Source organism: Dermacentor silvarum, chromosome 9, assembly GCF_013339745.2.
Source record: "Dermacentor silvarum isolate Dsil-2018 chromosome 9, BIME_Dsil_1.4, whole genome shotgun sequence".
NCBI classification, from domain to species: domain Eukaryota; kingdom Metazoa; phylum Arthropoda; class Arachnida; order Ixodida; family Ixodidae; genus Dermacentor; species Dermacentor silvarum.
This window is the reverse complement of record NC_051162.1, coordinates 28,225,300-28,354,451: the sequence shown is the minus strand read 5'-3', so window position 1 is coordinate 28,354,451 and position 129,152 is coordinate 28,225,300. Positions and strand designations below refer to the sequence as shown.

Genomic DNA, 129,152 nt, shown 5'->3' with positions numbered 1-129,152 from the left:
GCTAGCGGAAGAGAGTGAGAAAGGAACGCCGAAAAACAGCAATGTCGCGACAGTGCCCCTGCACCGGAACTGTGCATTGTGCAACTATACGAGGACCGTTGCTATGCACGGAACGAAGTGATGCACATTCGGATAGCAAATGAACGGCGAAGCTGATTTGTAGCGTAAAGAGTGCGGCAGCGCACGCGCCGTCACGCAGATACTAGATATATAGGAAAGAGCACCATATGCATCTGCGCTCAGTAACGGTTGGGACACGCAGTGGTCGGCTTTATTAAGCTTGGCTCGGCAGAAATGTCCAGCGTGTGTCGTCGTCCCTTTCTGTCGGTGTCAGTACGTTCCGCTGGAAGCCATTTGTGCTATGTGCAACAAACGAGCTCAGGCAAACACTATTCTGAAGCCTTGCATCGTTCGCCCGGTGTTCTAAAATTGCCGCTACAAGCTAATTGAAATCAGCGAAGGTATAAATTCGCGGTGTGAATGCTATCTTTGGCATTATTGTAATCGAATTTGCGTTTAGTTTGTTCTTTAACGTTATTGCAGCTTTGTCCATTTGCAATTTGGCATGTATACTTTGCTCTGCTTTCTTCATTTATAAAAACTTTTATTATGGGGTTTTATGTGCGAAACCACGATGTGATTATGATGCAAGCCGTAGTGGGGGGCTCCGGAACAATTTGGACCACCTGGCGCTCTCTAACGTGCACCTAAATCAAAATACACGGGTGTTTTCGCATTTCGTCCGCATCGATATTCGGCCGCCGTGGCCGGGATTTGATCCCGCGACCTCGTGCTTAGCAGCCCGACACCATAGCCACTAAGCAACCGCGGCGGGTCTGCATTTATCAATCTGTTTTATTTGCGCATGGCGTTTTGTTGCGTAATTTTTCTTTCAAAAAGCTCACCTTTACAACACCAACAACATCAATCAATCAATTAAGCAATAAATTTTATTACCATGCCCAGGAGCAAGGTGGTCCTGGATAAGCAGCAAAATTAGAATCAATACTAAACCACTGATTTAAGTGTATGTGTGTTATAGTGCCTAAAAACAACATATCGATCTTGGTACTGGCGCAATTATTGACACAATGCGTTCATACAGACGATTGTGAGACTATGCACAGTCTCGAAAATAACAAAACGCATACGATATGATCCACCACAGGAGATAGGTGCAGCTGTGTACTCCGCATTTGGGGGCTCCCGAGTCATTGCGACCACCTGGAGTTCCTTAGCATGCACCTAAATCTTTGTATGTACATGGGCGTTTTTTGCATATATCGTATCCATCGCAAGGTGGCTTTCGTGACCGGGAATCGAACCAGCGACTTCGTGCTCAGCAACAGAACGCCACTGAGAAACTGCGGCGGGTATATGTGGAAAACACCGGTTTTGTTATAAAAGATATGAAATACATTGTACGGATCAATAAAGTAGATACAGAAGAAGGCAGAAAAACAACAAAGGGAGACATTATGCGTAATGGTATATTCAACATATAGCAGTCGTTCAGTATAACAGCTCCAGACGCCAGTATCAAGCACACGAGTTCAACTTAATTTATTAATTGTCCAGCAGGAAACATCGCAGTTCGCAGTACGTACGGATTGAAGCTCGTTACGGAAAGAAAGAAATGAACCGTATGGGATATCAATTGGTTCAGAATGGCAACCATCTTTGTCCCGAATGCGCTGTATTGGACTTCAGTGGGGTAGAAACTTGGGCCTGTTGCTGCAGAACATATATAGTTCAAATTATGGAAGACCAGCCCTCAGATGTAATACGGCGCAATGTGTGCGTCACTCTTTTCTGTGAATTTTGTCTGAGCGCTGGTCTTCCAGAATTTGTTCTATTGGACATTTACTCGAGCTTCGTGACCCTTATCAGCTTTTGCATAATTTTAAACATAATGTTGTGGGCAGTCGCAGACACTGCTAACCAGTTTGAAGAGGAACACCAGGCGCGCTCTTATGCGTCGGTTTTCAAAAAAAAAAAAAAAAAATGTCGCAGTTTCACCCGAAAGGCGAAACATCAATTGCGATAGCAACTTAGCAGAGAGCTATACGGTAATATTAGTTTTATCAGCTGTATAAACTTGCACATGCAGCAGCACCAGCAACGCGCAGAACTGTTGTCGACGCCGTCGCCTTTTTGCCCGCGTTCGCACCGAGCGCGCGCGGCGTTGGTGACTGTTGCCAAGGCCTCTGGGGGCGGCTCGGAGGTTTTCGACGAGATCAGAACGGGAAACTCGTCGAGCAGCGTCGGAAGTCTTTACCACCTTCTCGCCTCGCAACGTTTTTATATAAATACGCATTTGGTGCTGCAGCTAAACGTCGTGCAATCTCGCCGCCATCGATATGTGGTGACTCTTGATGTCCGGATTGAACCCACGACCTCGAGCACAGCATGCGCAATGCCATAGCCTCCGGGGTATCGCGGCAGTTGAAATAGCGTTCAGAACAGTGAAATTGAGATCGATATCATGCAGTCCCTCGTCACTGCCGGGACAGAATGTCACAAAAATAGATGTCACCAAATAGATATACAAAATAGATGTCAATAGTTTTGCGTTTGTAAGACGCTACACGATCTACTGACTGTTTCTATAGCCGAGGATTATTCGCAGCACTGTTATTCGGCGAAAGTCGTGAGTAGTCTGCATTTTTATGAATATTGTAATGCGATAACCGTATATCACAAAAACACCGACTCTATATACTACTCAGACAACACTATTCACGAAAAAACAAAACGGGAATCGTCCAAGGACAGAATCTTATGTGGCATACCGCTAGCTACGTACACTTGGGGCGGGACAAACGCCGTGATCGAGCCATGTGATGCTAGTGTTACGTCAAAATGACGTGTGTGGAACAGTGAACCACGTGTTCGAGGCGCGCTGCATCACTAACATTGTTGATGGCCGCACGACGATGGTGATTGTGCGTCGAAAGAGGCTGCGACATCTCTCCTCGTCTTGGTCCTGTGGGCCAATAGCGAAAGTTCGAAGTTAATTGCTCGGAGTGACCTTAGTGTGCTACGCACAGTGCGATGGGCAGCTTCCAGGAAATAAGTGCTGTGCACCGAACTGGAGGCCAGTTCCCTGAAAATCACCGCGCCGCATGAAAGCGTGGACGCATAGCCTCAGAGATATGGCACCGAATCTCGAAGGCCATGGTGCACGCTTCTTGCTTTTGTGTCAGGGTGCCAGGGAGGTATGCAAATGTAAGGAATTTACGGTTATAATACCGCGTTTTTCCACCGGTGCTGACATCGAAGCAGCCTGGGAGAAATTCTGTGTCCAGGGCAATGGCCTGCGCCCAATGCAAGGGTTCAATTGCCGTCATTGAGGAGCATTAGCCCCGAAATCAGATGAAGGTAACAAGACTAGCTTGGGAATGAGAGCGAGGGAGAATTTATTGGAAAGACAGAGAGGTCGGCCTGCGTTGGTATGCTGGCCGGCTATTGAACAGAAATTCAATTCCCACCTAGAGCACGTTTATATATACCGACAAAATGACGTCATTTTGAACGAAGAATCGACATTTGCGCCACTTCCGCCGCGCAAATACGTGGCCCTGGCTCCACTACAGAATCACGAAGCAACAAACAATAAATGAATATAACATCGACGTAAAATCTCACAGACCGATTACAATATCATCGGCAGTGTAGAGGTTAACAATGCAAGCCGTCAAGTTGAAGTTGCAAACGTCATTCATAGAACAGAACGAGCTACAGGGAGAGCTGTACAGCGGTATTAGAATCGTAAGAAACATCAATCATTATCTGTTTGTAATCACAATGTGTACAAAAATAGCCAAAGAAGGAGACAGGTCATTGTGTGTAGCCTCTCAAGATATAATATGTGCAAAGGAGAACGGAAACGGAGTTCTTGTGGAGCATCTTGGAGAGGAAGGCCTTGGGTAAGGCACCGTGACCTTTATAGATGAATGATACCGGAACAGTATAGTCAGGCTAATGTGAAAAGGGCACACTAATCACATGGCGGCTAGCAGATATCCTGAATGGGTGTGCCCCAAGGGTTCCATTGTCACCAAACCTCTATGAAAATGTTACGTGATAAGCATGGAAAGAAGTCTGAGGCAAGTAAATTAGGTTATAATATATCGCATAAATGAGGTGTTATGGTGGTGGAGCAGCGTATTCAGGGTTTAATACACGCGAATTATATTGTTCCGTTAGCGGATAGAAAGATATACATCTTATCGCAGAAAATGCGGAAAGATGGGTGGAGCTCTGGGACTTAAATTTAACCTAAATGGAACGGGCCGCATGGTGTTTTATAATACGACTGAGCAGCTCGTTACGATACAAGAGAATGAGATACCAAAGACAAATACTTAGTAGTATGGTCCAAAGAGCGGAATAGGTACACAAAAAACGTTCAATCAAAGAGAGAGGCTGGTGAAATTGGGCCACAATAAACCACAAAGCGTTATTATGGTTCATCAAATATCAACTAGTAAGAGGTGCATGAAAAGGCGTAATGGTTTTCGGACTTATGTTTGATAACTCGTCGGCGTGCTTGAGATTTCGAGTTTTCTCAGGACTGGCAAGTAATCAGAGGACTGTCAGAAAACTAGCACAGGGTGCACACTTAAAAAGCTCAAGTGAAGCAGTGCAGGAAGACATGGGCCCAGCATCGTTCGAAGTGCGGGAGGCTCAAAGCAAAATAGTATTTCCTAAGACAGCTGCTGAACATGAACCAAAATCGATGGGTGGCTAGGTTACTTAGGTAACTGTATAGGAAAAACGTTCACCCGTAGTGGACCATAATTAACATAACCATAAAACACACATGTAAATATTATGCTAATGGGGTGGACGGCTGCAAACGATTGTAAATGCAAATTTAGAGATGTAGGAACAGTGTAATGAATAAGACCAATGGAGAAGGCGTTAGCTATGGAACAGTGTCGAACAGCAACAAATGAAATCGCAATGGAAAACTGTTATGGTAATTCAAAGGGCAGTGTATAGAGTGTGACGCAGGAAACCGCACGGGCTCCAAAGTGTCTATGCGTTTTTTTTTTTTCGCTTTGCCATAGCCAGTGGCCGTAACTTCTTCATCGGCAGTGCTATACTCTTCGAAATCAGAGCAGTGTGTCTGACAACGCGTAGTTACTGGAGATAATTCTCAGATAAAGACGACTCGAGCATAGGCCGTGTAAATGGTGCAGTTACAATTGAGAATGTTCTGGTAAAATGTCAGAGGCGTACATCCAGCGATAAGTGTTGCAGCAGCGCAGGATTTACCAAGGCGGTAGGTTTCGAGCACAGCAAGGTAAACAAACAAAAAAAGCTGCTGTGGAGACAAGTAAAGAATGGCTGAAATATTGGTGCCGCAAAGACGGGGAAAATGCCCTGTGAAGCGAGCTTCTTAAAGTGCATAACGTAACTTTGAGTATAAAGGTAAAAGAAAGATGTACCACATGCACCAGAAAGGTTTAAGAAACAGGGAACGAGCATAAAATGACATGTGCTACCATCCCGTTTGAAAGGGGCTTCATGATGCTCTTATCATGATCACCGATCCACCATGTTCTTGACATACAGGCATCTCCGGAAGCTCCATCGGATGGGGATCGAACCAAGGTTTTTCAGTACTATACAGCCTGGGGCGCTAAGCACTCTTTTTCGTTATTGGTTAGGCCAATACGCACGCATACTTCTCTCGTGCCAGCGCCAGGTAGCTCCTTGAGACGATTTGCGCTAGCGTCGCACTTCACGTGTGCGCTCACCAGTTTCTATAAAGCCACACACGCATGCAAGAAGATGCCGGGCCATCTTTCGTTCACGTAGCCCTTCTTTCCCCATGCAACTGTACCTCACCATTCTTTCTTACACAAACATGAAACATCGCCTTTATCCTCATGGCATCACTGTGTCGACGTCTTACATCGGTGCATTCGCATTACCTATATACTGTTGGCATTTCGGCATAGCTTGTGAGCGGTGCACTGCATAAACTTTGCATGAGATTACAAGTTGCATAGCATGACAATAAAGACAGCTGTGCGCATCGCATTCAGTAATGAAGTATTTAATCAACATCTTCGTTTATCTTCACATATATTCCAACAAGTGCGCTGAATCTGCATAATAAATATTGTTTTTGCGTTCTCTGCTCCGCCAGTGCCGTCACGCCTTGCTTCTACTTCGAAATTTCCGCTTAATTTGCTTGCCCAAGACGAGCTCGCAGTATCAAATTGTAAAGTAAATAAATTAAATGCTGCAGTATCACGTGCCACTATCACGATCTGATTGTGAGACACACTATAGTGGAGGGGGGGGGGAGAGTCCAGGACTAATTTTGACCACGTACCGTTCTTTAACGTGCACGTAAGTCGAAGTACGCGAGCGTTGTTGCATTTCGCCCCCATCTAAATCCGACCGCTGTGGTTGGATTGAACCTTCGACCTCGAGCTCAGCCGTGTAACGGCATAACAACTGGTCTACCTCGGGGGCTGGTATCAAATTATACGTCGCGAGGGCGGTTGCTTCTCCTGACTCTAAATTGCCGTGTTTCTCGTCTCTCCGGCTATAGATAATGGTTTAACGAGGCGCTCAATTGCCCATTTCCCGCTCGCGACCACTACTGAAGCTCGTTGTTCCTGTACAGAGTTGCTGCACATAAAAAAACACAAGCAAGGGAGAATGAATTTCATACTGGTTGTATAAACTTTGGAATACGCCAGATGTCTACAGTGATGCAAAAGAAACTCGGCAGTTTCGCCCAAAGGGGCGAAGCATTGAAACCGATAGCAAAGGTTAGCGTTACGCTGGAGCTACTGAGACGTCGTTCTAAGAACACGCGGCGGTGACGTAATAGCGCGGCACAGCACGTGAGGACAACTTCTGCTGCGCAGCTGTAACAGTGCAGCTGTTAGGCATCTCACAACGCTGGTGCAACAAGGAGCGCTGCCACCGGCGTTGAAGGCGTCGCACTTAGGGGTGTATAGGAGACGAGACGGAACGAAAACCGCCAGCGTCTGTACATTGAAGTCCGCTGAGGCATAGCCTCCTCTATAACGTATAGAGGAGGCTATGGCTGAGGTCAGTGCATGCAACCTCGTGTCGTGTGCACACAGCTGCAGAGCGGGAACGCTAGTGTTGGTGCGAACAACGCTCGCGCCAGCAGTGAAAGGCGGAGCGTTGCCGTGGCTTCTGTACAGAACCAAGTAAGCGAAGCGTGACGTTTGCTGGGTCCACTTACCCCCGTATTGACTGGAGGCTAATTATTCACCCACCAAATGGAGTTCAGCGCATACGCTTATTGGCTTCTCAAGAATTGCCGTGCAAAATGTCCTGGAACTGCAGTGACAACCAGCTACTGTGCGATCAGCTACTGGAAATGCAACTGCGTGAACGCTAACGCACTGTGCTTCATGCATGCTGCAAAATGTGGACCAGAAGAGGGAAGACCTGGCAATACTTGGCTGCAAGAAGAGTGGCTGGCATATAGAAGAATGGAATCAAACTGTCCGACGAAGTCCATGGACCGCGGCTACACAAGGACTGCCCGTGTTGCTGGCCCTTCGCGGTGCACAGCAACGCATTAGGCCACAATCGCTTTTTTTCTTCTTTATTACGCGGGAGTAAGTTATCCTATAAAAGCAAAGCACTAGAGAAATTGAAGATGACTCCAAAAACATACACTATGTACTATGTCCGCCACACCATAGACAATTCGTTTTCTTCCTTTCAACAATTCCTGTGACCCACCAAATCATCATCGTCATCAGCCTATTTTTATGTCCACTGCAGGACGAAGGCGTCGCCCTGAGATCTCCAGGGACCCCTGTCTTGCGCTAGCTGATTCCCAACTTGTGCCTGCAAAATTCCTAACTTCATCACCCACCATATATGGCGTGTTCATATTACTTGTGTAACCTTAGGCGCAGTTGAATGTGCGACGGGCATTCTGAATCACCGCGAAGTACTAGGTCATTCTTTTTTGAATGTGCTGCTGACGTTCGCAGTGTGTATGCCGCTAAAGAATCACGTGCTGCCGGACTGGATGCCTTTAGCGGACGCTTGCATTTGCTTGCCGTTGGGCCACAATCGCATGTACACATTCCTGTTGCCTCAAAACATCTCACGAGACAACGCCAACTAGTCCTTTCATAGATTATCGCTGCGTGTTGATTTTGATGATGATGATGATGCCCATACTATGGTACACATCCGCAACGGGGGCATCGGCCAAGAAGCGGTCGGTACACTTAAAAAATCAAGAAGAAACGAAGAAATACAACCCAATATAAGGTTTGTCACATTGCGTAGCGCGAGTAAGCGAGAACACATGCGAGTGCCAGTTTGCTTTACGCCAAATATCCATAAATTAAATGGACAAGCTTATAGCATTTCATTAACCGCTCCAATAAAGCTTCGCTTCACTTGGATGCCAGCAAGACTGTTGGGTCTGCACAATCTGTTGTTCTTGCGTCTCAGCAGAGCAAGCATGATGGGTACGCGGATAATTAGGAAAAACACTAAATCATAAAAACACAAGGAGCAGTGTGTGTACTAAATTATTACGGTTTATACATACTATATCAATTATGCCTCAGCCGAGCGCGTTTGTTGCAGTGTCGTGTTTCACGTAAAGTAAATGAATGAATGAATAAACTTTTGTTTCCCTTTTTAACAAAGGGGAAGGGCCGGGGGGAGAGAGGGAGGACTGTACGCTCCAGTCTCGGCACTTTCTGCTGCCAGACGTCCGCCTACCAGTCGTGGTAGGCCTCCGCTACCTCCTCAGCCCACCTCAGGACTCGGTCCTGTAGGGTGGGATCGGAGCTGCGCAGGACAGTCTCTAACGGCTCCTCGCTACTAATCAATGGTTTGAGGGTGCCGGGGGGATATGTGATGGGTCATTTCCACATGATATGAGAGAGATCTGATGTCTGGACAGGGCAGACGCGACACTTGGGTGTCGGGTATGTGTCGGGAAACATACAGGCGAAATCGGCCAACAATTATGTATCGTTTATCATATTCGTTCTCTTCATTCACACAGTTCCAAGAAGAGTTTAAAGGATTACGAAGACTATACCGTCTAAAAAATACATACACCCTTAATTAGGCCTCTCTTTCAACTATTCATAGCTATACTTGCAAACGACAACTGTTCTTGTCAGCAGCACTACGGCACACGAAAGACGCATGCCATTCCAGAAAGTTCGCAATGGGTTCAAGGAAGGCCATAAAGGGTGTAAACAATATCAAGAGTGCAAAAACCGCCAAACGGAACACCATTGCGAGTATTAGAAGAGCAAGTTGTTTCAAGGGTGTACAAAATTGGCACATACTTTTTACCTGCACGAGTGTTTCGGACTGTTTGTACGTTACTCTTTTCTCATCTTAAGAGTTTTTTCAAAGATTTAATTCGCATGCGGTGCAGGGGACTGTGATCTACGTTTCTCCGTGCGAAGTTCCCTGCAGTTATTTTGTGGCAACTATGGACAGATATACACCAAAAATGCCTAAACGAACTAAACCGCTTAGGACGTGTTGGTGGGCTAGTTGGTTAATTATGATGGAATATGGCAGCGCACTATACGGAACAAGGACGTAACAAAGAAAGTGTTACATGCTCACCGGACGAAAATATTGACTGGTGCAGCGAATGCATTTTATTTTTCGCCGCAGAAATCTCCAGCGAAGCCGAAAAGCTTCGCGAGTCGGCGATTCGCGTACTCGATGAGCGCGATTAGCGCTCATCGAGGTGCGCGCCAGGCGACCGCTGATCCGCGGTTCTCGACGTCAAGGTCTTCACAGTCGCTTTCACTTCTTTTTCTTGTGGCCGCTGCGGCCAAATGGCCAGAACATGGCCGCCCTGTTGCGACTGGTCAGGTCCATGTGGACGGTGACGTCGTCGCCCCTGACGGCCGTCGTCGCCCTGGGTGGACGCCTCTCGCCGCCCAACGAGAACATCGTGTCGGTGCCCGACAGTGTTCCGTCTGCAGTGGGCGGCACGACGCGGCTACGCGGCGACGGCGCAGACACCACGCTCGTAGTCAAATCGGCAAAGGCGTCCGTGCGTGCCGTCGCCGCGGCGCAGTCCTTGACCCTGGATGGGCCGCCGCCGACGTCAGCAGTCACGTTGGCGAGCGTCGCCGACGGAAGTTCGCCGCCGGTCGCCGGCGACGTGGATTCCACGGGGCGGTGTCCCTTTGCCTTTGTGGAGCGCCGCCTGCGGTCGTCCTCTTTGGCGTGCTTATTGGACCCGCCGTGGCTACGTCGACGATGGTGGCGGACGGCCACGACTTCGTCGAAGACCCTCTCGGCACTGCCGGGAGACGCTGCAGGGCGTGGGGTTACCGTGCTGGGTCTTTCTGGTTCGGTGTCTCTAGCCGACGTGGCCGCTCCGCAAGATGTCTCGACAACACGGGCTGGCGACTTGGAGGTCCTGTGCTTCTTGGCGTGCCTTTTATGCACGCCGGTCTCTTCACGACTAACCGCTGCGGATATCCCGACAGCCTCGCTACTTCTCGGAGCGTCCACCGGAGTCTGTGCGGACGGCTTGGCTTCGGCGATGCGTTCTTCCCGTTTGCTCGCTGTCCGTTTCTTCAAGCCGTGTGGCACTGCGGTCTTCGGCGTGACAGTTCTGTCTTGTTTGATCGTTTTCGCGCCGAGATGACTGCCCTTGCCAGCAGACGACTGCCTCTGCGCGCTTGCATCGCTTCGCGCAGCTTCAGCAGCCTGTGAATGAGCGGTTGCGCCAGTAGAAAGTGAAGACACCCTGCTGGCGATTGGAGGTCTTGCAACACGGGAGCGCTCTTTGTCTTGCGAAGGGGTTCCGGCAGTTCCTTGCTTCCTACGCGGCTTATCTTCGCTGACGGCACCTGAATCCACATCGCCACCCGTGTACGAGGCCTCAAGAGTAGCGGGCGATTTCGCTCCTGCGCCGGACGCGGCTTTTGACACCTTCTCCCTCGCTTTCTTCCTGCGGCTTCTGGCCTTCGGTTTTCGTCGCTTAGCCTTGTCTTTCTTCGCGACGCTTTCGGCCGGGCTCGCAGGCGCAGTGCGTTTGTCACACGTGATGGGCTCCTTGGTGCTCAATAAGCTTGTTGCCGAAGAGAAGTCGCCTTGCGGCGGGCTCGCTTTACCAGCCACCGCGGACGACGAGTCCATCGTCGCGACAGACGGTGACATTGCTGGCGCTGGCTTTGTCACTTTCTCGCCGGCGCTGCGCGACACTACGGAAGCTCTCCTAGACGCCTTGCGCTTGTGGAGAGCAGATTTCCTCGGCGACTTCGCACCCGCGAACGGTTCTGCCAGCTTCTTGGGTGGGGGCGTATTGCAGACTGCTGCTTGATCCGCCGCCGCAGTGCTGGTGAGAGACGCGGTCTCGGTCTGCGACTCTGACGGCCCGTGTACTCCCGGCGGCGGGGATGCGAGGCCTTTCTTGCGGGGACTGCATACGTCCTTGAACGTCTGCAGGCTGTCGTTGTCCGCGAGCAGCTCTTCGGGTTTGATAAGTTCTCTGCTCTTCCGGGTGACACCCGCCGCGTCGTCCTCGTCTTCCGAGCTCCCTTCGGAGGCCGGCGACCCGGAGGAGACATCTATGACGACGGCTCGCGTGGGGGCGACGCCTTCCATATCCGTCAGCGGCGTACCTCCACCGGCCGCATTCCTGAATTTCTTGTCGTCCTTTAAGGCCATGATGGAGCTCCTGCGAGCCTGTACGCCGCGTCGCTTCCTGCCGAACACGCTGCCGCTGCTGGCGCTGCCACCTTCCAGGAACTTCTCGCGCGTCTCGCGAATCTTCAGGAGACGCTCGCGCTGCCTGCGACTGCGCCGCATTTGCGTGTAAATGTCACCTTGGAAGGCCAGCTCGTTCTGCTGCGACGTGCTGGGCTCGGGCGACGTGTCTCCAGGCTCGCGGTTGACCCTCGACAGGGCCTCGTCATCCTGTGGCGACGCTCTCGTCCGTCAGTGTGAGCACCTCGGCATCGGCCTTCGCCTCGGTCTTGGGCGGCGCGGCCACGGTACCGTGGAGACGCAGAGACGTGATCCTGTCACCGATGCCCTTGGAGAGCCTCCGCACGGGGCGGAACAGTGTGCCGAGTGCGCCCGATTCCCATAGCTGGACGAGCACCGTGCCGTACTTCTCGTAGAAGAGCGCTGGGTGCAGGGTCCACGCCATTCCCGCCATGGCCACGACAAATAAATCGAGACCGTTGCCTTTTCCTCGGAGCTCTGCTGCGAATGAGTGAGCTGAAGCTGTCAGCGTACGAGGGCTGCGACGTTCGTCTCGAAAAGCAACGCTATAGCGCGAGCGAACGTGGTGACCGCCGCGCGCTGTTCCTTCTCGAGAAGCCAGAAATGCTGGTATCTTCAAACGTGGCACATACCCACAAAGGGGGGGGGGGGTCTGGCTGCATTACAAACAAAGATATAATAACAAAATCTGGAGTAAAAAAAGATACAATATGAAGAATTATAACAAAATTATAAAAAGGTAATTGTAAGATACGTACCAGCAAGAACAAGTCATTCGGATTGAACGCACATGTAAGAATTTGTGTGGAGTGGTGTCACATGTTATAAACAAAACGCGACGGTACAATAATGTTTATTTTTATATCTTGTAACGTCTACGTTTATGCGCAGCACAGGTCACACCTTTAAGCTAGTGAAATATTTATGCATTGCATCGTTCACAAGCTGCGTCGAAACGCAAACACCAAATGTTGCAGTCGCACACTGTCGACGCAGCAATCGAGGTCACCATGTTTGACGAAGGAAGGATGCTGATGAGCGAATGCACTTCAGTTACATTTCGCCAACTCGGGCTATCACTATTTTAACCAGACATTATCTCCCTTGGGGAGACCTCGCTGGCATTAAGTCATAGGGGATACTTTCCTTGCGGTTGACAACTTTATTAGAGATACAAAACAATCATCGTATTCAATTTTCTAACTTATCTATTGTTACTTTATCTCTTGATTTTAATTACAGATTCCTTTAAGCTTTTTTCTTATTTGTACATTTACTTTTTTCTCACCTACATTCCATTCTGGAAATTCATTCCAAGTGTATACGCCTGACAAGCTCACTGGCTGCAATTCGTAAATTGCAATACGTGTCGTAAAGTAATTAACTAAGAGGTTAATTAGTGAATTTTCATTAGTTGAATATGTTTCAATTTTTCGTGATACTGATCTCCGCCCCATCGAATAACCCAGATCATTGATCAGAATTATGCTACCGGCCACAGGCGATTTCTAAAAATTCCGTAAAGGTTAATTTTGAACACCCTGTATATTGCATGAAAATCACAGCCTCTGTGGCCGAGTGCAACGTTCATCAGCAAAAGAAAAAGAAAATGTTTTGCACAATTCCAAATGGCACACCTAAGTTATTAAGACGTTAATTGTTTTTTATGATATTTATGGTAATTCAGACATTTTGATATTGTACTCAGCTATACTTAGGAACTAAGCCCCTGTAAAAGATTTCATGCTTGTGCATCAGTGATTCTTTCATACCCTCGAACCACCTCACACAGGAGGCAACAAAGGCAGCGCCTTTTCATCCCCTTACATCTAATGCAATGCCACTAAAGAAAGTTGTACCCATGGTTGCAGTTGCCTTGGTCAAAAAAATACCTAAGACTGATAACTGCAAGAAAGGTGGTAGTGAGGAAGTTTGACCTGATCATATCTAATTTTTTATCAGGTAAATTGTTTCGGGTAATTCATAAATGCACGCACCTGGTTATTCATTTTTTTTCTATTCTATGTGTCCCAAGAAATGAACAAATTAACCAGCAAGAAGTATGTTGCCAATAGATTTTAAATTTAGTGATGACTAGCTTTCCCATGACCATATGTGCTGTAATGGACACGTGGCTGTGACACGCTTCAATCTGTCGTTTTTTGCACACTGCATGTAGCCTGACAAGTACTGCAGCGTTCAAGCAAATGCATGCGGAAGCTTTCAAAAACAACCCATTTCATCTCTGGAATCGCATCCATGCTTGCAGGTGCTTGATGGCTGGAAGAAAAGAATTGTGATGGTTTAACTAAGCATGTCAAAGAGCACAGATGTATCTGAAAAAAAAAATGTCCACGTATATGCTTGCTTCTTACGGTTCAAAACTTTCATCTTGTGTGTCAATTATGTCCACATTGAAATTTTCGTCATCACTGTCATTTCGGTTTTCACGCTCTGAGCAAGGTGAGGCCAGGTCATAAGTGTGGAGCCCAATCCATGGTAGGTGTGTAACTCCGGACAAGCCCTGACTGAAAGCTATAGCTTCCTTTGTCTGAGCACCTTAGAAAAAAAATTGATGAATGAGGATGCAATTCCACAGAGAAAAAATTCTTTTTGAAAATTACCACAATTGTTATGTGTAGAACTGTTGTCATTGTGGGCTTTTGTGCGCACGCCTTCGTCAAAACCGCCTGCACGTACTTTTACGACGTCTTAGGTTTTTTTTTTGTGACCGCAAGTCGGGTAGCAAGCAGTCACCCGTGTCATCTGGAAGAACGACTATAAACAAGTGATACACGGAAAATGAACTCCAGCCAAAAGGCACCTTCAATGTTACAACGAAGGTCTGGAATTCTACGTTTGTTGAAATTTAGGCACTTGTGAACAACTAGGTTCCCGTGAACTCGCGAATCTCACTTCGCGCATGGAAACACTGCAGCACGTCCGCATAACCATGTTTGCTTACTCTCATTTACTGAGACTGCAATGCCTGTTCCGACATCGCAAAAACAGGCGTCTTTTCCAAGAGATTTGTCTTGCTCCCACTCAAGTGCAGTGTCAGTAAGCGCGGTCGAAAGAGCGTCTGCCAGAGAACTCTTCACAGTCTAAAAATTACGAACGATAAAATGAGCACAACAGATCAATGACTTATTTTTTCTTCAAGTTCCAGTTTAGATATGAGCAAAGGGAATACCTCGGCTCGCCGGCGCTTCGCTACCTCTGGCGAAGACTGCTCGCTGCTGTGATTGTAGCCATTGTAGCTGAAGGCGAAGGGTACCGAGTCCCCTCTTCATTTTGCAAGGTGGTCCCGCAGCCAAACTTGGCTCGCACACCAAGTCGTCGTTCTTGAAGTGTGCCGAACAAAGCCTGCTACTTTTCTTCGGCTGTCAGTGGTCGCGCCGCATTGCTAGCACCCACAGCTTTCGCACTTCTTGGTTTCTTGGAAAGAGTGTGCAAGCTAGTTCCAGGCGTCGTGTACTACGTGTTCGAGCACCCGAAGGCCACGCAACGCGTCGGCATTTATGCAACAACGCAAACCACGAGCGCAACAGGGAGAACGCACGCCGAGAGATACGTCAGTCAACTCGCAAATGATGAGCGAGCAGTGCGCCTGGCTGCCTAGGCGCAACTGAGAGATCAAAAATTGCGTACGGTTCTTCAATATTTGCCATATCCGCATCACTACCACTTTCCCGCCGGGCGCATGTACGCGTTGAATGCATAGGTGCTGTTTAACAGCTGCTAATAACAAAATTAGGCAATTACGAGCCTTGTGACCTTGCGAAGATTACTTCGAGAGTATACGCTAGGCATTTATAGTAAATTTAGCCAAAGTGAAACTTTCTTGCAGTTGGCCTTTATATGCTGCTAATGAGAAAATTAGACAATTACCAACCCCGCGACTTTGTGAAGATTACATTGATAGTATATGCTGAGCATTTATAGACAATTTAGCTAAAGTGTAATTTCGTTGCAGTTGGCATTTTATATATTCTAAATTTTATTTTGGTTACAATCTTATTGAAAAAGACTGGCACATCCGCCAACTTCTCGGACAATCCCCCATAGTGAGTATGAGTCACTGTTGGGAAACAAGTACGGCACATACCCATTTAGGAAGATTGGCCAAGGATGAGCACTTAACCAGTGGTACATACCCATCTACCCCCAAAACGGTTAGCCCTAATATAAGAAATTTAAGAAAAACAATACTGCTGAATATCACGTGTTGTTTCTGTAATAATAGGTCTGTGTGTATTTGATACAGAAATAAGCCGACAATAGATGTAGTTACATGCTTTAGACGCGATTTATCGTTTTGTTCTGCACAACAAAGGTATGCTCGCTGGCGCTACTTCGTGGGTCGAAATTCTATGCTCTATATTACGGAGCACCCAATAACACACACCTAGCTGTCCAAGCATAGAGACGGCTGAATGTAGGAAACTCCCAGCACTATTTTGTGCGTCTTCTATACAAGCCTACGGGGACAGATGCGTCTGTGCTTCGAGACAAGGTTTCGGAATTGCGTCCGCGGCGGGTGCCCAAACCCACTAAAAAGACGCCGGACTCGAATCGCATTGATTTGAAAATAAAGTCTACGTTCTTCTTCTTCTATGCAAGCCAGTTTGCTGCGTCCTACTCCGTGAGATAGCACAGAAGGACGCAAAACCTGGGATCATAGGCAAATACAACTTCTCCTAAAGGAAAAATAAACAAGACATTCTCGGCAGACATGGCTCCCCAAGCAAGTAGCAACGTGAGCTGCCTAATGGTTCTACCGAGCGTTGTATAAACAACAGCCCCAGTTATGTTTTCGTGGCTGTTCCTGCAAAACCACTAGCTGATCTTAGTGTCTGTGTGCACGGCCCACAGTTGTTTTTGTTGACCTGAGTGGTCAAGGTCAATCCCTCACACCTACAGTGAGGGATTGTCCATGAATCGGGCGATTAATACAAACGGCTATGGACCAAGAAAAAAACAATTTTGGAATTTGAATCCTAAACATGCAAATTTAGGGTGCAGAAAAAGTAAGGTAAAAACACAATAAAAATGATGAACTAAAGAAAGAATAAAGAGTGAGGGGGCTAATAATCTAGCACGGTGATCAACTATATTTAATGAGGTAAACTCGGACTGCGAAGCGAACGCTTCTGTGCCTAAACACAATAATAGAGTGTTTTCAAATACAGGATTACTGGCACAGATAAATCTAGGCCATGATTTTGAAGCGGAGATGTCCGTAATTAAGACAAATGGGTGGTGCATGAATTACTCAAAATTTCGTCCTTCTGTCATCAAACCGCCTGGTATAATCAGTAGTAACAATTTTGTGTTGGCACAATAGACATGCGATGCTAATAAAACGGAACCCTATTTTATGCTAGAGTGACACAAAACATATTGTTCCAGGATGTTAATGAGGCGTTGTGCATAAATCTTTAAGTCACGTAGCACGAATAGCCGTGCTATGTCATACCAAACTTTGTCATACCAAACTTCCAATTTGTCATACGAAACTTCCAGTGTGCAATGATTAAAAAACCTTAGTCGCCACATTCTAAATTTAAATTCTCCTCAGAAGATTATAATTAAAGGAATGCTGTACGTAGGACATCATAAACAATTACATCTAGTATTTACTACATCTAGAGAGAGACATACTCTAATAGAAGTGTCAACTGATAATTAACTGAACTGAAAGTGAAGTGTCGAATAATAGGCCCAAAAATTATGCGACAAAATTATTGTGAGCATAAATGTGCAAGGTCCGTACGGAGTAGAACTTAATCACAAACAGTAAGAAAACTGCAATGTGCCGGTTCAACGAAGACATAAAGTAAATCGTAAATATTTACACTACCCACAATTTACATATTATCAAAACGACGGCCAGCATCAGACTCTCCTCTATACAATCGCGGTCCACTTTCTGTGGCAATAGGTGACCCGTAAAAGAGCGAGGGATTCTGGGATGCGCCGTCTGCTCGCTGTTTCCGGTTCGAGGAAGCGCAGCCACCGCCACCGCTTCGCCGCTGAAGCCTATTGATGCGCTTGCAGTCCGGCTTTGTCACACACGAAGATTACCCGGTTGCAGGCGCCTAGCAAAACGATGATCGGCTGTTCAGGCGTTGGCTGCTCAAATTCAAGCGTTAAAGGTAAACTCATGTAACCACGGCCTTGCAGCGTCCGTGGCTCAGTCAGCTGTGCACAAGCATCAGAGGCATGGCTGCCACTACCAAAACTGAACCATCAGTGAACAAAAAGAAAAATGAACGTACAGTGGCACTTATCAGGCGGCGATGAGCTGTGTAAGGGCCGGCACGGAATTATTTCCCAAGATATTTATTTCTCTAACATTAAAAAAATTAATTATGAGGTTTTACGTGCCAAAACCACGATCTAATTATGACGCACGCCGTAGTGGGGGACTCCGGAAATTTTGACCACCTGGGGTTTTTTAACGTGCACCTAAATCTAAAAACACGGGTGTTTTTGCATTTCGCCCCCATCGAAATGCGGCCGTCATGGCCGGGATTCGATCCAGAACATTGACTCAAGCAATAATAACTATTTCAGTACACGCATGAACATATAGTGGTATTATGAAACATGCTTTTACGGCGCAAATTTATACGTGACACAGCGAGATACATACATAATACTCGTAAACAACTAGCTCACCTTAGTTCCTTGAATACAGATAGAGATAATGCGCAGCCGTAATATGTCGGAGATATGGCCATCTTGTTGACAAAAAAGCAAGAACTTATAACTACGTACCACTTCAAATGAACCTCGAGTTTTGAACAATAAATGCCGTTGACAGCGCGCAGTTTTCAAACATTTTCAGCACTTCATTTTCTAATTACGCTAGCTGCGCCGTTACTGACCATACCGGTTGCAGCGATTATCATAGGGCAGTATTTACGAGGCTGCTATAGCCATCGCCTCAGCACCCGATATTCTAAGTAATTTCATTTCATTTCATTTATTTACCCTAAGGGCCCAGAATCGGGCGTTACATAGGGGGGGGGGGGGGATAACAACAAGAAACTTCAAAACTGGGTTAAAAGCATGAACAACAAAACGCAAATAAAGAACACAAATTATCACAACATTAAGGAGATACAGTGCATCTAGTAGTGGCATGAAGTAATTGTTATATAATGCAATAATACAAGACAGGGCTACAACACTTTTAGAATAATACAGCAAATGTAGGACAGTGCTCACAGGTATACTAAGGCGTGCAAGCAGGATAATGTGGTTGTGTAGAAATGATCAGATGGTATGCCAGGTTTTCTCTTTAAGGTAGGATAGTAAAGCCGATTGAAAAGAAGATGATTCCTTAATGTTGGCAATGGATTGCGGAAGGGCGTTCCACTCATTTATTGATAAAACTAGAGGCGAGTGTAAATGTTTCTTAGTCCGAGAAAATGGTGGGTAGGCCTTGAGGTCGTGGTCAATACGCGCGGAGATGTGGGCTGCTGGATGAATGAATTTGCGTGAAAGGCACTGTCACTGTGATAAATACTATGAAAAAAGGATAATCTCGAACACGACCTACTGGAACTACAGACCTGCACAGATGTCCGGCTTCTATGGGAGCAGCTTGCGCCCACTTTCGTTCAACCGGTGGCCTTAGGTGGCGCTTTTATAACCTGTTCGTCTGCTACTCGGCGAGCGGCTGGGCGGCGTTCGAATGTGTGCGCCTGCTCTTCTGTAGCGGGCTAGCATATATGACAGTTTCTTGCGAAGACAACAGCTAGTATGTCAAAATTGTTTAAGTGTACTCATTGTAGTGGTATGTAATAACGCGTAAAATAGTACACGAATTCTTTCTAGGTTTGCCATTATGCTGAAATTTCGCGCCGTTCCACACAAGAAAAAAAAAAACTAACTGATCGAGTGATTGTTTACGTGTTTGTTCGGCCCGTCAAATATGCATCGCAAAGCTTTTATGAAACTGTGAAAACTGATGCTAGAGTCCTTGCTTTGTTCTGCTTTACATGATGGCACACAGCAGTATACCATAATGTGATCGTTTACGTTATCCCACCTGTAATTAACTCAAGCAAGCTACATGTAGCCAAGTCTGAAGTTACATGCCTTCTGCAGCGTCTGCAGATTCACGCAGTTTGTGTGTGGTCTGCGTATACATATCGTCTACGTGATTCTTTTAAATTTCCTTTTTCATATCAAGATATCAAGTTATTTCTTATTGTATTTCATTATTACTCCATTGTACTATATTTTATCCTATGAATCTTCTGACAATCAGATTCCCCCCCCTTCTGCGAAGGCAACGGGAAGAAATGTTATCGTCTGGCGGCTGTACTCAATTTTCTTTCTTGCACCGCTCTTCCTACTGTATCTCGTGATTGAAATGAGAAGCAATCATTTGCAAATTTTGTTTTCTTTTTTATTTTCGTGAATTTATGCATTTACAAACTATGTAAATGATCTGTGGCTGCCGAAATAGCGGCACGAGCGCTGGAACAGATCGCAGAAGCAGACGACAGCGAACAGGTTATTCCAGTACCTCACAGGACTGGAACAATCTTCCAGGATCAATCACGTCCATCGTTCATCATTATCATTTCCATAACGTTTTAAACTCAAGTCTACTGTTGTGCAACCAACCAACTATGTAATTACGTTTTTTGGCAAACTGCGTGATTCTTATTTGTTTGCTAAAGACATGTACTGTTACTTGTTTATTTATGTACTTCTGCTTTTTTCGCAAACTCTGATTCTTGTTTGTTTAGTTACGACTAGTACTGTTTACTTATTCTTTTTTTTCAGCCAACTTTGTACTTACAGAAGAACGTTTGTACTGTACTTTTTAAATGTACCACTCCCCTCTATAATGCCTCTGGCCCTGAGGGTAATTCTAATAAATAAATAATAAATAAATAAATAAATAAATAAATAAATAAATAAATAAATAAATAACTAGCGCCACTGTGCTCGTACGTTATATCCCTAGCGGCAAAAGGGGTGAACTAGACCAGGCGTGCTGAAGCAGGGAGATCTGTGCAGGTCTGTAGTTCAGTAGGTCGTGATCTCAAATACTTTCTCCGTATCATGAGCGGTAAAATGCCAAGTGTTCTTTTTATGGATGACACACTGTGATAACTAGAATACGAGGACGAGATGAATCTAGCGGATTTACTTTGAATGGATTCCAGCATGTCGGTAAGGTAAGCTTGATGGGGATGCCATATGTTGGACGCGTACTCTAATGATGGTTTAATTAGAGAATTAAGTGCCAGAAGTTTAGTGCCTGAATTAGCAAGGCGTAGGCGATGTTTTAGAACGCCAAGCCTTCTAAATGCTTTGCTAGTGATTAATTATACATGATCATTCCATTTTAGATTGTAATTGAACAGGACTCCTAAGTACTTAATCGATGAAATTGATTCTACTGCAGAATTGTTAATTAGGTATTCGTTAGGCAATAAATTGAGACTGGGACCAAATATAACGTGTTTAGTTTTCTCAATGTTAATTTTCATCTGCCATTTACTGCACCATTCTGAAAGAGTCGTTAAGTCACATTGCAGGGTCAATGTGTCGTTCTGGTTTGTTATTTCTTTATATATTACGCAGTCGTCTGCAAAAAGACGCATGGAACACTGCATGTTGGTCGATATATCATTTATGTAGATTAAAAATAATAATAACGGTCCCAAAACTGATCCTTGTGGGACTCCCGACTTGACATGCGTGTGGTTAGATACGTACTCGTCGATTTTAACACTCTGAAGTCTGTCACTGAGAAAACCCTTAATCCACATAAATGTTTTGTCATCTAGCTGTAGGCTACGTAGTTTTGTGAGTAGACGTTGGTGAGGGACGCGATCGAATGCTTTAGAGAAGTCAATAAAAATTGCATCGATGAAAAATGAAGCATTAATGGATTTGTGTAAATCAGGTTAATAGCTCGAACAGCTCAATGCTTCTACACGCTTGATAAAATGACTGACCCGCAGGCAGAGCACTCCGTGACGGTGCGTCCAAGCAGCGGCAAATGTCGTAGAGCTAAACCTGGCAGAAACAAAAAAAAAAAAAAGGCTGCCGAAATGAAAACCAAAGTTGGTTTATGAATAAAAGCGTATCGTTGCCTTTCATGGCTCGTCATCGTCGCGCCCAGAGTGAACTGAAACCAAGAAATCAGCTGCATAAATGGTACGACATTGCTGGTTGACAAAGCGGACGGAAAGCTTCGCACGACTGACAGTTAAAACCGCGTAGAAAAACACGTGCGCCGGGCATGCCGCCGATGCCGCGGCGTCGTCCGTCGAACCGGAAGCTGCTAGCGGACGGCGCGTCCCACAATTCCCTGCGATTTCCCATTTTATGGGTCACCTATAGACCTACGCCATGTTTGTAAACAGCGGTAGGCACCGTCGATATATTTTAGGCCCTATAGCGACGTCGCGTAGGCTCCGCCCAACGTTTGGCTCCGCCCACTTTCGCCGCCACCGCTTGCACGCGCAGGATGACGCATTTTTTTTTTTAATGGGGTGAGGGAGCTAAAACCACGATTTCATTATGAAGCACACAGTAATGGGGGCGCCGGATTAAGTTTGACTATGTGAGACTCTTTAATGTGCACCCAATGCACGTTCTTGCATCTCGCCCCCATCGGGATACGGCCGAACGAGACGCTAAGCCTAGCTCGTTGACCGCCGCAGTGACGGCCGACAGCGCTTGCGGCCTGGCCTGCTGCTCATCATTGTGCGCTTATTATTGCGATAGCAATTATATGGACACTTGAACCGGATTTCTGCCGTCGGCGTCGCCGTCGTCGTCGCCGTGGTCGTCGCCGTGGTCGTCGCCGTCGCCGTCGCCGTGAGGTTCTCTATAGATAAAATCTTCGCCGCGCGCAATATGCCCGAGAGGAAGCGTGCGGGGACGCGCGCTATCACGGAGAGCGAGCGCACTCAATCTCCCACGCGCAAGCAAGGAAGCAGGAAGCCAGCGCCGGAGGGAGCAAGGCGGGGGGGGGGGGGGGGGGGGGGCGCACTTCTCTGCCAACAACCGCGCTCGTCGCTCCCTCGCACAGTCTCTTATCTCCACACGGCTCTGACCTTTAAGTGCATTCGCCGCTCAGTTTCCGTTGAAGCGATAGACCGCACGTACCTTCGCCCGCTGCGGTTTATGCTTGCTGCCAGCGTTTTGACAGTCGTTGTCTGCTGTCATTCAGTGTGATCTCTTCGTGTTTGTGCGCGCTCACACCACGCTTGTTCATTCAGTTCGTAATAGTCGGGCCACATTTTCCAACGCACGCTACACACGCAATGCTGCCCGGATCGGCAGTGCAGCGCTACAGGTGTGTCCCTTCGCACGCGCGCTGCCCACGGGTAGCGCTTCTCATCAACACCACCGTTTCACACGCGCCTTCTCGTGGTCATTGAGTCTCTCTTCATGTCGGTCTACTTAAGGCGCAGCACACCTGCTTACTTAATCAGCTCATGTTTACTACAATTCATATTGCTACCAAAGCCGCTCACCTTACTTCGTATGACATTGCTGTGTTGCTATCGCATTCATTGCTTCGCCCTTAGGGCGAAACTGTGACATTTTTTTCGACAACACGATTAACGTGGGCTTAAATGAATCGGTTTTGTCGGTGTCGTTGGTGCGAATAACAAACGAAACGTAGTACTTGCAAGCCAGCCGAGCCGCATCGCTGAGACAGCCGGTGCTTCGGTTTCCGTCTGCGAGACGAAATGCCGTCGGGTCGTTGCTATAGATCGCGCCAGTGGTTTAGTACTGGGCGCTGCTTTACGAAACATGCGTAAATTCGAGATAGCTTTTCTATTAAGAACTATTTTATGTTAAAAACAAGCTGTAGCCGATTTCTACGTCGCCGTGAGCGGCGATAGAAGCGATCGCCTCGGTGATGGGACTGGCAAGGTACCGGCCCTACAGCGACGCCGGCTGTGTAGGCCCGCGCAATGTGAGCTAGCTGTTGTACGCGGCCGTCCGATCGCTCCAACTCTGTACTAACACAGTACATTTTGTTTCGCGCTCGAAATTTAACTGACACGTTTAAGGGCATTTATGACTTCCACACTGCAGTAAACGCAGCTGTGACCCTGCTGCCTGCGTATGTGAACGTGTGATAGGATATTTACACTGCTGGTGGCTCAATTCTTTGAGATGAAAACAAATTCGAATGTGACGTGTTTTGTGGGGCATCTGCTCGCTCGACCTACATTCAAGGCTAATCCTAATCTAGCTTTCCCACAGTGCGGCAAGCAATTATAATGGCACGCTAATAAGGATCCTTAGATCGTATATGATCCTAAGATCGTAACGATCCTAAGATCGGCTAATGCACGCCAATCAAAATAAAAGAGAAGCTTAATGGCTACGAAATGTTTTGCGCATAATGGATGATCTGGTATCATAATCCAACTTTCGCTTTTTTCCGCGGCGGCCCATTGCTTGCGATTGTTTCATCTACAGGAAACCTATGAAAACTTTAGTCTCTTGCGTATTTCGACGCAACTCAGCTCATCCACATACTGCGTTTCTTTCATTGTAAAATCGTTGAATAAAGACCTCACAGATGAAACCGCACAACCACCCGCGAAACACAGCGGCTGCTGTGGTAGGCGCGGCACGGGCGACGGCTCGGCGGCGGAGTGCCTACCAAGCGAAACTAAATTCCGACGACAGCGCCACCGCATTTTCGTGACGTAGCGGCGTGGTGTAGGTCTATACCGGAAGTGACGCGCGCAAGTAAGAGCGCTCCTGAAAAAAAAAAAACATGTGGGATGGGGAAAAGAACATAAAAATCTTAATTAATAGCGCTAGACTAAGGCAAAATAGAACACTGGGGACTAGATATGACTTACCTTCAAGGGTTTTCTGTTCCGCGTCCGAGCGATTCAGAAACCCCCGCGCTTTAACGCTACGTTGTTTCAGTATCTCTTCCAGTAAACCAAAATCACTGTTAAATGTTGCCGGCATACTTGGCACCTTACACGTTTGCAGAAGCTCCGCCCCAGTAGTTTTTCCCTTCACTGCCACAGAAAGTTGTTTACGAGTGTAGTAATACAGCATTAGCACGTGACTATATATGAAAGCTGTAACCACAATCAAGAAAGTAATTTTTTTACGTGGACAATAACATAGGACAGCACGCAGATACGTACCACAAACACAGCACGGACTTACAATGTTAACCATTTTGTTGCGATAGCAATTTTATGGACACTCTAGGCGCACTACTGCAGTAGCCGTGAGATTCCGTATAAAGTCCACGGGCGATAAAATTGTCGCCCCGCGCCGTACGCTGCATGTGCAAGATAACGCAAGCGACGGTGAGTCGGCAATCGCGGCTCGCGCACGCAAGGGCGAGAAGCCAGTAGGAAGCGCTCAGTCTTCTAGTCGCGCACGACGCTCCGGAGGGAGTTCAGGGAGGTGGAGGGGCCGCGCTTTACTGCGGCCGCGCTCCCGCCGGACCGGAAGGCTCCGGGGATCCCCAAGGGGCAAGGGTGGAGGGGGCGGCGCATTCTGCGCCACGAGCTCCGGCCCGCGCGGCTATATCTTGAAAGCCACCTGCGGCAGGGGCAGGGTCCTCCCTCCCTGTGTTTTCGCGGCTAAAGGCCGTTTCACATGCTGCGATTGGAGCGAAAAAAAATCGGTGCGATCGCACGGGTCGCAATGCGATTTTTTGAGGGATCGTTCACATGACTGCGATTTCAACAATGCGACTGGTGCGACGCCCAGAGTTGCTTGCTGCCAGGTTTTATCGCACACGCCGCATAATTTCTTTAATGTAATGAAAAGACGTGCGCGTTATGGTATAATTGACCTCTCTTTATTAGGACCAAATAATACGTGCGTTTTGTAATTTAAAAACGCTTCAAAGTTTAATTTCTTTTGGAGATGCGCAACAGCGGTTTGTCAAGTTCAATACGAGGAGAAATGGCGGACGTAAACAGGTGTTCGCAGGTGGTCGTAAAGCGCTGTGTGCTGTCTCGTTTGTTTTTTATGCCTGTGTCGTTCTTCCTGCGGTTAAACAAGTTACAAGAGGACCTATCACCAAGCCCCTATAGCTGTTGTCATCGCATATGCAGTATTCGGAATTCGGTTGCAGCGAAGTGGTCATGTCCGCGCAGAGACCCTCGCGCTACCCGTGCTTAACGTCAGCTTCTGAAAAACGGATATGTGTGTATTGCTCGTGTTCGCGCATAAGCGGTTCCTGCTCCTAGCAATATTCTTGCACCAAACTTAGCAGCAAGCACCAACTCAAAAGCTCACGTCTGCCCCTGAAGGAAGCCGCAAATGATCGGTGTGTAATTACTGAACGTGCAATGGAATTTGTGTTGTGAACGTTAATCTGTGAACGTCTCGGCGCGTGTGCTGTAATTATTCATACAAGTGCTCTTTGAATATTTAGAAAGGCGTAAAAGCCGACACCTCATTTTTTTAGGAGCTGCAGTTACTTGTGTACGTAGTTTCGTATAATTCTGACGGACATGGGCGTCGTCTATTTTCTCGTCCTGTTTCTTGCGCTATTAGTGTGCTGTGAATCTGTATCAAGAAGCTTAAGTCAATATTCTGCAGTACGTAGCGCAGCCGCGTAGCCACACGGCTAACATTAAAATACCTTGTTAGGAGTACGTGTGTTTGTTTAATAACAAAATCGAACGTTAAAATTTTGTATTCATAGTGACAAGTGTAAAGTAAGAAGCTATCGAAACTCTCGCTAATAGCATACATGTGCTTCTACCTGCTTGAGCACATTATCTTAAAAGTGAGGCTGAAAACCCCAGATAACCAAAACATATCCAACTGGAGCAGGCACTATGGTTCCTTTCCTGGAAATGAAAGCCAGCATACCAGTCTGTTAAGCTTGTCATGTACTTAACCTGTATTAGACCAATGTTAGAGCATGCTAACTGGAGCTATTTCAAACTAGGTTATTTGACCAAAACAAGAAGGTGCAAGGAAAGCGTCAAGGTACAATCTAATCTGGTATTCCCGAACCGATTGTATTAGCAAAACTTTATGCTTCCCTGAATTTCCTGCGTTAACCCAATGCTGAAAACAGGGGAAGCTGATTTTCTTTCTTGCTGTTGAAAAGCTGCTAGAATCTCAATAACAGACTACTTATGTTCTGGGAGAAAGTGAGGGGCACTGACAATATCTCTAAGCTTTTGTATGAGCCTTCACCTTGAACGAGAATGGAATAAAGATATTTACCTTTGCAAGCCTCAGAATCCAAACATTCACAAAATTTTGAGGAGCCACATTAAATTTTTGAGATATAGACAATGAAAAGTGTGCCTAATTACAAGTGCACACTGAACACACTTGAGTGCTTGAGTGGCCAGCTGCGAATGCAAAAGCGTCCATAGCTGCTACCTTGAGGTAACTGCTAGGTTGCACGTGTGTTTCTCCTATAGCCCATGTACCTGGCAAGGGGAATGGTTATACGTAGTCCCATTGGAGCATTGGCCTGTGCTTTTTCTTTTTTTTTCAATAGGTGGTGGTTAGCTGATTCCATATGTTTATGCATTTGTCATTTGTGTGCATCTTATGCGCATGTGTTTGTATCATGTTCTGACTGTTATACGTGCAGTGATGCAAGCATCTTTTTCTAATATATTGCACCACAGTCATTAATTCAACTTTGTGTTGAAATGTACAAAATGTGGCCACCCAGTGATGGCCAGGACAGCCAGCAGGATTGGCAAAAAAACGTCATGCAGATCCAATGCACTTGCTTGATTGGACATGAGGCGAATCTTTCACGCAACGGTCAGTTAAACTCTAGAAAACTAACTGCAGTGTGTACAGTTGTCCTTATTTCACCCGATGCAACACGTACTCATAGGCAATGTTTGCTTATTCACCGCACAGGTCACATAATGCTATAGCACGGTGAACTCACTCAAACGTCGGCTCACTAAGACTTCGAACTAACCATGAGTCTGAGTTCGTTTGAGCCTGACTGAGTAGAATTTTGGTGCATAGGAGTAAGAGCAAGCTTGGTTGAGTAAACTTTTAGTGAATATTGTCATGTGGTAGTCAGGGCAAGCTCATCTGACTATAAAGTGAATATGAGTCAAAGCAAGCTCGGCAAGTAGATTTTTGGTGAGTTCATCTGAGTAGAATTTTGATGAATATAAGTCAGAGCAAGCTCATCTGAGTATAATTTTGGTGAATATGAGTCAAAGCAAGCTCGACAAGTAGATTTTTGGTAAATATGACTCAGTGCAAGCTCGCATGAGTAGAATTTTGATGAATATAAGTCAGAGCAAGATTGGCTAAGTAGATATTTGGTGAATATGATTCGGTACAAGCTTGCCTGAGTAGAATCTTTGTAAATATTAGTCAGATCAAGCTTGGCCGAGTATAACTTTGGTGAATATGAGTCAGAGCAAGCTCGGATAAGTAGAATTTCGGTGAATATGACTCTGAGCAAGCTCGACTGAGTAATGATGGGATATGGTTATACGAGTTTATGCAGTAATACATGTAAGTGCAGACTCATTGGCAACATTGCCTCCATCTTGATGGGCAATACCTACGCCTCGTGATGAGTCTGCACACTATATGAGCTGTGGACATGCAAGACCCACCCACACTTGAAAATATACTCTCATTCACACGAAGGAATGCAACCGGCTTACATCACTGCACAATTTTGATCTGCTTTTGTTTAATGAGTTATCTACTGCTTATAAAAACAGGGTGTTTGCCTGCTTTTTGCATTATTGCATGCGTTTTACAGGAAGTAGAGACAGAAACAAGAAAAGGCAAGGATGTTTATGGCGAAGTAGTTTCTTAGAGTACTGCGATATGTTACAACCAGCATAAACAAAAGTAATTCGATGCACTGAAGTAAGCGAAATGTGCAATTACCTTTTAATGGTGAGGGTTAATACAGATGCAGTAAGGATACAAAGTCTACAACACACTGAAGGTTTATTGGTTTTTATTCAGGAGAAAAATGATGCATCAGAAAAATGAGAAAATAACTGTTTAAATATTGCTTCGAAAATAAATTGGCAATACTGTTTATTCCCAGTCAAAGCGTGAAATATGCTATTGTAGAACATTCATTACGATATTCAGTACGCACGTTCGCTTTGCGTCTCACAGCGGAAGTAACAGAACCTTGAAATGAGATAATTCATTGGGGAAAATGCGTATGAAAGCCTTAACCAGCCGACTGCAACTAAATGGTCGCGCGTATAGCGTGACCTATTGACCATAACATTTGGCCGTAGTTGCATATTCTTTAAATTGTTCCGTCCGTAAAAGCATACCGCGATAAAACTGTGACGTTTTCGTATATCGCGAGTTGTCTCCAGAACCAGAAAATTGGGACGACATCCGAAGGCCATGGCTTCCCGTGAAGGACACCTCGTAGTATTTACCAACTCGCCGCGCGTGTGAAAAACGAAAAATCACGCAAAAGTACGTACTATCAGCACCGAAAGAAGCGTCGCGTGATTAGCAACGTAGCGTGTCAACAAACGCATAGAAATCACAGAACCGAATTTGACCTACGAGTTTTTATCTGCACTGTTCGCGTGTCGGTGCTGATGTTACGTACCGATAGCACAATCCAAGGCTCCACTCAATTAGTTGTACTGTTCGAGGCTTGTTGAGCCAATATTTATAGACAAAAAAGTATATATAAACGTTGCGCTGAGTGACCGCCGTATTTTCGAAAACAGACCGCGAAATAGCTCTCGGCGCAATTTCGACAGGAAATCTCAACGATTGCTGCGACGTTGCGACGCTGCGACCAACCGATTGGTCGCTGCCGAAAATCGCAGAATCGGCCCTGCGACTGCGATTTTCGTCGCATGCGGCGGAAATCGCACTTCCGGTGCGAAAATCACACTGCAAAATCGCACCATGTGAAACGGCCTTAAGATCGCGTTGATGCGAGCACCGGCACGAAGCTCAATTCGCTCGCTGCTACTGCCGCTCAAACTCACCCCAGCGTTCTGACAGCGAGTGTCTGCGTTCATCGAGTGAGATGCGTTCATGTTTGCTTGGGCGTGCGGGACACCATACTTGTTAACTTAGTTACCTTGTTAATTTAGTTACCTATTTAGTTAACTCGTGTATGTATTTGCAAAAATACCTCCTAATGACTGATGAGGTCAGGGGGTACTCGAGCAACACAGCTGTAGCACACCCCCATAGCAGAATACCCTTGAATAATGTTGTGTGCATTAGTATGCAGCAAAAACACTGTACACGTGTGCTTTTCCGTGCCTCCGCCATTGTAATGTTGTCGTGGTGGCCGCGAATGAAATCCACAGCCTTGTGCATTACATCTGAATGCTATGATCGCGTCATTGGGAGCGATAATTTCTTCTGGTTGGTTTCGTCAACAGCAAGGAGCGTTGCGAAAAAGCAAGGCACAGAGACCATACTAGTTAACTGTTGATGAACAACCTCTACAAAGCACACCTGTTGCGGCACATGGGCAAGGCCATGCTGCCGCCTGTGTGCAAAAATTATTACGTAATGAGGAAAAAAATGGCTATACAGATAGGACAGGACACCACGTTGGCATCAGTAAACTTGCCCATTTACCAGGTTGAACGCTTATAGGGTACGGAAATTTTGTCGCCAATAGTACGTGCCGTTCATTTTCCGAGTGTTTATAGGCGTTACTTGCTAAAATCAATGGGATACGATTCGAATTGCCAGCGTGCGATCTCCACTTCTGCTTGGTAGAAAATATGCGCAGTCGTCAGCGCTTGAACAGCTGCTTTCCATCTGCGTATCTTGGCAACGCCATTCAGCGGAAGGGGGGATTAGTCTCGGACGACGGCGAGCTCCCTCCTTGATCCTGATGAGTGCAGAGGCGCTTGGCACAGCGAGGCATTTATGCGCTTCCCTTTACATCATGCACTCGGCCGCCGAACATGGTACGACTGACACGGCTTTCCGATACAATGCGCGACGGGCCTGAAAAAGGGCTGCTCCGAGAGTCCGAACCTGATGGCACCCGATAGGGAAGATTTGGACCGGGTGCGAGCTCGTTCGACTGCGGTGGACAAGCTGCTATTGGCGACCCGCTACCGTCTCTTATTTTCTTTCCAGTTTCTGTTAAGCCCACACTCTATAACAACTTGTTTTGTCTCGTGTGTATTATTGTTTACCGGTATGGGGAAGTACAGTGACAACCAACGACGTAAGATGTGCAGACTTCAAAAGAAAGCGATTAGGTTTACAGCTAATGTCGACTACTATGGACACACCGGTGAATTGTTTAAATGGTTTATTATTGTCCCAAATTCACAAACTTTACGAGTAGTACCTAGAAATAAGCAATCAATGTTTAATAGATGGAAGAAATGCTAGTGAGCGCACTGTGTGTTCTCTGTTTGCCTCGTCCCGTTGCGCAGGAAAGATATGCCGTAGTTAAAAAAAAAGTAACGCAAGTACATACGGCTGAGAATGAGCTCTTCTCGTGTTTTTATGCTACAAACCAACTATCTTAAGAAAACGTTTGCTAAGCCGTGTTTGCAGCGCTGTTTTTCTGAATGTATTGCTTTAAAGGAAGTTTTCTCATCCTAAAGTTCCGAATCATGTACGAGGAATGAAGGCTATCTGCTGCTGGCGTCGGCTTGTAGGCCAGCATATTCAAAGAACGGAAGGAAGGTTGAAATTTTCGTCATCATTATAAATGTATCACAATGGTCTACCGTCATTCACTAAAAGCGTCTTTTTACCGCGATATCATTAAGGGCCCCGTGTCGCAGAAAATCCGGTGTCGGCGTTGGCGCCGGCGTCCGCGGCCGAGAAAATCATCTCCAACCGCACAAGCCCTCCGAATATATTTAGGTATAAGTATATACGGATTCCATGCCTTCTTATATGACGTGTGGTATATGAGGGTTATATTTCCACACCATTATATCGCTAATGTTCCTCATACCTTGTCTTACATTCTTGAGAAAGCTATTCCTCGGAATTTTGATATTGACAATCCACAAACAAAGGTCATGAACTAAAACACCCACAGCGCATGCCTTTTATGTTAAATCTCCTCAGACTTAAATATTAAAAGTGCGAAACAAAATTTGAAACCTGAAAATGATGTAATTTTTTGGCGTGGTTATGCACTATGTCCGGGTTCGGCCCACGTAAGAGGCCGCGTTTCTACCAGAAAGCTCACCTTCGTGCATAGCGTTCGCCACCAGTGTTTCCCGGTAACCATTATGGTTGCATAGGCTGCAATTGTCGGGAAGCGTGAGAAGCAGTCAGGGATCTCTGAATGCTATCGCGTTCCACTCTTAAAAGCGAAGCTTAAGCGTCTTCCAATTTTTGCGTTATTGCTCATTGTCCATTCGCGCGTTAATGGTTTGCACATGCTTCAGTTATGCGTGTGTATCTGCTTATCCCTAGTGCTAGCTGTACGGGTCCTCCCCCCCCCCCCCCTTCTCCCCCCTTTTTTGTGGTTTGTTGGAGGAAGACAGCTTGTCACTTGTGAGCGAATAATGTATGCATTTGTGCCATTTTCTTGTATTCTCGATATGAAATGCGTACTTTGGAGTGGTTTCCAACTATGCCATGCGCTAGGTAATCAATTGAATTTACTACCGTACATATTACTGCCTTACTACCATATATATTGCTCTGATAATGTAAAACACCATTCTCAATTCCGAAAAGTTGAAAAATCACGGAAACGCGCCCCTGCAGTATTCACAGACCCCTGCAGAGTCATTTCAATTTCTTTTTTCCACGCTATGAAGAAAATGTTTTCATGGATGAAAGCATCTGTTACTTGCTGTCTTAAACATACATTGCAGGCACAAGTTCATCTTAAAGTATATGCTGTGCTCGGTTCTACAAGTGGCGAAACAGTAAAGAACATCGACCATGACAGTGACATACACAGCTGAGGTAGCCACATCTAAAGGCTTCGGCTGCTTCTGGAAGTTACTTCTCAGGTGAGTATAATTATGTGTTTGCTGATTGGTGCACTAATCTTTCTAACTAATGCACTATCTCACACCAGTCGCGACAAAGTCCTTACAGCGTGTCTGCCTTTTAAGCACGCTGGCTTTCAGCTTACTAAGTAACAATTCATTTAGTCTACTAGGAATGAAACAAATAAATAACAAAAAACGTCATACATACTGCACGACATGTTCGGTAGTAGCTGACGTCTTTACTGGTATATGTGCGCTACGTTTATCTGCAAGGTAACATACTCTGTAGGAAGCTTTAGTGCTTGAATTTCATTGTAGATATCGGGGCAATCAGGGAGCACCGCCTGGTGCATGAAAGAAAGAGCACAGGAATATAGTGCATGCATGTAAAACAAAAAGTAAGATTCGACGAACACACTCGTGCGGAATTCTGCAGAAGAGTACTCGAACGCGGAGACAATTTAAACTTCTCGAGCGTGCAGTTACACGAGCCGGCAAAATCTTAGACAAGATGCTTATGCATGAAAAATTGTCTTTGTGTGCACTCGTGCTTAAACGTCGCCCTCAAGATCTATGGCTGTTTAGGCTCGCTACCATGATGTCATGCTTTAGATGCTGTGGGCTTGTGTAACTGCGCATCGGGGAAGTGATGCCGCACTTCATTGCTGCATACAGAGCAATGAAATACACCGTAGTGTAGGAATCTGCTTTTAGCTCTGACCACATTGGGTTCTATAACAAACGTATAAATTCACTCCATGCATTGCTGGTACTTCACTCAAAGCATATGTCTTTGATTTCCGGCAAATTGTTAGTTGCTGTGAAACATATTTCTTAGAAAACAGCCGTCAAAAATGCTACGTGCGCCGTAAAGTCCCTCTGAGAAGGTAGGAAATGAGCATTTAGTCATTTTCTTTAAATATCGCAATTAAGCAACACGCCAAAGGCTTATAGTACATCACACGTTACATGCTCCCAATTCCTTGCAAATTAAAACACGCTGTCTTGTATATTTCTTTCAACACAACGATTAAAGGTTTCGAGCGCTTGTAGTCGCACTAACAACTTCGCTGTATAAAAAAACTTTCCAGTCCTATTTAAAGGTTGTGCCATCTATCAGCTTTGACTGTGCAGCAGCAGGCAAATGCAAACGTCGAACTGCTTGCTTTCTATGCATTGTGTCAAGCACATGGGTTATTTGTGCCGCCAGATTTTTCTCGTCGACGCAGTTGGCGTTCCAACGTGTCCTTATTTTCGTGCACTTCATTAAGTATAACCATAGGCCCAGGCTACCTCATGGCCCAGGCTTTACTACCTTATGGGAGGAGCTCATTTAATTTGGGCGCCTTCATGTATTAGGCCGTGTGTTTACGCCTGAGAAAAAAAAAAGGAACGAAGCAAATCACAGGAATTCATTCATCTTCTATTGTTAGCGTAAGTTCACCGTGTATATCATCATAAAATCTTAGTTTACTTTAAAATTATAACATGTATATAAAAACAATTCTGTGGGTGTACGCCAAAACTTTCGTAACAGCAAAACTCTAAACTCTTTGAGTTTTTTGGATTGAAATCTTTACCTAATCGTCACCGTCATCATCAGTGCAGTGGTTATGTAGTGATTTACATGGAGGCAGCTAGACACGTCGGGAAGGAATTTTGCCTGCTGATGGGACACTCAATTGCTCGATCCAGATTCACCGCAAATTTGTTAAATATACAGGCTGGATGTCTTCACCATGACATCAAGAATTTCGCTAGTATCTACAATGAACCAACTTACAATCTGCAAAATTTCACTGCGATACTTCTAATTATGTGAATATTTGCAAACGTAAATAAAATAAAATAAAATTCAGGATTTTCACGTGCCAAGAACCACGATATGATTATGAGGCACGCCGTACTGTGGGACTCCGGATTAATCTTGACCACTTAGGACTATTTAGCGTGTATTCAATACATGCAGGGTGCACAAGCACTTTTGCATTTCACCACCTATGGAATGCGGCTACCGATGCGGGAATTGAACCCACGACCTTGTGTTTAGCAGCGCAATGCCATACCCGCTAAACCACGACAGCGGGTGGTTTGCGAACGTAACCCTCTGTGATGCGAGGAGTGCAACCTCGCCCGAAATTATGTTCACCTGTGTCCGGCGCTTTCAAGGTTCTTTGCAACATTGTTTATCAACCACGAGTATTGCGTTTTAACCAGACACATTTTAAGGAACTCACCACTATTAAACATTGCCTACACGCCACCTCCGAAATTTCGAGAAGCTACCTTCATTGGTCTGTGTGAGCGGCTTCTGAGAAAATTGTCAGTGGGCGCACCAGCGAGACCCAGATCCTCTGAAGACACCTGTCAGCACCAGCGAGATCCAGATCCTCTGAAGACACCTGTCAAACTTCAACTGTGCAAATTCACAAAATTGGGTACTCGTGGACAACTTGAGAGTCGGTGCAGCCAACATCAACAAAAATCTGAAAGTTAGTCCGTAGATAAAGCATCCTGCTCATTCTCTTCAGCTACATGTAACAAGTCGCAGCTCCAAATGGAATTGCAGAAATGATCGTCTTCTCTAGAAAGCCTCTCCTTGCTAAGCCCTGAAGACAAATCATCAGACATGCACTTTGTCCCATCGCAGATCGCTTTGAAGATGAGGCCCGCGCGGGCACACACTTCGGCTACATCGCGTATCGTTTTCAAGATGCGGCGCCCGCGCGCCCGCGCTGTGGGCAGCAGCCGACGGCGCAGCACGCACCCCCTCTCTCTCCCTCTCAGTCGCCTCGTCCCCGTGCCTCGTGCGCGAAAGAAGACCGCGCATTTCCGGCCTGCCTTCCTCCCTCGCGTGCGCAACATTGAGCCGTGATTGCCGGCTCACCATCGCACACTTTCACTCGCACACACAGCTACGACACGCGTCGATAATTTTATTGCCGTTGGACTTAATACGGAACCTCACGGTGAAGGCGATGGAAGAAGGGCGCTTGGAGGGTCTGTGTAATTGCTATCGCAATAAAACGAAGAAAGACGGGCTTGAAGTTATCACGATAGCTGCTCGCTACGGCATGAGGTATGGTTTATCAGTAAACAGGTTATTCGTTATATTGTAGTCGAAATAAATTGTCAATATAGGGATTTAGAACTTTAGCTGATCGAAAGCGGCCCTCCTCCCAAAAAGCGAAAATATCTTAGAATGCGTGGCGTCAAATTTACAGCGTGTGTACTGCACTTCAGGCGCTAAAAAAAAGAACGAAACTTTTCCTCTTAATTCCATTATTATTGGGCAAAATTTGTCCACGAAGGAAATTCAAATCGAGTGTTGAAGAAATACTTCACTATTCTAAATTTCCTTAATGTTGCATTTTAGCGCCCCTTGAAGAGCTAACGCTTTAAATAATTTTTATGAGCATGACGATGAACCAATGGCTCGAAGCGCTCGCTCCTCTTCCCGGCTCTAATCTGAACGAAACGTGTGTTTTGGTGCAGGTGGCGGGGCAGCATCTACAAGCTGGTGTGGCCGGATCTATGCGTCTATTTGCTCGCCTACTACGTGCTGAACCTGCTTTACAGATTCGCTCTCAGTGATGACAACAAATTGTGAGTCCCATCTGGTGTGTTTGCTTTTAATGTTTAGTTATTTAGTTGTGCAAAAGTGTCCCAATAGCTGCTAACTGGTGATCCCTGCTTCAAATATGTAGTCGGATGCCTCATATGTGTTTAGCCCCCCCCCCCCCCCCCCCCCCCGCAAGTGCAATGGTGGGTGCCAAACAAGAAACGTCAGCTGTGGGTTACCTATTGTGTCCACTCATCTTGTACCCATCTTTTTAGTGCAGCCGCGCACTTGGTACACCAATATCAATAGACTATCACTATCAAAGTATATCATTATGGCTGCTGATTGTCCTGCACATCATCCACTGAGCTATATTGCGAAAACTTTGCGCTTGGAACTTTATGTGGTTTATATATCGCGCCACGCATTTTGGGAGATCATGATTACGACTGTACATCTATTTCAGAGAGCACAGTGAGCAATGTTGCCGTGAACGAAGACGGTGCTTTACGTATACTGCAGAAAAGAAGTGCTCTTCGAGAAGATGAGCGTCATTATCTGAGGATCAAGCTAAGAAGAAAGATGACAGTGTCTGCTGTGAGGGCCTGCCTGCTGTCGCATTAATTGATTACAGAGCAGGAGCAATCTTCAGGCCTGCCGATAGTTTTCTTCATTACGTTCAAAACACTGAACCGTAGATGTATATATATTGCTACACACTCACTCGGCACTCAGGCATGCGTCGAAAAAGTTCATCCCGCCCGGCGGCAGTCTTAGTCTTAGCTGCGTTTTAAGAAGAAATAGATCAAGTAGCTGGGGGCGCTTTCGGTATGTCGGCCACATATCTTAGACCTGCAGATACTATAAACGTAGCATTATTCAGATGTCATGAATGTAAGACAGAGGAGCACTCTGGCTTAATTTCTATCACCTGGCATTCAACGCTTTTCCAGCCTTTCTTTCCTAGTGGACAGCGCTGTACTTTCAGAATAAAATGAGCGCGCTCGCAATAAAGGTACGTCTTGCTTACATGCACTCGCAAACATCCCATTCGAGTCTAGCGGCTTTTCCGATAAGCACTCTTAGCTAGCTGCGTCTCTAAACTACGAAATAAAGAAGGGGAAAAAGCGTTGATGAGGGCCTCTGTCTCACAAAAAGCTAGTTATGCTAGAGACGGAGTAAGGATGTGGATGCATAGCATCGGGTACCACCACGCGCTGTGCAGGTTCTTCGAGCAGGTGTGCGTCTACTGCGGCAACTTCGCCGACCTGATCCCGGTGTCGTTCGTGCTCGGCTTCTACGTGTCGGTGGTGGTCAAGCGCTGGTGGGACTGCTTCTCCGCCATCCCGTGGCCCGACTCGCTCGCATTCTTCGTCAGCACTTTCCTGCACGGACAGGTATACTAGCTGCACGGCTCGCTGCATTGTGGAGCATCGCTGCCGGCTGCCCGTTGGTGCTTGCCAAGTCACCGGCTGCCTTTGCACTGCTTCTGCCTGCAGTGTGTGCTTTCCCCAGTATTCCTCGAAATCGCTATGCCTGGTAAGTCGCAGAAGTTGCACACCACTCACGAACCTTCCTGGGGCCGCAGAGTTACCTAAAATGATTACTGGAGGGGACCCTGGATGGCGCTACAGTCGTCCAGCTACCACAAGAACGATGAGCAGTAGTACGAGGATCTGTGCTATCCTTCGGGCCTGGAGCTTCAGAGGTTCTCAGCAAGTAATATTTAACGCGTTATCCTTCTAAATTTACGAGGAATCTTAGTTTACTAAACTAGGCGTCGCAGTAAGTACCTATGCACATGCGTAATCGTTGCGAATTGCTGCATTGATAAGCAATAATTTCGTGAAAATGGCCCCCAAGTCTACAGCAGATGCTCGCAATCTGCTCTGGTCGTGTGTAGCTAAAAAAAAACCACAAGAATAGTGAATTATGGACGATAAGAGAGAGAGAGGGATATGCCTGTGCCGTTGAGCGCCGTGACCGAAATCTCGCCCACACAGCTCTGCCTGCTGCAGCACCTTCCCTGCTTCTCTTCAAAACCTCGGCTGCTCTGCACCACTGCCTGCGCCTGCGTGTGCTGCTACGAAATAACTCAGCACGCAGGCTTGCAGAACGCACTCTCTTGACGTTGATAGGGACAAGGAAGTCGTCATCGACCTTTCATTAACAAAGTACATATAGCCTTCGCGCCTGTGACCGAACAAATTTTATTGTGCTTCAAATGGACACATTCTCATTGTGTGATTTATGTTTAAGAGACAGTACGTGCTATTACAGTGGTTTTAAAGAGCTTCGGTAACGCAATACACAGGTGCTCATTCCCCGCTTCAGCGGCAATTCAACGTCTTCATACAGCGTCGCCCAGCAGCGAGAGAAAGGATGCATAGAAAGGCCGGGAGGTTAACCAGAGGTAGTTCCGGTTGGCTAGCCTGGACGGGGTGAAAAGCCAAGGGCGGATTCCTTGTCCCTATCTACATGAAACGAGCGCGTTCTCGAAGCCCAACAGAAATGCGATTTTCTCCTTCACTCTGATTGAATCCAACAATGGCGCACTTACCAGGGCGAACACTTCGCCATGCGAGCGCCTCCGCGTACGCTTGCTACTGAGCAATGCGAGTACAGCGCGCAGGTAGTACAACGGTGTGAGCCTGCAGATGTAACGTGCACCGTCGCAGGACGAACGTGGTCGGCTGATGCGTCGCACCATCATGCGCTACGCCAACCTCTCGTCCATCATCACCCTCCGCTGCATCAGTCCACCTGTGAAGAAGCGCTTCCCGACGCTGGACCACCTCGTCGATGCCGGTACGTTTGCCTCATTTGCTCTCCCCATGTATCGCTGTGCCCGTTTTCGTACATAGTAGACACCACAACGAAATCTAGAGATACTTATCTCACCGCTCGCGTTCGCGACCACAAAAAATAGTGCCTCACATGTCATAGAAGACATAGGCAGGCGTCGCGTAATACGAAAGGGCAGTGAGTTTCCCACTTTTACGTTGCCACATTTAGCTGACTTTTTGCATGGAAGGCGCCGCCGATCTGAACCCATTTACCACAAAACCGGCGGCGTGACACGGTTCTGCTACCGGCCGCCAAAGCGGGTCGCTTGCGCTTGCGACTAGCACATCGCCTACCGTAAGGACGATGGTGCACAAAAAAAAACCCCGTAAGTTTGACCTAAAGGAGTGCAGACAGCGAATTATCGATTGATTATTTTTTACTCTTGGGTAATACACAGAATATCGGGTGCCGACAACGACCGGCACGTACCCGTAGTCCCTATTCACAATCCCGTATGCCCCATTTGCCCTGTAGCCCTAATCCTACATAATCCTATTGGATCATGTGGGAAAACTTGTATATTCCCATATAAACTCATATAATCATGTGGGATTATGGTACGGGGCCTATTGGTCTTTTCCAATAGAAGTTAGGACAGAAGTTAGGATTTTTTTACGTTCGGCGCTCGCGCGACGGAGCGTAGTCAAAGGACGTACAGTTCGTACATAAAAAATAGCGTAGCTTGCACATGGAGGCGCAAAGGTAAAGAGATAGCGGAGCTGATGGTCACCTAGCTAGTCCTAGCTTTTGGGCTAGGCTAAGCGCTACCAAGTCATCCCCAGCATTTCTCGGAATTTATCGATTATTGATCGATCATAGATTAGCCATTGATTGGCTATTGATTGCTGCAAGATATAACACCTAAGATGATCGCGTTTTCTCCTGAACACGTGACAAACACATCTGCGAAGATAGGATAGAATGGGCTTAGTAATAAAAAAAGGCCCCCTATATTCCACACTGAGAGTGCATGTACAGCGAAGCTGGCGTAGACGTTAGACAATCACCACCACCCCAACTGACGTTGATGATGTTACATAAGCACCACCACCACAAGCGACGTACGTCATGCGTGCACGCGCTTGCGGAAGTGCAGAACACATTCTCATTATTCTAGGGCGTCCGCCAAGCGCAAGTGCCTCATTAAACTAAATTAATGTTTAAAAGTAAATTGCGTCGGAAAATGCGTAAAGTACGACTTGCACACAAGCTGCACACATGATAACTTTGGATTGTAATATCCGAATATACGAGAAAACATAATTCTGTTACCCGGAAAATGAAAGGCACAGTCCTTTTCCAGCTGCCAATTTTTGGGCGAGCCCGCCACGAGAACTCCCGACCAACTAGAGGCTAACAGCTTCGCTGTAAAGGATTCTCAATACGAGAGCCACCTTAAGATACAAGAAACTCATTCAACATTCCTGCAATGGTTGCAGCAATGCCGCACTGCTGCTTTCTATGTCAAGGGCTTTGCTTACACGCATTGGTACCCGTGATTTCTGAAACTGACAGACCGATTTAGTTCAGCCCTTAAGGGAACTAGAACAAAGTGAACTTGGGATGTCAAAGCGCTTGTGTTCATCCATCATGTCATCTAAGTTACCTTCCGTGATAAAAACAGGGGAAAAAAGGAAAATACGAATACAGCGCTGTCCGATCACCGGCTTCCCCATTTGTTTGCAGTTGACGTCCCATTTTGCAGACTCCTTTAGGTTTCTTATCGCTGACGCTTGTGTGATCCCTACGTCACTATGTGTAAATTCGTTTGTACGCTGAACAATAATACTTTCCTCTCCAATCTCTTTTCGCACTCTATTGCGCATCCTGCAAGCTGTATTGCGGTTGCTAGTCACAACGCTTGTTCCATCTCCATTTAATGTTTCCCCTGGACACAATGAACCCATTTCAACTGGATTGCTTCGCCATCGTATTCGTGGCAGGTTAAAAAGACTTTATTATGCGTGTGTGCTAAACAGCACTTGTCATGTCCTTCCTCCTAGCACAAAGCCTTTCTCGCTTTCCGATTCGTTCGCCACACTGTAATATTGAAGTGTATATTACTAGCTCTGCAGGCTCGGTTATGCTTGGGAACCAGAATTCTTGCTCCGCCCTGGCTTTATTTCATTGCCAAGTTTTCTTGCGGCTTGAACAACTTATACAACATTATCAACATGCACGCTTCGCGATTTTGCTGACGCACATGGCTCTGCGCGCTCGATGCAGGCCTGCTGCTAGGCAACGAGCGGGAAGTGTTCGAGCAGCTGAAGACCAACCACTCGACGTACTGGATGCCCCTGGTCTGGGCCTCAAGCATCGCTTCGCGGGCGCGCAAGGAGGGACGCATACGGGACGACTTCGCACTCAAGACAGTCGTCGATGTTAGTGGCTTCTTTCTCCGTGTGATGTCGTATGTTCGTTTTTTTTCGATAGCATTCTTGATATTGTGAGACTAGTTTTGTTGGTATTCGTGAAACCGTTTTCCCGAAACACTCAGAGCTGACGGGAGCGCGATCATTGTGGAATGCTTTGCGCTGACAATCTAAGTTTTGAAGAAAATTTGAATAAAAGCCTATAGAAAGGAATCGCTGCTGTCGGTCTGCTGAAATAAGAGTCTTCATTTCAGCTTAGATTACGAATGATTTAAATCAAGATAAGAAAAAAAATATAAATCAGCTATGCTTGTGACACTCGAGTGCGGTCCTATATTGATCGGGTTGCTGCAGAACGCTGTAGAGACGCACACTGAGTTCGTTCCGCCCTAGGTGCGTGCAGATTTCTATAGAATCTCATCGAGGTACTTGTCGACTGACAATCCTGTCTGACACATTCAATGTAGAAAAAGTTTAATAATGTGGTAGCATTAGGAGTTGCAAAGTGAAAAAAAAAAGAAAAATGGTGGTGTGTGAAGTGTGTGAAGCCGATGACGTGCAGAGGTAGAGTGGATGGGAGAGTATAGTTATGGCATTCTTAGAGTAGTCATATATATATATATATATATATATATATATATCAGTGAAGTAAAGAGTAACCGGAGCCGGTTATATATATATATATATATATATATATATATATATATATATATATATATATGTATTACTTGGACTGCAATCGCAGATGAGTTCTGCCCCAATTTTGTAGTCGGTGGGACCACCACTGCAACAGGACTTGGGTCATGAATGAACTACGTCATGCGTACAGTTGATGTTTGAACAGCGCGAACAAAACAAGGACACGAAGAAGCAAATACCACAGACAAGCGCTGAAATAGGCGCTTGTCTGTCGTATTTGTTTCTTCGTGTCCTTGTTTTATTCGCGCTGTTCAAACCTCAGTTCTAAATATGAATCATTTAGCCCTCATCAAGACCTTACATCATGCACGAATTCCGTCAGGCCCAATAACGTATATTTTTGTCATCATCACTATTACAGCCACCATCATCATATTTTAATTCCACGGTGAAACAATGACCTGAAACCTCGTATTGCAGGTGTGTGTTTACGGAACCCAGTCTTGTCTGCGAAGTCCCTGGTGTCATCGTTAGCGTTAACAGTTTGCCTCTCTCGACCTCACTTCGCAAGCCTTACCACCCCCCCCCCCCGCCTTTTTTAACCTAATAAACCAACGTTTATCTATCTTAATTATTAGAGTTCTACACCACGTCCCCATGTTTACATCAAGCTTATTATGAAAGGGAAAAAAAGCTCACCCACACGAGTGCAGCCAAAGGTACATACGGAACCATTGAGACTTTCTCAGACCGAAAGCTTCACAGTTAAAGCAAAAATATCTCCTGATGCGAAATCAATCCCTGTACCAAATACTTTCTGAGGTGGTGGATCTGCCGTCTGCCTCGCGTTTAACTCAAAGTTACCGAACGTGACTGAATAGAGACCACCCGTTGGTTTTGAAAGTCGTTTAAGGGATCTCTTAAGAAATTAAATCTGCACACTAGCCGGAGTGTGTCAGGTATCTATTCTCGCAGAACAGCCACAAGAGACATTTATACGCCAATTTACACTCTAGTAACTTATTGTTGTGTTCTACTTTACAACCTTGGGATTTTACTGCGCGCGAATTTATCAACTTGCGAAGCATGGACAACTTCTGGCGTGCGGGGAATGTGATTTTCATCCCTTCGCGCGCACAGCTAGTTCCTCGGGATTATGCGACACCCAGTGCATGTACCGTTTCGCTGCGCCATTTTCTTTCTCTCCATGGGTTCTCATCTGGGCTGGCCTGAAGGTGGTCGTTTGACCGCTCCCACTCCTGCATGACCAATGAAAATCCACATGTGACCATGATATCCAGAGGCCTAAAGATTATCAACATCCGCCGAAAAAGAAAAAGAAGTATGTTGTCATAACACAATTGGTAGAGCATCCCACGCGTCATGCGGAAATTGTGAGTTAGAGTGCCACCAGTGACAAAGTTGTCTCTTCTACTCTTTCAATTCCATTTTCTGAAATAAAATTATGAAGGCTCTTGTAATTATAACATTCATATTTAATTAATTATACGATAGAATAAATGCACCAAGAAGCAGCGTTTCGATACTTTTCGCTTCATTTTGAATTGGATTCTTATGATACTATAACCTCAACCTTCTTATCATATTCATGATTGTATTGCGGTGAGTGCTACACTGACGAAAGACCTTAAAGAACGGACAAAAAAGAACAAAAAGTGGACGTACGTGGTGCAAACCACCAGCTGGTTTTGATACTGTTAGAGGCCACACTTATATGAATGGCGATTGAGGGGGGGGGGGTGAAATATGAGATATGGTAAGGTGATGAGATGCGATGATGCAGTAGCCCCGTTGACTGCTTCTCATGATACATCATAAGGGCTGAGCTAATCGATATGCGCTATCCTTTCGGCAGGAGATCGCCCGCTACCGAGGCAACTGCGGCAGCCTGTTCAACTATGACTGGATTAGTATACCGCTCGTCTACACTCAGGTGAGAATGTTACTCTCCTCACGGCTGCAGTCATCGCCATGCAGGGCAAAAAGTCCCTCGAAAAGTACAAAAACACCAACAATGAGCTTGCTGTAAACGCTTTTTTTTTTGGCGCCTGAACAGACCGCCATGAAGTGTGCTTGTTTCTCATACGTAACACAGGGGAAGCGTCCTCGTTTATGCAACATTCAGGGAGCGTGCATCTTTTAATAGGCCTTAGCGTTTTCATGCTAGTCAGCCGTAGATAAAAGATATGCTAATATTTTTAAAGACAGTCAATGTTAATTTAAGTAGATCACACTTTCAGATGAGCATTACACGCAAACAATAAAAACGACGGTATTTAAAAATTTTCTTTGAAATCTGGTGGCTTACGTGCCATAACCGCGATCGACTACGACGGATGTTGTAGAGGTTCTTTTTTTTTTACCTCCTGAAGTTATTTTACGCGTTCTTGCAAAACAGCGCAACGTCATAATCAATAGTTACCGTATTGCGTAAAAGAGCAGTTAGGCACAGGCAGTCGATGTTATGTTATTCAGCGTTGATTCTTCAACAAGCACTAAAAGTGGGTCTTTAAATGGCGTTGACGCCTGAAATGCAAAGAAATGTCTCACTTCAAAGTAATGAATTGCCCCAGACCAGGATGCACATTATTTAAACATCATTCAGCTCATTGAGCATCATCGTTGCGAAAACTTGGGTGAGTTGTTTAATAACGTGAAATAATTTTCAATGCTGAATATACCACAGGGAAGCATGCAAGGCGCACGGAGTTAGTGTTTTGCATCTATCGTGGTGACCTTGTCTTTCCGCGCTTGAAATTATTCTGTGCGGGTGCACTTGAACTCGCAGAGCCACCTTGTGCAGCCGCCTGTGATGATTGTGTCAGTCGTCTTGTTTTCTCACCTAAGGCAATCTGAATTCGATGTCGAAATGGCGACGGATGTTTCAAGTGCTGTGGCGGGAAAATGTTGCATGTTGTATACTCATCCTATGCAAGATAAACTATGCATGAATCACATGAGAACTAATAAGAGCACAATGTAACAGAAACAGTGGACGGACAGAGAAAACTGTTCAGAGTTTTTAACACACTTAAATGTTATACGTTTCATGTACAAAAGCGATGTATAAAGTTCATTATTGCAATACTAACTATAAACTTTCACATCGTACAAAAGTAAAAAGATGCACTTGTTATTTTTACACACATGAAAACTAACGAAACATAACTGGAATGTGTAACATTTAAGAAAAGGGTACTTTCTGTCTGATTATGTGGCACTTTCATCCACCATTTATAGCCGGCTAATTCCATATCGATAACTTGGGAGAAGCGTCGTTGTGCCCACTGAAAAAGCGCGAAGAGCGTGAAAACCAATGCATCGCTGCACAAGCGCGGCCTAGCACAGCCTTGCAGACTATCGAAACAGAACTAGTAGTGTAATTATTCTGTTCATTAAAAGTTTTAACTTTTTAATGTCACTGGAACATGTAAAATTAACTTGTCCTTCTGTTTCGTCCAGCATAGTTCGATGCTTTGGATAATAAAAGTTTGTTTTTCATGGTTTTTGAGGCACAGTAAGAAAACAAAAAACACGGCACCATCTGAGTGCCTCACTGCGCAAACTTTGAGCCAAGCAGTTTGATAAATAAATATAACTCATGATAGAAGCCACATGCCTTTGCATAATAGGAAGAAAAACAGAACGCCGATCAAAATCGTGTTCTCTAAAAATTCTTAACCTTTTCGGCTTCCACACGGAAGCCTTGTTCACTGAGTTGAGAGGAAAAAAAAAAAACCTTACGCTTAAATCCGTTTGAACAATCGCTTCAGGCACCTTGCGTATGTTGGCGGGAAATTGCCGTCGTTTCGATTGAGCGTGTGTGCTGTGGTTCGGATAGTCAGAGATTCCAGATACTGTCGCTTCGTCCAGTTCTTTGCTTGGGCGATGACTGACGCTTGGCTCCAGTTGTTATCGTGTTGCTTGGTTTCTGTGTGTTCAGCGAGTGCACTGGAAGTGACTTTTTTTTTCACATCGCTCATGTGCTCCCTTCAGGCCCGCTCAAAATTCCCAGTGTCTTGCTGCTATTTGTAATTGGGACCGTGTAACGAATGAAGCGACTTCACGGTTCCAAAAGAATTGCTTGTTTTTTTTCCTTCGTTTGTGAAAGGCTACAGTTGGTGATATTGCGAAAGAATTTCTATTACAGTATAAGAAGAAAAACAAAATAGAGTACAAGCGATCATATTTCGTGCTGGCCGGGGTTCTTGATGTTTTTTTCTGAAACAATTCTTCAGACGATAGAAAAAAAGTAGATGAAACATTTTATTGGCTTCCAAGCGCTTTCCTTGCTTCAAATGAGCGCCACATAGGGGTTAGAGATCATGGAAGTAAACTATGAGAAATTGAGAACGTGAAAAGCTTTACAAGCTTACCAGTTTAATGAGTATAAATAGGGAGAAAAAAAAACTTTTATTACATAGGAGTTGGGTTGTAGTCCTCCCTCTGTACTTTTGGCAGAGCGCAGAATTCCATTAAAAACCTGCAAATAAAACCTCGCATTCTTTGTGCACCATAGTCATTATATGCGCCTAATTTAAGAAGCTTTTACCACTGAATGTTGATGCATTTCATGCTTTGTCGACACGTTAGATGGCCTACAATAATTTTTACGCTGCATTCAAATGCGCTACCGTGATGGTGAGAGAGAGAGGAGGAGATGTCGGCTGATAAGGGGAAAGGGGAAATGCGTATGCGCAGAGAGATATAGATGGAAGGTGACGGCGCCGCTCTACTCATGGTCTACTGTGCTCGCATGCAAGGCAAATATTAGGCCACTCATGTGTGCGCGGGTACTGCTGCTTGCTACAATAACACGAGACACATTGCGTGCGCAGGTGACGACTCTAGCGGTGTACACGTTCTTCCTGGCGACGTTGTTCGGCAGTCAGGGCCTGAACCCGGAGGCCGGCTACAAGGGTCACGAGATCGACCTCTACGTTCCAATATTCAACTTCCTGCGCTTCTCTTTCTACATGGGCTGGCTCAAGGTAAGGAAGGTCCTTCGACCGATTGGCCCTGTTGGTAAGGCAATCACCAGAAGCACAGTCTGAGTGGTTGACGCAGCGGAAGTGACAAACGCGATTCACGTGTGTCCCTTATTGCTTGCGCTTTCTCGTCGTGTTCCTGTTCTGTTTTCTTTTGTTTTTTTGAAGAAAGTTGCACGAGTGGTTATTCTTTATTTAAACGTATGTAAAGAGATGTGGGCGACTGTTCGAGATAATAAAAAAAAGAAAAATGCGATTACTTCATAAACGCTCACATCAACTAAACGCGTCGTGACAGACCTGCTGCACCAGAACGCAAGTTAAGCCAGCGTGAAAGGAAAAAAAAATCTCCCCCCAAGCACTCCGTACAGATGGTTAACAAGCGGAGCTGAAACGTGCGGCCCCGGTGTTTATCACGGGGTGAATCCCGACGGTACATTAAAGTCTCTTTCTGAAATATTGGTTACGTGTTTGTGTTTCTTAATGAGGTTACCCACACGTTCTACTGCGACGGAGAAAACGACGTCCTTTACGGTATATGCCCGCATTCCGCCGTTGTCGCGTTGCCGCTTGCGATTCTTGAAAATTAAATTGCTTCAAAATTACACCTGTCCGTCACGTTAAGACACTGAATGGCTCATACCCCCTTAAGCAATGGCTCATACCCCCGTAAACGCGGCCTCCCCATTACGACGACAGAAGTGAAATTCTACGCTGGAATGTTGAGCGGCAATGGAGCCAGCTGTGCAAAAAGACGACGACAACAAACGCGGGAGCAGGGGCACGAGCGCGTTTGCGCGGTTGCGCCGAGGGGCGCCAACGAGACAGCTGTGGAAGAAGACGACGGCGCTCGAGCATTTGCTGATGATGATAGTTTCTGCGTACAGGCGACGGATGAACGAATCGGCTAGATGTATACAGCTTCGCTGTAAAAAAACACAAAACAAAAGCAAACTGCCGACACAGCTTGGCCCACAAATAGCACCAATATGCCATGCATCGCGCTGCCATGCATCGCACTTTCTATCCATCACCATCAGCATTCACGAAACTAACTGTGCAGCCATGGATTCTGAATGTTTTACGGCAGACGCGGGTTTTCTCGAGGCTTGCCGCAGAATTGTAGATGCACCAGAAATTACGCGATCATCTGACATGGTGGCACTGGGCCTGTTTCAGGCCATACGTATGATTTGCCGTTTCTGACCGTTTGACCGCTCCAGAGAAGTGTATGGCGTTGTAGACTTTCCCTGCGCTTTATCTCACTTCGGAAGCAAAGTTCGTTCGTTATCTCGGTGGTCTTTGTGAGAATGGTTCTCGATATCAAGGAATGGAGTCCTCGCCTATGGTCACACGCAGGAGGTTTGCCATGTCACTGCTGCGGAACAGTGGTGCCACCTGTCACCGCTACGGCAAAAATGGCAAAGCACGGTAAAAGACGCGACGACGTGACAGATGACGCCACCGCTCCATTGCAGAGAGATGGATATCTTTTGATCAGATGCGCACTTGCCTTAGTGTAGAATTGGCGTGGCGTCAGGCCGCATGCGCCTGCATATTATATATGCTCCTCTCGCTCATGAATCAACAATCGGACGCGTCAAATCAATTTTATGAAATTTCAGGTATACTTAACGCATCCTACTCGTGAACTTCTTTTGGCTATACTTTATGCTTCAGTGACGTGTGCGGTAATCCTGCATGCCTCCGTCAGCTGCGATGCCTGCATCGATTGCATAGAATTGCAGAAAGGGCGTTAGGTTGCACCGCCAGAGAAAGCGTATGGCTGACAATCCAGCAGTACCTTTCAATCGCGTAAGGAATGCTGGGTCTGGGCTCTAAGAGTGCAGATCAGCCACTTCGCACTAGTGCACAGTTCAATGGCATATACTTGCAAACCTATATGTGAGTACTTTCACTGTTCCTACATGACATTAAGCAGCCGCAGCTTCTGCGGTAACCTGCGTTGGTTCAGAAATGAAATAGTGTAAGATTTTCTTTTTACAAGAGGAGCCCAACATGAGTGAACTCACTCGAGTCTGTGCTAAAACGAAAAACAAAAGTATGCAGATTTTACACACTGGGGCATTCACTGTATTCTAGGGCATTTTCGGGTATCTGGCTATCTAGCCTTGTTTAGCACAACATAAATGGGTAGTTGGTAATTATTGAGTGTCATGTACTACAGCGCAATATACGCTACACGAGAATAAGGAAACAAAGCGCTTGTAGCACTTCGACTGTGTGCTTCCTTCGTGTTGTGTCACGTCTATCGCGCCTCAGTACATCACACTTAGCCTTGCTTGGGGTTCCCAATAACGTTACCAGATGGCGCAATGGTTTTGGATAAGGCAAGGAAGGGTGTGTGTGTGACGTCAGCGTGTGTGACGATGACGAATAGACGACGACACGATTACAAGAGAATGACTGTGATGGTGACGAAAAGGGCCCAAACATGATCATGACGACACTATGAGGATGAAGACACGTAGATGAAGACGATGACAGCGGCGTGGTGACGACGACAAGCCGATAGTCAATATTACTGCAGGACGACGGCGTGTCGACGGCTATACCAAAGGTGGTGTATTGAGAATCAAGGCGAGACAAGCTCTCCAAGTGCAGGATAGAGGCACACAGTACATTGCTCCGTACATGCTTCAGCGTCCATGGCAGTGAGTAAGGAAAGGTGTCTACTAAGCAGGCTACGTATCTTCTGAATTTAATGTCTAGGTTGCCTTGCAGGGCGTTGAGCATTTACTGTTCTCTAACTAGATGTACTCAAATGATGTACGCCCACGAAGAAACGTTACCTGTTCGTTCCCAACCTGGCTATGCTGATTGAAGCAAGGCATGCTTCGTTTAAATACAGAGAAAGAGTGAAATAATCGCACTTATTCACTGATCTCAAATAATTATGCGAAACTGCGGTTTCTTAGCGAAGGTATATGAATGCCTGTGCTATACCTGTTTCGTGAAATTTCTGCTGGTCAGGCACAGAATAGTTTTTCCAGCGAAGCTATTAGTATAGTTATGTTTAATGCCCCGAAGCGCTTTATAACTCAGTAATAGGTCAGTGTGTGTACTCACAGAACTCTTACGTAAAAGCGTTTCGTCTGTGGCTGCTGTTTTTGCGTAACCACCTATGATAGCGGTCGACGGGGTGGAAAATTTTCCGGCAGGACCTATTTTACGATGATTGTCGGAGTTAACGTGATAACACGCACACACGCACACACGCACACACGCACACACGCGCACACACGCGCACACACGCGCACACACGCGCACACACGCGCACACACGCGCACACACGCGCACACACGCGCAACACACGCAACGACACAACACGCGCACACACACGCGCACACACACACGCGCACACACGCGCACACACACACGCGCACACACACACGCGCACACACACACGCGCACACACACACGCGCACACACACACGCGCACGCACGCGCACGCACGCGCACGCACGCACACGCACGCACACGCACGCGCACGCACGCACGCGCACGCACAACGCCACGCACACGCACGCACGCACACGCACGCACACGCACGCACAACGCACGCACACGCACGCACACGCACGCACACCGCACGCACACGCACGCACACGCACGCACACGCACGCACACGCACGCACACGCACGCACACGCACGCACACGCACGCACACGCACGCACACGCACGCACACGCACGCACACGCACGCACACGCACGCACACGCACGCACACGCACGCACACACACACACACACACACACCCTATGTGTTCAGTATGTAGGTGAGTAGACGTATAGATATCACTTATTGAACTTGCTTACTGGTGGCACCCGCAATGATGCGTACAGCGGCAAGCACAGCGTCAACTGCGCTGTATTTGATTTCCGCAAGGCATAAATCTCTGATGCTGCCGGGCATGGTCGTACCTATCTCAACGCCAGGCGGCAATGTCATGTCGATGGCTCTTCAGCCTCTTTTGCTGACGGAGGTCTATAACTGCTGCTACGTGTGATGTCGTGGCTGTGTGCGGCTAGCCAATTCGCCCGTCTGTCGCCTGTAGGCCGAAAACTACCATCATCAGCAAGGGATCGAGCGTCGTCAACATCTTGCACAGCTGTGTCGTTGGCACCCCTCGGCGCAACCGGGCGAACGCGCTCGTACCACTGCTTCGCGTTCGTCGTCGTCTTCTTCCACAGTTGCCGCTCATCATTCCGGCGTAGGATTTCACATCTCTTCTGTCGTCGTAATGGGGAGGCCCCGTTAAAGGTGAAATGAGCCATGGCTTAAGGAGGTATGAGCCATTCATTGTCTTACCGTGAGCGACAGGTTGAATTCTGAAGCAATTTAGTTTTGGAGAAATGCAAGCGGCAATGCGGCAACGGCGCACTCCGGGCATATACCGTCAGTGACGTCGTTCTCTCCGCCGCAGCCGAACATGTGTGTAACCTCATTAAGAAACACAACGACGTAACCAATAATTGAGAGAGACATTAATGAACCGTCGGGATTAACCAAGTGATTAAGACGGGGGCCGCACGTTTCAGCTTCGCTGGTTAAAGATCTGTACAGAGTGCTTGGGCGGTAATATTTAATAATCACATCGCCTCCTTAGTAATACGAGCCCCTCACTCCACTGTTTTACGTGGTGCCAAGGAAAGATACTCGCGAGCCCGCGTTCGGTTCCTTGTAGGGGGACTGAATTCTTTCCAACTAAATTCATTTTCTTTTTTTTTTTGGCCAATGCTACCTAGTCATCCTATCGAGGGCCGATATATTGCCTGGCCAAAGTGGGCAGGCGTAGGCAAAGAAATGCTCTCGCATTCAAAAGGGCGTAGCCGCGGTCACATTCAATCGCGAGCGGCGCCTAGGGAAGAAACGATCTGTGAATACTGTGCGTAATTGGTCACATATTTATTTATGTGACACATATTTTATTACTTTCTTGTAGATAATAACCTTATACAGCATTTATTTGAATGAAGATTGCGCATTGTATGCCTCTAGAAGCTTACCTTGAATATACTTTTACAAACCTATCTTTGGAATCATGTGTCACCTTTGGGTTACATAATCAATACGACATAATTACCGCGATTACGGGATGCCTTTTCCTTTGATCCTTTTTATTCCTGACTATATTTTTATATTTCTTAATACACGGAGTTTATTTTTGATGGTTTTGGAGTAGCCTAGCTGCCCTTCAGTGGCCTATTTTGCCTCCAAGGTTGAAGAGCGACACTACTTTCGTAAGTAACACAATGTTGCAGCCCTGGGGCGCTATAACGTAAATTGATTCCAAACTGTTTTGATTCCAATTTCTGCAATCAGCCTGCATAATTGGTCAAAATATTTTCGGGCCACTCCCAACTTCGAATGCGGAGCCGACTCATGCTCTTTCGATCGTATGCTCTGGCTGTGCCCAGCCATAGAAAACTCTATGCTTGCCACAAAGGAACAGTGGGAGGAGTTCCTAAGAAGCGACCACCACCACATCCAACTCCAGGCAGTCCAGAGGGCCCACGACATCGCAACGGGATTTCGCCTCCCGCTGCCATCGTGGGCGGAGCCACCGACTTGACCTGAGGGAGCCTTCGGCTCCCCCTGGCCAGTTTCTCAGGACCAATAATTGTTCTTGTCACCGTCACTCCCAACTTCACCTGTCTGTCAAGCGACGTCACGAAAACCGTGATAGCTACCCATCTGATATAACATGTACACACTGATTATGCATGATTAAACCGCACAAAAGAAAAATAATCATTCCTGATTCGTCGCCTTTTCACCATTAGCCCTCTGCTATTGGTCCAACGTTTTCTGGCTACGCGCACTTCGCCTGTCTGTCACGCGACCTCACAAAACCGCGAAAACTCACCACGTCAATGTGACATCTATGCGAAAAAAAATGCATTAATATGCCGAACAAAACTGAAAACTTTTCTGAATAGCCACAGACTGCCCCGTTCCGAAAGGAATAAAAGATGGCTGCCCGCGGATCACTCAGGCTCTCGCTACTCGTACCTGCCGGTGAGCATGTAATTATTTGCGCATGATAAACATTTTTGTGTATCAGTAAAACGTTATCGAGCTTTTTCGCCATGCATACGACATCGCTCTGCCAACTCTTCCTTGCTGAGGATCCGCTTTAGCGGCATTCTTATTCTTCCGTTGCACGCCGCCGCGATTTTCGACCAGCCACCGCAAGCTAAGTAAGGCGAAGCGGACCAATCGGAGAAGCCGGCACCACCCTCTTCATGCGGTTATCTATTTTCACTGTGCTGGCTCGGCCTCATCGAAACCCTCTTCACTAGCGCGTGCTCCTCGCCTCTTGTCAGCCAATTAGATAAGAAAAACAGCTGAGTGTAGACAATGTTATTGGTTTTGAAAAGGAACAAAAGTGACCTACTATTAACGAGGAGAGTGTTTGATTGGGTTGTTCAGACAACGCTGCGGGTCACCACCCGATGCTTGCGTGGGTGGTTACGTAAATTTGACGTCAGGAGTTTGGAATCAATTTACGTTATAGCGCCCCTGTTTACTTCCGGAGCTCTCCAGGCAACGAGACTGCGCTCCTAGGTGGTTGCCTTCTCGGGAACGACAATTAGGATACGGTCTGAACTAGAAGCGCAGACCAATAAAGCTTAGTACATCTACTGCACAGGTTGCCGAGACCCTGGTGAATCCCTTCGGTGAAGATGACGACGACTTCGAGATGAACTATGTCATCGACAGAAACATTCAGGTCAGCTGGTTGTAACGTGACCCCGAGACACTGCACTCTGCTTTGGGTCTTGCAAAGTTGAAACCAGGAACGTGAAGCACAAACATGAAAGTAAGATATGAACCACAGCGAAATTGAAAAGAATATGATTGAAAATGACCGGCTTAATTATAAGTAATACGATAGCAGCAAAGTGAAACTTCCAACGCAAGGGAGCGATGTTTTAGTTGAGATTAAAGGAGTACCGAAACGATATTTATGGCCTCACTTTTTTAATTACGGGAAGTTCCTGAACCGTGATACTTTCGAAACATAGTGGGAAGCTTTAAACAATTTAGTATAATAGGTTTTTACGAGCCAATATCGGTTTTTATGAGGGAGTGTACGTGTCATGATGTGACGACACATAAGGTGATCACGTGGGAGCTGGCCATCGCTGGCTTCAATTAATAATGAGCGGATACCCCTGGTTTATGTGTGACGTCACTGATGACGTCACTTCGTGTCTTGGAGTGTCACGGGAACCTGTACTGATGCGGTTGGTAACTTGGTATCTTAAGTGCACGATTTTGTCCTTTGGTGTACGGCAGTTAGACTTTCCTTAATTGTTTGTAATTATTGCTGACACTTAATTAGCTCTTAACTATACTATACCTGTACTCTGATGTCATATCTATCATCAACCATAAGTAGAACCATCGCTATCTACATGTCATTTATTATTTATTTTTGTGTGACAAACCGAAAGCCTGTCCCTAAACGGAAGTTGCTGCGCAATATACAAGGGCGCCACTCGGTGCTCGTGCCACTAATAAATAAATAAATAAATAAATAATAAATAAATAAATAAATAAATAAATAAATAAATAAATAAATAAATAAATATAAATAAATATAAATAAATATAAATAAATATAATAAATAAATATAAATATAATAATATAATAAATAAATATAAATAAATAAATATAAATAATAAATATAAATAAATATAAATAAATAATATAAATAAATATAAATAATATAAATAAATATATAAATAAATATATATAATATATAAATATAAATAAATATATATAAATATATAAATATATATAATAAATAAATATATAATATATATAATAAATAAATATATAATAATATAATAAATAAATATATATATAAATAAATATAAATATATAAATAAATAAATATATAAATATATAAATAATAATAAACATGCGCATTAGAGTGCCCGTTATGACCCGCTCTTTTTCATCAGATCATTGCATTCACCATTTGGCTGTCAGCGAAGTGGTACCGAACAGTGCTTCGAGGGGTGTGTCTGAACTGTGGCGCCGCTTATTCAGGTATCGTACCTTGTGGTGGACGAGATGCACCAGAACCATCCGGAGCTGCTCAAGGACCAGTACTGGAACGAAGTGCTAGCGCCGGAACTTCCCTACACGCTGGCGTCGAGCCGATTCTACTGCTTTCCTCATCAGGGCTCTACCGCGTGCATGATGTGAGTCTGCCTTCGTTTGTACATTCATAACCGGTCCAATTAAATTTTTAATTATAGCAGATGTGCTATCGTCATTCTGGCTCAGTTGTATTGATCGGTTCGTCTAATGCACTGTGCCGTCGACAAATATTCTTGTGTAATAATAAAAAGAAATGTGCTGTGGCAATTTGCTAAACATATTGACAGTGTCGCCCCAAAGGGCACAGTATTGACAGTGATAGCAAAACTAGCGTTGGGTCTGGATTCCTCGGCCTGTGTTCTATAACGATACGCGGGTGCGACAATAAATACACGCGGGTACGGCATGTTGGTGCGCCACACATGGCACCCAAGTGCCCAAGTGCTGTGTAGAATGAACAGCGCCCTGCCAGTTACCAGGCGTCTCAAAACGCTCGCCTGTGGAGGAGCGCCGCCTGTGGCGTTGCAGGCGTCGCGATGAGTGATGGACGAGAAACCATCGACTTCAGTCATCGCGCAATGAAATATTATATAACGTTAGCCTGATGTTTACTGCACATCGCGCTCAGAGCAGTGCGTATACACATATCAGCTCAGCAGAAACGCTGTAGTGTGCTTATAATGGCGTGGACACAATGCTCATGCCAGTAGCAGTTCGGAGCTCACAGCCTCCGCCACCGAGGCGATTGAGAGAAGTGCTGACGGTGCGTCGACTTCGCTTCATCGTTGTTGTAGCCAAGGAGGTTATATACATAAAAAAAAAAAAAAAAAAAAAAAAAAAAAAACTTCTGGAGTGGAGAGCCCTTATGCGCGCCCATGCGACCGGCTGAAGCCTGAGAAACCGGTTGGCGGCCATCTTGCTCCGGGCAAGAGCGAGCGCTGCTTGCGCGCTGGTAGCGTAACCAGTGCACTTTCGTGGTGGCGTTTTATGATGAAAGCGGGAGAATTACTATGATTTATTTAGCGCAGATGTTTTTTTTTTTTTCATGCGACAGGCTTTTATGCATAACTCATGGTGGGGTGCCCGTCTCAAGGCCGTTTCAAAACCTTGTTGTTGACACGAAAGGATCCTCTTAGGATAAAAGAAAAGGCGATAGCGCGCGCAAAACCACTATTAAGTATACAATATTATTTAAGCATGTGAAATGAAGTAACAATGAATATAGAGAGGTGAATGAAGTGTATTAAGACTGTAATAATGTTGAATTAGGAGTAAATAATGGTGGATTAAAGAGGTTTAGCTGGGTGATGGGAGTTTAACGAAAGGTAATGATGGGAAGAACACGCGGTGCTGGGCTAGTTGATGATGATGAGAAAGCCACATTTAACAGTCTAAAAGTGATTACGCAATTGATCTGAGGCGATAATGCGTGCACAGAGAGGTGAATTAGGCGAATTTAGACTGACTTTTTACTGAAAAACTTGTGACGAATTAAAGTGACGAAGACTCCGTAAAACAAGTGGAAAGCGGCTGTCGTATCATTGAGTTAGCGACGCTAGAGCTTTCATGTCGCCTAGTTGTATCATTAGGAATCCCCAGTAATCTATGTCATGTCAGGTTAAGGACAAATGCACAAGGCAGTTGTTAATGCAAGAATACGTGGGCTAAAACTGGTAACGCCTTTTATGCGCATATCAGCTTGCCACATTACTGAAGTGACACGAAGTACAAGGTGAAATCAGTAAAGTGGTAAATAAATTTTTATTATGTCCTGTTTGTTTTGATAAAAGAAGCATAAAACAACATGGTGGAAAAAATGAATAAAATATTGCACAACTACGAGGTGCATCACAGTGTATACTATAGGAAAACAATACCCACCAGGCATACATAAAATGCAAACACAACAAAACAAACATATTTTTTGCTGCGCAAAACCGAAAAATTGTACCAATTCCCGAAATTAAATGCATTCTGATAATGTCACTTAAGGCGCACGGTTCAGTAACTACGAATAATGGCTTTTAAATATTGTAAAGATCGTGAGTCCGCAATAGAGGAATTTGTATGAACTGTGATTTGTATAGAACTTTACACGACGGCATGCAACAGCAACTTGATCTCAGAAAACAGTAATATTCGCGATCCAGCCTAAGTTAAATTACGCCGAAATATGATACCTATGGCTGCAAAAGAACTGTTGTTGCTCCAGGCACATATCGTGTTGTCACACACGATATGTGACTGGTAATACTTTTTATTTACCAGTTACGTCAGTTATTTTCTTGTTTTGATGCGAAACTGTTGTGTGCCGATATTTATGCACGTAATTTTAAACAGGCAACTTGTGAGACGCAGCTAGGACGTCCGCCAGGTATGAGAGCTGTATCATTTTATATAAATAAGTAGTAAATAATTCCTCTCGACAAGCGGAATCTCATATGCAAGCGCACCGACAATATATACGAACCGCAAGCATTTCTTACGAACTCGCTTTTTTATGCAGATGTGCCGGGAACGCTGGAAAAATGGTCGCAATGCTGCCCTGTCGCAGCCTTGTCGTTTGACCTGACCTGTCAAAACAACCCTCTTCAATGTGCACCGAACAAAGAACATTCGAATCTTTAGGCGCCTAGCCATCTCTGCGAACAGCGGGCTGCCATGCGTCATGCAGCGTTTTCCCTTTCGCGAACCTGTCGCACAAACATACGCAGAAAAAAAGCTTGTTTCAGCCTATATTCGTCCGTTAAATGGTAGATTTCAGGTACAACAGCGCTCCTCGACGGATATAGAGCCCCGCAATGGTCGAGCGATTGAAGGCTTTTTCGCGCTACTTAGGCGTGAAACGTTACTCCTGACTTTTGCTTCGCATGATTCGTGCAACCGAAGGGCCAAGGCCATGCAGGCGTTCACCATCCCGTTCAACAGAGCTTGGATGTTCCCTTACAAACGCACAACTACCGCTCAGCAGACCGTAACTAAGCACTAAGAGTGGATAAAGGCCGCAACTGCCGAACTACCGCAAGGGCCCAAGCGGTGCAGCTATGTTTTCTGCCCGGAGCAATATGGCGGTCGCCGGCGTCAGCCGCGGCGCGGCATCTCAACTTCAGAAGTTTCTTCATAACCTCCTTGGTTGTAGCCAAACGTAATCCGCGTCTCTGGAAACCCTGTCACCCTCCGCATGCGTGGGGCGCATGCGCTGTCGAGCGTTAACGCTGATAAACCGCTCAAGTCCCCTAAAAACGGTGGTGCCGACGGTGGTTTAGCGACTCGAGCAGCCGATGAATTGCTATCGCAATACAACCCCCCCCCCCCCAAAAAAAAAAAAAAAAAAAAACTTTCTAAAATCCACATTCATGAATGCTAACCTTCAAAGGCATTTGTCCTGCAACAACAGGCTCTGCCTGAAATTTCAATTGTACGCTGGAACTTGGAAAGCGCTGCCTGTTGTAGCATTTTATCGCATGACTACCTAAAAAGAAAAAAAAATAAGAAGGTTCAGTAATTTAGCGAAACCAAAAAATGAATTGTTTTTAAATTGACTTGAACAACGTGCGCTAGCGATGTTTCTTCTCGGTCTTCTCCCGTGCCGAAGTTGAGGGTCGCTGTCATGTCTACGCCACGAACCCCGGTTCCTGCGTTCTTTCTTTGTGTAGTGGCTTTGCTAGCTTTGCTTATCACTGGGATTACAGTGTTGGCAACGTTGGTGCTGATTATCTATGTGCTGCTTGCGGGACTCGTGACATGTTAGGATAGACATGTGACGTCATCTTTGCAGGCGAGATAGACGGGCTCCAGTTTGAATAAAAGCGGACGGACGTTGCTTTAAATTTTAAGGAGGTTTTACTGTTTACACAATAATCGTAACGTTTCCCAGGTACAATCGTCACTGATTGCGCCAAGCTCAGCAAGTTTATGTTCAATGACCGAACCTTGAAAGGGACATTTCAATGCGCTAGGGAGGGCTGTTTGCTTTCTCTGATAATCACTGCGTGTTGTGCCACAAACAATAGAACATGTATTCCTGAACAGGGGGCTGTTTTTTTCCTATTTTTTTCGTAGGTGTCATAAAAATGTATATGAGACATTTGAAACGTGATTCTACCAGTTTACAGTACAAGTTAGGTATAAATACACAGACACTCGGAGAGCAAGCAGGAATAGCGGATATTCTCGTTAAGAGGAATAATTGGAGCTGAGCAGCCCATCATCGAGCAGATTACCGGTGGACCAGAAGGGTTACAGAATGCGTGCTAAGAAAAGGGAAGCCCAGTCCAGGATGGCAGGACATTAGGTAGGGTGATGAAATTAGGAAATTTGCAGGCGCAAGTTGGAATCAGCTTGTGCAAGCGAGGGGTAACTAAGGATCTCTGGGAGAGTCCTTCGTCCTGCAGGGGACATAAAAATAGGCTGCTGCTGCTGATGATAATGCTGAAGTAGACACTCTGGCCCTATGGTTACGGACGAAATTATTTCTAATTGGGCTAAATTAACGAAGGTGTAAGTCGGGGGGGGGGGAGCGTTGCCCATTATATATTATAAGGACTATCCTAGGCCACCCTTCGCTACACCAGGCATGCCGGTTAAAAACCTAGGCCACGCTAGATGCAATGCAACCGCGTGTAGAGATAAATCGTTGACCGCCACGGCACGAACCGCGGGGCAGCGGCATAATCTCAGCGCGTGAGAATTGCTTGCACGAAGGCTTTGCGTTGCACTGTTGTATTAGACAGCATGGTCTATGCGCGGAACGGCGCACCTGGCGCAGCCAACGAATTCCTCGGGATAACCTCGTCCTATTGCCGAGGAAGCTTTTTTCACAATTTATATCGTTATAGATTTATCGCTATGAAAATGGTTCCACGGGAAAGAGGCATAGGCATTCGACTAACGCGGGTGATGGAAGGCCAACGTTTCAGTTCGCGCTCAGGCTTTTCTTGCTAGAGACCGGCAACAGCGGCACATCAGACAAGCCCAACCGGATCCCATAATAAGGTCTCTTCAAACAAGAACCTCACATTTGTATTAATTACGAACGTATTGATAGCGACATGAGTGTTTTTCTTTTTTTTTCTTTTTTGAGCTAACATTTATTTGTACGATGGGCATTTTGCCTCCCGATGCAGCATTCCACCCGGACAGGCAAGCGTGGTGTCTCGGGACAAACTGGCGGGGACACCTCAAAGGATCGACAAAAACCAGGTGACATCACGAGGCGACATTAGGAGGAGGAGGAGGAAAAAGAAGAAAGGGAAGGCAGGGGGGTTAACCAGACGCACGTCCGGTTTGATACCCTACACGGGGGAAGGGGTTTAAAGGGAAGAAAAGAAAGGAGAGAGAGGGAAGAAAGTACTCACAGTATGAACACATGTGATTGTCCAAACGAGGCGACATTAGGTCCCAGATACTGAAGGCGCGTCCCTGACATCTTATACGCAGCTTCAATACGGGGCAGTTGGTCGATATGAACGCGTGAATTACACTATTTTGCTAGACAATTTTGGCACAGATCTTAATGAAATACATGTTCCACTGTGAACCAGTGGTGGGGTGACTTTAACAGTTAAGCTTGGCAGCATCATGACAATGTAGATGCTTTTAGACGCGCCGAATGAAGGGATGAAATGTTGTTTGGTGAAAAAGCTTCCGCTTTCCCAGGGAGGGAAAAGAAATCGCTTTAAACTTGCGATACTGGAGCAGACGATGCAAACCTCTAAATTACTTTGTTCGACAGTCGATAGCCCAACTCGCATTTGGCTATAGCTCACTACGAACCACACAATGAGTTTCGTGTTTTATCTACAGAGCTGAGAACTGCACAAGGAGGAAACGATACTTGCCTTTACATCAAAGAACTTTGTTGAGCTCGCGATGCAAGGGAATGCCCACTTGACGGGTTCAGGCGAGCTTTGGTCACAAGAAATCTGGGTAAAAAATATCGACAAAGAGCTTTTCTGGGAAATTTACACTTTGATGCCGGCCCGTGCGTTTTCCCGTCGGCAGGAGCTAACCGAGTCAAAAGACACTGTATGACATGTCGAAATCGACCGCTAGTCTATTTTACTATAGAGCGTGTGTTCGATTTTAATTCACTTATCTGATGCGAGACACTCAGTCTTTAGGCTGCCCTTGTTTTAGGCCCGTAGCGTGGAGTCAATTTCTATTTGGCGGTCCTAAGGGGCAATCTGAACAACAACAACCGTGTAGAGCATTTGTTTAATTGATTTTTTTATTATAAAAGAAATAATTTTCGGGTTTTTTGTGTTAATCGTGGAAGATTGCTTTCAATGCGAGCAGCAGCCATGGCAAAGCCACACATCGTGGCTGTTTCCATGAGAAGTCATCGAAGTGAAGTTCGTTGCATGCAGGCGTCGCACTCAACGACGGCGTGATATCACTTCTAAACAACTCTAAATTCATTATTGACACAATTTTTGCTCAGAAGAAATCATACAACGCTGAACGACGGGCCCAAGCTCTCACTCGGCGAAGGCTGCAGCAGTGCTCAGTGATAATTAGAAGAGCGAGGAGTTGACCTTAAGTTTCTTTTTCCAAGAAAGCATTTGACCTTCTAGATGGTGACTGGTGACAGTCGAATGCGTTTTGCTGTTGTAGATGTGTTCCCGATCTTCTGAGCTTGCCCCCATGTTCCTGTGTGCATAAATTGAACGTTCCTCTTATTAAACACCAGTTTCAAGTTAGCGTTTCGGCCTGTCGTTTCTGCATTCTGTACTACTCGGCGCTAAAAATGCAGGCGTTTACCACGCGGGCCCGAGACAACGTTTTGCTCGGTCTTGGCACGGTCATCCCTCGCAGGGCCCCGAGGACGAAGAGGGTCGTTCGGCGTCACGCGGCCGCCCCATGCCCAAACCCGGCAACGTGTCTCGTGGCGGCAGCTTGGCTGGTCCGCCTTGGCGATGGCCGGCCGCGCCCAGCTGGGCGGGAAGGCTGAGCAGGCTCATCGGAAGGAGAGATTCGTCCACCACACGGGCGTCCGGTAAACGCAGACTTGCACACTAGACAGTTTTAGTTTACCGTTAGCGTAATAGCGGGACTAAGGGAAATACCGTTACCGTTCCGCAAACCAACTTTGCAGAAAGCGAGTTTTAGTATAGTGTGATAACTTTGTTTACGTTCGGGTTGCTATTCCAATAAACTTAAAAAATCATATACATAGTGCACCTAAGTCACTCTATCTATTCGCCAAGCTTTGTGTGTGCTTCCGAAAAGTGAAAGAGGCAGCGCAATGAAAGCCGGGAACGTGCTGTACTTGTAATTTGCATGTCTGCCGATCCACGGTGAAATCAGTAAAATCATGGAATGGTATCTGGATAGCGCAGCAAAACACGTGCACAAGATTTCTTCTTCGTTTCTTCTTGTGTCCGTGTTTTGGTGCGCTATACAAATACCATTCCATGCTGACCGACCGACATGCCCATATCGCCACCCTCGTCAGTACAAGCAGTACAAACTGTCGACCATAGCCTCCGAAATCTCCCGGTCTCAGAGTCCAAGTGTTATCGTGCCTATCTCCCGACTTTGTCGATAGGTGGCGCTGCCATCTTGGAAGTTTCGCTTAGTCCTCAACGTGTTCGAAGCGATCTCGAAAACTCCACAAAGTTATTCATAATACTCCATCGTCGAAGCGGCCTGAGACTAAGCGAAAACAATTGACACAGTCTTTTGCTACGAACGAAGTGAATTCTAGAAAAGCAACGCCTAATTCAGTTCGAAGTGGGCAGCCGGGACCGCCGCCATGTTTTATGCAAACTACGTAAACCACAAAAAGTTGTCGCAGTTTCACCTAAAAGGCGAAGCATCAATTGCGATAGCAAATTTGTAGAGAGCTATACGGAGTAATGATATTAGCTTAATCAGCTGTATAAACTTGGACATGCAGCAGCACCGGCAACACGCAGAACTGTTGTCGACGCCGTCGCCGTTTTGCCCGCGTTCGCTCAAAATGCGTGCGGCGTTGGTGACTGTTGCCGGAGCCTGTAATATAAATAGGCACTTGGTGCCGCAGCTAAACGTCGCCTCCCTTCCCTCCCCCTCCCCCTCCCCCCTCCCCCAAGGCATCTCGCGCGTCGTAAGAAGGCGCGTTTGCTCTACATATATGGTGATTGTAAAGGAGGAAAGAGACGCCTACTTCTGCAGCCCTTCAGGGAGCACGGCGCAGAACGCGCGTTTGTTCTCCGCCGTGCGTTCACTCCCCGTGAAAGCGCGCGCCCCTCGCGCCCTTTCACTCGCACATACAGCGTTCGGCGCGCGGCGACGATTTCATCTCCATTGACGTCATACGGAACCTCACGGCGACGGTGACGGCGACGGCGACGGCGACGCCGACGGCAGAAATCTGCTTTTGAGTGTCCATATAATTGCTATCGCAATAAAAGACGGTAACGTACGTAAGATGAAGCTTTAGCTCGGGCCAAACTCCAATGCCGGCTGTTGAAATGCATGTAAGACGCAGAAACGCTTTTCTCAGATAACCGCGGGACCGACTTTGATGAAATTTGTTGTATTTGATTTGAGAGACAAAGTTAAATTCTAGTGACTGTTGGAAGCGGAACTCCGATTTAGGGCCTGAACTTCTTAAAAGGAATTTTCAAACATTTCTAACATTGAAAACGATAGAAGTGCGTAGTTTACAAATTCGTAGCTCTGCACCAAGAAGAGATATCGCAGTTCTGTAAACTTAATTCATTAGATAAGCCAAAACGGATAAAGTTGATAGGTATATTTATATCTTACGCCAATTAGCTACATTGTTTACAGGGATTTTGCCAAAGCTCTGCTAACATATTACTCGTTTTTTTACAGCCATTTGTTTTATACGAAATTCAATCCGCTTTTATTGTACTGATAGGTGCAATTTACAGAACTGTGATATCGCTTATCATTGCTGAGATACAAAGTTGTAAAGAAGATAGCTTCGTTTACTGAGTATTTGAAATTTTTATCAATATTTATTTAAAACATTGACGACATAAATCAAACATTCGCGACCAGCCGTCACTAGCTTTGACCTTGTTCTTTTAAATGCAATAAACCTCATCAATTTTGGAGCAGTGGTTGCCGAGAAAAACGATTTCTCCTTTACATGCATTTCGGTAGGAGCCAACGAGCTAAAGCTTGCTCTTAAATCTGAGAAATAGCGTGCGCACGCTAAATGCTGCAGGTGGTTTAGAGTTCCGCGCATTAGTATTTCGATCCCGCTATTGCGCTAAGCCCGCAGTCACGCTAAACAGGCTGAAGAAAAACTGTCTACTGCCGTTCTTTTTCGCTCAAAGGGACACCACAAAGAAGCACGAAATAGGTTCGTGAGGTCTAGGATTTCTCCCAATTTGATGTGAGAAAGAATAAAATTAGTCAAGAAGAAAGAGGCTAACCTAGACGCAGTAAGGGTAAAAGAAGACACATACAGGCGGTTGCTCTCAAACAAATATGCAGCTTTAGAACAGGAAGATGAAGACACCATAGAAGTAATGAATGAAACCGTAACTAGGAAGGTCTCAGACGCAGAAATTGAAGTGGGAGGTAAGACACCAAGGCAACCAGTAGGTAAGCTCTCCCAAGTAACAAAGGACCTAATAAAGAAACGACAAAACATGAAAGTGTCAAACTCAACAGATCAGATAGAATTCGCTGAACTGTCAAAACTGATCAACAAGAAGAATGTAAGGGATATTAGAAATTATAACATGGAAAAGATTGAGGAAGCACTAAAATATGAAGACAGCATTAAATCTGTGAGAAGGAAACTTGGCATTGGACTGAAGGATAAGCAGGGTAATATCATCAGCAATTTCAATAGCATAGTAAAAGCAGCGGGAGAATTCTATACTGACCTGTACAATTCCCAAAACAGCCAAGCAACTTTCATTCGAAGTAGTGATGAACAGCATACAGCTTCTGTAACTAGCGATGAAGTTAGAAGGGCCTTGAAAGACGTGACCAGGGGAAAAGCTGCTGGAGAAAATGAAATAACAGTCGATTTGATCAAAGATGGAGGAGATATATCATGCTTGAAATGCTTGCGGCCCTTATACGCCATGTCTCAGGACTTCTAGTGTACCAGAAAGCTGGAAGAAGGCCAGCATTATACTCATTCATAAGAAGGAGACGTTGGGGAATTGAAGAATTATAGACCCATTAGCTTGCTTTCAGTATTGTATAAAATATTCACCAAGATAATTTCCAATAGAATCAGGGCAACACGACATCAGCCAACCAAGAGAATTGGCTGGCTTCAGGATATTCTACGATGGAACATACATGTCATCAATCACGTAGTCGAGAAATCTGCGTAGTACAATCAACCTCTTTATATGGCTTTCATAGATTATGAAAGGCATTTGATTCAGTAGCGATACCAGCAGTCATAGAGGCATGCGTAATCAAGGAGTACAGGAAGCATACGTGAATATCTTGGCAAATATCTACAAAGGTTGCACAGCTACCCCGGTTATCCACAAGAAAAGTAGGAAGTTGCCTATCAAGAAAGGCGTCAAGCAAGGAGACACAATCTCCAATGCCATTCACTGCATGCTTAGAAGAAGTATTCAAGCTCTTAGACTGGGAAGACTTAGGAGTGAGGATCAACGGCGAATATCTCAGCAACCTTCGATTTGTAGATGATATTGTCCTATTCAGCAACAATATGGACGAATTACAGAAAATGATTGAGGACCTTAACCGAGGAAGTGTAAGAGTGAGGTTGAAGATTATTATGCAGAAGAGAAACATAATGTTGAATAGCCTGGCTAGGGAATAAGAATTCAATACCACCAGTCAGCCTCTAGAGTCTGTAAAGGAGTACGTTTATCTAGGTCAATTATTCACAGGGGACCCTGATCATGACAAAGACATTTACAGAAGAATAAAATTGGGTTAGAGTGCATACGGCAGGTATTGCCAAATTCTGATTTACCACTGTCGTTGAAAAGAAAAGTGTACAATCATTGCATTCTACCGGTGCTAACATATGGGGCAGAAACTTGGAGGTTAACAAAGAAGCTCGAGAACAAGTTAAGGACCGCACAAAGAGCGATGAAACGAAAAATGTTAGGCCTAACGTTGAGAGAGCATAATAGACCGGTGTGGGTCAGAGAGTGAACGGGGATAGCCGATATTATAATTGACATTAAGAGGAAAAAAGTTGTCGCAGTTTCACCTGAAAGGCGAAGCATCAATTGCGATAGCAAATTTGTAGAGAGCTATACGGAGTAAATGATATTAGCTTTATCAGCTGTATAAACTTGGACATGCAGCAGCACCGGCAACACGCAGAACTGTTGTCGACGCCGTCGGCGTTTTGCCCGCGTTCGCTCAAAATGCGTGCGGCGTTGGTGACTGTTGCCGGAGCCTCTGATATAAATAGGTACTTGGCGCCGCAGCTAAACGTCGCCTCCCTTCCCTCCCCATCCCCCCCCCCCCCCCCCCACGGCCTCTCGCGCGTCGGAAGAAGGCGCGTTTGCTCTACATATATGATGATTGTAAAGGAGGAAAGAGACGCCTACTTCTGCAGCCCTTAAGCGAGCACGGCGCAGAACGCGCGTTTGTTCTCCGCCGTGCGTTCACTCCCCGTGAAAGCGCGCGCCCCTCGCACCCTTTCACTCGCACATACAGCGTTCGGCGCGCGGCGACGATTTCATCTCCATTGACGTCATCCGGAACCTCACGGCGATGGCGACGGCGACGGCAGAAATCTGCTTTTGAGTGTCCATATAATTGCTATCGCAATAAAAAATGTCACAGTTTCGCCCTAAGGGCGAAGCAATGAATGCGATAGCAACACAGCAATGTCATACGAAGTAAGGTGAGCGGCTTTGGTAGGAATATGAATTGTAGTAAACATGAGCTGATTAAGTAAGCAGGTGTGCTGCTGCGTAAGTAGACCGACATGAAGAGAGACTCGATGACCACGAGAAGGTGAGTGTGAAACAGTGGTGTTGATGAGAAGCGCTTCCCGTGGGCAGCGCGTGTGAAGGGACACACCTTTAGCGCTGCACTGCCGACCCGGGCAGCATTGCATGCGTAGCGTGCGTTGGAAAATGTGGCCCGACAATTACTCACTGATTGAACAAGCGTGGTGTGAGCGCGCACAAATAAGTATGAATAGATCACACTGAATGACTGCAGACAACGACTGTCAAAACGCTGGCAGCAAGCGCATGTACGCCGCAGCGGGCGAAGGTACGTGCGGTCTATCGCTTCAACGGAAACTGAGCGGCGAATGCACGGCGCATAAAGGTCAGAGCCGTGTGGAGATAAGCGACGGTGCGAGCGAGCGACGAGCGCGGTTGTTGGCAGAGTAGAAGTGCGCCCCCCCCCCCCCCCCCCCCGCTCCCTCCGGCGCTGGCTTCCCGCTTCGTTGCTTGCGCGTGGGAGATAGTGCGTTCGCTCTCCGTAATAGCGCGCGGCGAAGATTTTATCTATAGGGAACCTCATGGCGACGGCGACGGCAACGGCGACGCCGACGGCAGAAATCCGGTTGAAGTGTCCATATAATTGCTATCGCAATAAAATGGAGTTGTGCCGGCCATGTAATGCGTAGGATGGATAACCGGTGGACCATTACAGTTAGGATACCAAGATGAGGGAAGCGCCGTCGAGGATGGCAGAAGACTATAGGTGGGGTGATGAAGTTAGGAAATTTGCAGGCGCAAGTTCGAATCAACTAGCGCAATACAGGGGTAATTGGATGTCGCAGGGAAAGGCCTTCGTCTTGCAGTCGACATAAATATAGGCTGATGATGATGACGATTTTGATTTTTAGTGCCCCTACGTGGCATATATATAGCTTCAGTTTTAGCATTCGATCTTCCAAGTGGGTGCTGGTGACCTGTGTGCTGCTAGGTGACTTCAAGTTTTGCTAATCGTTAACTTCTCCGCAATCTCGCTCAGCAACCGCCTCTTTGAGCAGCGACAGAAGATACGCTTTCGAACGCGGCAGAGGCTGCAGCTCTCACGACTCTTTGACATAATTAGCTTTCTTTGGCTCTTTGGCACGCGTTTTCGCGCTAGTTGGCGGCAGGACTTTCTCCGTCGATGCACCGAGTTGGGGGACGCCTTCGTCGTCGAGCGACAGCTAGCTCTATGAGACACACGTGCCGTGGCAGGAAAGTTTTGTGGCTTCTAACCGTTTCGATATTGTGGTTGGTGGATGGCACTGTCTCCAGTTTCTCCGTCCCCTGGACTGACTTGCGGGCAGGTTGTCGAACCCAAATATTTTTGTAGCGTTAGCTACACTGGCCTAGTCAAGCCCGTTTGGCGCGGCACATCAAGAGCCGTGCTGCGCATGCGCAAGGATCAGTGATGTCACACGGCTTGCGCACCGGAGCCACCGCAGCCGGCACCTCTCGCGACTCACCGCCGCCGGTCTGCGCATTCCAGAGGAGTGACGTCGTAGCCGTGGTAGACGCACTGGTGCCGGCGCGCGCTCGCTGTGCAGTCGCCGTCTGACACTGCGCTGGAGCCGCTGCGCTTCTGACTGGCGTTTGTGTGTGTCATTGGAGCAGCAGTAAGCATGACAATCAAGCTAATCCTTGACAATCTAGACAACCAGGAAAGCTAAAAATAATCAGCTGAACCTTTGCTAACGCTACGTATATCCTGGCATAGCCGAGCTAAGCCTCTCCAACATTTTTTTGGTTTCTGTTTGGTGTTGCGGCTCTCGCTTTTCGGTTATGTTAAGGTTATGGTCCAGAGCAAAACTATTATAGTTCGTATCGCATCGCGCTCCGTCATAGTGTTTCGTTCCTCCATGACATGTATGAGGGCAATGACCCGTCTTGTGAATGGATGGACGGATGAATGGATGCATGCTAGAGGCGTCTCCTTCAGAACAGGGCGGTGGGTTGCGCCTCCAAACTCATTATACTGCCTATTGTCCTACCTGTTATCAAAACAAAACAAAAAGAAGAAAAAAAATAACGAAAAATTTCCATCACCAAACTTTCTGAACCTCTATTGGGAACTTTGCTTTTGTACGTTGTTTGTCGTTTCCCTACTTCCACCAATCTTCCCATCGCCTCTTACGAATGTCTATTGTGGACATTCTTACTTTCCCCCTGCTCTCGATGAAGGAGGCCAGAGGCGCCTAAATCAACCCCGGGGCAGATATCTTCCCTTCTAATAGAACATGCTCCATCGTTTCCTTTACCACGGCTTGCTTGCTTGCTTGCTTGCTTGCTTGCCTGCCTTTAAAAGTGGCTCGTACCCACTATGGGGGATTGGCCAAGAATCGGGTGATTGAAGGAAAACAATTATCGGAGTCTAATCAGGACCACGGCAAGCACATGCTTCTTCTTCTTCTTTATTGTAGCTTATACCCTGTTGCAGAGGCGCCCTCTATGCGGAGTGACGAAGACAGCGACCGGAGGACCGAGAGTAGACCGCCCTTCTCGCCAGAGGCAGGCTCGGTCAACAGCCGGGCATCTACGGCGCCCGCTACGCCGCGGGCCCTCTCGGCTGATCAGGTAAAAATGCTAGGGCACTGGGTACTGTTGAACTCTGCATTAGGTGGCGCTGCCGTAACTGAAGAACCAAATCTATCCGGCCATTAGAAGAGATTTGTCTGGCCGGTTCGCCTTCATCGACAGCCGTTAGGAGGAAGCTGTTGCTCCTGTTTGCAGGGTCCACATTCAAATACATATGAACAGGAAAACTTATCTCGTTAGAGAACCGTTGAACCGATTTGAATGAGGTATGTTGCGATGAATGTACAAAGCGATATATATCTATTGTATTAAGCAGAATATTTGTTCGCGCCCTGAAAGCTTTAAAAGATATATGGACTTTGATGAAAAAAGGAAGGTGTTCCAGCAGAACGTTAACACCTACGTATCTCTAAAAACAGATATGAAAATTCTGGTAACCAGATCTGTTAGATTATTTAAACAGGCTAAATTCTGCGTATTACTGTGCAGGTTACTTCAAATAGTTATTCTTGCAAAAACTTTAATCATGAGGTATTTATACAGATAAGAGTGATGTAAATTAAAAAAAAAAACATTTGTGCGCCTGACACAGTGTGCACAGAATTGTAGTTTCGTTTTTCTTGTTCATCACAGAGGTGTAAATCGGATGTTCAGCTGCTTTTTGATTTTTCTATCATTGCCATTTTTACCATATAAAAAATAACAACCTACATAAGTTATACCTTCCAAGTACGTTTAATTTTTACATATATTTAAGTGCAACAAACTGACATGGTTATGAGGCCACGGATGGCGAGAAAGAATTGATTTCTCAGTTTCCATGTTTTAGATAGGAATTGCCGACGTGAACATTCCTGATTGATGTAACCGATCCGGTTTTCTGCCAGGAGGAGGACATATTTCGCTTGTCGGACCTCTTCCTGGCTGGCTCTCGGGCTCAATCGTCCCCAAGGGAGCCTTCCCGGCGTGCGTCGCGAGAGGGTTCAACCACGGCAGTTAGTCCTGGCCTGAACGAGGCAAGTTAAAAGCACAGTCTATACTAAATCGAGCCTTAAGTGCTGATGACACCTTCTGGAGTAAGCTTTGGACGCTGGTGCCTTCAAGAGTGGTACTGATGAATCAAACGATTCCTGTGTGCGTTAAAGCCAAAACTGCGCATTCCTGAACTAACAGACGCATTGTTCCCAAAAGGTTCCATACCGAGACAACGAACATCCCAAACAAAAGCTAGAGTACACTGGTTTTGGCTACTGGCCTCGTCCGTGGCCGATGGTGACGCTGCGGACGGTACTCCCAGAAAGTCATGTTAGGGGTCTCGCTTTTGTCTTCTGCTAGGTTTCGACCGGAACTGCTGCATTTTCTTTCGTTTGCTATTTGTTCCATGTTTCTGTCGTGTTATTTTTTATAGATATCAATATTTGTGTGACTAAATATCGTATAATTTTGTACTTGCTTGTTCCTAATTTGTTCTCTTTTTTGTATGTATTCTATTGCCCCTCTGCTTGGACCGAAAGGTCTGCAGTATGTACTAAATAAATAAATAAATAAATAAATAAATAAATAAATAAATAAATAAATAAATAAATAAATAAATAAATAAATAAAACTACGAGGCCAAGGAAAGTTACATTTTTGTGTGCCTTCCAGGAGACCAAAATCGTTGCGATCAAGGACACAATCCCGTTACTCACTCGTAAACCAACGAGCCGAATGAGTAAAGTTTACGCATATTTCGATATTGTGAGATCGTTCGGGGTGACAGTAGAGCGAGAGTTTGTGCAAGCATGTGTTTTTTTTAATAAATGTGTGTCAGAGAAATTGACAGCATGGGTGAGTGAGTGAAACAACTTTATTCGGTCCACAATAGACGCCAGTAAACAACGTCACCTGACTAGGCTGCTCTGCGCAGCTCGCAACCGGAGCTACAGCTTCGGACAGTGGGTTGGCCAGAGGAGTCGCCGAACCACAAATGTGCCCGGCTATCTAGAGCGGCCCGAGGGCCCATCGTCGTACTGCTTCCTTTTCTCTCTCCCCCCCCCCCCCCCACCCCTCACATGATTCTCTCGTGAATCATTGAAGTTTACCCACCCAACACAGAGGCTTCCTTGGTGGATGTCCTGCGCTGTTCTGTAACCTTAAACGACATTAATTGCTGTGAAAATTCGGTGTGTTTTGACGGGTAATTTCAACTTTATCATAACTCTGCGTTACCGCTTTTGAATCTTTATTTAACTTTCATGTTGATATTCTATCTTGTTTGTGTGTTTGTTTTAGCCTGCCTATATTTGATATGGACTGTTTTCCTAAGAGAAAAGGAATAGAATCTAAGAAACAAATAATCAGCATGGGCAGTCTAGATGGCCGGGCACATTTGTGCTTCGGCGACTCCTCTGGCCCAGCCCACTGTCCAAAGCTGTAGTTCCGGTTGCGAGCTGCGCAGAGCAGCCTCCTATCTGTGTTGCTTCTTGAAATGTTCAGTATGGAACGAGAGCGTCGAATAAAGCAAAACGAATTGGCTACGCATCGCAATTAAGAAGCTAGCATAGCATAACATTTAGAACTACAGAAACAAAGTTTATATAACACGCATCGAAATACACTTGCAGCAAAGTAGAAATAAAAATGTCACAGTTCCAGACGGAAGGTGATGCATTGCATGATATCGATAGAGAAGTATTAGACGACTACGCTAAATAAGTTCTGTGGGCCGTATAGATTGCAATAATGATATGCCTACTAAGCTTGGCATCATGCACGTACAGGTGAATATGAACTGATAGGTCTCACATGACGACCAAGAACACTCGCTGTCACAGCGCTAGCGTCATGAAGAGGACACGCCGAGGATAGTGAATGCTTTGTGCTGCCGCTTGCTTCAATGCGTCCGCAAACTTGTAATTACGCGACCTGCAGCGCTTGTCGCGCGGCAAGACAGTGCACATCATGCCACCAAGCATCTTGGCTAGCCCAAACTTTGCACTCGCCGAAATTTATCCCGAATATAAGGTGCGTGTACGCGCTGAGCCGCCTTGAAAGCCATGCGTAGGGACGGCTTGGCTGGAGGAAGAGACGCGCACTTACGCGCCTCGCCTAGCGCGCGTTTGTTCACTCGACCTCTCACACTGGGTGCGCGGAAAGACGGCGCGCATCAAGCCATCATGCTCCTCAGCTCACCCTCACCCGCTTCCTTTCGCTCGCACACACAACGTACGTCGAGCGGGCTTCGATATTATCGCACTTGGACTTTACATGCAACCTCACGGCAACGGGGAAAATTCGCTTGGTGTGTCCCTATAAAGTTTATCGCAATAAAAAGAGGAAACCACACGTACAGTTCAATAAGAAGGACAAATTTTAATATCGTAAAATGCATGGATGAGTCAACTAGCTACAATCAGTCCTGCCATTGCGCAACTCGGCCGCCGGCACCCCCGTAAATGCTTTCCAGACAACCCGGCCGACATGTAAGAGTCTAAAGGGCAGTGCTTAGGCCGCATCACCTGTTACGCCAGTGCTGTACTGCTAGTGCACTACCATGTGTCTGAGAATTGACTGTACTGTAACTTCTGCCCGCGAGGCATTAATTTTCGTATCACGGCTTGGCTCAGTTTAGTGTGAGGCAGTGGTAAACTGAACAGAACTGAGTCCGTTGCTTGGATTACATGCGATTACAGGCGATTACAAACAGAAACCTATGTGAGTCTCGTGCAGTTAAAGACTTTCTGCCCCGAGATATACGCCAGCGATATATGCAAGCTATGCAAGTCTGCTAGAGCCACCCTTCAACACATGTTGTGGGGATGTAAAATATATCAAGAAAAAATGGCAGTCTACCCGGAAAATCTACGTACGTGGTGGTCGGCCACGCTGCTCAGCTCAGTACTCCTAGACCAACTTTGGGCCGTCCAGCGAGCCATGGATGCTGTGCGGGAGCAACAGCTCCCAGTGGCCATCTAGGCGGCCTCAGGCCCGGGCCTCCCAATCGCCGGATTTAAAATAAAGTTATGTCACTCACTCACGGCTTGGCTCAGTTCTACGCTTTACGCTTCGACACTGTTTCTAATATCCGTGCTAAAGAAATAACATTCTTATTTACATTTCACTTACTCCTGAAGGAGCTGTGATAAAAGATGCAGAGCATTGTATTTATTTATTTAACTGAAATAATAATTGGGTTATTTATGCCTTCATTTGTTTATTTGTACATTCCATTGGCAGGCGCTGGACTTGTCCAATGGCAACGAGGGCAATATAGCGCGATCTTCATCGACTGAACCGTCCACGGTACTCTACATGGATGCTGGTGAGTGAACCAAGAACTTCAAGAAATGCTTGACTGTCGTGAGCATGATGCAGATAATCATTATGTGTCACGTTAGCATGATTGGACGACCAGCCAATGTCTGCAGACATGATACGGGAACACCGAAGTAGTCCTTCATCGACGCACAAGACTATATTATAGTTTTTTTTCTCACGTCCTTCCTTCTTTGCAACTGCCGACATCACCCCCCCCCCCCCCCCCACTACATACAGGCTGGCAGACCGATAACTAGGATCTTGTTTACCTTCCGTTTCTTTTCTCCTTTTTATCTTTTGTGCTCACATGTGTTAGGAGAACTATCTCCTTTTCTTTCTCATCTTTCTGCACCCTACTCCCTTGTCGATATTTTATTGCGATTCCAAATTACATGGACTCTCCAAGCGGATTTCTGCCGTCGTCGTCGCCGTGAGGTTCAGTATAAAGTCCAAGGGCGATAAAATAGTCGCCGCGCGCTGTATGTGCGCGTGAAAGCACGCGAGGAACGCACGCTTTCACGGAGGGCGAACGCACGGCGGAGAGCAAACGCGACGTCTTCCGATGTGCGAATGGCCGTAGGGAATGGGGCCGCAGCATTTGTGCTGCGGCACCAAATGCATATCTTGCGACTGCGTGCAAGAGGAAGTGGAATCTCGCAGACGAAAGGAGGAAACCGGGAAGGCAGTGCGGGAGGGAGGGAGTGCGGCTTCTGCTCTGCGAGCAACTGCGTACTTGTACTTAGCGCGGCGGCGGGCGGTCGCGCGCACCGTATCTTGAAAGCGATCTGCAACGCGGCTCCTACCTTTGTATGCGCTGTGCTTTCGCCGCTCAGTTTCCGTTCAAGTGATAGAACGCACGAACCTTCGCTCGCTGCTGCCACCACGCTTGCTCACGCCAGCGTTTTGAGAGCGGTTGTTTGCGGTCATCGAGTGGGATCTATGTTTGCTTCTGCGCACTGACACCATGCTTGTTAATTCAGTTAGTAAGCGAATGTGTCCAAGTTTATACAGCTGATAAAACTACTATGCTTACTCCATATACCTCTCTATTAATTTGCTATCGCAATTGATGCTTTGCTTTAGGGCAGCACTGTGGCTTTCTTTTACTAACAGTGCGCAATTGTAGCACACGGAAGGAAGACGAGGGCAGGCTCAAACTTCCCGCTACCTTATTCATTTTCAAACTCATATTTGAACGCATGCTCGTGAATTGACGTCACGCATAAAGAAACACGCTTAAGTCAGCCAGTAAGAGAGAGAGAGAGGAAAAAACGAAGAAACGAAGAAAGAAGCAAGGAAAACGAAATAAAATTTGCATTCGAAATGAAAACGTATGCAGTTGCGCTCAAATTTTGCATTAGAGAGTATCGTAATCGCCGGGGAAGTTTTTCTTCAGTGAAACCTGGTGACCGCTTTTCGGGCTGATGTAGCGTGACAGGAATCCCGTGTAACCCACCTGGCACAGTGCAAGTGCTCCTTCCGGAGTTCTCATCCTCTTGTGCTTTGAAATACTTCGATAACAACAACATATACGTGTTTACGGAACGGAACGAGCAGACGAGCGTTTGTCTTCTGCAACCTAAACACTGAGCAGATGATCAGAAACACTGCATGATCTGTGTTTGGAAACGTACATCTTCGACGGCGTTATTGATGTATCTGACCAGTTTGTCTTATTTATTTTTGCAAATTATAATAATTTCAATTGGGTTTTGAGAGTGTTTTAGTTAATAAGTTCGCACAACATACTTAAATTTCGTGCACTCCGCGCATCGGTCGATCGCAGCGTAGTTTGGTGGCGTCATCGCAGAAGCCACCCCGGTTCTCCTTTGTTTTGCTATACGAAGGACAGACTGCCGCATTGCAGTACACCATAGTTGTTCAGGGACCCTGGGAAACATTGTGGATAACGGTGGTATGGCACTCTGGAACGGTTAAATAAGTAACCTTCTAAAGAAGCTGTCGTTGACCTACGCAGATTAAACGTCTATCATTCGTCATGCATTCGGATCATTCCGATCGCTATCTGCTGCATACTGGTCCTTGTCGCTGAGTAAGGATAGTGTTAATTACAATAGCCATTTGGAAAAATTACGCGCCAAGGCTGTCTTTAGGGCAGCGTCAGAGGCCATGTTGTCATGCATTTAATTGCATCTCGACAGTGCTAAAGTTGCGAGCATTTAGCTGTACTTGTTGGTGTACCAGATTGACGTTCATCCCTTTTACAGGAAGAAAAACACCAAAAGAGAGCAGAGAAAACATAAACAATGGGAAAGTTGTATAAGGGGTACTTGCATCAAATTGTAAGCATATGGGGAGTTCTTGCTGGACTGTGACTGTAATCTTCGACAAGTGCTTTGTCATCTTGTTGGCGCCTGCTTGCTAGGGGATGTCTTTACACCAGTGCCAAATATGCGCTTTGCATAATGCACAGTTGTGGCTTTAGTTTCATTGTATGAATGAATGAATGAATGAATGAATGAATGACAAAACGTTCCACGCCGGAGAAGCGACCCCATGTGAGATGTTTCAGAGACTTGCACCACCGAAACACCCTGTATTCGAAACTTTTAAATAATAAGTCTTCTACTTTGTTTCTATGTACCGACCCTACTTGCACATATGTTTAAGTGTTGTGTATCTGACTTGATTGCCTGAGCATGCCATTACTTATGAAACTGCTTATGGATCTGTTTGGAAATAAAGATGTCGCATGAGTATCAACCTGAATATGAAACTTGAAAGAATTTAGTACTTATGAGCGCTATTTATCAGGGATGGTTTTCGAATATCGAGATTTATTAACTGCATTGACTATAAATATTGCATAAAAAGCGACTTTGACATATCGAATCGAATTTGGGAGTATATTCCCAAATTATTCTTCCTAAAAATGAAAACAAAAATACACAAAATGAAATTGCAAAGGAATCCATCGTTTTGAAAGAATGCAAACATTGTGAGGTTGGTCGAATCATAAATTGCTTTTCTAAATCGAGACAGCGAATTCGTACGCTACCTAATGCGAGACATGCCAGTCTCAATGGTTGGCAACTACTATTGTGCACAAGTGACCTCCTCCGTGTGCTTGTTAATGACTGTGAAGCAACGGCGGTCCTGCTAAACCAGAATAATTCAAACGGGCCTCCATTTGCATCAGGCTTTCTCTCTGTAGACTGCAAGAACTTTTGTTATTCCTTAGAGTATTCGAACGAAAGGAATATTAGGAAACCTTGCATAGTGAATTCTCGCATGTAATATAAATCAAATAACAAGAACCATTCGATTTATAGTCGATATTTTGAGTATAAGCATACCTGTGTAATTTAACGCTGTTTTTCAAGCAACCTCTCTTTTTTAATGCACAAACATATGGACACCTACCTGCATTGTTACAAGGCCATCACGAGAAACTTTATTTATTTCCGCATTTCTACTATAGTTCGCCAGCCTTTACCTTGTTTGAGACTGGAGCATATATAAACCAGAGTATATCTTCTATTGCCTTCCATAGCTACTGGGTAAAATAAAACATTGACCTACTGATAGATTGGTTGGTTGGATGGTTGGTTGATTGATTGATGAACTGACTGACTGACTGACTGATTAACTGACTGACTGATTAATTGATTGCGCCTTGCACAGGCTCGTCAGCTGACGAAGGCGGCGAGCCGAGCGATCTCGAAGAGGACCCGCGGACTCCCTTCGCCGGCACGCCACTCACTGAAAACGCGAACCATCACTCATCGAGCCCCTCTACGAATCTATCCAAGGCGATGCCCATTCCGTCCTCAGGACCATCTAGATCTCTCGGCCATGGCGTGTACGCTGCCACGCACTCCGGAAGGGACTACTTTCGATCGGGCCGCCCCGAGCGATCGACTTCCCTCGACCACCCGTCAATGCCCGGGGACATTTACGAACTCAAAAAGAGGCTCAGGCAGTCTGCGAGGCCTGTCACTACGCCAGGCAGGGAACCGGTACAAGGCAGGTCGCAGGCCCAGGTTGCAGGCACCGACGTTTAGCGCATGCTCGCTCGTAGCCACGATATTTTCATTCGCGAGCGCTTTTACTGCGAACAGCAGCTATATGAGGTAGAAAATGAGCTCGTCGTGCTCGTTCAATCGCCAGTCTCGGTGGCAGGGACGGCACGGCTTAATTTCTGCTGGCGTCATCAGCTGGCGTTGCGTTTGTCCGCGTGGACACGGAGCGATATGACAAGTCGAAAAACCGACTGAATATGCCAGATGTTAGCGCCAGCGCTTTCTACCGGCGTCAGCAGCTAGCATTAGTCACGTTCATCTGAATGCGGAAGTAGCGTGTTGCACTTCGTCCCCCATGACCGCTGGATAAATGCGTGGACCATCGTAGTAATACCACGCGACGGCGTTTATATGCGGCACATTCCGAATCGTTCGAAACAAGCCGGAGCCCGTTTTCGGTGAGGGCGATTCGCTGGTGAGTGGAAGGGAACCCACACCGAGCACCATCTCACCTTTTCTCTTTCCATTAATGCAACACACCGGCTATGCACCATCGCGGGAGACAACTTGCGTGCCTCGAAGACACCCTTTGCCGGTGCAATAACGCGATTCGGCTTCATAGCGCATTACCGCTGTTTTCATTGTTACGATGCGCAGGAAATTCAGTGCGATGCGCCGCTTGTCGCGTACATCTGAACGCGGCTGTTGTGTCAGTCGGCGTCGACGCTTAGGAAGGCGACAAGCTAGATAGGCCAGGTGTCTCCACCGGCGCCGAGATATTGCATGTCCTGTCAGCTTATTCGCTGATCTGACATGTTCAGGGCTCGGCGTCTTAGTGTCTCGCTCCGAGTCAAGCGAAGAAACGCCATGATTGATTATTGATTGATTATTTCGAGCATACAGCGTGAAGCCAAAGCGAGAACGTAGACAGTCTAATATGTCTACGTCCTCGTTTTGCGTCTTCGCTGTGTACGCACGATAATGGATTAATAATGCGCCATATCAAAACGTTAGACCGGGACGCGGTGCGTGAAACGGTGGTGAACGTCCACTGTGGGACGCTCTTGCTCAGCCGAGTGGGTGTTAAAAATACGCTTTTGAAAGGAGGCTTTAGGGCTTCGAGCTGGCTGTGATTGGCAGGTTCGTGAAGTGAATACGCGAATGAAAACAAAATGAATGCGCCATGGCGAAATACGAATTCAGTAAAGGTTACCTCATTAGAGGCCTAGTAACCATGGGGTGTCGGGAATGTTTTGCTTACAAACTGATGACATTGCGAACAGCATGCAACTTGATGTTCCAGTATACTTGAAATTAGTGACCATTCCTGCTTTCATGCTGTGTTTCCGTTTCCGCCGCAACTCGCCACCTGCTGTTGCTATGATTGGTTGGCGGAGCGGAGAATGTTCCAAGGCAGGCCAATGAACGCTTTCAACCCTGCTATTGGCAAGTCGATTTGTGAAAGAAAGTACTTGAAGTATTGAAGGCTGAACCGGATGGCGGCGAGAATAAAGGGTGACGCTACCTTCACACTATGCAAGGGCCTTACGCGCGGTTGCTGTGCAGTTGAAATTGAATGGTTCTTCATTATGTGGGAAGCCTATGAGCATTGTCCAGGAGTGCAGTTGGGACCATAGTTCTACATGTTATACTGGAGGGCAGAGGCTTCCACTCTAGATCTCACGGAGTCTCTAAAGGTACAGTACGATCTCGAGCTTATAGCTGTTCTTTGCAGTAATTCAGTTAAAAAAAGCCGAGGATTGACTGCAATGTGGGGGATTCATTGTTTTCATGGACTGCTCTGTTGGTTGTCATATCATTCTCCACAGATTTGCTAGTGGTTTCTCATTGTTTTTGTCTAGAAGTGTCGTTCTCGCGTCAAAATAATAAGGCTTGTACACCATCACAGACTCGCACTCTTCGTAGTCCATGATATCATCCGCAAGAAGGAAAACCTAATAAAATTTATTAGGCCGAAATAGCTGCCAAGAAACGGAAGGTACCAATTTTATAGGTAATCATTAATCAGTGCTTAGGAAACATTTGAAGTTTCACGCTTAGCAGTTTTCTTCAACGAAAATCGCAAGTGTTCACTTCTTGGTAGACACGAAATCCGTGCCAATTTAGGGTTATCATTCCTCTTCTCGGCTGGAATTCTAACACTGAGTGGAGGTTATAATTGCGACGGGCCGGTATACTTGCAATATACACACCAAAATTCAATCCACTTAAACCCCTCTTCCAGGCTTTCCAACTGCGTTTACTACAACGGGAAATTTCAAAAAAGCGTTTGATCTCGATTAGCGACTAAGGTGTGGTCGGTTGTACGCGACTGTCACATGTGTGGACGGGAAAAAAATACCACCGGTACTAACATCGACGTTAAATAAGAACAAACCTGCTTGGAGCCCTAATGGTGTGGTCGTCGAATACATCTACCACCTCAAAGAAAGCATATTAAAATCACAGGGAAGCAATATTTCTAAAGAAGGGGAAGCCTTACCTCTGGGTCAAGTCCCATTTCTCTATTCAAATGCATGCAAACGAAGAAATACTTTTACTATACAACCACCAAACTGTCCTGAATGAAATTTGATGCCATTTAAAAGAACAGACTAATTTATACTGACTTTAAGAGGCAAAAATTTTATTTATAGCTCCAAATTACAAAAAATGCGTAAAATCGAGAAGATAAAAAAAATTAAGAGTAAAGCAGAAAGTTTAAAGTTAGTAAAGTAGCAAAACTAAATATAATTTTGTCATATGCATCTGTTCAGCACCTGAAGCGGACAAATACGACTATAAAACTATATACAAGGTTCACAAGAAAATCGCAAAAGCTGTACTCACACAACCAGTGGTATATATTAACAATGGGCGTCAAATATATAAAATACGTTTGCTTCATATGTTTCAAAAGGTGCAGCTTGAAGAATTGTGGCATTGTTTTTTTTTTATTGAGTAGTTACAGTTCTAAACATGATGCCTGAGTTTCATCCACTAATGCTTTCTTTTTTGAAGATATCGTCTAACAAATTTATTGACGGAGTTAATAATTATTTACCTCCCTGCATTGACCAGATTCGAACTTTTCCTTATAAGTGGAATAAATCTAATCAAAGTTGGCACTGTGGCCACCGAGAAGAATTTTCCGCTGCAATCTATTTAGATAGAAGCTTCAGACGTAAAGCGTCATCTTACGCACAATGCCCGTAACTTCTGCAAAGAACAATCCCGTAGTATCTTTCATAGGACGCAACACCCTGTCAATCCCAGCCTCTGCAGATGATCATACAGGACAACAGTAGCATTCAAGAGAGAACCATTTATTCAGCTGCTTCACGGTCTCCGGAAGGCTGAGGGGCTGGATTTAGTGGAAACAGGCTGCAACAAGAACGTTGAAGTAGAAGAGAATATAGCAGCACAAGTGTCCCTGAGGCAAATAAAGTACATTTCAGCATATAGCTATACATTTCTAGTAAGGTAGAAGTCAATACGAAAGCCTTTCCTTGCTCACTTACGAAATGTTCGCTGTCCTATTACTCTTCATCGAGGATTTCAGAAGAGGTTCTTCCTACTTTCCTTACAGTTTAATCATTCCTTTCTGAGCCTGCTGCCTATCAGATAGTAAAGAAAGACAAACAAAACAACGATATTGAAAGGGACACACTGAATGTGACGAAATATGGTGGAGGCGCTGTGGAACATAATGATTTATCGATTGGTGGGGTTGAATGTTCCTGAGCAATACAGGTCATGAGCGACGGCGTAGTGGGTGGCTCCAGATTTATGTCAAACCACGTGGAGTTCTTTGACGCACGCCCAAAGGAGCAGCATATGAGTATTTTTGCATATCGTCCTCAATGGAGTGCGGAATGCAATAAAAGAAGCCTGGAGCAGTTTCCTCTGTGTCTTCATGTGTGATACTACATGTAGGTGGCTTTGTGCACAACCTTTTAGACTGCGCCAGCTGCACTCAGTTAGCTCTGTTGCGTCATTGATGACGTAATTACTCTATGCAGCACATCGTAAGCGTATAGAAGACAGGGTGCTGTACGGTATTGGAACTACATCTCGACGTTTTTGTCTCTCTCTCTCGCTTACAAGTAGACATACAAACACGCACCCACACCGACGCGCGTGCCCTCGCGCGCGTGCACGCATGCACTCTATTTTCACAGAAGTAGCATTTCGCGATTGGCTCAGTTTCATATCGTATTTGCGAGCACAACATGTTGAAGTTGCTGAACTTTTGTTCACAATAACGCTGGCGTGCGCTTCGTATGCGGCAACGACACTATGTTAAATGTCTGTTTTAGTGGTGTCGGAGCAGACCCCTCTGTCGCTGATACGGTGGCAGGCGCGTTCCACCATATCGGTTAAGATAGCGCCACAGTTTCGTTGCCGCAAAATCGAAAACCTTGAGTGGCGTCGAAGGCGACGATGCGAACATCGGCTTTATTGTGGATAAAAGAGACGTGTAATGTTCGCAAATATGATAATAAAATAAACCTACTGCAAGATGCAACTTATTGCAAGATATGAGCGGGAATCAGCGAGTGGTTTAGCCTGCGCTTGTACACAGTCACACTCTTATTTACGCAATATCCAGTACGCACGGGAATTTTTGGTTGTAGACTGTGCAGGGCTCTGGCGAGTTTTTTTTTTTTTTTTTTGCTTGGGCTAGAAATGTGCCTGCGTGAAAATGTCGCTGAGAAGAGGATAGCGGCCCTGACCCCGAAACGAACACCAAACTGCGCACGGCTTCAAACTGCGCTCAACGCAAAAGCACGTGTTCTCAACATTCAAACTGCAGCAGATTTACGTTGCTGTCCACGTGTTGTACGACTCTCAGAGCGAAGTGTTGCTGGTTTACACGCGTCTCCACGCACAATTCGTACTAGTGGTTCCAGGTGGCATCGTTTTCTGAGCACACCAGCGCCACCGCCTTCACTTCCGGCAAATGAACGTTCACGGTGAGTGTATCGTTACACGACGAGGTAGTCCCGACTCCACACGTCCAATAGCTCTAGCATGGGCTTGTACAGGATCTCGTAGACGCGGAAGCCGAGCACGAAGTCCAGGTGAGAGAAGTTTGGGTCCGGCACTACGTAGTCGTAGACCAGCACGTGCCGGAGGTTGGCACGGAGAGCGGCCACGTCTTCGGGCGGCGCCAGGTAGTCAGCCAGGCTGGAGAACATGGCCACAGGCACCCTGACGCGCGACAAGTCATATGTTGGTGCGACGGGCTGCAGCGAAAGTAAGAGAGAGAGACAGCGAAAATTCCCGGTTAGTGCGATTGCGTGTAGAACGGTGAGTCAGTGAATACGTGGTTAAGGCACGGTCAACTGCACCAAAATGACGTGGAGAAAGGACACCTGCAATCAAACGCGCTTGGTGAATGCACAAAAAAGCCCGGACACACGGTAAATTGGGACGCCACTGAGATGGTTGCCACCGAGCGAAGTTTATGTATACAAGTCTCCATTTTGCATCACACGTCGTTCACACTATACCGCCCTAGCCCTTAATGCACGGCTTCAAATCCGTTCGTCTTTGCTTGTTTGCAGGTGAGACAGAGCTTTTGATGTTTTCGAAGCGGTGAACGGTTTCTCATAGTAGCGCCGTACGCGCGTGCCCTGTTAATGCTTTTCTGTGATTGCTGGTCAATGTCGGTGAATTTGAGTAGGAGTGGTGACATTGAGACAAACCCTGGCCCTTCCGCACTCGAAGAAAAAAAAATGATAAATTCTGCAAACCCTAAAGGAAGATACGAAGTCACTTACTCACATCAGACGCGGCCATTGTTCCCTCCGGACGGAAGTGAAAGAAAATGGCAGTGTCAAAAATGTTTGAGGAGCGATTACCTTCAATTGAGTCATCCCTTGCAAAATCGTAGAAGCATAAGATGCGGTTTCTGCATTAAATGAGCAATTAGCTGCACTCTTCCGAAAGGTCAATGACATTGAAAATCACCCATGGCGAAATAATTCGATCGTATTATCTAAGTGACATATTTAACAAATCAGTGCAAGCAGGTGAAGTTCGTACTGACTGGAAGTGCGCTAAGGTCATGCTGATTTAGAAAGAGGGTACTAAAAATAAAGTAAAAAACTACAGGCCCGCATCTTTGACAAGCACATGCTGTAAAACACAGGAGCATGTACAAACACATCACTGAATTTCTTGAAGAGCGCGAAATTAATCGGCAGTCAATAACCTGGTTTCAGAGGAGGGTTTTTAGCCGCAACTGTTCTTAATGAAGTAATAAATTACATTAACCAATGCGTAGACGTTAGAGGACAAGTCGATATTATATACCGCACCCCAAATTATTACATATTCTAAAGATGATTTTCCGGAACGATACGCTCATGAACTGAATAGCAATTATTTGTCACAGAGAAAGCAAGTTGTTTGCTACAACGGCGCCACAGGTACGAGACAGGCAGTAGGCTCAGGGGTTTACCCGGGCTCCGTCATAGGGCCCCTCGTCGCTGAAAATGCGGTGTCGGGGGCGTTGCCCGGCCAAGAAAATCATCCCGAACCACCCCGACCACGCAGTTCCTCGCGCGTGGCGCAAGACGTTAGCGAACAAAATTGAATTTCTCAAAGTAATATCCGCCAGAAAATCGTAAAGTACGACTTAACCAACACCCGCAGACATTATAGCGTCGGATTGCATATTGAATGTACGAGAAAACATAATTATGTTGCAAGGAAACTCAAACACAAACCCCTTTTCCAGCATTTCTACCACACAACAGCGGCGCGCCCGGGTATGTTACTTGCTAAAACATCATCCAGATGGCGCTTGCGTTCTCGGCAGGTCAAACTGGGACTTAGCCTGCCTAATGCGTTTTGTACAGGCGCGCGCCTCGGGGCAACAGCAAACAAATAATAAAATAATTAAAAAAAGGTCTTAGGGCCTTCACATTTTGATATCATACGGCATATATTGCCCCTGAAAAATGTCCTTCAGCAATGCATTTTTGTTTAAAAGTGACGCCGACCTTAAGGAGATCATTGTAAGCTTAGTCTTTGTAAGCTCGCTTTCCCGCGTTTGTGGTGCAGTGAAACCTGCTCATAAAGAAAAATGCGACGCGAACGGGGCCCGATAACGTTATCGCGCATTGCTCTTAAAGGCGAAGCTTAAGAGTCCTCCAATTTCTCACTTTATAATAATGACATGGATTACGGTTTCTCGCCTGTTGTTTTTGTGAGGCATTACGCGGATGACACAGTTATTACTAAAAGGTAGAATTCATCATCATCATCATCATCGTCATTAGCCTACTTTTATGTTCGTTTTGAAACAATTTAATTTTGAAAAATCGCAAGCAGAAATGTGACAACGGCGGACTGTGGGCCTACCGTCAGTGACGTCGTTCTCTTCGTCGCAGCCGAACGTGTGTGTAACCTCATTAAGAAACACAAAGACGTAACCAATAATTTTGAAAGACTTTAATAAACCGTCGGGATTAACCAAGTGTTTAAGATGGGGGCCGCACAGTATCAGCTTCCCTGGTTAACCAACTGTGCGGAGTGTTTGGGCGGTGATTTTTATTTCTTAAGTGTTATTTGATGGTCTGTGATGCAATTCTTCAGCCGCGATGGATGCTGCCTATTGTGGACAGTAGCAGCATACACATACTGAAGTAGGAGACGTGCTTGCAAGTGGCTATTTCTAACCCCCCCCCCCCCCCCCCCCCCTCTGATGAAAACGTGGTCAATGACACCGCCACTCCGCGCAGTGAGCACTCAGTTCGTGCTTCTTAGGTTGATGCCCAACGCTTCCTCCATGTAACGGGGTATCCACTGGCTGGCGGGTTTCCACAGGTCTGCGTTGAAATCCCGCGTGAGGGTCACGGGGTAGTTTCCTCTCTCTCTCGTTGAGTGCAATTCCGTCGCGTGTGGCCGCCTACAACGCTCAAGAACGAGGCAGTCTTCGCGAGTACTTCCGATTTTCGCAGCACCTAGCGCGGGTCTGAACTCTCGAAACCCCGAGCCGCACAGTCTATTTCTGGTACGCGCATCTCCGTTGGCGAGCGGATCCAAGGCGAGGGACCGCATTAAAGGTGTGCTATATAGCACACCTTTAATGCGGTCACTCGCCTTGGATCCGCTCGCCAAGTTCACACTGAAAGATGCGGCCATTTTGTATCCGAAGAATTCGGGACGATCCCGGAGATATCTCTGGGATCGCCCCGAATTCTTCGGATACAAAATGGGCGCATCTTTGAGTGTGAACTTGCTGAGACCTTAGCTCCGACTAGGCAAAGAAATACTTGGCATTTAAAAAGGTGGTATGGTGCTGCGAGGCAACGTGAAGTTATTCGCTGTGGAATCGTTGTGAGACGGTACTCACCTGACCGTAGAGTTTCAGGTTGCCCCATGCACCGTAGCTGTACTTGCGGAATTGCTTCGCTCTCCTAATCTGCATTTTATCCAAGATGGGGATAAGGAGAGAAAAAATATTGAAAATACTGTCATTCGTTGGGCTTCGGAGGGTATTATTTATTCAATTTTACGTTAGCGTACGTCAATTCTGCAATAACGCTTCTCTATGGAGCACGCTGACGCCACTTCAGTGCATCGAATCACAATCATGTTTATTCAGTGTCTATAGAGTAATACATCAATGAAAACACAGGACTTCGCAAAACACAGGACTGGAGGACCTCATGTCTGGTAGTACAAATACAAAGAGCATGATGAAGCAGCGAGGTAGAAAATAGACGAAAACTAATGAGGAAACAATTATACATCATAATATTGACCACTTAAAGCCGACAGACAATGAAGCCAAGGAAAGCATCTGGGAAGTTAAGTGTGGTTGAAATTGGAATGTAGAAAGTATTGAAGAAAAGGCAAATGAAAGTGGACGAAAAAATAACTTGTCGCCGGCTTTGAAGGATCATTACTAACAAAATCGAGCCCCTCGGTTCCCCTTCCTTTCTCGATCGTAATAATGAGTAATTGAAATGAACACCCATACAAAATGTAGAGACGAAATGCACAGGACAGCCCGGGGAAGGAGGAACGAGGAGTAACTGAAGGCTCATGCTTTCGTGCGAACTATATGTGAAAGGCAACAACAAAAAATTCAGAGCCCTTCCACTACTGTGAAGATGGAAGCCAGCGAAGCTGTGACTATGGTGGGTCTGCTGAAGTGAATATTGCTATAGCGAGTTTATATATTACCATTATTTATTGTATTGATCGTCTTCGGCATGTTCGTCAAAGAGCAGGGACACCGGCGTCTTGTTTTCGCTATGCGCGATGGCCAAGTAGTGCGTTTGCTGCACCAAGTCCGCCCCATGGAAGGAAAAAAGGCAATAAGAGGTGAAAGGCCGAGAGGTTAACCAGGTTAAGTGTCCGGTTCGCTACTCTGCAGAGGGAATGGGCTAAGGGCAGAAAAGATTAGAAAACAAGAGAAGTATAAAAAGAAAAGAAAAACGAAACGCATCAGTCCGCACATTCTATAGTTTTTCACTAAGTCCTGTTTCTTTTAAAAAGCGTTTTAGCACATTTAAAGCAGTTTATTCCGACGTCGGCTGGGACCAGGGACCAAGAATTCTGGCTTCGGTAAGGGGCCGGCTGTCTATTTTGTTGAGCGTGGTGCTGAGGACTTTCCTTTGTGCACTAAAGCGGTGACAATCACACAGAAGCTGTGCTATTGTCTCTTTGCACCCGCAAGTTTCATAACCTGGACTTGTGGCCATTCCGATAAGGTGGGAGTACGCGTTGGTAAAAGCTACTCCAAGCCATAGGCGACAAATGAGAGTTACCTCCCATCGTGGTAAGCCATGTTGAAGGCGGAGCTTCAGATTAGAATCCAAGGGACAGAGGCGCTGGTTTTTAAAGTCCGTTAAATTCCAGCGGCCTAACGTAAGCTCGCGAGCAAGCGCACGGAGCTTTCCTGCTGCGTCTGTTCTGGACATAGGGATAGCGACGCAATCGGCACTGTTATGTGAAGATCGAGCGGCTGCGTCTGCTTGCTTGTTTCCAAGGATACCACAGTGACATGGCAGCCATTGAAAGATGACGTCATGTCCCTTGTCAACTGCCAGATGGTAACTTTTGCGTGTGTCCGCGACAAGTTGATCGTGGGGTCCACGGCGTAGTGCAGAGAGCAAACTCTGGAGGGCAGCCTTGGAATCGCAGAAGATAGGCCATTTCTGGGGCGGTTCCTGATCGATAAATTTCATTGCTGCACACAGAGCTGTAAGTTCGACAGTCGTCGATGTCAAGTTGGAATGTCCGGAATTTTATCACTGTATATTTCGCTGGGACAAATACTGCAGCTCCTGAACTGGAGTGCATGACCGACCCATCGATGTAAACGTGTAAGCGGTCACTGTGGATCTCATGTAGCAGCAGTAATGCTGCCTGCTTCAATGCTGGTGACGGCATTTCTGCCTTCTGCTTGACGCCTGGAATGGTAAGGCATATTCTAAGTGAATGCAGAGACCACAGTGGCAACGAAGGCCATGCTGCTGGGACGTAATTCGATGGTAGCGATGCTCCGTGAGCAGTCAGGAGACGGTTAAACTCGTATGCGGCCTAGTTGTGGGCAGGCAAGCAGGATGGTGAAAGGGCGTCCTTGCGACATGTCGAATATGCACTCTTAGAGCGTCGACTGCAAGGTACGTTGATATAGGGTGGTCATGTGCTATGGCGATTATGGCCGCTATGGATGCACACTTAGGGAGCCCGAGGCACGTCTGTAGAACTTGGGCTTGCATACTCTTTCGTGTTCGAAAGTTCATTTTACGGGTGCTTCCCAGCACGGGCAGCTGCATCTTAGGAAGCCCATAAATAATGCGTGGTACAGCGGTAGCATCGATTGCACAGATGCACCCCAGGACTCTCCGCCGACAAATTTGAATACCTGCGCTATAGGCTCCGTACAGTGAACAGAGGGCGCTACAACCGAATACGGCAAAACGCCGTGCAGTGCCAATGGTGGTAGGAATGTGAAACACTGAGACGGGCGCTCCGAGCCCCGCGGCAGCGACTGAACATGTTTCAACGCGCGCGTGACGTTCAAAATGTCGCGTGTGTTGTTTTGCGGCTTTAAGCCGATAAGCTGTATTGAAAATTACTTTCGAGCGCCTATAGGCTCCGTTCAGTGAAGTTTGCTCCAAGTTTGCGCCAAGCTGTATGTGGCGGGCCACGTTTACGACGCGAAGGAGACCGACGGCGCCGACTTGAGGGCGCCGTCGGTCACTCTCAGCAAGGGAAACAAGTGTAGGACGTTTCCTTGCAGGTAGGGAGAACATGCATGCATTTTTATATCAGCAAGTGGTTTTGACGCATAAGCGGAAGCGCACACGCTACCGCGACTTATTAGAGGAAAATCTGCGGGGCAAGTTAAACGAAGACGAAGAACACAAACAGGACGGGAGCTTGCGGCGCATTGCAACTAGCTCAAACCAAGATTATGCTACCGCGACGTTTGTTGAATGAGAACAGTCCCAAATCGACATTCGGTGATTACACGTCGTTTTTGCTACGTTGCCAGGTATTACGGTGTGTGGTCACAGAAATGTCCAACTGCAGCTCTGCTATTTACAGTATTTCGTTCATTTCGTGGCCTACGTGCGCAGAAACGCATTTTTGCAAATCTATAAATGAAGCGTTTCTAGGTGTTGATTTTTCCTTTATTGGCTACTCCGCCGCTCACGAAATGTTTGGAGCAGATCCTGCTCGTCTGCTTCGGCATCCACGGCGAGCCGTCACTCTCGCCGAAGAAAGGAAGAGGAGCATGATTGCGAATACTACGCAGTTCATACTGACGACACAGTGCCCTATGCATGCGGCCGCAAGCAAGAGCGCCCATGCAGTAACCGAACGACTTCTTCACGAGACGGTAAACGAGGCAAACACGCCACAAAGCGCTGACGAGAGAGAGCAGTCTCACGGCGGGCGCCATTTGGTGAAGGCATTTGAAGTTTAGATGTTACACGCACCATCACTACCCCAAAAATCAACGCAAACCGAGTTTACTTACTTCGCTGAAAGTATCACAGAAAAACGCAATCCAACAGTAAATTACCGGACTGCAAGCAAATCAACAAAGATTCGCATGCAGCCTACAAGAGCATTTGAGGCGCAAATTCGCGCGTAAAATTTCGCGCTACGCAAGCTTGCTGTGCAAAGCGTGCTCCATACACTTCCAACCGCGCTAAACACACAAGTACAGTTGCAGAACCTCAAGCAGCTAGACCTGGCTAGACCTTAAAGCATATAGTTACACTGACACTAGGAAAACGCTTTTTTCACAATTACTTAACTCTTTCGAACAGCAACAATCCATCTTTTTCGTCATTCTTGCTCCCACGGGCGGCCAAGAAATCGGTACAATTTCACGCCAGGCTGGCCTTCGTGGCTGTGGCAGTCTTTTACGCAGCAGTACCGGCACTTGTCCCTCTTCCGACGCTTTCAGTCGACGGATTAGAATTAGTCGAGCTGAAGGATGACATTGTCTCAACGCCAGAAAAGACCGAACAGCACTATCGACGCGGCGCCTACGAATACCCATGCGTGCTTTGGCCGTCTCATTATTGTTGGCGGCGCTGCGACAGATGGCGCAGCAATCGCAGCAAACTTCACTGAACGGAGCATATTGCAGTCAACCTCTTTTTCATATATGAAATATGTGGCGTCCAAGACAAATCACGGTCGATGATGACTCCAAGGAAGTGGTGTTATGTTTCCCAAGCAATTACTTGTCAATTTATGCGATTATGCCGTCATTGAGACAAGAAAGCTCTTGGTCCGAGGAAAATGCGACTAGTTTTCTTCCCTTGGAGTCCATCTTCACACTCCCGCAGAGCGGGTAGTGTGCGTTAAAATCTCCAATAAGGATCCAAGGGCCAGGTGTTGCGGATAACAAAGCACCCAATCGTTGCGTGTCACAACGACAGGTCGGAGTCGCAAACTACCAATATATGCAGTGACGAGAGTGAATGTAAGTTTCTTTGTTCTTACAGTTAAACACACGTATTGGTCGTCGTCATGAGGCACAACTGAATGTAGCACGCAAGTGAGTTCACACCGAACATAAACGACGACCTTGCTGACGACGGATGAGAAAGCTTCATAGCCCGATAGCCGTATTATAGTTTGAAGGTTTGATTCGCAGACGACGATGATGGAAAACTTCTTCGCAAAATAGAAAGGTCGAAAATACGAAATTCTTGATTTGAGGCCTCGAGCATTCCACTGAAAAGGGATGCTTCCTTGACATCTTTACGGAACGACAGCGGTGAATGAGCCATGATGCCATTCAAGACTTGCAAGTACTGGATTCATCGCGTCCAGTACCTGCAGTGCGCTGCGAGCATTCGGGGTGTTTAGGTTCGTCAGTAACGTACGCATCACATTCATGAGTGACTTCAGCATGGCGATCACTTGCAAGTCCTGGCCTTCTGCGCGGACTGCTGCAGGGCCTGCTGTCGGGCCATTCGTAGTTGTTGGACGATTCGTGTCTCGTGGTTCTGCGAGTTGGCATGACTTCGGTAAAGATGGGCATGCTTCATTTGAGTCATCGATGGCGGGCGTTCTTCTCTCATCGGCGCTGGTAATGCACGAGGTCAGCGGTTGACGAACAGCCTTCTCCGGATTGTGCACTTCCTTAGAACTGCCACAGTGTTTTCTTGACTTGTGGTTCCGGGAACGTCGGCGCCGGCGTCGCACTTTAGTTGCGGTTTCTTTATGGGTCGAATGATCTCTAACCATCTGCCTCAAGATATTCTGCTAATTTTCCTATAACTGGCAATTTTTTGAAGTCGCATCGTGCGCACCCTTGCGTGTGACTCGGAACAACCTGAGCATATGCCTGGTTTCTTACACACAACGCTCACGTGTCCAATTCTCCGACAATTGCGACACTGTAGGGGCTTGGGCACGAAAGGTCGTACAGTATGACGAAAATGGCCGACCTTTACGTACGATGGTAGGCTATCCCCTTTAAAGAGGCGCTTCACGCAAGTTGATTTGCCAATACGATGAGCTTGTATTATGGCAATGCTCTCTGTCGTTGTTTTGATCAAAATAGGCAAATCACTGTCACAAATTAAGACGTCGATGTTGTAAACCACTCCTGCAGTGGTTTCCAAGGTCTGAGGAATGTGGCAGCGCACTTTGATGTTATCTAGCTGCGTATTCTTCATCAACGGATCCAAGGCACTTGGGTTAGTAACATCGATAGCTAGGACGTTCTTGCGATTATTGATTCGGACGTCTTTTGTCTCGCCTGGAGCGAGACACTCCAGGTAAATAGAGATGGGCTGTCTATTGAGTCGCTTGAGATTGTCCGTAGCCGCCTCGGGAACGAAGATAATTGTATGCTCCGGAGCTCTCGGCGTAGGAGTCACAGTCGACTTACTTGATGCGAAGCATCCGCTGACATTTCGCCTTTTCGCTTTCCGGCGTGTGTAGACCTCGAAGCCTTCATCATCCGAAGTGGTGTCGCTCGAGGGAGAGTACAGCTCGTGTCATCGCTGTCAGCTTCGCTCCGAAGGCAGTTCCTCTTCCTTGGAGTAGCTCCCGCAGATGCTGGCAGGTCTGGACAGCGCTCGAGCGATTCCACGTCTATCGTCGAAAAAGGGAGCGGCGACTCCCAGCAGAAACCGGCGAAAATGTATAATATTCCAGAGAGACCAAAATAGTGATGTGCAGAACAACCACTTCGTCGTCTCCGCCCCATCGTCATAGACTAGCGTAAGAGCCACAGCGTTCATAGCCGCGGCACACTGCACGGCAGCGTCAGGGTCATGTAAGATCTCTCCCGCTCCTGCTCTCGGCGGCTCATACCCACATATCAAACGCTGGTATGAGCCACACGTGATTTCTTTCTTTCTCTCTTTCTTTCTTGTCCCTGGCTCACGTGATTTTATTATCGTTAATCGTGACGTAACTGACGAGCATGTGATGTTATTGATGTCATGACCTATCAGTCATGTTAGTCATCCGTTTTGACAACTGTTCTAAGGCACAAGTGGCAGAAAACCGCCATGCACATGGAGCCAAACCACAATGGAGCCAAACCAAAATGCTGATGATAGTTTTTTTTTTCTAACGCGGACACGATCCTGGAGGAACTTAACAGCTTCTCTGTAAAACAGCTTTGAGTAATGACCAACTGTCCCTTCATAACAATGACTCAGCCGTCGAAAGGAGATGCGGGGCTCGAGACAACGCTGAGATAAGTTGAGAATAATAATAGGAGGCATTAATGGGCGCAAACTATATACAGGGTGATCGAAATTAAGTTGACAGGCTTTGTTTTTTAAATTAGGCTCTTAGACGTACGCGCAGACCACCTCTACAGTAAGGTTATGCGCCCAGGGGGACACAGAATGAAGCGGTAATTATTGATGTCGGTGGCGTAATCACCAAACATTGAGTAATTAAAATTATAGTGGCTGCAGTAAGAAGGCGTGTTCGTATTGAAAAGTTAGCCGCAATCGTGTTTCTACAGTTTCATCTGGCAGAACTCTTCTCGCGCATCCGTACTCCGAGATATCGAACTGCGAAGTTTAATTGCCGTTCGCAAGATTACGCGTGCAAGACAGTGAGAACCGACGCAAAGCTTCCCTTTTGGGACGTGCCTGCTGTGTACGGTGTTTAGTTTGACATTGGGGTGGAGGCATAGCCAAAAGTGTTAACTAGCACCCTTTCAGTCTTGGATTACGTAATCGAAAACTGCAGTACTCGGAACCGCTATCGAAACACGGAACTGATCGAGTGGCCTATGATAATGACAGCAACTGCGATGCCGAGATAAGGCAGCCAGTGCTGAAGCCGGGGGAAGGGGGGGAGGGCAGTTTCAGTTTTGCGGTACATGAGGTATATATATATATATATATATATATATATATATATATATATATAGGGAAATCAGAAGCACAACTTCGCGGTTATCTAGGGTTTATTATTTTCCCAACAGTTTCGGTCGGTGGACCGACCTTTTCAAGGTCGGTCCACATATATATGTATATATATATATATATATATATATATATATATATATATATATATATATATATATATATACATACAGGGTGTTTCAGCAAACGCTTTAAAAAATCCTAAAGGTATGATTCTTGAGAAAAATAGGAATTATCTGCAGGAGCAAGCTTTCAGGTTCGGCGGACGTCAGAAATTATGAAACACAAGCGAATTACATAGTTAATTAACTAGAATTGTCTAACGACCTTTTTAATTAGCGACGTTTGACAGTTATTGCCAATGGGGAGTTTGTAGCTACGGAGATGACGATGCAGTATAAGTTTTTAAAGCACAGAAAAAGTCACTCTGTAAAGCTCTGCAGCACTCAAAAATCAAGTATTTTTTCCCGCATGAAACCGAAACGTGGCGAACATGGTGCGCCGGTAATCTAGTGCAAACGCAACGTCCGCTGATGACGTGTTGCATTGATTGCGGCGCCCAATTCGAAATGTCTGTGGTGATTCCCCAGGCTAGGGAGCCTCAACGCTCAGCTTAGACCACGGCTGGCGTTATCTTTTCTTTCGTTGGTAGGCGCAAGATAGATTCTAGCCATTGTCCACTATACGGTCACCCACTTTGGGAGCCCTGGTAGGCGTCGCCGGCAGGTTTGCTTTTGTTTCTTTGTCTCGACCACTTCTGATGTCGCTACCTGACGAGCTAGATGTGAGGCGTCACCATCCGTTCATTCACTCGTTAGGTTCATCTGCTGTTCTTTTATAATCGCTACGTGTTAGGAAGCGCATGAGACAAAGGAAATGTTCGTTTGCGGAGCAAGGAGGACGTTCGCGGCAGTGGCTGCATGCTGTTAGTACTTGTGGCTTGTAGCGCCAGTTTTACAAACGCGTTGACGTTTCCCTTTAAAGTGCGTGTTATGAGGGTTCGCGTGCGACAAAACCATTGCATTACCACTGGACTACCATTGCACTACCATTGCATTACCAGTCCATTTCAGGATCAAGGTTTCAAAGCCGCAGCGTTAATATTGTGCAAGTGCCCGCGCCAGCGCAACTGCAGTACTCCGCTGCCGAGAAAGTGGACATTGTGCTGGCTTATGTGAGCGCGCAAAAGGACGTGGAGCTGGCATCGATGTTGTATGCTGCCCAACATCCTGGCTGTCGTGTGCCAGCTCGCCCTACATTCGTATAGATATTTAATCGGTTTAGGACCACTGGATCAGTCCATGCACAGAAAAGGAAGCGACCAGCCAGTGCAACCGATGATTATGACAGCGACGTACTGGCATACGTCGCTGCCAGGCCGGAGGCAAGCGTCAGGTAAATTGCCAGCGCATATGGAGCGAGCCCAGCTTAAGTTTGGAGGTCACTTTCAAGACACAGCTGCCACCCATATCATGTGTGTCTTCACCAAGAGCTGAGACCAAGAGACTTTCAAAAACGGCTCGATTTTTGCAACTAGTGCCTTATTCAATGCGACGTAGATCCGGAATTTCTAAAGAGAGTGCTTTGCACCGACGAGGCGTAATTTTGTAGGGATTCGAATGTCAATTTGCACAACGCACATTATTCTTGCGATCAGAATCCCCACTGGCTTCGTGAGCATAAGCACCAGGTAAGGTGGTCAGTGAACGTATGTTGTGGCATTTATAACGGCCGTATTCTTGGTCCTTATTTCATCGACGGAAACCTTACTGGAAAGAAGTAAATAGAGTGTGTTTTAAAGGGCGTCGTCTCCGAGTTTGCCTCAAGGTTACCACTGGCTGCGCTGAAAAAAAATGTGGTTCCAGCACGACGGAGCCCCGCCGCATTTTTCGTCACCGCCTCGTAAATTCATTGACGAGTCCTTTCCCGACCAGTGGATTGGGCGTGGTGGAAGCACACCTTGGCCGCCTAGGTCACCCGATTTGTCACCCTTGGACTTCTTTCTCTGGGGATATATTAAAAATGTGGTTTTGAAGATGGAACCAGCCAACATCGAGGATATGAAGCAACGTGTGAGAATCTCCCTCGACAACATTTCCAGACAGATGATTTTATCTACTATGAACTTCATGAAAGTGCGCCTTCGTCTGTCCATCGCATTGGACGGAAAACAATTTGAGCAAATCATGTAAATATTCTGTGTTGTCGTCCAAAATGATATTACTCTCGTGGAGTGTCCGAATAGGCCTACAACCAAATGAAAGATTGAAATAAACTATATTTGTTCATTAATGTTTGTTACATTGCTCAAAACTGCTAAACATATTATGAAGTCAAGATTTCCTAATCCTAGGCCAGCACCTTCAACAAATGGGAGGGTAGCTGGCACGAAACAACGTCGCGCTACAATGCGAAAAACTTGCCAGCTACGGATCCCTCGTTTATTTTAGCTGTGAAGCCCATACCGCGTAAAATTAACTCCTGTCCCATTCGACATGCTTAGGGCCCATATTCGCCACGTTTCACGGATGCAATCAAGCTCTCTTGCCTCCCTGCCAGAACGACGACCACAGGCGTCATTCTCCAACGTGGTCAGCATTCATAGTGCCTCCCTACCATCGGGGTTCACACCCTCGACACGTTCACCGTCAGCGTTGTGGTGTTTAAAACAACCTGAAGTGCGCCTTTACGTTCCAGGAATAAGAAAAAAGACGGACCTGCCTACTTTGGCCTTGAAGCAAGCAGCTCTCGATTGCTTGCACTCTTTCTACTCTGACCGAATCCACATATATACGGATGGCTCTTCCACTCAGACCAGCTCCACCGGCGCAGTGGTTATACCATCACGATCAATGAGCATCACATACAAGACTTCTCACGTGACATCATCGACCGCTTCAGAGCTTGTTGCCCTCCGAGGTGCCATTGCTTATATTAACAACCAACCGGCTAATCGGTGGGTAATATTATGTGATTCAAAGGCGGCCCTACAATGCCTTTTGTCAGCTCTCCGTCGCGGGTCCTGCGAACAACTCGTCTCGGAGATACGAGAAATGCACCACCATACGATCGCAAAAGGACACGACATCGTGTTTCAGTGGCTGCCGAGTCATTGCGGCATCACCGGCAACGACATCGCCGACGAAGCTGCTAGGAAAGCACACGAAGGAGCAAATCTTGTTTCTGTACTTTTATCGAGGACTGACGCAGCCCAACACCTAAGCAAGCTAGCGCAAACTATGACATTGGAGAAGTGACATACAACTGAATTCGCCCAACATTGGTTGCATTCTCTCGACCCATCTATGCAGCTGCGGTTGTTGCCTGGATTTGCGCGAAATGAGGAAACAATGCTGTGCCGCTTACGCTTGGGTGTTGCATTCACCAATGCTTACACGTGTTTAATTGGAATGGTTGATAGCGCCGAGTGTAATGCCTGCGGTGTCGATGAGACTATAGAACACCTATTATGCTACTGTTCATCTTTTCAAAACGAAAGACATGACCTCTGCAACGTTCTCAATAGGCTAGATAAAAGACCGTTCACTTTGAGCAAGATCTTGGGACCATGGCCTCGAATATCACAGCTGCAGAAGGCCACAAAAGCGCTGCTGCGATTTTTAAAAACTACAGGACTGAGTGACCGTCTATGACCCGGACTGATTGATCATCAGTGATAGAACAGAGATCTGTTGCTACGTCGGCGATATCAACAGTGGACTTTCTATTCTTCTCTTAATCTCTCTCTCCCCTTTTTCCTTCCCCCAGTGTAGGGTAGCCAACCGGGCTCAGTCCTGGTTAACCTCCCTGCCTTTCATTAAATCATTTTCTCTCTCTCTCTCTCCTGTCCCAATATCGGCACCGCTAAAAAAAACTCTGCACTGTCACAAAAGTGTGGCTTTATTCTTTCAACGAAGCTAGCGTAATGTGAGTAGAAATTAAAGGACTGCTTCCAGAGGCAACTCCCCTGGCAGAGCACCAGGCCAGGGCCCTACAGCATCTTAAAATCGACAACTGCGTAGTTAGCGATGGCTAGCCGCTTTCTTGCGCCTACCAACGAAAGAAAAGATAACGCCAGCCGTGGTCTAAGCTGAGCGTTGAGGCTGGGGAATCACCAGAGGCATTTTGAATTGGGCGCCGCAAGTAATGCAACACATCATCAGCGGACGTTGCGTTTGCACTACATTTCCGGCGCACCATGTTCGCCGCGTTTCGGTTTCATGCGGGAAAAAATACTTGGTTTTCACGGGCTGCAGGGCTTTTCAGAGTGACTTTTCTTTGCTTTAAAAACTGATACGGCATCGTCGTCTCCATGGCTACAAATTCGCCGTTGGCAATAACCGCCAAACGTCGCTATTTAAAAAGTTCGTTAGATAATTTTAGGTAATAATTATTTAATTCGCGTGTTTCTGACAATTTCTGACGTCCACCAAACGTGAAAGCTTGCACCTTAAGATAATTTCTATTTTTCCCGAAAAACCTACCTTTAGGATTTTTGAAAGCGTTCGCTGAAACCCCCTGTACATATATATATATATATATATATATATATATATATACATATACATATATCATGACTGGTTTCCCGCACTTCACACATACACTTCCTTCCACTGTGGCACACCTAATGGGTCATTTCATTCTGGATTAACCAACAATTTCGCAAACATTACAGATATACCTGAGACAATTTACACATTTATTTTGTGCCTTCTGCATTGCATTGTGTACTGAGAAAAAAACACTTTGCAATATTACCGGCTTTAGCCGGTGCCACAAGCACTCGCAGTGTTCAAATATTTGAAATAGTGATTATTTTGGCAGTCGCATCACTTCATTGTCTTACCATACACAGCATTTGAACGGCCGGATCATACAATGTGCCTTGGAAAAAAAATGGTGATTGATGCCTTCTGGCTCAGCTGGGCAAAAACAAGAAATTTTCACCAAAATGCTAGAAAATTTTTGGGAAGAAAACTAAACGGGGAGAATGAGTCTTGAGCTTCAACAAACATGTCGAAATGTTTTCAGTTACAGTGGAACCCGGATATATAGAACCCACATACAGCGAATTAGTGTGTATAACGAACAGCAGTAAATTCCCCTCGAATACCTTTCTATACAATTTTTATTTTATATATCGAAATACCTATATATAGAACTTTTTTGTCATGCTCTTCAGATTGGTTATATCCGGGTTCAACTGTATATCGCGTGACGGTCGAAAAAACGCTGGTTGATTTGGCGTGGAATGAGCCGTAATGCTAACGCACTACATAATAAATTCAAAATGTCCCGTAGGATTTCAGCATAAAGAAAGCCTAATGCCTAATGCCTAAGAAAGCCTAACACAAAGAATAACCTCTGAGGAGGCTGCACTTTGGTGTCTTAATTTCTAGCTTATGCACTCTGCCAAGGCTTACCCCATGAAGCACGAGCATACCTGAAAGAACTGTTCCATGTTCTTCTGCGAAGCGCCAGACGGGTAGTGGGCCATGTATACCGGTAACCTTGTCTCCATGAAAGGAAAGAGACAATAGAAGGGCATGTTTAAACTGAATTGTTCTTAGAAATTGCATAGTGACAAGAAACCATCGCTCATGGTGCGCTATATCTTACCTTTAGGATAGTATCTTCAAACATACTCCTGGTTTCAAAGTATAGATGAATGCTAGTTAGTTAGTTAGTTATGTAGGGTTTAATGGCACAGAAGCAACTGAGGCTACGAAGCGCCAACCCCAACAAATGCAGCTCTACTCCATCACACAAGCTGGTTGCAGCACTGTGGAACCGCCACAAATTTTTAGCCAATAGGAAGGCCGAATGCGCCTCGAGATGTGCTCATCCGCGCCGCGTCGTCTGATCAGCGTCTGCTTGCCATCCTGTTATTTGCTCCACGGATGTTGGATTGACGCAAAAAAATATTTTGACGCTGTAACCATAAGCTGCGTTTACATGCATGCGACAGCGGGGCTTCCTTTACCTGTTCGCTTTCCCTGCAGTTACTAATGCCTACAAATGTTCACCTGCGCCACAGCGTCTGCTCGGCGTCTACTTGACGTTTTCTCGCTACCGTCATCACGTACCATGCTAGAGCGTCGTATAGTATATTAATGATGGAGTGAAAAATTAAGCTTATATAGCGTTCCGCATCGTCAACGCGTCACCAATGCTAATGCTGTGGTGCCATCGGCTGACTAGAAATCAAAGCCATTTTTATACGGCTCGGTGCCGTGTCAGTATTCCTAGCAGCGTGAAAACAGCCGATCTCAATAATTACGACAAAACGTACCTAATGATTTGACCTCAGCTTGAGATGAGACTTGACGATGACGGATTTTGCCGCTTGTTTCTTGCTGACAGGGCTCTGGAGAGCCAGTAAAAAGCGCGAATTTGGATAGAAGCGGGTGGTCGGCGCTGTATGGGTGCTTTCATCTTTCTATAAGTGATGGCGGTTAGGGGGGCTATTACGGTTACCGGCGGCAACTGCCACAGTAAGTCTCGGTATACGACGTGCACGCGAAAAGGTCCTAATATGTCACGTATAGCTCTACCATATCATGTAGCGAGCAGAAATGAAACTCGCTAGCGTAGCCAATAATCAGCCAGTTACGCCCGGAACCATATACCACTACGCAAGGATATTGCCTGTTTACGCCTCGTACCTTCGACAGTGCTGCCACCAACTTGTGAGATGGAGTATGGTGGTGACTCACCATGGTGGCTTAGTGGTTACGGCGTTCCGCTGCTAAGCATGAGGTCGCGGGATCAAATTCCGGCCATGGCGCCCACATTTGTAACTGGACGAAATGCAAGCTTATCCGTTTAGTGTGCATTGGGTTGCACGCTCATCAACCACCGGGGGTCAAAATTATGTCTGGCTTCCCCTGATATTTAGATCGAGATTAGGGCACGTACAACCCCACAATTTATTTGTTGACCTCTTTCTCTATGCTGTTCTACATTGACAATATGCATAAAAGGCAAGACACCACTACTACTAATATTTCTTCTTAATTTGGTACCAATTTAAGAAGATTGCACCAGGTGTTGTAATAATTTGTTTTCTTACACTAAAAGTATGGTATATGAGGTTCCGATGCCCAAAATGATTCCTGAAAGCCGATCAATCTTTAGTCAGATGTGCTTTACAACAGTATCAGATCTACCACTCAGGTTTTGTGTCTATAAAATTTCCAGTTTATTTCAACTGACGACATATACATCATGTTCTACACATTTAAGTGACCGAACATTATTGTTCATGGGCCCCGAGACAAAAGTATCGAAATAAGTATACAAGTATTTGTAGCAAGAGGGAATTAGCCTGACTGAACAATTCTAACTCGGAGTACGGTTAATAAGTACCTTCTTCACATTTTTAAGCCAGGAGAAAAGAAGGAAGACATGTAATAACAGAATCCATGTTACACCAAACAACGTCACTGAAAAATCTAAGGTGAATCGAACGTAATTGCGCACATTTTTAGGAATAGAAAACTGCGTATAGATCGAGCGTTCGCTATTTCTCATAAACTAATTCAATGTCACAGTAGAAAATTCTGTTTTATTTTTTTTTGCGGGTAAGCTGAAACATCAAGGAACCAACGTAATGCATGTGATTAGGCGTAGACGCTTAGTATGCCTAGTGTCTTAAATAAACAGGAGCCTGGGCAGCGCGTTATTAAGCATAGAGCTTTTTTTTTTCGTGAACTCAAATATGGTAAATCAAATAAAACCTGCCAGGAGAGTTGTAATCCAAAACATGGTGGCCACGACCTGTTTCCGGCTCCTGCAAACGCTTCCGGTGCGTGCAGCCAGCAAGAAACGTAGCCTTCGAGATCCGCTTATGCTACTCCGAGAAAGAAGTCGCTGGGGAAGAGATTTCGAAGCCACCTACTGGCTCACCATTACACCCCCTCGACTCCCGCCACATCCTCCGAGATTTGCGCGCGCCGGCTGGTTGGAAAAGGAGCCGATCGAGGCGCGCGAATCTCAGAGGCCACGTTCTCGCTCGCTCACCAGGTTCAGCTGCGCGTGGTTGACGCCGAGGAAGTGGAACCCGGGCGTCGAGCACAGGTAGCGCATGTGCGTCGTGGTGTCGCACAGGGTGTACGACGCGTACCGGTGGCTGGGCTCGCGCACCAGGACTCGGCCGCGGTTCAGCGTCACCAGCGCCGCCTGCAACGAGGGCGAGAAGCAATTGGAGTGCAACAGTTTTGGAGCTGTCTGCCAGAGTACGGACACGTGGGCGGCAGTTCGTATTAAAACAGGGTGTGAACGGCGGAGAGTGAGTAATTATCGGGGCCGTGTTTGATGTACTTGTTCCTTTTCCTCTGTCCTGTTCGCAGTGCGCCTTTGGAAATTTACTCGTAATAAAACGTTGGAAACCTGGCAAATACGGAAACGTGCAATAAGTTTCACGAAACATTTTAAAATATTATAGTAGGGAGCTTCAGGCGTGCCTGTAAAACTCTCTAGCAGTCTAAGTCAATTATTTAATTATTTATTTATTAGGCGTTCATTCAGGGTCTGTGACCTTTACAGAAATATGCACACAAAAAGAGAGCACATATTGATGACCAGTAAGTAGTAAGTATCGTGTGGCCCAGTTTAGGAACTGGTAGCGTCGGTTATCACAGTGGTGGAGGCGCCTCATTTACACCATTAATGTTCACCAAATAGTCAGCAGGAAGTTCACCACATTGATCTGCAGTCAGCCGCTTCAATAACACCGGTACTCGCTTTGTAACGCTCTAAGATCATGAAATGTGAGAGCTGAATGGACGTTAGCTGAACATTTTTGTACATAGAAATACAATACAAAAAAAACCAATAATAAATACGAAATCAATGGAGGAGTACTGCTAAAAGCTACAACTGAAAATGCCTGTATAAATATGAACGAGCAGAAAGGAAGTAGAAGTGCTTTATGTGTAGGGTTATTCCTTTTCGGATTTTATATATTTTTTTAATTCGGGGGCTGAAAATCGGGTGCTATTTTTCAAGCTGATAATCGCAGAGAAATCTGGTTTTTGTGGAAAATTCCGAAATTCGTTTTTTTTTCGGGTTAAACTGAAAAATGTACGAATACATTACATTTGATTTTTTTTATCGAAGGGTATGACGAGCTGTATAACGCTCACGCGTTAGAACAAGGGCTCTGCTTCAAGCTGGTATTCGGGGGGACATCAGGGTTATCTAGCAAATACTCCGAAGTAAGGCGTTTGTTTGGAAATTAATAAGCAATAATGACAGCACAGAGCATTGATAACTTCTAGGAAATTATACATTTAATTCACGAAAAGCTGGTCATCAATTTTTTGCACATCCTTCTCTTTCCCTTCTATTGTGCGTGGTCGAAGGAGGATTGATAGTGCGTTTCAAAAGCTGCGTGCAGCAGGGCCGAAGCTAGGAGGCGTGCCGAGGTGGTTCCACCCCAACGGCTATTGTCGTTTGTCTTCAGCCGGCCTCTGAAGAATGTCACGGCGAGTTACTAACTCAGTGCTAGGAGCGCTTGTTGGGCGCTTGGTTGAGAGCAGCGTAGCATCCACAGTGCCGCATTCAGCTTGTGAAATGAACTATAGGTCACTAAAAAGTTGTCATGGGGTTTTGGAATTGGTGGAGAAATCGGCTTTAACCCGATTCCCCTGAAATATGTTCGGGGTGTAAAAATCGGGTAAAGTTGGGTTTTGCCCGAAAACGAATAACCTTATTTATATCGTTGTGATTATATATATATATATATATATATATATATACATATATATATATAAGTGTGTGTGTGTATGTGTGTGTGTGTGCATGTGTGTGTGTGTGTGTGCGTATGTGTGTGTGTGCATGTATAAACTTCATCTGGGCAACTAACGTTACGTGAACGTGTAAAGCCGCTAAAAAGATTGGTTTTTGCAACTAAAATACGGTTTGCGTTTTGGTATTTAGCTAACATCATGCCTAACGTATTCCAGGCAAGCGGTACGGCATGATAGTATACTACGTGTTTCTTCGCAATTGAGTTCAATTGAATTTTGAAAAGACGGAGGGCACGCGAAATCGTGGAAGTGTTTCAATTCGGAAAACAAATGTCTGACGGAGTGTGCTGGTCTAGGCTGGTTGGTACATCATTGGTAAGGGAACAAACAGCGCTAGGACGGGACGAAGTTAGTAGACAGACAAGGCGCTGAACTAACAACCACTGGTTTATTGCTGTCAAAGCAATATATACAAAGCACAGGTTCAGCGCAGAAGGCCACAAAAACACGGTTTCTGCGCCGGGAAAGGAATAAAATCATCACATCACGCGTGTCGTCAAGGCAGGTTATCATGTTTTAACAAGTAGTTAATCACGCGCGTCGTCATGGCAGGTTATCATGTTTTTAACAAGTAGTTTATCTCGCAGCTATGCAGAGAGACAGAGGGTACGCTGACGCAGGAGTTTCCGTGCGATTGAATGCAAAACGCTTCCCAAATCTCGCGTGCTCTTTGATCTTCATACCTACCTATTATTGTGCAATCTTCAAAGAGAGGTTTGCAGCCGCATTCTTTGCAGTGCTGGGCTGAATGGCTCGGTACAGACCCTTTCATTGCGTACGCATGCTCCCTCAGCCGGTCATTCAAACATCGGCCTGTTTGGCCAATGTAGCAGCGTTTGCACTTGAGTGGGATCTTATACACAACAGCACATGCGCACTCAACATGAGCTTTTCTGTGTTGCTTCTCGCAGGTTGCTTTTTTGGGGTCTTCCTTGTTTACCTTGCGGCATAGCGCCGACAACTTGTCCCTTGCGCTGAACAAAACGCGTGTGCCTATTTTTCCAGGCGACCTTCTTTAACCTATGCGAGACCCCATGGACATAGGGTATGACGGTGGTGCTCACATGAGGTCCCTTGTCTTGGGCGTCACGTCCTGCCCTCCCTCTGGTGAGGATCACCACAAGCTTTTCCGAGACACTCATCAGCAGGGCCATGGGGTACCCAGCCTGGATGAGCCGGTGCACTTGGTGCATGAAGCTGCTAGCCACCCGGTGGTGGCATGAACGGGTCAGAGCTGCTCTGAGACATGAGACGGCAATGCTTCTTTTAACTATTTTTGAGTGCGCAGACGTGAAGGGGAGAATACTTTTCTTCAAGCGGGGGTTGTAAGCCCAACAAACGTGTTCCCTTTCTAGCGGTATCTCTAGGTCGAGAAACCTTATCTTATTATCGGAGGGATGGTCGATCGTTAGTTCTAAAGGTTTCATTACCGATTGAAAGATGTCGAAAATTTCGTTAGCACGCGAGAGTTGACCTGTTCCGTCAGTTTTGTGTAGCACAAGGAAATCATCCACAAAGCGAAATACTTTTGTTACGCTGGTCGGTAGTAGGCAGCCCATGAGGCTTCTGTCAAAACGTGCTAGCACAAGGTTACTAAGAACAGGAGCAATACAAGATCCAATGCACACGCCATCCCGTTGGATGAAAATGGCACCATTGTAGCTTATGAACGTCGACTCGAGGTAAAAACTAAGAAGCTCTAAAAACTTGTCAATATGTATACCACATGCATTCTGAAACTTAGTGGTCTTAGCAACCTTAGTGGTACTTAGCAACCTTGTGCTAGCACGCTTTGACAGAAGCCTCATGGGCTTCTGTCAAAGCTTGCGGATGATTTCCTTGTGCTACACAAAACTGACGGAACAGGTCAACTCTCGCGTGCTAACGAAATTTTCGACATCTTTCAATCGGTAATGAAACCTTTAGAACTAACGATCGACCATCCCTCCGATAATAAGATAAGGTTTCTCGACCTAGAGATACCGCTAGAAAGGGAACACGTTTGTTGGGCTTACAACCCCCGCTTGAAGAAAAGTATTCTCCCCTTCACGTCTGCGCACTCAAAAATAGTTAAAAGAAGCATTGCCGTCTCATGTCTCAGAGCAGCTCTGACCCGTTCATGCCACCACCGGGTGGCTAGCAGCTTCATGCACCAAGTGCACCGGCTCATCCAGGCTGGGTACCCCATGGCCCTGCTGATGAGTGTCTCGGAAAAGCTTGTGGTGATCCTCACCAGAGGGAGGGCAGGACGTGACGCCCAAGACAAGGGACCTCATGTGAGCACCACCGTCATACCCTATGTCCATGGGGTCTCGCATAGGTTAAAGAAGGTCGCCGGAAAAATAGGCACACGCGTTTTGTTCAGCGCAAGGGACAAGTTGTCGGCGCTATGCCGCAAGGTAAACAAGGAAGACCCCAAAAAAGCAACCTGCGAGAAGCAACACAGAAAAGCTCATGTTGAGTGCGCATGTGCTGTTGTGTATAAGATCCCACTCAAGTGCAAACGCTGCTACATTGGCCAAACAGGCCGATGTTTGAATGACCGGCTGAGGGAGCATGCGTACGCAATGAAAGGGTCTGTACCGAGCCATTTAGCCCAGCACTGCAAAGAATGCGGCTGCAAACCTCTCTTTGAAGATTGCACAATAATAGGTAGGTATGAAGATCAAAGAGCACGCGAGATTTGGGAAGCGTTTTGCATTCAATCGCACGGAAACTCCTGCGTCAGCGTACCCTCTGTCTCTCTGCATAGCTGCGAGATAAACTACTTGTTAAAAACATGATAACCTGCCTTGACGACACGCGTGATGTGATGATTTTATTCCTTTCCCGGCGCAGAAACCGTGTTTTTGTGGCCTTCTGCGCTGAACCTGTGCTTCGTATATATTGCTTTGACAGCAATAAACCAGTGGTTGTTAGTTCAGCGCCGTGTCTGTCTACTCACTTCGTCCCGTCCTAGCGCTGTTTGTTCCCTTACCAAATGTCTGACAATGGCGTATCCGTCTCCTCTATTTCAGCGCTTGACTGAGGAATATATTTCCTTGATGTTGCCGTTGTTTGAGCGCATGGGCGCGCAGTGTGGCCTTTTTGTATTTATCCGCTGTTTTTTCTTTAAAAATCCCGTTTATCAGTCAGCGTTTGTCTTGTATGCTTCCTGCCGTGTTTCTCGCCAATTTGCTCTGCCTCAAGAACATACATAAATACTCATCTCCGGTTGCTACTTATGCTGCTGACGGCATCGCTGTTACGGATGCGGCGTACGAATCTCAGCCTACCACGGCCGCTAGTTCGACGAGCATTTAGCGGACAAGCGGCATTCACTCACCGTAAGAAGGGGAGACCACGGCGTGATGTGCCTGGCGGGGCTCCTCAGGTGAGTCACGTTGCCGATTGGTGCCAGAGCCAGCAAAAGCCGCATCTGCCGTAGATATAGCGTGCACCTGTTTAGATAAACCATCCAAACAATCGGAATAGCGATGCATGCAGAAGTATTTTTTTTATATCGGGTCACATTTATCAGAAACGGTGCATCATCATAGAAATAAAGAAATAACAAAGCCGATGAAAACGCAGGGTAAAATAATTGTTATGTTGAAATGGAAATATATTTTTACACTTGTGAAAAGTGATCTTCTGTCCACATAACCACCAATGACTGTTTGCAAGGCTGGGCAGTACAATGCGTAGTACTGGTACACTACTTAAGCCGCAAGACATCTAAATCTCTTCACATCAGGTGTGTGAATGTGAGGAAAGAAAAATCGGAAAATATGCCAGGGCGAGAATATATTCAAGAACAAAAGATGTGGTGTATAGCCAGTTGTATACTTTTGAAGGAGAGGTGCAAATATGTGTTAGGACGTTTTCTGCAACCCATGTCCTCAGATATTTCTTAAATGATTCTATGGTAGTTAATTTCGAGTAAACACTTATTAAAGTTTAATGGTTCATAAAAAAGCACAATTTTCCCCCGTAAACAGTATAGACCGTGTTCTCAAGTTGACACAGGGTTTGGTGTTGTACAATAATTTTTGTTTTGTCTTCGCAAGAATATTGCCCATGAGATACATCTAGTGTGAGTTATTTAGCTGCAGGATGCCTCTCACGATATCTCATGCATAAAGAGCATGCATAATGGAACCACATCGTGTTATGTGGTTCGATAAGCGATTGCACCGGCAATTTATAAGATGCAGTCAATTATTTTTACTTCATACGGAGAAGCCAAACGATAAATAGTCGTGCAATATTTAACAATTGACTGTTATAAGCTTTAGTACTGCGGTTACAATAAATACTAAAATACACCAACTGCCCTTAGAAAAATTGCTACATAATCTAATGAGTGTCCAAAGACTCCGCATTACCGAATATCATTCATAAATACCTAACAGCGCGTGACAGATCCAATGGGGAACAAATACTGAAGCGAGAAGGGCTCGTATGTAGGTAATATAGATGCGAAGGCGCAATGGTCTCATGAAGGCTATGGAAGGAGAAAATACTTGTTTTGGCGCATTTATACAGATTTTCCTTGCTCCAAACCAATGAAAGCGGCAGTGCATATGGGATTGAATTTTTCTGGCAACACCATTACACGTTAAACCGATAGTGCCAATACTGTCTAATTCCGCGTGTAAAACAGTTTGGCTTTACTGCAAGTGTTGAAAGAGTGTAAAAGGGACCCTGAAAGGATTTAGACAATTTTGTACAAACGTACTCAGTCGTTAGAACAGGTCCTCGTGATCATTAAGTGACACAGGTAAGCGTTCCGTGTAAAGCAAGTAATTTATTATACGGTGTTGAAAATGTACATCGCTACCGATTGCAGCGGCGCCGCTCCCCTGAGTTTTCAACCACCCCGTCGCCATGTACGTAGGGGGGGGGGGGGGGGGCGCATGTGACTTCGGTCGGGCGAGCTATCCAGTTGGCGGCCCACGTTGCGACATCGATTTATATTTCGAAGTTTATGGTGAACAAATGTTGTTCGTAATAGAAGGTTGGTTAATCTGTTTCTACAAGTAAGTAACAAAAAGAGAATACACAACGACAATCTTTCACTACACTCGATCAGTTCCGGCAAATGTGCAAATTTCGACTACTCGTCTGACAACGTTCTCCGTGTGGACGCGAGCTGCACGATCATTGTTGGTCTCGAGGTTTCTTTTGGCGAGGACCGTGAATCGTCCTTGCTTCGTTGTGGGCAGCAAATCTAGCGGTTGGCGACAAGGCAACCTGCGGCATCGTGCAAGGCAACAGGCGAGTGGAGTGATTGCAGCGCATAGGACTGTTGGTATCCGATCGGCGCTAGTCTGTACGCGTTTGCGGCCGTCACTTCACGCATTACTACCACAATAGAGAGTTTTAGCGTGTCCGGTATTCCGGTAAATGCAGGCGGACGGGACGTTTTGCAGGATGGGCGGAAGCGCAAACCTGAGCGCCCTGCAGGGTGCAGCCACTTGGAGGCGAAGAGCTCAACCAGACAAACACAGAGCCGATATGGCAGTCACCATGTGTAGTCGACTTTGCTGCTGGTGTAAATTTTGCGCAGCTGTGTAATCATGAACACGTTGTCTTTTTAAATATTTAGGATGCTTTACACTTGGTTAGAACAACATCAGCTCTGTGTTTGGCTAGGTGAGCGGCCTTCACGGTGCAGCCAGGTGGCTGCACCGTGAAGACCGCTCACGTTTAAGCAGCCCGTCCGTCGCAACACCCAGCTTGCCTGCGCTTACCAGAATACCGGACACGCTCGGCGCTATGACAGAGTGCTCGCAACGCACGCTACTTGGATAGCTATTGCTGGAGATCGACGGCCAGGCGCGTCTAGCGGAGAGGTTGAAGAGGCTTCGCGCGCTGGCTCCAATACACCGGAAGTAGACGACATGACGTCACCTCATGACGCACAGCCAGCTAAGGCGGAGCTTAGGCCTGATCGCTCGGCGAATGACTTGAGAAGGAAAAACATGGCTAAGGCGGTGGGTAACTTGTAATGTTCCGTAGCTCTCTTAACATCAGACGCTTGACTTAAATTTTGCCGCGAATGTTTTACTGTAGCTGTAGCCTACGCGTCTGCAAAATTCGTCCGAACAGTTTCAAGCACCCTTCAAAGGCAGAAAAGAAAATATAGAAATCAGGAAATAATTAGAGGACGAAAACACAACTTGCCAAAGGTGGGAGACGAACGCAAACTTTTCGTGTTACGAGTGCAGTGCTTTACCGATCAAGCTACAATGGCGGCCATTCTCCCGTACGCTTTCTTGGAGATTTACGTATGGGCACAACATTGGCAGTAAGGGTGCTAGGCAGCGCCCCCTCACGGAGAAGGCGATGGATGTGTAACATCCTTGTAACCGCCGCCGAGACGTTATACGTGGGCTAGTAGCAGCCAGGTGACCAATAAACACTCGTGGGCTCTCTCGTAGCATCATAAGTGTCGAAGGCGAGGCCCTCGCTATGCGCTGAGCGAGAAGTATAAGAGAAGTGTCGAGCCCGTTCTTCTCGCACACGAAACTTCACGAATGACAAGAGTTCCACAAAAAATGTGCTATGACGGTAACCTTGGCGTTGTATTCCGGCTTCTCGGAGAGTGTGACCCACGCGGCCGCGTTGGCCTGCGAGAACCCCACGTAGAAAAGCTCGCTCCATCCCGTCAAGGTGAGCACGTAGTCTACCAGCGCCGGAATGTCGTAGAGGCCCACTTCGTCGAGCCTGCGAATGGAGAATGTGCATTGTTATCGACATCCGTCGCTTGCAGCCGCACTCTTCGATCCACGAATAGCGCGCATGCCCCCATTGACCGGTTACGAAACACACCTACTAGCCCCTACCGCGTTTGTCAAAATTTTGGAACCACGAAAGTTGGTTAATGTCATTATGCACCCGCCGCGGTTGCCTAGTTGCTGTGGTGTTGGGCTGCTAAGCATGAGGTTGTGGCATGAAATCCCGGCCACGGCGGCCACATTTTGATGTGGGCGCAATATGGCCCACATAGATTTAAGATTTAGGTGCACGTTAAAGAACCTCAGGTGGTACAAATTATTCCGACGACGTGTCTCATGGCTATGACACGTCCATTCGTGGTAATGGCACGTAAAACCTCATAATTTTAATGACAATATGAAACCTGGTCGTAGCACTAGGAAGACGAAGAGAACCAGGAAATGACGTTGCGTCTACTTTTCAGGACCCAAACAAGGGGTTGATAACAACCCCGTGACTGGACGCGAAAGCGTCAAATGGCCCGTTGACCGAAAATGCCGGCGTTTGTACTCTGTATCAGCGAAACGGCACAAGTCCCATTGGCTGTGACGCTACGTCACGCGCGCACCTCAACAAATTCCCATTGGCACTGACGCCACTTCACGAGTGCCTCGACGGAGCAGAGCGGGCGATCGTGTTCACCTGATGTAGCGATAGCGTGCCAAGTGTTGCGTGAGGGGAGAGGCCATCGCTGCGACGCCACGTTACCGTTGCGCTCGCTCTCGGCAGCCGGCGCGCGGTGCCGGAGCCAGCACCGCAGGCTACTGCTGCTTGCTGGCTTGGGTAGCACGTACGGAAGTCGAATTCACTGAGTTTATCGCTCCTAAGTGTTTTTTCAATCTGCTGGCGACCTTCGCTAATGACAAATCCAGCATCGGGATTCGCTTGAATTTCATCTTGCAATTAATTCTAGTGCAATAGTTAATTTATAAATACGGGCCCAAATTTCTTACCGGTTGAGCTACAGGTTTAGTTACACTGCGATCGTAGTTGTTCGCAATTTGATCGACATTGATGTCGGTCACATCCATGTAGACTTACTCAACGTTGTGAAGCAGGTAGAACAAGTAAAAAAAAAAACAGTTCAACGAGCATATAAGAAGAGATTCATATGTCTCCCTATTTCACCAATTAAATAATCTGCGTGCAGCCTCACGGTCGCGATAATAATAAAGCCAACAAGGTCACCCGTTCTCCTTCTTCACATGGCAACCCACCTACTTCTCAACCTCTGATCCCCACCCGCCCTTCTTGCTAGCCGGAAAACCTCTTCAACGACGAGACACACGTCCTTTATTTCACCCGTGAGTATGTTCTTTTCATCGGAATGTAACTCTGGTGAAGGAAGTCTATATTTGGGGCTGCGGTGAGCCTTACCTCTTCTTGTAACTAGGACTGTGGACCAGCACCTGAAGACCCTATGACGTGTCCGACTCTGCAGCAGATGCTCGCGATCTTCAGTAGCCGTCTCCAAGAACAAGGACCACAAGATACAGAGAGAGAGCGCGCTCAGAGGTGCCGGGATACAGACAGACCAGGACACGGAATACATGTGGGTTATAATGAGCGATAAGTTCCCCAGGCAATTTATGCAGCCCCTTACGAAACAGGCCTGCGTGCATTTATTTAACCATATTATGCCATATGTGAAACCTTGTTATAAAAAAAAAACGAGAAAAAAAAGCTCTCAATGTCAAGTGGAAGTATGTACTGATATACATTACCCGAAGTTCCAGTATTTCGTATCTTCATCGGTGAGATGAAGGTGTTGGCGTGCATACGGCGTTCCTCTAAGGTTTGCCAGCCATACATCGTAACCGGCATCCGCAAGGAGAAAACCTGCGCGGTAAATTTCACATCATTAATGTGCATACCTAGGTAACAGTTTCACATAGACGAACTGATATTTCTAAAATAAATGTGATTTAGAGAGTTTGCCGTATGACAGTTCATTTGGCAGTTCAACAATGAGACAAGGTTAGCCGATCCCGGACATAGTGCAGTCTGCGGTGCAATGTGCTTAATTTTCGATTATGTTGCCGGCCTTACTTTAACATTACCTAACCTGCGACTAATTCTCGCTTCTTTTCTTGTTGAGGCTTACACTTGGATACTTGTTGCGACTCGCTACTACGCTTTGGCGGGTGGAAATGGGCGTTCTTTTTTTCTGTGGAAGTAGTTACGATATATCCGAGATCTCAGATGCGCCAAACCCATGCGAATTATGAAACTAAAACCTTGTTAAAACCTGCTAAAAACTACCATGTATGGCGCAGTTTTTGTAAATGACGCAAAAATGACCGACATCTGTAAAAGCAGACATGAAATGCGCATCACTGCATGTGCGATAAGGTTTGCTTATGAAATGCCCCTGTCCATTGGTCAGACCGGGAGACGTCTTAATAACAAGCTGAGGGATCATTATGAGCAGGTTCAGGCGATAGTTGTGTCGTTGTTCTGCCAAGCACACGCACCACACACGGACACGCATTTAGATATGCACGCAGACACACATAAGCACGCGCGCAGCCACGTGCAGCTCACACACACGTACACACATATTGCACACATATGTAGCGGTGCGACTGCCACCTCCAGAGCCGGTGAACAAGACGGCTCACGTGCATGTAGCGCGAGAATAGAAGAAGCTACACTCTAAAAACGTTTACACGCTTTGGGTTGTATCTTGTCCCGAAACAATAATCTTCATCTGTCTTGTCCGCATTTCCTTTCTTTAACGCTGCGAGCCCGGTACTTCCTAGTCACGAAAGGCTTGCGCGTTGTCAGCGTGACACAGCATTCTCGACAGGAAAGTAGCGAGCACGCACACATACATGCACACACTCGTAAATGTACACACAAATGTACACGTATACACACGCACATACACACACGTACGCGCACACACTGACTTATTGACAAACGCAAACACTGGCCATGTCTCGTGTTTTTAAATCCTGCCTTCTATAATTCAATCATTTGCATCGTTATGAAATTTATGGTCATCGCCATAACCTTCCCGAAGTGCATTCAGTTACCTGCTACTCGTCTAGCTTGGCGAGGAACAGAAAAAAAGGTGCATCCTGGTAGGTCGTGCGACTGACCTTGTGGTAACCATGTTGTGGATGCCGGGATAGATTCAAACGAAAAGGCATGTAAGGACAGAAGTGGGCAAAGACTGTCAACATTTTAACGCTAACTTCGAACAATGTAATTGATGAGAGTGTAACGGCATGCGATGTTAACCAACTTTTTTGCAGATTGTATAATGTCCATCATTTGAATCAGTCAGATATTAACATACAGGTGAAAGGTCATTTTGATTCCGAATCTGCAGAACCTTGGCACTCTTTGCCCTCCGCGCAAGCATCTTTTCGTTCGAGACCCATACAAATCACCATTTTTCTTCTCTCTTTTTAGCGTTGGCTTTTCATTCGTAAGTGCTGATTGCCAGCCGCTTTCGCTAATGACACATTCAACAACACCATTTGCTAACGCCTGCTTCTAAAAACAGTTTTAGCTAAGTACGTTTTTGTGAATTCGGCCCCAGAGTTTTTACTTCTGGGCAGAGCTGCTTATTAATATAAACAACACCAGTATCATCATGACATAAATTGTGAGGGCCAGATTTTCTTCTCAGTTTCTTGTAGGATGCAGTCTCTTACAGAACAGGACGAACACTTGAGCCCTACTTTTAGCCAATCGTAGTTTCGGCTCGGAACTCGGTGCATGACATCGATGTTAACCGAGAAAGAGCAATGGCATGTTTTTCACCAATGGACTGTACCACCTCAAATATATACTCATTCTGTTTAAAAAGAAGCCCTTTAATTTTCAAATGTTCATGCCGGGTACACTGCTTGAACTTCAGTAGTGCGAGTGATTTCAAGAGAACTTCCCAGTTCACCGTTTCCGTTCTTTAGTAGAGCCTGTTCTGTTTTTGATGACCTAAAGTAGACTTCAAATCCTCGAAATTAGAGCTGAGAAAATTCAGCGATTGCTTGATCCCCTTTGTCTGATTCCGAATACCAGAACTATGCGAGTCCACTTTTGTTGATAGTTCTGCTAGAAATTTAGCAAGCTCTATAATCGTGTTTGGTGTTTTTTCAGTCATTTTCAAACCTGTGTGGCTACAATACCACTCTTGGCAGTGGAATATCGAGAAGTGATATAGTATGAAGCAGCGAGCCACCGCAGCACCAGCAGGCAAGCAGCTCGTGAGGAAGAAATTGCAGGTTGATGAGTAGATGTCGGCTGAGATACGTGAAAGAAGTTCCAACAATATTCATTGGGTTGCACATTTTTGAGGCAGTAAAGGGCAATAGTAAAGCAGACAAGATTCGCAGATTACTCATCTGAGCCCCCTCCCTGGAATGTTTTTTTTTCTTCCCGCGAAACGAGACGGCCTATTGAGGCTAGTTAACATCGAAAATTTCCATTCACACCTTGTTACTGATTTTATTAATGTGATTTGGCATATCCTAAAATATATTCGCGCATTTACGCTTTAAAACAAACAAACAAATATGCCGGTACTATGCACTGTGCTTTTCTAGGCTTCTGTGCGAAGCATAACATGGCCGCTATGATGTAAGGATTTCTTTCGCTCCATTCTGTTTCTTTGTTATGATAAACCGTTCGTGGCTGGCCGATCCCGTTGATAATGTACGCCGAGCGGCGCTCGGACCACTGGCGAATCACTAAAAGCAGCAGCATCGGAACAGAATCGTTACATTATTCTGGCCCTTACCTCCTTCTCGTACGAAGCGATAGCCACTTGGCTGATATGGTGGATGGTAGGGAAGGAATAGGATCTAACGAAAGGGAATCCTCGCGTTTCACCGGCCAAAATTTCTAGGCGATTTCTAGGTAATTTTTTACTGATGTAACACTAGCTACACTTAATCCCTTAAAATGTGATGTGTAGTGAGTGACTGCTAGTCATACTTTATTTTCTATCATTTCCGTCGACAGTCCCGTGCATATTTCTGAGCCACTGCACAATGTACTTTTAGCGGCCAATCAGTGCTTGTGGTGATCCGCTCTTCTGTCGTTCTTGTATTTTCTGCGCCAACCCATTGTTCGTCTAAAACGAACCAGGAGAGCGAAGCGAGCCGTCTCACCTAGGCTTTGGTGCGGGTAGTTGATGACCCACTCGACAGCCGAAGAGAGGAATCCGTGCACTAGAATCACGGGTGGCCTTCGGCTCCGAGTAGGAGGAAAGAGGCTGACCCACCGGCCGTGCGGGATGCGTTGCATCGACAGCACGTAGCTGTCCTGCGTGGTGACTTCGAACTCCTGGCATTGGTAGCCCTTGCTACGGATCAGGTCCGCCTGCGAGCACGGGCGAGTGCGTTGGCGACTTGCCTTACGCATAGAGAAATTAATCCTACTGAACTGTCATCGTTCATTAGTATCTACACGAGGGGGGACAGATCACACGGTGTATTCTATCCCACTGTCGTGAAATTTAGGTATAACACTGGGTAGAATGCAGTAGTTGCAATTTGGATAAACGCTGGTCATTACAACAAATTTGTGCCAAGGATTAATAATATCGTACATACTAGACATTTTTTATTTGTGAGCCGTCCATTTATACAAAGTTGAATTGTCGATTAGGACTACTGAAGGTTGAGCAATTTGGTTGGAATTTATGGTGCAGAAAGGGCAGGGCATGCAAATGCGGCCTTTATGTAAATGATAATGCCAGTATTGATCACAATTCCAGGTGCAATAATTATGCAGACGACACTACTTTATATTTCACAGGAACCGATGTTATGATTCTGCAGCGGCGCAGGCCACAGTGCGCTTAAATTCGTTGTAGAAATGGTGGACCTGTTTATAAATTTCCATTGAAAAAACAAAAACCGTGCTCTTCCGACCAAATAAATAATCATGTGCATGAATCTAGCCTTCCCCTCAGAATTGGTTCCTCTGACAGTGAAATAGCTCCTGCAATGAAAACACTTGGCATGCAGTTTGAACAACACATGTCCTGACATGGCCACATTTCAGTGATCTCTAGCCGAATTTATAAAATTGCAGATTCTTTGTTGATGTTGCGCTAGGCAATGCCACTCTTCATTAAAAAAAGTCAAATTTTCTATTTATTTTTCCGAACTACTGTTTACTGGATTTTCATTCATTCATGAACTACACACTATTAAAAAACGCACAGCACGTAGTGTTGCTAGTTTACCCTACGATGCCACATTGTCCTGATTTTGAGGAACTCGATATAACTGCCCTAGCGCAACTGTACAACAAAATACAAATGTGTCTCTAGCCCATTCAAATATAAAACAGTCTAATTCTTCACAAATCTTGTAATTTAAAGCATGCCTTGCTTAATTCAGCACATTCCCAGTAACAATATTTGGTATACCAGAAGACTTACGATCATCACATGTTATCTACCATGTGACATTATTGTTAAGTCGCTCCTTTATTATGAAATAATCACGTAATCCAAGTGTGCTTCTGAGTGTACTCACATTATATAGTGTCTTATATAACTTGTGCATTTTAGTATATATTTCAGTAATGACTAAAATTGCTATAACAAATTTACTTCTCAGTGCCTTCCTTTTCTATGATTGTAATTCCATATTTGTTTGGCCTTGGCATGTCGCGCTTGGTTTATTTTTCTATTGTTTTATTGCCGCCGTGTGATTACTTTATTTGTAATTTTTTACAGCGAATCTGTTATGGGCTAGGTTCCCCAGGATCGTGTCCGCGCGTCGAAAAAACTATCATCATGAGCATTGGCTCGAGCATCGTCGTCTTCTTGCGCAGCTGGCTCGTTGGTGCTAGTCGCTTTGCGCTCGTGCCGTTGGATGCCGCGCCGAGCACGACCGCGTGCTGGGAAGCGCAGATCGCGACCGTAGACCAACCGGCATGTAAAATTTTGGCTCCCTGTGCGTGGCAGTTTCCTGCCAGTTGTGCCATGCCACAGGTGTCAAAACGGATGACTAGCATGATTGCTAGGTCATGACATACAATAACGTCACATGCTGGCTTGTTACGTCACGAATAACGATAATAACCCACCGTGGTTGCTCAATGGTTATGGTGTTGGGCTGCCGAGCACGAGCTCGCGGGATCGAATCTCGGCCACTGCGGCGGCATTTCGATGGGGGCTAAATGCATAAAACACCCGTGTACTTAGATTTAGGTGCACGGTAAAGAACCCCAGGTGGTCGAAATTAATCGGGAGGCCCCCATTACGGCGTGCCTCATAATCAGATGGTGGTTTTGGCACGTAAAAACCCATAATTTGTGTTTTAATTTGATTAACGATAATAAAATCACGTGTAGCGCATACCAGCATTGCATATGCTGGTATGAGCCAGGGACAAGAAAGAAAGAAAGAAAGAAAGAAAGAAAGAAAGAAAGAAAGAAGGAAGTTAAGAAAGAAATCACGTGTGGCTCATACCCGCGTTGGATATGTGGGTATGAGCCGCCGAGAGCAGGAGCGGGAGAGATCTCACAGGATCCTGACGAAGCCGTGCAGTGTGCCGCGGCTGTGAACGCTGTGGCTCATACGATAGTCTATGACGATGGGGCGGACTTGGCGCCGCAAACGCACTACTTGGCCATCGCGCCGGGCGAAAACAAGACACCGGTGTCCTTGCTCTTTGACGAACACGCCGAAGACGCTCAATATAGTCAGTAGTGATAATATATAAATTCACTATAGCAATATTCTCTACAACAGACCCACCATAGTCACAGCTTGGCTGGCTTCCATCTTCACAGTAGTGGAAGGGCTCTGAATTTTTATGTATGTGCCACAATATCGCCAGATTTTTTCAAACGCCAATAGGGGCTAAGCACATATGTCCTTCATAAATTTCTTCCATGAAAGAGTGGTAAACAAGAAAACGAATTATTATGTATAAGGTTCTTAGATTTCAACCCACGTATCATGACTATAGTCGTTCAAGAAATTCCTGTTTCCTGTCATATTGCTCACGGCTGTACCACCTCTCCAGGTATTCGGGCACAGTGGCTAGCTCAACACGAGGAAAACGTGCTTCTAGTAAGCGTGTAACGTGCATAACAAAGCCTGTGCTCATGTTGTGCGCACACAGCTTTGTGAGCGAGGATTTAAGGCATGACGTCGGTATTGCATTTTTTTTAAACTTTGGAACTCGGCAAATGTTTCGATTATTAAAAAACAGTGCTACGCACGTGCATAATAATGAAATTAAGTGGGGGCAACGCTTCACTTACTGGTGTTCTAAAGGCATCCGGTTGTCGCGGCTCAAGGATGCCCCACGCGAACTTGTAGCACAAGCACCAGCACAACAAGGCCTTCACAGAGAATCGCGTGCACAGCGGGGTTAGCACACGCGAGTGGTCAGCGCGCATCCTCGTTTGTGCCTCGTTCTTCCTAGCGTCGCCGGAACGCGCGCGGACGCGTTCATGTGAGCAGCATTTCAACTGCCGTGCTCGGCTTCCATGGCGCTCACAACACAAACAAGCGCACAGGTCAGTGGAAGAAGACTCGTTTTGTAATTCGCGACGTCGCGCTCTCCCGATCACACGTCCTTCTTTACTAATTTGGTGCAGCGTTGCAGGAGATACGATTAGCGCCAGCTAATCGGGTGCAGCAAGAACAGATGCCTTAGCACGTGACGACGCTTCCTCATTGGCCATTGTACCTGCGTTGGTCAATGTAAACCGGTGTTGGTCGCCAGTGTCGGTGGGAGTAGGCTCCCGGTTGACCGGTGCAAGCCGCCGCGTTCACAATGCTGCATGCAATTACTTCGGCCGAATAATGGCTGCGAAACGAGGTAACAGCGCTGCTTCGGACCTCCTATCCCTGCAGCCTTTGCTCAACCGATAAGTCCTAATTTCCCAGGCTCTGCGAAGAATTTATACAGTAACAAAAAAAAAAAAAAAAAGCGTGCACAGCAGGTATTCAGTAGAGGGAGGAGGAGTGGGGACACTTACGTTCGTCGAGATGAAAAAATAGGCGTCCTGGCCGGCAAGTGATGGAGGTGAGCTAGTTTCGTTTGTGTGTGTTTTAATGGCTCACGCTTTGCATTGCTTTGCACACAAAATGGCTCAGTGAATGAGGATGCGCCGCAGAATCTAGGGCAGTGCCGTCGACATTGTAAACTGCGTGCACTGTAATGGTTCGCAGGTCGCTTCCTTCACAGGTCGCCTTTCACAGGTGACTTACGCCCGCGTCGTGCACGGGTTAACTATCACCGGTGCTTCTTAAGGGAGCGGGAAAAATAATGAGATAGCTGCATGCATGGGAGAACGCGCATGCGCTGGCGCGTCTCCTGACAGCAGATGTGGGCCACTATAATGCGATTCGATGTACAGTCGGCAATCGAAGTTTACGGGACACGACTTCCACCACAAAGTAAAATTTTTGCTATGCTAAAGCGTGCCGCTTAGAACTTTACCTAAAACTGAATATGTTGTAAATACTACTAAAACTTTGAATTCCGGGCCATTTGACAGGCTTCGCTAGAATTCAGCCTTTTCCGCAAGTCCCGCGTACCACAATTTCTCCTCTTTCTTGCTTTTGATGTAGCCGATGGTGCACTTCCGCCAACGTTGAAGAATCCCATAGATTTCCTTGGTTGAGTGTTTTGAATATATTGATTGGCTGAATGACTAGGTTTATTACGCCCCTCCCCCCCCCCCCCCCCAAAGGAAAAAAAAGTGACACAGGAGATATGAGAGACGTCCTAGCGGAAGGATTTGGATGGATGGATGGATGGATGGATGAATGAATGGATGGAATTTTGGATGGATGGATGAATGGATGAAAGGAAGGGTATATTGAGGGAAGGAAATGCTAACTAACCGGCGTCTGGACGGACGAATGGTATGAAGGATGGAAGAAGGGAATGGTTGGACGGATGGATTTTGTTTGCATTTACTTTCGAAACAGGTTGGTAGTTGGTGCCGCCAAGCTCGTCCGCCATGTTTATGAAAATCTCAGCGCTGGTAAACAGGCCATCGAATATCAACGGACTTCACTGTCTAAAAAAATATACTGTTCTTTTCAATACGTTCTCGCGGTCTGTATCAATCAATTTGTTTATTTCCGTCTTTCGTGTACACGATACAACGGAAATAGGTGGCAAGAGAGAAAAGCTGCTTTTTCGCAGCTTGACTGAGCTCTTGCCAGCCGTGCCAGCCGTGCCACCCGTCACATATCATCCAGCTGTTTTGTAGTAGTTTCCAGCGCTAATTTCATCCACTCTTTCCCTGCTACCTTTTAAACTTAAGGCTTCGGACAGGGGAACTATGTCTTCATTTACATCTTCATGGATACTGCGACTTGCTAACAAAACACTGTCAATAGTTTCTACCCGCCGCGGTGGCTTAACGGATATATATGGTGTTGCGCTGCTAAGCTCGAGGTCGCGGGATCAAATCATAGCCGTGGCGGCCGCATTTCGATGGGGGCGACATTGAAAAACGCCCGTGTCCCGTGCAATGGGGGCACGTTAACGATCCCCTGGTGGTGAAAATTAATCCAGACTCCCCCACTACGGCGTGCCTCACAATAAAATCGAGGTTGTGGCACAAAACCCAGAATTCAATTCAATAGTTTTTATATAGAATACTGTTTTCACACGATATACGCACTAACATTCTTGGTCAGGCAATTTTCTATAAACGTGCGTTTTCAGCAGCCCTATTGAAAGTTGAACTGAAGATTGCCAGTATTTTTATCATACAACGAAATTGGAAAAAGGGCCAACGACTAAAATCTACAAAAGTGTAGCTTGAGTGTGCCTGAGGCCCAACATTTATACAGGCTTCGAACCGTAGCCACGGCCTTTGTACGGACAGTAGGGCCAATTGGGAAGTGGCGTATCATCATTTACGAAACCATCGCCAGAGGAAGCAGAAGCTCTTGTTTGTTTATTTATGCAGGTACCTATAGCGCCTACTAGTGGCACTGTTGTTGGGGGGGGGGATGCACAATCACTAAAGGTACAGTGCTGAGACCATATGAGATACGGTGTACAATTGCGCTGCAGTACATTTTACAGAGCATAACATAACAAAGGTCACAAATTCAATAGTCAGGACAATTGTCTTCGGCGTCGTGCCAATGGTGGAAACAACTGGGACACGATATTAAGGATACTCTTTTAGTCGTACGATGACTGGAGGAGAGGCCTGAGGATACTCTTTTAAAAGAAAAGGCAACAATGAAGGCGGTGCGGTAACGATCCGCTCCAGAAGGCTGTTCCACTCATGTATTGTTAAAAAATGCATTATTAAAAGTGGTTATTTGGCACATGTATTCACTCACTTTCAAGGAATGACCCTTACGGGAGGATATGGAGCTTGATTAATCTATGTAGTTGATTTTATCTATGACTGTCCTGCTGTTTAAGATCTCATAAAATAGGCATAATATGAGGTATTCGCGGCCCGACGAAAGAAAAAAAGCCACCTTAGTGCTTCAACAATATCGCTTGATCTCTTCGTGAAGATGAAATCACCAGTTAAGAACCAGGTGGAGCGTTTCTGCACATGCTCCAATTCATCGATATTTAACTTAGCTGCTGCAATTTTATGGCGGTACAAGCTTACTCTAAAATTACCCATACATTCAATATGTAGAAGGTATCTTTTAGAATAGCTGGTGCTTTCCTGAAATTAGGGTGCAGAAAGTAGAACACCCGACTGGCTTCTGAGAAATAATGAACATGATCATTCCAGGACAGTTGAGCTGTTTATAACACCTAGGCCCCTAAGTAGTTACATTCCGCGGCAACACGTAGCGGGGACTCATCCATGCGGTAATCTGCAAGGAAACGTAATTTCTTCGTAAACCCAACGACACTTCACTTTGAAACGTTGACCTTCATTTTACATCTACCAAACCACTATAATACTGAGTTGAGGACTTTTTGTAGTTCGGAAACTGTTATGCACTTAATATCGCGATATATGTAGCAGTCATTAGCGTATAATCTGACAGGAGTCGCCATACCTTAAGCAACATCACTGCTAAACACCATGAAATCAAGGCTTCGACATAATAGCGAAGCAATGGATGTGATAGCAACATGTTAGACTGTTACACGAAGTGTAAGGCTCGTCGCTCTGGTGGCACTATGGAATGCAGTAAACGTAAGCTGACTAAGTTAATACGCGTTGTCTGGCGCGTGTGGATACATGAACCGAGAAAGCGTGATGACCGCTACCGCGAGCAGCACAGGCTTCAACTACAGAGTCTTGTCGGCGTTGTCGCCTTGTGTTGACCTCGCGTTCCCGTACTGCGGAATGATCGCGGCAGGCATGATGTGTGCAACTGCTTCGCGCTTTTGAACTGCAAAGTTTTGTCGACGTTGTCGCATATAAAGTCCCTATATAAGAAAAGTACCGCCATCCTTTGATAAACGCCGCTTCTCTCTCTCCTGTATCTCCGATTGGACGATGATAGCGCGTGCTTTTGAGTTCTTTATATTTTCTTTTTTCCGCCTCAGAGCCATGTTGAAAGTCCTCTGCGCAGCCGCAGTCGCCTGCGGCGGCGGCGGCGCGCGCCCGGCCTGAAAGCTTCAACGTGGACTTTCTTGGTGCGCCACCGTCGACATGGCTTTCGCAAGCAAAAAGTAAAGAAAAAAAGCAAGCGCTTTAGGAGAGGAGGCGGCGGAGGAAAGAGTACATGGCGGTACTTTTCTTATATAGGCACTTTAGAAGCTTAGCCTCGGCAGCGCCACGTATGGGCGCCTTCGGTGTGTAGCTGCAGTGTGCGCAACACACGCCGTAGCACAATGTTTATGCATATAAAATAAAGCAGTGGTATCCGCGCGAAATCATGCCCGCCTTGATTCATCGCGATTAGCGTTTCGCTGGAGCTTCTCGGCCAGCGTTCTGACCACACGCAGGGGCATGTTTGCGCGACGTACAGGACCCGCAGCTTTGCTGCGGAAGCCACGCACCGGCAGTTATTATTCTAGCCAGCGTATCTTGGCTACTACGGGTGGGAAAACGATGACACAAACCGACAGGGTCTGCATGGTCTGCATAGTTTGCGCAGACTGTATTGAAATTCGTTCCAGCAAGCAAAACTGGCTAACCTGAGGTCTTAGAATACAGCTTATTTTGTGCACCATGCAGTCCCTGCTATTGGTAGACGAACACGCCTAGACATCTTTCGTGGCGTTTAAATTCTGACTCAAAAGGAAATTGTACAGTTAAGGTGAGTAAAGCTGTTCAGAAAACATACTAAAACTAAATAAATCAGTATTGTTATGTGTAACTTATTAATGACGGCGAACAATCGCGTGGAGTGGTCTCAACGCGTTGGCTTGCACGCGGAAATTCTTAAGAAGGTTCCGTTACGTTTACTGAGGCATGCGCTCTTGGCCTAATGGTTAGAGGATCGAGCTGCTGTGCTTAGTGTCCTGTGTTCGAATCCGGCCATTGTTCAATTTCATTTTCGTTTATTTATTGAAGACAAACTCTTTCTCACCGGCTTATCACCACTGTGCCCTATCGGGTATGTGTCAAACTTCTTTCGTGGGTCCCGAGGATAGTACTGCCAAATAGAGCCGCGCCGGTAAAGTTACATCACTCTCAGGTTTGACCTGCGATATTGTTTCGCACTTTTATTTTTTATTATTGTTACTTTTATTATTTTATTATTTGAGAACCATCTATTTTTCTCTATTTCATAGTCAGATATCATACTGTATAGAGTCGTGGGGCCATACGTATAATTTTGATCTAAGGCCACTTTTAGTGCTGCAGAAGCGAGCAATTCGTATTCTGTCAAGTTAAAGTTATGCAGTCCCTACCAAGCCGCTCTTTAAGAAATGTCTAATCATGCCCCTTTAACTGCTAATGAACTATAAGACTACAATTATGTTTTATAACTGTATAACTAACAATTGTCCACTTCACTGCTCATCGTTCATGTTGTTATGATCGGCCTGGAACCCTGCACATCAGTTGTGGGAAACCAAACCCGCGCACGTTCCCGTGTCGGGGCAATTATCTTCATCCCCAAGAGGCGGTAATGATCTTCCTCTAAACTGTACCTCTCAAATGTGGGCAACAAGCCCGAGCGCTTCTCCCGTGACGACATAATCCCTTTCATCCCCGAGAAAGCGTCACACCTCTACGACCTGAGCAGATGCAAAGGCGACCCGAGGGGGAGGAGGTCGTCAACTTGACCACCCGACAAAGACTGACACTTCCACAAGTTCCCCGAAGGAGACATCGGCTACCACAAGACCACGAGGCCGTCCTGGCCTCCCTGTTAATCGGAACCGCTCGAGACTAGGATAGAGTCAAAACCTTGTACCAATGAATGAATACAATCTTTTCTATTTTTCATCATCACGATGCCCGCCTTCATCGTCGTCTCCTGATTCTTGCGGTGACGACCCACCTCACCCGGTCGAGATTGTATCAATGTCTTTCCGGTTCCCAACAAGAGGCTACGAAGCGGGGAATTTCTTGCAGCCTCTTGTAAAAAATGTATATGGCAAAAGGCGGCTTCCTAGCATTGGTTGTACTTTGTGGAACAGTGTTCCTGTGCACGTAAAACAAAGTAAATACTTTTTTTGTTACGCTGAAACACCATTACAAATGCCTGTATTAACGTGTAATTATAATTACAATACAAGATGTCTGCTACCTGCATAAACACACAACTGTTGAAATTGATATTATATAAATATAAATCCCCGTTATTCACGGCGGTCAGCGAGAAGGGCGAGCTCCTATCTGCGGCCTCGTTAGGCGCTGTCACGGCCGACGTGGCAGAGCAGGTGGCGGTAGCGCTGGCGATGCAGGATTCTCAAAGGCCGTTTATCTACACTGACTCACGCGCGGCCGTCAGGGCTTTCGCTTCGGGAATGGTTGCGAGACAGGCGGAGTTGCTTCTGAAGAGCAAGTCAAGAACTTATTCTGACCACGTGCATTACATTACGTGGTTCCCCGCTCACATGGGTGACAACGTGCTGCCGGGCCGTCCGAACCCCAATGAGATTGCTCACCGCCGTGCGCCAGAATTCACGCGCCGCAACGGCGGTGAGGCTTCATTGGATCCGGAGAAGCTCGGCCACAGTGACCCCTTATTAACCTTCCATGAAATCGTCTCCCACTATAAAGAGGAACGCAGGCGCTTCCCGCCTCCACACCCAAATCTATGTAAATCTCAATCGATCACGCTTAGGATGCTTCAGACGAGGTCATATCCCTCCGAGGTTTCCTAAGCAGGATGACCGACAGTGGCCGGATTGTGGGGAGGAGTGAGCACTCTAGCCCATATGCTCTGGCAGTGTCCTGCGTTACGGGATACGTCACTCACCAGCGAACAGGACTGGGACGAGGCCATCTCAAGTACGGAACTCAAGCTCCAGTTAATGGTCGTCCAGAGGGCCCGTGAAAGAGCGGAGAGGCTTGGCCTCCCGATTCCGACATGGGAGCAGCCAGCGGCGAGCCGAGGGCCCCAGCGGGTCTCAGCCGGCTAGTCCCTCAGGACCTCAATAAAAGTTCATTGTCTGTCTGTCCGTTGATATTTATGTATCGATCCAAACTAGCTTAATGCTAAGTATCCAGATGCTTCTCATGTATTTTCATCATTTCGGTATCCTTTTGGCAATTCAATTCAATTCAATTCAATTATTAGATTAGTTTTAGAAGAGCTAAAATTAATACATGCGCTGTCAGTGTTATGTTTTATGCCACTTCTTTGTGGGCTGCCGTTCTCAAAATTCTAAGGAGCAATTTTGTGAAGACCTAGTATGCGGAACTTTTGTTATAGAATGCTGTGACAATAAGCCCGCATCTCACAGCATCTCACAGAATCAAGCATCTCACAGAGCATGGCATGGCATACTGTAAACATATGCTTAAATGTATGCGGAGCCTCACGGCAACGACAACGTTGATGGCGAAGAAGACGGCGAATATTCGTTTGGAGTGTACATATAATTGCTATCGCAGCAAAAAGAAGGCAAAACGGAATATAAATTGTGGAAAATAAAAATTTTGTAAATTATAAACAAGCACTTTCAATCAATCAGTCATTTTTATTTACCACTTCAGAGAATCGAAAGTATGGGAAGAAAAAGTTCTAGTGAGCTTGACTAGGCTTCCCCGCCTATTACTGTTCAGCTGCATGCAGTGGCAGTATACATAACCTGCGCACATAAGCATAAACATAAGCAAAGAAACATGCATTATGCTTGTATGGAGTCATCAAAAAAAGAAAAGCGAAAAGCGAATGAATAGCACTACAGCAGAGACAATTTTGATATTCGAGATTCCAGATATGAGCTCCACACGAAGAAAGCATGAAGTTCACACCTGCAACATGAGATATCAAATCCATTTCGTGTTAAAACATTCAATACAGAGTGTAGAGTTATTTTCAACATTTGGGCATTTGGGTAATTGGTGCGTGGTGTTCTTGTTTCAAATTTTTTCATGAGCCATAAATGATACACTGAGGCTTATTCGGTTAGCTCTGCTATTTCTTTACTAACGTTCAGATATAGTTCTTTATTTCGTATTTGTACTGAGGAACTACACGTAGGTTATAAATGCTAAAAACCGTTGGATTATCAGCAGTTTCGAAGAGCTGTGCAGAAGGATGATTCTCTGGCCAAGCTGTAAATGATGCGTAAAGCTTTCTTTGTGAAGGACGTAGACCTTTTGTAAGGCTGTGTGCGTGGCAATGCCCCATACGAGTTGGCAGTAATTCACTTCCGACATGAACAAAGATTTCAAAAGCAGCAATTTGATATTAGTATAGGGAGGACGTGAGTATTACGGCATAAGAGACCAATAAAACGTCAGCCAGCTAAACACACGTGACTGACATGCACATCCCACAGCAACTTTTCTGTAAAGCAAACACCAAACGTTTTGAATGCTGACGCATGTCATGGGAGCTATCCCTAAGGGTGAAAAATGATCGCTTTTGTGGTGGCCGCATTCATTTATAATGCATTTAGTTGCGACCAACGCTCGCGTATGACAAGCATTTCGTTAGCTTTTCTGATCGACTTGTCAGGATTTTTACCGCTGAAAAATACATTGGTGTCATCAGCGTATATAACATAACTTTCATTCTATATTTTCGCCTGTTGAAAGTGACATGGCACGCTGTAATGTAAAGCTATTCCGAACGCTTTCTAATCCTATTTCTGCAGTCAGCCCTCGACATTGGTGAAAGATTTTTCGGGCCATGCCACTTCGCCTGTCTGTCAGAGGACTGCCATGAAAACCGCGAAATTTCCTCATATGATATGACATGTGCACAATGATTATGCATGATTAGACTCAACAAATGAAAATAATTATTTCCGATTGTGCGCCTTTTTCGCCATAGCCCTCCGTCATTGGTCAAAAGTTTTTGTGCAGCGCCCACTTCGCCTTTCTGTCACGCGAAGTTACAAAACCGCGAACGCTCACCTCGTACGTCAAAGTGACGTGTACACTTTAAAAGTGCAATAATATTTCGAATAAAAGTGAATATTTTCAGAATGGCCGGAGACTACCCCGTTCCGAAAAAATAGAAGACGTCTGACCGCCCACTGCTCAGGCACTGGATACTCGGAACTGCCGGGGAGAATGGAGTTAGTTGCGTCTAAAAAAATGTTTGCCTAGCTATATAACGTTGTCAAGCCGTTGCGGCGCGTGCACGACATCGCTTTGCCAACTTTTCGCTGAAGATTCATTTTAGCTGCATTGTTAACTTTCCGGTGCTCGCCACAGCGATGTTCGACCAGCTACCGCAAGTTAAACAAAGCGAAGCGGGCCAATCGCAGACGCCAGCACTACCTTCCTCATCTGGTTATCTATAATTTCACTGCGCTAGCTCGGTCCCACTGAAAGCCCCTCCCCTTCTACACGCTCCTCGCCTGTTGTCAGCCAATTATATGGGAAAGTCTTGTTAGGGTTTTCATGTTACTCGCTTTGAAAGCAAACAAATGTGACCTCCTATAAACAAGAAAAACATTTGATTTCACTGCTCAAACAACGTGGCGTTTCACCGACAGATGCTTGCGTCGGCAGTTACGTAAATTTGATGTGAGGAGATCAGAATAAAAACATATTGGAGTAGTTTTACGTTATAGGGCCCATGGTGTCGGATTATTCGGCCTTTTTGAAGCGAGGCTTGTTATAACTGACAGATTTCGGTGGCGTCTATGTATGCACAAAATTATCATCATCAGCATTGGCTCGAGCGTCGTCGTCTTCATCACCAGCTGGCTCGTTGACGCCTCTCGGTTTGCTCTCGTGCTGGTGCTCGGCGCGCGCTCGCGCCACTGCTCCCGCGTTTGTTGTGGTCGTCGTCTTCCACAGCTGGCTGCCTTGCCACTAATCATTCCAGCGTACAATTTCACTTCTCTTCTGTCGTCGTAATGGGGAGGCCGCGCTTACGGGGGTATGAGCCATTGATTAAGGGGGTATGAGCCATTCATTTTTGTACGTAACAGACAGTTTTAATTTTGAACAAATTTCATGGAAATCCATCCAGAATGAACGCGCTTGGGAAAGGGCTCGTCGTCGACGTGCCGAATCTAGTGTGAGGACTTCCGAAGCCCAGGCTAAACGTCAGCGAAGAGCCACGGACCCCGAGTTGAGGGAGCGCGGTGTTGAGGCGAAACGTCAGCGTCGACTTGCCCTCCAGGAACCCGACAAGTGGTGCACGCCTCCTGCTTCCCCGG

The 129,152-nt window shown here is 46.1% G+C and overlaps 4 protein-coding genes across 4 annotated transcripts; 2 read left to right on the top strand and 2 right to left on the bottom strand.

Annotated features, from left to right (window-relative positions):
• Window positions 1-9,813: 9,813 nt before the first annotated feature.
• Window positions 9,814-11,835, bottom strand: LOC119463510 (uncharacterized). The gene has a single exon (XM_037724350.1). The coding sequence runs from the start codon at window positions 11,833-11,835 to the stop codon at window positions 9,814-9,816; it is 2,022 nt and encodes a 673-aa protein (XP_037580278.1).
• A 20,808-nt stretch (window positions 11,836-32,643) lies between these two features.
• On the top strand, window positions 32,644-70,733 carry LOC119465189 (bestrophin-4). The gene is made up of 13 exons (XM_049655250.1): window positions 32,644-32,714; window positions 36,174-36,302; window positions 37,484-37,655; window positions 38,937-39,066; window positions 41,332-41,486; window positions 43,993-44,070; window positions 46,976-47,128; window positions 53,802-53,882; window positions 55,211-55,365; window positions 60,391-60,466; window positions 62,081-62,261; window positions 69,611-69,747; window positions 70,596-70,733. Exons 1-13 carry the CDS (start codon window positions 32,644-32,646, stop codon window positions 70,731-70,733), a joined length of 1,656 nt encoding a protein of 551 aa, XP_049511207.1.
• Window positions 70,734-73,930: 3,197 nt separating this feature from the next.
• LOC125940308 (uncharacterized) lies at window positions 73,931-78,613 on the top strand. The gene is made up of 2 exons (XM_049656346.1): window positions 73,931-74,011; window positions 77,653-78,613. The coding sequence occupies exons 1-2, from the start codon at window positions 74,002-74,004 to the stop codon at window positions 78,030-78,032; spliced, it is 390 nt and encodes a 129-aa protein (XP_049512303.1). The 5' UTR covers window positions 73,931-74,001; the 3' UTR covers window positions 78,033-78,613.
• Window positions 78,614-82,978: 4,365 nt separating this feature from the next.
• LOC119463509 (lipase member K) lies at window positions 82,979-120,419 on the bottom strand. The gene is made up of 10 exons (XM_049655249.1): window positions 120,375-120,419; window positions 115,587-115,797; window positions 112,188-112,302; window positions 110,262-110,412; window positions 107,027-107,119; window positions 104,766-104,867; window positions 101,912-102,070; window positions 99,333-99,404; window positions 86,359-86,427; window positions 82,979-83,239 (listed from the first exon to the last, which is right to left on the bottom strand). The coding sequence occupies exons 1-10, from the start codon at window positions 120,417-120,419 to the stop codon at window positions 82,979-82,981; spliced, it is 1,278 nt and encodes a 425-aa protein (XP_049511206.1).
• Window positions 120,420-129,152: the final 8,733 nt, after the last annotated feature.

What these genes read in the sequence shown, in the direction of transcription:
- LOC119463509 (XM_049655249.1), bottom strand. Translation starts at nt 120,419, where the DNA reads ATGGCGGACGAGCTTGGCGGCACCAACTACCAACCTGTTTCGAAA. An exon ending in CGTGGTCTCCCCTTCTTACG is followed by an intron (nt 104,868 to 107,026) that starts GTGAGTGAATGC and finishes CGGCTCATCCAG; the next exon opens with GCTGGGTACCCCATGGCCCT. An exon ending in ACCTGAAACTCTACGGTCAG is followed by an intron (nt 83,240 to 86,358) that starts GTGAGTACCGTC and finishes CTTTCGCTGCAG; the next exon opens with CCCGTCGCACCAACATATGA.
- LOC119465189 (XM_049655250.1), top strand. Translation starts at nt 32,644, where the DNA reads ATGACAGTGACATACACAGCTGAGGTAGCCACATCTAAAGGCTTCGGC. An exon ending in GGCTCTACCGCGTGCATGAT is followed by an intron (nt 55,366 to 60,390) that starts GTGAGTCTGCCT and finishes CTCCCGATGCAG; the next exon opens with CATTCCACCCGGACAGGCAA. An exon ending in GTCCACCACACGGGCGTCCG is followed by an intron (nt 62,262 to 69,610) that starts GTAAACGCAGAC and finishes ACCCTGTTGCAG; the next exon opens with AGGCGCCCTCTATGCGGAGT.
- LOC119463510 (XM_037724350.1), bottom strand. Translation starts at nt 11,835, where the DNA reads ATGCGGCGCAGTCGCAGGCAGCGCGAGCGTCTCCTGAAGATTCGCGAG.